Here is a 114,985-nt window from a genome sequence, read left to right on the forward strand (position 1 = left end):
GTCTGCCATGGCTGTGCCAGCATCCAGCATGGAGGGTCGACAGCAGCAGGAGGAACAGCTCTCAGGGAGAGCGCTCGTGCCCTGCACCCAGTCCCGGGGCACCCAGTCCCGGGGCACCCTGGGCACACCTGCTATGCCTGCTCTAGCTGGGGCCTGCTCACAGACCTGGTCAGCTGCTTCTGCCCCTCGGACCCTGCCAGTTCCTCCATGGGTTCCCACAGGGCAAGTCCCACCTGCTCCCTGCCCCCCAGCAGCCAGGAGCTCCCTGCTTCTGCTGTGACCCGCTCCCCTCCCACTGCTCCACAGCAGCCCAGGTCTCACTGCAGGGCAAGAGCTCTGGGCTCAGCTCGCCCACCACCCACGTGGCCCTGCCCCCTGCCCCCCCCCCCCGCTCCCTGCCAGACGGGGCCACAGACCCTGCTTCCCACCCCCCCAGAAACCACACCTGCCTTCTACAATCCATTTATTTATAGAAGTACAACATTAAAACCACACCTGGGGGCCAGCACAGACCTGTGGAGCACAGTTCCAGCCCCTCCTGCCCCCAGACCCCCACAGCAGTCCCTGGCACAGCTCTTGCCTTCCCTCCCTCACCGCAGGAGGGGTGTGCAGCTTCTTGGAGGTCTGGCTCATGGCCAAGTGGGTCCATGACTGTTCTCCCACAGCGAGATGCACGGTGCAGGCAGGAAGAGCAGCCCACCACCTCACTGGAGCTGGGCATTGTTGCACAGTAGCCACTCGATGGTTTCCAGCAGGTAAGCCATGTTGTAGTGCCGGGCAATGTTCTGGAAGACGTTGACGTGGTCCATGAAAGTCTGGGGAGAAAGGAGCAGAGAGGGAGGCTTCCTAGCACTCCTGGGCAGCAAGGGGCTCCAGGGGGATGGGCCAGGCAGGGCTGGTAGGGCAGAGGGCAGCACAGCAGGTCCCAGGGGATAAGCAGTTAGAAAAGAGGCAGAGGAGAAACGGGGCACTGCGGGACTCCTTGCTGTCTCCCTAAGAGCTGCTGGCATGGGGCTGGGCCAGGCAAGAGGGTGCAGGCATACCTGGGAGGAGATGGTGAGGGCAAAGTCTCCCGCACAGCTGCAGTGCACGGGCATGTGTGTCTCCTTCACACCATGACACTTCTTGCACACCTGGTGGCCAAGGAGTTTTTGGTGTGACAGGAGACGAGGCCAAGCCCCTCTGCCAGGGGCAAAGTGAATGTGTCCAGCCTCAACCAGCCAGGGGGAGGGGCAGAGTAGAGAAGCCCTACACTCACCAGGTCCTGCAGCACGAAGGCCATCAGCTTCTTCTGCAGGGCTTCCACCAGCGCTGTTTCGATGGCATCGAAGTCATACTGTGCCTGGCAGTTGGGGCAGACCCAGCCAGGCAGCACCAACCGATCCTAAGGGCAAAGAGGAACGAGCTGAGCACCAAGAGTCCCAAGCACTGAGATGTTGTGTATAGTTTCTGGAGAGGACACAGCATCAGCCTAAGCCACAGGTGCTCAACTCAGACCTGAGCTGCTAGAAAAGGAGGTAAACAGAAAACAGCCTTTAGGTGAAGCTGATCACCAGCAGCAAGCAGAGCTGCAACTCTGGTGTTGAGAAGATGGGGAATGTGACTGACCCGCCTCCAGCATTGCCATGCTGGGGCCTCTGGTGTCCCCAGGAAAAGAGGCTGCACCTGGGAGACGGCAGGGTCCTTGCACAGGTCCAAGTCCCTGCAGAAGTTGCAGTTCCTGCAGATAACTTCAGGGAGTACATAGGAGCGGCAAGGGTCCCGGAACTGGGCTTCTTCTGAGAACTCGCCCACCTCGATGAGGCGCAGCAGGTCCCGGCGCAGTTTGTTCACCTGGTTGGTTATGTTGGCATCCAGGGATAGGACCTACAAGAATAAGAGCCAGATGAGCCTACCAGCAGAGGAGAGTGTCCTCACTGGGACAGCTCATATCCTCGTGACCTCATATGGATGGGCAAGACAAACTGGTTGTAGATCACTCCTGGATGGAAGCCGTGGCAAATCTGAGCCATAGCCAAGGACCAGAATTTGAGCCCTGGCTGCAAACCCTTAGAAAGGGGGCCTGGCCCACCATGCTGACCTTGCAAACATATTTGATGAACTCCAGAGCTGGATTGTTGAGTGGCAAGTAGGAGCCAGGCAGCACCGGGAACAAGTCTGACGGCTTACTGGTGTTACGAGAACCAGCCATCTTCTTCTGGATCTTCTGGGTGATGGTAAAGAAGCTCTGGGTGAGCTCATTGGCCACGTAGTCCTGCGAGAAAGCGATCATGCCTAGAGAGACAGAGAAGACAGTGCTTCAGCCGTATGATGGCGTATCAGGACAGTAAGGTGAGTGGCTCTGCCAGCACCAGGACTACCCCCATGGTTCAGCACTCACCAGGCATGGCCCCCATCTCCCCCAGTGCCTCCTGGGACACCTGACTGGTGCTCCTCCTCTTGATGGGGGTGCTCCCAGGGGCATTGCGTCGCAGCTCCTCCTTCATGCTGTGGTACACAGCCACAGTGTAGGCTGGGGAGAAACAGGCAAGGCTCCAGCTCCAGCCCACACCAGCAGCCACCTTGCTGCAGGCTCTCCCTGGCACCAGGGAGGCACGAGCAACCCCATCCCCTTGTCCCCTCGCTGGGACAGCTCACCTGACACGATCATCAGGAAGTAGCTCTGGCAGGAGGCAGCCTGGGGCAGGAACTGTGCGATGTTCCAGCTGTTCTCCAGCTGCTCTTCCACGTTCGGCTCCCCTTCCTCCTCCTCTTCTTCCTCCACTGCCACCTCTTCCTCACTGTCTTCCTCCTCCGATGCTTGCCTCTTGCTGGTGTCCTTCTGGAGGAGCCAGTGACATCACAGTAGTTCCTCATGCCCAGCCAGCACCTCCCTACTCAGCTCAGCCCCCAGCACCCTGCTTCTGGGAGGACTGACCGCTTTCTGTCTCTTACCTCCCCATAGTGGATGCAAGGATTCACTTTTCCTTTGATACCTCCATAATTTGCTGGATCCATCCAGAGCAGGAACTCCCAGCAGCGGGAGAAGGAGATGGTCAGGGAGTGGAAGATCTCCTTGGAATGGATGCTGGAGGAAAGAGACTGCAGTCAGCCACAGCGTTGGCATTGTCCCTAGTAGTTCGGAGCCTTCTCTGTGGAACAGCCTGGGAAGGAGGTGGTGCTGGCAAGGAGAAAGGGGGTTCCCCTCTCCCATCCGCTGTTGGGCACCCCAGGGGAAGCCATGCCCAAGGAATCTTGGGTCCCTATTCTGGTGCCTGCACCATGGCTGGGATGCTGAGACCCAGCTAGGGGATGAGGTGCTGGGCACCTTAGGTTCTCTTGAAGGTCTCTTCTGGATTGAATCCTATGGGTATTCTTGGAATATTACCTATAGAGGACAGCTAAGGGACAGTTCCCTACTCCAGGCATGACAGCAAGAAAACTGGGAAGCTTTGTCCCTTCAGTAGCTTCACCAAAGGAAAAAAACCCCCATCAGTTCAGTGCTGAGGCACATCAGAAGGCAAAAAAATCAGCATCTTCCTTCCTGGCCCCAAGCCCCGCCTCAGCTCCATCATCTGAAAGCCTTCACCTCCAGGCCGAGCTAGGCAAGCACATCCCACCTGTTGATGATGTACTCCATGTAGCTGATAGCATCCTCGATGCGCCGTTTCTTGGTGCACAGAATGATCCGGTTGAAGTTGGCATAAACCACTGAGGAGCCCAGACGCTTGAACTCGGCCACCAGCCTGCAGGCAGGGCACAATAGCACGAGTCAGCAGGCAGGAAAGCAAAGACCAAGGAGCAGATGCAACCTCTGGAGGACATGCTGATCCAGCCCAGTCAGGAGTCATGCATATCAGTGATGGCATGCACAGGAGCTCACCACACAGTATGAACAGTATGGGAGGCCCAGCCTACTGCCCACCTCTCTGGAGGCTGTGGCAGAGAGTGATTGTGGGTGCCAGCAGCACCCTGGTCACTAATGCCACACCTGTCCCTTCTGCGTTGACCAGCCTGGCATGCTCCAGGTCTCACTTACTGCAGGAAAAGCTTCTTCATCATGTTGTGGAGTGTGCGGTGCAGCGCGGGGTCATACAGCAGGGAAGAAGGAGAGCGGAGCCAGCGGTAAAAGTGGATGACCTGGTTGTCTGCATAGATGTTGTGATATTGCGTGATCTCCTTCACCCAGCTCACCACCATGCTCTTCAGGATCCTGCCAGGGAGCAGCAACCAGCATCACCCCACCAGCCATGAGCAACCCCTTCCCCCTTCCAGACAGGAACATGTTTTCAGTATGCTGGAGGACCCAGAGCAGAGACATGTGAGCCCTTGGCCCATGAGCCACAGGGTAAATATGTGCCTCTATAACCTGGTGGAGCATGAAGAAAGGAGAAACAAGAAAGGACAAAGTCTTCACCAACATCCCTGTACATCTGCTGGCTGAGCCACCAAGCAGTTCTGAGCCCAGGATCTTCAAAAGCCTGTTGGAGAAGATGCCTGCCCTGCCCTCGAGATCTGAATTTATACTTGGGAGCACTCCACAAGCCCCATTGCTGGCATAAGTCTGGAGGGAATGAGAGACAGGACCCTGGAAAAGGACCTGCCAGGATGGAGACCAGGTGTTCCATCTCCTGATAGCTTCTAGAGCCATACCTGAAAGTGTTGGAGCACAGGGCAGTTTCATCATAGCTAGCTGGGATGTTGGCAGCTTGGTTCCCTGTCACCATGTCTTCTAGGGATGCCTGCTGAATCACGTCAAAGCTGATGCTCATGCTGGAGCCTCCTTCCATGTCATTTATGTGGTGGGACTGCAACACTGTGTTTACAGCCAGGCTCTGGATGTCCAGCTCCAGACACACTAACAGCAAACACAACCTCTCAGCAGGCAGGGCAAACAACAAACGAGGACATCCTCCCTGCCCCTCTGCCAGAAGTGCTTTTCACAGTTATAAGGGTAATCTATAGGTGTTGCTGTAGCAAGTAGGGAGATGCTTTCACAGGTTAGACTGTGTTGACCAGCACTTGTCTTTCAACAAGATCTGCTAACCCTCTGGGTTTTTTCTGGAAGCTGCAGCAGAGGAGCTCAGAAGAACTGACTACCACTCAAGCTGCTTCTCCCTTTGAGAGAGACCTGTCCTAGGGTCAACCAGGTATTACCAGCTGAGCTAGTCTGTCCTTGGGCTGACACACTGCAGGTGGTCTTTGTGTTGCTGTCCGTGGCCATGAACTGGGAAAAAGCGTGTATTCAGGTGCCTGCACACAATTGCAGGTGAGACCTCCCTGCCCCCAGGACATGCCCCTTGCCCACATCACTGCTGCAACTTTAAAGCTGCTGGGGACCACTGTCAACACAGAGACTCTTTAGAGACTGCATCCATCCCTCCACAGGGCTTGCAGAGCAGGATCCAGCTCTGCCCCTACTCAGTGCTACCACCCTACTTCCTCCTCACCTGTGGAGTAGCAGCCAGGGTTGTTTATCTCCACGGAGGCTCTTTCATCAAACTCCATGACTAGGCGGTTGTCATCAGCCTCCTTACCCCCCAGGTCCGGGCGGGCCGTGGGCGAGAGCCACAGCAAGTGGTTGTGACGACGAAGGTGGCGTGAGAAGAACAGGTCAGAGCCAAAGGTAGAGATGTCATCAGGGAGGTTCCCAACGGGGATGTGGTAGTACCTGGGGCACGGACAGGCAAATGGTCATTGGGCTTAGCGCTGCTGCAAAGACAGGGGCCCCCGTCTGTCCTCTCCAGGAATGAGGCAGCCTCCTGTGGTCCCACCAAGGGCACAGCAGCCCCAGGGAAACATGGCCACCCCAGGCACCTGCTCATCTCGAAAGCCTGGGAGAGGCAGGTGTCCAGGTTGAGGTAGTGGCGGATCATGCGGCGGGCAGCATGGCGCTGCCAGTCCAGGACCGAGTAGTTGATGTCATCTACCAGCCGGATGGGGACCAAAGGGAACTCCTTGATGATGGGGATTCCACTTGCCAGCCGTTTCAGGTCCCAGTTAGACTGCACAGCAACCAGTGTGGGGCCCCGGTGCTCGTCCTGCATGAAGGAGGACATGTCCTGGTGCACTTCTCCAGCGAGTGTCTCTGCTCAGCAGGAAACCTCATGGTGGGGACAGCACAACCCAGCACTTCTGAAGCACCCACCTCCATGCAACCAGCTCTCCAGCTGAGCACAGGGATGAGGGGAGATGCTGAGGTAACCTCACTGCTGGCACTACCCTAGGCAAGCCAGCCCAAGCAAGGCAAAGCCCTTGAGCAACACCCACTTCTAACCCTGACCTTCGGGCCAGCAGCTACATACAGGCGCTGTAGGAAATGGTGCACCAGTGCCTTCCACAGCATTCTCCCCTTCCCACATGCCTGCGTGGACAAGGTCCCATGGGGATCTTCCTCACGCCTTCATCTCACCTTGTAGCCCAGCAGCAGCCGCTGGATGGCTCTGTAGGTGGCCTTGGGGTCGGTCTCGGCACGCACTTCAAAGGTGTGCTTGTCTGGGGGCAGCAGGTCTTCACCCACCTTTTCCAGCAGTGCATTGCGCTCCGCTGAGAACAGGGTGGTGAGATTCGGCATCTGGTTGCTGCGCACCTGCACCCAAGGGGGACCAGGTTGGAGCTGGGGGAGAGGGACCCCAGCCTGCGCAGTCCTCTCCCCTCTGTATATCATGTGATGCCTTCCACTAGTCCTGCCAAACTGCAGCAGGGATGTGCGATGCGTGGAGAAATCTCCTGTTGCCTGACCCCCAGGGTAGAATCATAGGATGGTTTGGGTCGGAAGGGACCTTTAAAGGCCATCTAGTCCAACCCCCCTGCAACGAGCAGGAACATCTGCAACTAGATCAGGCTGCTCAGAGCTCCCCCCGTCCGGCCTGGCCTTGAGCCCTTCCAGGGATGGGACACCTACAACCTCCCTGGGCAACCTGTGCCAGTGTTCCACTATCTCACAGTAGAACATTTCTTCCTTTTATCTCACCTGAATCTACACCCTCTTTTAGTTTAAAACCATTAACCCATGTCCTATTGCTACAGCCCCTACTAAAAAGTCTGTCCCCATCTTTCTCATAAGCCCCCGTCAGGCACTGGCAGGCTGCTCTAAGGTCTCCCCGGAGCCTTCTCTTCTCCAGGCTGGACAACCCCAAATCTCTCAGCCTGTCCTCACAGGAGGTGTCCCTCCTCTAACAGGTCCACGTCCTTCCTCTGATGGGGACCCCAGAGCTGGGCGCAGCGCTGCAGGTGGGGTCTCACGAGAGCAGAGCAGAGGGGCAGCATCCCCTCCCTCGCCCTGCTGGCCATGCTGCTGGGGATGCAGCCCAGGACATGGTTGGCTTTCTGGGCTGCCAGCAAACCCTGCCGGGTTATGTCTGGCTTTTCATCCACCAGCATCCCGAGTCCCCCAGCCTCTGGAGTCCCACCTTACCTTGTCCATCACAAAGACAGCAGCCTTGCGCTGCGAGGGGATGAAGAGACCCAAGAGTGCCTTGCTGCCCTGGAAGCTGTGGTAGAGGTAGATGTGACGAATACTCCCTAGGGGGACACAGCATACAGTGTCAGTGGTGCCCGTGGGCACCAGGTCCCAGGTGTGCCAGGAGCATCTCTCCCAGGGTGCCTCACCTGGCTCCAGGTAAGTGAATTGGGCCAGCGAGCGCATCTCCAGGTGCTCAATGTCAAAAGTTTCAGTCTCTCGCCCTGCCAGGTGCCCAACCAGCTGCCTGCTGACTGTGCACACACAGCCCAAGTGGATCAGGGCACGGAGGAGGAGTGGCACCTGTAACAACGGGGAGAGACACGGTGGAACAACATTCCGCTACCAAAGTCCTTTTGGGTGTTTCAAGCCTAGAATGACACAGCTTAAAAGCCACAGGTAGGACATACCAGAGGTGCCTCCAGCATGAGTTTGGTATTATCACCCTTGTCAGTGCTGGAGACACAGAACAGGTTTCTTAATTCACCTGCATTCCTACCTAGCTTCGGATCCCACCATCAAGGGCAGCAGCAGGTACTTTGGAGGATGTGTGGCTATCTGGGCAATCTCACAGATCTGCAACTTGTGTTTTGGCTCTCCTTTGAGACAAAACCTTCACCTGAACCACCAAATAATTGGCACAGAGGGAGATCCACCACTGATTTGCCCTGTTTAATCAACCCTACAGCTGCAAACTCCACTGCTGCAAAAGGCACCTGAATGACTTGCTGTAAGAAGCCATAAACGCTCCTCACCTAATCACGCTTCCCTCATGTCAGTTTTGACTTTATAGACCCCTAGAGCACATCCCCCATTTTCAGATCTCTTTAGCAAGCCAAAGCATTCCCATGTCCTTAAGCCCCACCCCTGCAAGGAAGCTGTTCCCATCCTCGCATCCTCCTCACCATTCTCCTCTGTTAATCCCACTACATTTTTTGGAGACTGTGCTCAGAATTGCACTGCAGATGTTTAAAGATCAAGACAGGTCTTTCCCTGCCCAGGTCTGTGTCCATCTGGGTTCTCTGTATCTCCTTCTGGGCTACCTGCCTGACCACCATCGCAGAAGTTTTTTCTGATGCTTACACAGAGTTTCACACATTTCAGTTTGTGCCTACTGCCTGCCATTCCTTCCCTGTGCACCACCGAGAAGAGTCTGGCTCCGCTTCTTTATTTCTCCCATCAAGAAGGTCCCCTGAGCATCTTCCCCTCCATAGCAAACAGCACCAGCTTGCTCAGCCTCCCCCTGCAAGACATGCTGCAGCCCCTCAATCATCTTGCTCCCTTTTACATGTTTAAAATATCTTCATGCTCCTTGTTTTACTTCAGTTGATAATTTTAATTTCCTCTTAGCTAGCCGCTGCTTGATTTTACTTAGCCCCACTTGCTAAACACTATGGTAGTGGAGAGGACTTGGGTTTGCTACCAGAAGATCTCCTGCAGGTATGATGAATTTGTGTACATGTCACTTTGGCAGAGTAGTTTGAAATAAATTTTGGGCACTGCTTACTAAACTAAGAGTTGTGCCTTGCCTTGTGGGACATTTATCCAAATTTTCTAAAAGCAGTAAAGTGCTAAAAAGGGTTTCTTTCACCATGCCCCACTGTAACACTTCCCAGGTTATACCACTAACTTTGGTAGCTGGTCTTCCAACTTTATGTTATTTTTGCCCTTGCAGCCTCTTGCATCTCAGAAAGCATTTTGTAGCTAATAGCAGCACCATTCACACCAAGCTTGTCCCACTTAGGCAAAGACTTTTGATCCATAATAATTTTAAGTTTCAATTCAGTAGCAAATTTACTTGTCATGCTTCCTTTAATATATAGCTCCACTCTTAAAATGGTGTGCAACCTACTCCGCCACTTCCATGTATGTCAGATCCTGGCGCTACAATGTCATCTTGATTAAATTCCTGTCACCAGGATTTTCTGAGCTGCTGAACAAACCAGTGTCCTCATTAGGAGCAGGTACTCCAGTTTCCCACTCTCATTTTCAGGGTTTCAGCATTAATAGCCCTGGTAAATTTAATTTTGGCTTGATTGCTTTGTGCTGAACTTTGTTTAGGTTGTTCTTGCTCTTCCCAAACTTTCAAGTTTTATCCTGTTCTTCTTTCTAAAGCTTTTATAACTTCATTTTAGGGGACAGGGCACCCTGATCTAGGTATGACTCCACACATGTTGGGTTTTCCCCTATCTATACTCTAAATATCCCTTATCTTTTCTGGTTCAAACACCAGCAGCATGGTGCAGGTTTGGTTTGGAGGAAGATCACTCTTTCTGCTTAAATGCCTGCCTTCCCCCAAATAAACCGAACCCCCTTTCCCTGACATGCCTTAAGCCACATGCTGATACGCAGTATCTCTGCCCATGCAAACGTGAGTATATTCCCCAGTACTCTGCTGTGCAGGGTCTTTGATTCTTGGTATCTCACCAAGTTGTTGAATTTTTAAGTGCCAGGTGTCCTCCTGCACCACTGGCACTCAGGCTAATGAGCTGCCACTCAGCAACCCTTAAAGACAAGCACCTGGAAGAGTTACCTGTGTTTCATACACTCCCTCAATGTCCGGAGCAGAGAGGTCTGCATTGATTTCATTGATGTGCTCTTGGTACATGTCTTCTGGGACAGAGTATTCATACAGGTTGTAAACGATGTTTGAGCGTGGCAGGATCCTGTTCACCTGCCAAGGCAAGGGAGGCGCTTAGCAGGGCATGTCACACCATGTGGCACCACTGCCAGGAGCTGGGGTACTTCTAAAGGCTGCAAGGAGCAGAGGTCTGAGCCAGCCCAGCTCCTGGTGCTCCCTTCTAAGGAAATCAGTGGTTTACACTCATGCATGTAACAAATTCCCACAACCTGCCTTCTGGGCAGGCTGCGTTTAGCAGGGGGACTGGATGAGGTACATCTGTGGAGAGGGAGAGTGAGGCCTTCCAAGGCAGATGCTTGTAGTATCTGCTTGCAGCAGAGGTGAAACACCTTATCTCATCACAGGTGGCTGTCTCCCCTTCCAGAAGGGGCAGGTCCTCACCCGCCTATAGGCTGCTCCCTCCTGTGGCTTTGGGACACGCTGGTTGACGTAGAAGACACGGGGGATGCTCAGCCTGATGCAGTGCAGGTTGCTCCCAATTATTGCCCACAGCCTGAAGAGCCCAGGCTGGCTGGTCTCAGCAATCTGCAGGACACGGGGGTACAAAGTTAAGAGCTAGCAGGGAGCTCCAATGCCAGTGCTTACATCTAAGCTGTGGAACACTATGTGGATTTATATGGCCACTGGTGGCCACAAAGACAGCAGGCAGCTTGAAGAGTCATTGATCTCAGCGCTGGAGTCCCTGTGTCCTGCTACTATCCCAGGCTAAGGCTGGCCCAGCCAACTCAAGCTGACCCTTGATGTCAGCCAAGTCAGCCATGCCACCTCAGGCTCTTGCCTGCACAAGAGCTGCCTGCAGCTCTGAAGGCCCTTCTGGAAGATGAAGTGAGTGACAAGGGGCTGGGATCAGATGGCCATGCGTAATGAGGATTTGTGAAAATGCCTGGATGGCATCACCCTACCTCTGCGTTTGTACGTTGGCTGCTTCCAGACATCACTGGAATCCTAGGTCCATCACAGGCACACTGTGCCCAGTGCTAGACTCCCCAGTACAGGAGGGACATGGGCATGGTGAAGAGTTCAGTGAAGGGTCACAAAGATGAAGAAGGGACTGGAGCATTTTTCATAAGAGGAAAGCCTGGAGCAGAGGAAGCTCAGGTGGGACGAATCTCATCAATCTACATAATCTACATGAACACCTGCAGGGAGGGTGCAGAGAGGACGGAGCCTGGCTCTTGTCATTGGTGCCCAGTGGCAGGACCAGAGGCCATAGATACAGACTCGAACACAGGAGGTTCCCTCTGCCCTTGCACAGGTTGCCCAGGGAAGTTGTGGAGTCTCATACCTTGGACGTACTCAAAAGCCATCTGGACACTGTCTAGGGCAACTGGCTCTAGGTAGCCCTGCTTGAGCAGGGGGTTCAGCCAGATGGACCCCAGAGCTGCTTCCAACCTCAGCTGGTGTTTTTGTGGTTCTGTGACTACTGCATAGTGCTGTCCACAGGCTGAACCAGAGCTGCCCCACTGACAGATCTACACACATGTCCTAGATTCACCCCAAGAATGACCATGTGGGCTCCATACAGACATGCGTGAGCCTGAGGCTTTGCCGCCCCAGCTGGGCTAACACCAGAGTGGCATTGGGGTCAGCAGTCCTTGAACTTCACTGTTTGGCCACACAGTGTAAACTCAGGGCTTAAGCCCCAAGGGTGTCCTCTTCGGTAGGTCCCCTCCCCAGTACCTGCACGATCTGCCAGGGCAAATCCAGGATGCTGCGTGCCGTCCTACGCAGGTAGCTACTGAGCCCTTTGGAGAGAGCATCGCGGACCACTCCTCCACCTGCTGTCACCCCACTGTCCTCCAGCCGCTGCTTCTTCCGCCGCTCCCGCCGCTGCCGCGCCTGCAGCTCCCACTTCTTCTGGTGGTAACGCAGCCAGACCAGCTGCTCGTCCTGAGCAGGGTGACAGCATGCAGGAGTTGAGCCAGAAACCAACACAGGCTTCCCAGCCCCACAGTACTACGTCATACAACTGAGCCCTCCATCCCCCACTCCCACATCACATTCCTGCCCTAGCTGTGAAGCCACCCCCACCCGCCTTTTCTCCATCAGCGGTTATATTTCTCCATCTCCTGGTCATATTTCTTGTAGCCCTGAGCCATGTGCCTGCAGAAGGTTTCAGGAGACCCACATCTTGTTCCTGGCAGCAGCCAAGTTGCTTGGGTGGGCAAGCACAGCCCCATCTGCACATCTCCTCCCCAGTCTGCTTCACCTACCTTGGTTGTGCCCAGGGGCGGAGGTGGACCCAGGATCTCTCGCCAGGACTGGGACATCTCCAGGTACTGAGACATCTGTTGGCTTTCCTCTGCTTCAGGGACTCGCTTCCTCTTATTTGTGATGGGAACCAGTGGTTGACAGATCTTGGCAGCCCCAAAGTCCTCTATGTCACCCATCTGTGAGCTGGGCGTCCCCTCCGGGGGCTGGTTGGCAAGGACCTGAGGGAGCAAGGACAAAAGGAGGAGGACATGGGTTGCAGAAGAACCCCACCAGCACAGCCAGCACATTTCTGTTGCCCTCTTTACCTGTCTCTTGCCTTCGGAAGTGAAGAGTTCATTGATTTTTTTCTGTTTGTACACATCGTTCTTCTCCAGGAGTTTCTTGTGGAGCCAGTCTGGGTGCCGGACCCGTGGCACTGGATTCTTTACCTGGAGAGCATCTCCAAATCACACTGAGCCCCTTGACCAAAGCCCTCCTCCTGCCCCCTCACATCTCTGTACCTGCTGCAGGGCTGCGGGAATAGTAATGATTTTTTGGATGGTGCTGCCCAGTCTCTCAATGTAGTAGTCCCAGTCCAGGATCTGTGAAGAAGGCAGAGCAGCAGGTAGCAAAGAAAGCTGAGCAGGCCACTAGACACAGGATCCAGCATCTCCCTGGGACCCCCACCCCCAGCACCCCACTTCACAAGCATGAGTAGCCTCTGCCCTGGTTGGGCCCCTGAAGGGATGAGCCCTTGTCCTGGAGCAGGGGCCACCTGCAGGGATGCGCCACTCACTGCACGGATGTTGAAGTCCTGCAGCGAAGGGCTCTTCAGCCATTTTCGGAGGTAGTGTTTGCGCACACTGGGCTCAGCTTGGAAGATGGCAAGAGGGATGGCCCTGGGGAAGGCAGTGAAGCACTTATTACCCACCCAGAGCAAGGTCCTGGCAGCACATTATCCCTTCTCCCAGCCTGCAGAGACCCTCCAAAGCTTCTCTTCCTACCCCTGTGAGACCACCACGCAGTGGTCGTAACAGCAGTACTCATCACTAGCCTTGCTCAGTCTGAGATGGCAGACGGGTGATTGCTTGGCCACGCCACCCTGGCTCACTCGCCTCCTGCTATTCTGCCCTTCCCCTTTGCTTGCACCACACTTAAAAATCCTGGGCCCTTCAAGACGGAGTTACCTCTCAGTGACTGGAGACCCTTCTGGTCTCTTGGAAATGATGAACCGGCAGCTCAGCCCTGCATCCTTCACCATCTGGTCCCCCAGGAACTCGGCCAGGCGCTTGGCAGTACTGATGGAGGTGGACTTCTGCTCCCCGTAGTCCTCCAGCTTGCGTGACATAGACCGGTTCTCCGAGATCAGCTCAAACAGCTCCGAATCAGGCATGTTGGCAGCCTGAGGGGGAGGAAAAAACCACAAAGCTAGTGAGAACCTAATGATTGAACCTTGCTGCTGTCAGATATGGGGAGTGCTTGCACCCAGCCAATGTGGCTCTTTACGGGGAACCTGGGAATTGTTCCCTGTTGCAGCTGCTGACATGACGTGACCTACCGAAAAGGGAGAGCATGGATCCTAGGCTTGCATCGGTTTATGCCACAGGGGTGGCAGCACTGCTTTATGCAGCACACACAAGTTAGGCTCACCAAGAACTTGTACAAGGTCACTGCAAAATGGAAGGACCCAGCCACGCTCTCAGTCTCTCTCACCCCCCAGTTTCTTACATTTTCTTTGCTCTCCCCAGTTATTGTATAGCTGATGGCTCCATGCTTCTCATAAAACACTCCCCAGGCAAGTGGCTCCGTCATTCCCTGCCTCAGCAAATGCTCTCAGCCAGTGTCTGAGGGGTACGAGGGCCACCAAACCAGCTCCATTAAGGAGATGACTGCAGAAGGACACTGCTCACCCACAGTTACACCCGAACGAAGAGCCCTCGCACTGAAAGACGGCAGCCCTAGAGAACCGAAGCAGCAGGAATATGATGGAATTGACCATCAGAGGCACAGCGGACCACCACTCTGCACAAGTGAAGTCCACCCTCCCCACAGTGCCTGACTAGCTCTGCCACTTCTTCTCTGGCTCCACCTTGGGAGCACAGACATGCTGAACTGCGCTTACCTTGCTGTAGAGCACATCCAGCCAGTAATCGGCCACCTTGGCCACAGAAGCGTAGACCTCCTCCAGGGTGCTGCCTTTGAGAAAGGCTTCAAATACAGAAGACTGGAATATCTTCACCAGCTGGAGCTCGCCCCGGCGCTTCACCTCAAATCCCTTCAGCTCGGCCAGGGACCCATCCTCATTGAATACTGCATACCTAGGGGATAGAGCCTGGGCAAAACCTGGCCTGCACCAAGGGACACATACTCCAGGATGCCACTGGTGCCCCTCCTGCCAGGATGCTTCTCCCCATGCCACCATGCTGCCACCTGGCGCGTTCAGCAGAGCTGCACTGCTCAACACTAGGATCATCTTGGAACATCTAGAGGTGCTCTACCCACTCTTACAACTTGGTCTGCAAAAGCATGCCAGCTTGTGCCCCAGCTCATCCATACACATTGGGAGAATGATCCTAATGCATGCAATTAAAGGACGGGAGGCGAGACCCCAGGTGGGGAAATGGATGGAGGAAGACATTAGGAAGAGGTTTAGAGAAAAGAAGGAAACTTTGTCAGCTCACACACTGGCAAAGGAGTTCAGAGGAAACTGGATGTAGCCATGACATGACTACAGGAACACTACACCCTCTCTCCTTTTATCTTCCCCCCCCCCCCCCTTTTTTTTTTCCCTTTAATTTCCCAGCTCTCCCAAATATTTGTACATCTCAAGAAAAAATGCATGGGAGCATCAGCTAAGAGAAGAGAAGGGATACTCAAGCCTGTATCACTTAGCCAGCCCTTCTCCCACCCGACCACGTTCCTGTGAGCACAGCCTTTTCTTCCTTCACTGACCATGGTGCCTGCTAGCCACCTCCAGGCTGTTTTAGTTGGAGAGTGACCAATAAATAAATGTACTTGCTATCATCCCCACACTAAAAGAAACCAACGGGCCCCCGAGAGAACATTCCTAAGAACAGAGCTTGCTCAGCTCCTGGCATGACCTCAACTCCTGTGGCAGGGAATCGCTGCCTGCAGAAAGGCACCGACAGGAGATGGTGGGTGCTGAAGCTCATCCAAGGGGGCATTAAGCACAAGGCTGTAAGGACAGAGGGTGCAGGAGGGCAGAGAGCATTCTGGGAGCCAGACCCAGGTCTGTGGGCACCCCTCCAGCTAGTGGTTGCTACTGCTCTAGCTTTGTGTTCCCATTTAGGAGGAGATCAGTGAAGTTTGAGTACAACTACCCAGTAAATGACAATAACGGCAGGACCTGTTCCTTCTTCCAGACAGAGAGGGGAAACAGCTAGAGAAGCATTACTGGAGGTCTGTGAACTCCTGAGAGCTGGGAAGGCAGGAATTGGTGAATTTAAACGGATTCACTTCAATATAAACAGCATTGGAAGTCCTCAGAAGGAAAGTCAAAGTTCTCCAGCACACCTCAAAGCCAAACAAGGAGATCATGTCTGGTCACCAGTTGGAGAAACGTTGGTTTGCGTTATCTTCTAGAATTTATTGCCATAGCGTGGCACTGGAGGCAAGTGTATAACTGATTCAAAGACAATCTAGTGTAAGGAACTTCCCATTTAAAGCCAGCAAATCAAGCATGTTGCCAGCTCCAGATGCAAGGACCAACGTACCCCTGCATGCATGAAGGGAAACAGACCCTCAATCTGTTACCTGGGGGAAACTGGATATATTCAAGCTTGAAGTCTCAAACTTTTCTTCAGCTCTTGGCCCTCCTCCTTGGAAGCTGGGAGGATCATGGCCAGGTAGCGGTCCATCCACTTCAAAAAAGATGCTGTTCTCCGAGCGTGTGACATAGGTGAGAGAGGCTGGGTCCTGTAGTTCCTGGTACTGATCATTTGTGAAGCCTTCCTAGGGCACAGCCCCAGAGAACAGCTTCACTCAAACAGCTGGGCTGGTTAAACCAGAGATGCCCCCTGGGCACACCCTGCCCAAAGGGAACACTGTACCACCCCTGCTGAAAGCTACAGCACAGTTGGGACTCAAAAATCAAGACATCTACCTGCCTGTTGACAAAGAAAAAATGCTTTGGACCCTAAAATTATGTTATTTTGTCTTAAAGAACCTGGAGCAAGCAGAGGATGGGTTTGGACCTTGCTCTAGTATAGATTCCCAGCCTGCACAGGTGAGCATGCATCAGCCCTGGCCTCTTACACACCACCCTCTCTGCTGCAGGCACATCAGAGCCTCTCCCTCTGCTGTCAGGTGGTCTCTGGGGCAGAGAGCAGCTGTGCAGCAAGCAGAACCATCAGCCCCAACGTCCCACTCACTACACAGGGTGCAGAGATGGGAGAGGCCCTCCTCCATCATCAGTCCTCCACCTCCTTTTTCCCCAGACTTAGAGCTGGCCGGGATGGGTACAAAGCTCACCTTCACCAGGATGTTCAGCATGGCACCTGGGTAGGAGATTGTCACCTTTGGCTTCTTGGCATTGGTTGACTTGATGACAAAGTTCTCTGGGAAACTGTTGGGGAGGACACACCAAATCCCATCAGTATCCAGTTCCAGAGGTCTCCTAAAGAAGGAAGGTCACTGTCAGGAGAGCGTATGATGGGTGAGGATCAGCTCTGTGTCCCACATAAAGGCAAAAGCAGCCTGTTTCATCCACTTGGTCCCTTCTGCAAAGCAAACCCTCACAATACAACAGAATAACCACACCAGTGCCAGAAATCTGAATCTTCAACATTGACTGATAAAAGCTCAATGTGCTCCCAGATCTGTCCCAGATGCAAACAGACCTTTCTTCCCCAGCTCAGCACATACTCACCCAATCTGCTCGATCAGTTCCCTGGCCTGAGTGATGATATTCGCTCCTGTGAAGCATACGATGCCAGCCATTTCCATGGAGTACCAGCGAGCTCTGTGAGCAGAGGAATGAAGAGCATGAAGCACTCCCTCCCAAACCCAGCTACAGAAAGGGCAGGAGGACTTCCAGAGTAAGAAGGGCAAGAAACCCATCAACACTGGCCCTCAGTATATAGTTCTCCTTGGCCTAGTTATGATGCTTCAGAAAAGCTGGACACCCACTAACAGACAGGCTTCCCATCACTTATGCCCAACACTTAATGTCTGGCAGGAGTCTCTAGGATGAGAAGTCATTGGTAGAAGCGAGAAGAGTGTTGCAGGCAGCACTCACCTTCATCCTGGTGCTGCAGAAGCAGCAAGTGACAGTCTCCCTAGAACAATCCCAGTTTCCAAGGGTCCTCTCCAGAGGACCCCAGCATCACCCAGCAGGGAGACTCACCCTTTCCGCATGACGTAGCCATAGAAAGAGTTGAGGATGCACTTGTGGGCCAGCTGCAGGGAGTCATACAGGACTTCCATGTTCTTGCAGCGCTTCACTTCAGAGGCATCTCCTGTCTCCACCGCGGCAGACAGTTTCTTCTTCCACACCTGCAAGCCACAGGCAGTCAGGATGATCCCACACATCGCTACTGGTGGTATCCAACCGGCTCCCCCTCTGTCCCAGTATAGCATGACAACTCTAGAATGGTATCTTTGCCAAAGATCAGTAGCATGAGCTGAACATTCCCTTTTCTTTTGCAGCAGAGCAGGAGTTGGCCAGAGGCACTTTGCCACACAGTAGGAGGAACCTGCAGCACCAATAGTAATCTGGCTGTGATCAGAGTTCAATCAGCACCAGCAGCACTGCCTGTCTGCATCAGCTGTGCTGCGCCACATGCACAGGCCAGAACTGAACATGCTGCATGCAGCAGCCCACGATGTTCTGGCTAAATAGCAAAACCACCTGTGCAGAAAAAGCCTCTTGGCCAGCTCCATGATTCATGGCAGAAGAGGCAGCGGTGAGTAACCACAAAGCAAATGGCTTGTTAATTAACTCCACCAGAGGCAGAGTCCTAGGGCCTTGTCATTGCCTCCAACACACTCCAAGAATAATGTGCCCTGGTCTCCTCTAGCATGAACCTAAATCAGCAGAGAACTAGAACATCCTCCTGGAATCAACGGTTCCTTAACGCAAGGTCTAGACCTTTCTTCCTACATGAAGAGACAAGCAGAGAAGCCAGGTCTAGACTGAACCCAGCCAGATCAGATATATCACAACAGAGACTAGATGAGGATTTGCTAAACCCAGTGAAAACTGGAGATGCAGCTTTGTTTCTGACAGCACCACAGAGGCAGTAAATGCCATGGCAGCAGCCACAGCTGTCAGGAGCTCCACCACGTACTTCTCAAAGACGAAGGCTGAACAGAGCAATCCTTTAGGGCTTGGATCTTGGGTGAGAGATAAGAGGTCCCCAGCCTTAGCAAGACAAGTTAAACCAGAGACTGAGCTTGCTACCTTGTGCAGCCCCTTGAACTCGTAGCGGCGGTCCCTGAAAGCTCGTACTGTGTCCACATAGAAAGAGTTCTCTCGCTGGCAGATGGTGGTGACTCGTTCCTCCACCTTGGTGACATGGATCTTCTTGTACGCCTTGCGGCAGTAATCTAGTCAAGGGAAAAGGCAGAGGGAGCTTCTCAAGGATGGGCACAGTATGAACAGGGAGACATCTAAGCATCAGGCACAGGTAAGCAGGGAGATGGTCCTGCTCCAAAGGGAGCGGAAGGAAGGCACCAGCACAGAGGAAAACAGTACCTCCTTATGGAGAAACAGGGACAGGTGGGGGAAAAACTCATGATGCATGTATGGCCCATCCACAAACCCAGGCTCTGCCCCTAGCCAGCTAGATGGTTCTGCTGAAGAGTAGCACGCCAGGTGATGGGATAACGTTATGTTTCCCTTTCATTAACAGGCTTAAACTAGCAGCCTTCCAAAAAAAAAAAAAAAAAAAAAAAAAAAAGAGAAGTCATTCATGTTTCAGCTCTCAACAGGAGAGCTCCACAGCTCTCAACAGACAAAAGGAGAAAAACTGACACAGGCACCAGTGCCTGACCTCTCTTTGGGAAGCACACAGGAGCCCCCAGCATCCTTGAGAAGGGCTGTCTGAGAGCAGACCCAGTCTGAACCCACCCCACAGCTGTAAGAGAGGTAATCAATGGTAAGCACCACTCAGTCTAGGTTGCAAAACTGCTCCAGATCATAAGCTTGATTATTATTATTTTTTTTACCTGCCAGCCGCTTTTTCTCATATTTGGCCTGTTCTTCCCGGGAGAGCTCGTGGAAGGCGCGGGGTGCTCCCTCAGGGGACAGGGGAGGGAACTTCTCCGACTCCAGCTGCTGCTGGATGCGGTGATACTCACTGCGGCTGGCAGGCACTGCGGAGGAGGGCAGCCATCAGTTTCCCAAGGGAGAAGCAGGAATTAGTCTCCATCTTTGTAGGCTGGACTGCACGGTCCTTACTGTACTTACTGAACTCTCCTCTCCACTGCCAAGTCATCCGGCGCTGACAGTTGGCACCTGGTTTGTTGAAGTCACAGGCAGCACATGTGGCCTCATCCACCACAGCTGAGGGCTAGACATGAGCAAGAGACACAAAGGTGTTAGAGGGGACAGCTCTCCAAATGACAACTCATGCCAGCACAGGTGCTGGGTGGCACTAGAGCATAGACATAAACATCAGAGATGGTACTCGGTGAGCATTCCTTTCCAGAACCTTTCAGGAACACAACACCCACAAAAACAATAGCTCAGCCTCAGCACAGCTGGCATCACGGCAGCCTGAGTGAATTTCACACCCAGCCTTATAGGATCCCTCTGCCCTGAGCCAGAAGTTCAGGCCTTGCTGCTAAGGGGATCCAATCAGAGGGATCACTAAGGTCATCTGAAAGACAAATTAGGAGAGATGAGGTTGATGTTACCCACTTGCAGCCTGTTGGTCAGAATGATGTTGGGGTACATGGCCCCCACATCTAGATGGTAGATAAGGGGACACTCAATTCTGTTTGGAACATCCTTCAGGGAATTCAGTTTGACCTTGATTTCATCACAAACCTGTGGCGAGACAAAAAGTCAAATAATTGTTGAATTTGGTCCTTTACTCCTGGACAGGGACAGACTCTGGGGAAGGATTTAAAGGACCAGAGGAGCAGCATTAAGGAAGGACTCCTTGATCACCAACCAGTACTTTAGGTTTGGTTTTGGACCTCCAAGGTAGGCTTTACTTGTGAAAGGTGAGAGCAACTACTTCCTAAAGGTTACTCGGATCAAGGACCTTTTCAGTACAAATGGGTTAAAGGAGACAACAGCAAAGACCAGAAGTCCTCAGTCACTAACTGATGATGCCCCCCAAGAAACTCCAGGCTCAGCTTTGGAGAGGGGTGACCTGCGCTTTGTAGCCATTAAGAAGTCGTGAATGAGAGGAACATAAGTATTTGGGATATCTGAGGGGTCTGTCTTCTCACTAAATCCTGTCTCACAGCTTTGCTCCTGGTTGAGCATGCAAAGAGGAAAGCAGGAACCGCATCCCTCATCCAGGACAGAGACCCTGCATCCCCGGGGTGGACTTCAGCACCTGGGCAGGGGTGTCCTGGCTAGGGCTGCTGGAGGTGGCGGCTGCTTACAACATCCCTTAACACCATCTACTCTGCAGGTGCCCATAGATAAGCTTCTTGGTCTCTCTCAGTAGAGCACAAAATGAAGATGAACAGGCACTTTAAAGCTGCAACTCAGCCCTCCCTGCCAAGCCCAGCCATGCCACAGGCAACGTACCTCCTGGAAGTTGGTGACTTGATCCAACGGCAAACGCTCCTCCTCCTCGATGGCGTGCCGCAGCGTCTTCTCCACACGCCGCACCAGGAAGTCAAAGGCAGCAGGATTCTGCAGGGGCATGGGAATGGCACTGAGACCATGGGCAGCCATCCCCAGCTGCAGGCTGGCAGCTCCTGCCCTGCTGCTCATGTCTCTGCCTGACTTGAGGAGCTCTAAGCACAGCCCTTCAGCGTAGGGCATCATACTGAGACACAGGCAGGGCTGAGACCACCGACACCAGGTCAGATTTAAAAAAAAAAAAAAGCAACAAAAGGAAGAGATGAGGGCAGCTAATGAGCAGCCAGTTGCATTTGTGTTTGGTAGTGCTGCACCTCTCACGGCTGTATGCTGGCTGGTGCAAGGGTCCTAAGAATCAGACTTAGTCTAGATCCTTTTATATACCCAGTATGTGCTCCCCTGTGATCATTCACTAGATCATATCCACCATCCACCAAAGCGTCTCACACTAAGTGTGATGCATCTCACAGCAGAGAGTGAAACCACATCTGAAAACTTAAAAGAGTCCATGAACACAAGATAGCAGTGAAGCAGGGCAAGGGGGAGGTTGCAGAGACAGCAGCATGAACCAGAAAGAGATGAAAGACTCCCAGGAAGGGTTCAGAAGAAGCTTAGTTTGGGTGGAAGGACAGAGGGAGGACAAGACAGGGGACAGAGGCATATCTTCCAAGAACCACTGGCTCAAAACCAGACCCAAACCTCCACTTCGCTAGTCTCCCTTGCTGTCAACAAGGTCTGGCTTGCTTCCAGTACGTGACACATATGACACCTGCTCTCCCAGCGAAGCACAGACAGCCACTTGGAGGCCTCCTCCACATCCTCCCCAGCCCAGCTCCATGCAGCTTCAGGTGCTCAAGGTCTGCCCAAGCCCAGCAGGGACACGCGGGAGATGTTAACACCAGCAGAATGTTATTCCTCACTGCCACATTCCGTGAGGACAACAGTTGGCTGCCTTGGCCCCTTACCATTTTGAAGCGGCAGGGGATGTCACTGCGGAAGACACCAGATTCCAGTGCTTCCACATGACCTCCCACATATGTCTCCGAGTCAAGCACATGACCATCTTCTGTAAGTTTGTTGAATTCCTGCTCCTGCTTGTTAGGGAAGATTATGTTGGCATGGTAGGCCTGAACCATCAGCAGTGCCTCACACAGTGTCCCAGATCCTTTTCTTAACACCTGAAGGAGAGACATCAAAGCTGGTTTTAAACTCAAGAAGAGTAGATTTAGATATAAGGAAGAAATGTTTTACACAGAGTGTGGTGAGGCGCTGGCCCAGGCTGCCCAGGGCAGCTGTGGGTGCCCCATCCCTGGCTGGGCTCAAGGCCAGGCTGGACGGGGCTGGGAGCAGCCTGGGCTGGTGGGAGGTGTCCCTGTCTGTGGCAGGGAGCTGGACTAGGTGATCTCTGAAGGTCCCTTCCAACCCAAACTCGATTCAGCAAGCAGTGCTGTACCACCACTGGTGGGACCAGATGGGCCTTACAGCCACATCAGCAAGCCAGACTGTTTCAGCTGGTGACACACGTGCGACCATGCAGCAGATAGTACTGCAGCCCATGGCAAATGTGTTGGGAGCAAGTGAGAAACCAACACAGACTCCTTTGTGTCAGCTGGGAGGAGAGCAGGCAAAGACCTCCAGTCTTTGCATTGTCTCCAAATGGACAGTGCAAAGACCTCCAGACCCCTGCTGCCATCATCTCCTGATGCTACTCCACTGTCAAGTGCCTTTTGTAAGCTAAACCAGATGGCGAGAGAGGGACATTTCCTACATGCTTAGCACATCCTCCCAACAGCTGACAACAGCCATCAGGAGACCCAGCTTTGCATGACTACAAGTAATCCTGGCTGAGCATGTAGCACCAACCATAAATTCTTGCTCCAGCCTTTACTGTGGACCCTCAGGTCTCTTGTTCTTAGACACATCTCTCAAAACACACTGGGGCTATGGAGAGAAAGGAGTAGCTTCCAAATCCATCCTTCTCCCTGACACAGATGGGAAAGTGCCCAGGCAGCGGGAGTCGGGTCCATGGCTTAGCCATGCGGTGTGGGAGATGTGGCTCTTCACCCAACAAAGAAATCGTCATTTCAGGAGTGCACCCACCTCGTCAGGCTCCATGGGAATGATGGTGCACAAAGCAAAAATGAACGGATGCACATACTTCATATACATGTAATAGGTGGCAACTGCATCAGACACCGAATAGGTGGCCAGGGTCTGTTGGGGAAGGGTATGAGGCAAATTAATCCCAATCACACGTGATGGAGTAGCTCAATGACAATCTTTCATTGCTTCCTGCTAGACACGATTGTTATCGGCAGGAAGAAGGGAAAGGTGCATTTCTACATATCCTAGGTAGTAACGAATAATCTGTTTGCTTCAGAGGACATCCTGCTCTAGCTCTAATTACACCATGATACATCAGCTTTGTATGAGAAGAAATGGGGAGGATAAGCTCATGGCACATACACCGCTCATATGGGAATCAGGAGGCTGCTCCAGCAGAAATCCCCTGCCCACGACACCTTGAGTGCTAAACCTATTCCTTGTCCCTCCAGCAAATCATGGCTCTTTGTGACATTTCCAATTTAGGTGGTGCCTGCCACTTTGCCTTGATGTAAATAAATACAGAAAATACACAGCTCAATGCCAGTGCTAGAAACACTTCAAAGAAATCCCTTTCTCCCCACAAGCTTAACTGCTTCTAAGGCATTGGCAATCGGGGAGGCAGGCAGTTAATTTCGCAAAACCCACTGCATTAAGCAAAAACATTTTGTAACACTTTAACAATGCAATCATATTGCAGTTGCTCTAGGCTTGCTTTCCAATTGCTCAGAGGAGATACAGCACTTGGAGGGAATACCTGAGGCTCCTCCATAGCCATCCGGCACATCTCTTCAGGGTCCAGCTCCACTGGATCGTAACCCAGTTTTGCTTTAGCTGCTGCTTTCAGGTTGTGACTTCCCACTGGGAGGTAACTGTCTCTCTTCACCCACCTGGACAGAACCATGAAAATACCAGTTCATGCAAAGAAACCAGCCCTGCCCTTCAAAAAGGGGTTCAGGCTTGCAAACAGGACCTCAGTTGCAAAAGGGACCTCTCACCAAGGACAGCCGAGAGCTGAGCATCCAAGCACAGATGAGTAAGAGGCTGCTCAGCTTCAGATATCCTACATTTCTACCAATGCACTTAAATCCCAACCAGGACAAACCCCGCTATCCGTACCATCATCACTGCTCAGAATTACCACATTCCAGCTCCCTCACTGGCTCTAAGTTAAACATTTAGCCACTGGAGGAGACACTACCAGGACTGCAAGGACAGCCAGCCACTCTCCAAAGTCCAGACACTGCTCCAGTGGAGGAAACCCACATAAACCCCCCAACTTCTCTCTGCCCCATGCACCCAGAAAGTGTCTTTCCTCTTCTAGCTGTAGTGGGGGCTGGGTTAGGATATAGTCCTTTCCCTACTCCAATGGCTTGATCTTATCCCACCCTTTTTCCACTCCCCCAAACCTGACCTCAAACACCCAAGGACAGCCACCAGCAGGCTACAGGGAGAGAGTCAGCCCTGACAGCCCTTCACAGGGAAGGCTTAGCAGCTTCTGCAGTACGTACAGTGCCAAGGGAAAGTAGGACATGAAATGGACTATCACACCAGCCTAGGGAGGTGTGAAACATGAAGGCTTCCAACAAGGCAGGAGGACCGTATTCAAATACAAGTGCAGGTATTTTATACAAATTCAAGAAATAAAGACACAGTTATAGAGTAGAGGAGCAGCATTTGGTACCTTAGACAGTCCATGTGGATACACTGGGATGCTTTGTACTCTCCCTGGCTGTCCTTCTGAAACCCAATTTCCTGATACATATTAATTCCATGAGCTGCTGCTCTTGATTCTACAAAGGGCCTGGGGAAAGAGGCAGCATGAAAAGAAGGAACAGAACAGCCATTTCCCTTCACCTCCAACAACGGTTTCGCAACTGCTTTGCTAGAAACTATCTAAAGAATTTTTCTTGTGATTTATCCGTGCCATCTGGCCACTGACAAAACTTCCTGCAGGACAGAATTGCAGCATGACCCAAGAAGCAAAGCTGCTTGCTTACATCCTGCACCAGGAGGTAGAGGCACATGGTCGCTCTCCCCTCACCTCCCCAAGGCTTGCCTGCACCCCCCTCCCCAAAATCCTCCGGGTCTCTTTTGACCCTCTCCCTGCTCTCCCAAGGCTGGGGTCATCTGTTACACCAACATTGCCACCTCAACAAGGGTTTAAGGCAGCCCAGCCAAGCAGATGGGATGCTACAGAAGCTCATATTTCCAAGCCAATGACCACAGGATTTTGTGAGGTGCTCAAACTGACTAGACAGGTGGTATGGATCATACATCATCACCACTGTGTGAACTATGGAAGGATGTTGAGGCTGGTCCCTGACCCTGCCCCACAGCTCAGATGACACCTTGCCAGCTTAGTTTTCATTCTGATCTTACCAGTCAAAGAGTCTCCGTTGTATGTGACAATGATGGTGGGCTTGGTCTCCTGGACATGTTCAAACCACCTCTGGATTAAATGAGCCTAGGTTGAAACAGAAGAGTGGAAGAAATACATATATAAAGTAACTTCATCTCCTCCACAGACAGGTCATGGATACCATACAGTTTACTCCACCCTTCCCCTTTCCTCCACACCTAGCCCAAGCCTGACCTTTATCACCCTTATTACCAGAAAAAGAAAGCATGACCAGCCCTGCCAGACCCACTGTGTTTCCCAGCAAGGGAGCCTACCAAATGATTTGTTCTCTTTGGCCAACAAGAGCCCCAGGCAAGTAAAAGTCTGCTGGGCAGAACTTACTTACTTCATCTGGTTCATTAAAGACACAAAATGGACCCTCATACTCTGGCTTGGGAGTAAACTCAAAGTCTTCAATATCCTCCGAGACGATCTCCCTGTTTGTGATCAGGTAGCCCTAGGGAGGTGACAAGGAGGCAGTTAGGAGGACTTGGCTTGCAGGCAACCCGAAAATGCTGTCCAAACAATGGGACATTTTCCTCTTGAAAGCCAGAGCTCTGTCAAGGGGGAAGAACTGTTTGGGAGTCATCTGCTGAACCATTGCTGACCATTGGCTAAGGAGGCCATGGGGAGACAACACAGGACATGACTGTCCCTGTGGTCTCCAGGTTACAACTGCTCCCTCAGAGGAACACCAGCAACCTGAACTGGTATCACAAAACTAATTATCTTATGCATCATTCAGACTTTAATTTCATTTCCACAGCCACACACCAAGCACTGGCAGCAAGGCAAACCTGGAGCAAGCTGGGGTGGAGGTGAAACACTGGCCTGCTCCCCAGCTTTGCTGCTGGCTGCAGCGTGGAGGAAACCACTCTGCTCTCCCTTACCTGCCCATCAACCATGTAGGAGATCATCATGATCTGGTCTGTCTCTGCATCAGGAAACTTCAAAGGGAGTTTGGTAGTTTCAATGTCAAAGGCGAGAACAACAGGATCCTGAGCAGGACCAAATCCATTAGAAAATATTCTAAAGATGACTTGACTGTAAAGAGCAATTCCCATCAAGCCAGTGCTAGGCCTAGCAAGCAAACCTGTCTTCTAGACATGTCATTTGTCTTCTTTATCAACCCCTAAATCACTACTCAAGCCCAGAAACAAAGCTTTCCCCCTGCGCACCACAGTGACTCCAGCAGCACATCGGAAACCAGACACAGCAGCCGTGCACCTGGTCAGACCAATGCCTGCCTGACCAATGCTCACCGGTCGCTCCACAAGGTCATCTCGGCAGGTGATTTCAGGGGGGTAAGTGCTGCCCCGGTATCGCACGTTGTACCAGTGAGCCTGTCAAGAGATGAGGGCGGGCAGTGCCTGACTGTGGGGCCAGCTCCTCGCATCGCTTTGGCTGCTAGGGACAGTCCTGCATGAATTAAATGCAGCCCAGAAGAAAGGCTCAAACTGCAGTGGTGCATCAATCATTTAACTTTTCTGCATGTCATTAACTGAGGAGAAGGCCCAGCAGTACAGGACTAAGCTTTACACATGAACTTATTGTCACCAATGCCTTTACAAAGATCCTGGAAAGAAAACATTTCCAACCTGCCTGCACTTCAGGAGTAGAGCAGCAGGAAAGTGAAGCTCTTTCAGCTTCCCTATTCCTTACTCACCACGTGGATCTTCAGGTCAATGGAGACACGAACGTGGTAGGGTACATCATACTCCCGCATATCCACAATGTTGTCCATCTGGGTGGCAACCTTTCTGGAGATCCCCTCCTCATCTGTGCTCAGGCTGCCTCCGCTCAGAGCGCTGCAAGGAGCAGAGCGAGGCAGCTGCCTTACTGGAGCACACATCTTCACATGCTTGGCTGCGAGGGACAGCCATGTGGCACCGGTGACACCCAGCAGCAGGAGTCAGTGACAGGAGAGAACAGGAAACTGTTCCCCACCATGCAATCACACCCTGCTTGCAGAGGTGTCCCCGGAACAGACAGCAGACGCAGTCCTGTCACTCCCACCTCAATTCACCTTTTCTCATGTTTGTGAGCTGTGTCTGCTCAGATGCACAGCCAGACAAACCCCTGGGTGATTGTGTAGTGAATCGTTCTGCCAGCACTAGATTTATAAGTAAGGTAATGAGTCTAAGCACAACAAGGCAACCTGGGAAGCACTTTGAACAGGGATGGCATGCCTTCCAGGTGAGCAAGGAGTGCTTGTCGCTCAATTCTTCTTCCTCAAGTTTCAGCTGAAATCAGACTGCACGGCCAGGAAACCAGAGGGGCAAATTTTTCATGTGTATGTTCTGGTTGACTTCAAAAACAAAGTTGTTTTTTTTTTTCATATCTGCAACTGTGTTTCCAATCTTGTAAACAAGTGCCTGGCTTTTATTCAATAGAAAATGTTGTTGGGGTTTTTTCCACTTTAGTTACAGCTAGAAGGTTGCCCGGTGCCTCTCGGTATCCCTTCTCAGGGACAGGGCATCTGTTCGACGACCGGAAGGGCAGAGGTACCACCACAGCACATCACATCCCAGAGGCTCTTGGGCCTCTTGATGTGCAGCACTGAGCTAGAAGAACCATCTCAGAGATGGGTGGCAGAGAGGCATAGCTGGGGTCAGACCTCAAGCAGGACAACGCCTCTCTGAGGACAGCTAAGAAACAGTTAAGGGAATCCAATTATTAACACAAAGGACTGACCAGTCACCCTAAGCAGAGCTCCCACCTTGACAGCATGGCCACGTAGACATCGCTCGCCTGGTCTCGCTCTCTGTTTTTCCTCACAGCAGGAGAGATCTCTTTCCGCACTTTCACCAAGTCATCCACTGTGTAGAAGGACAGCTTGATGTAGTTCCTCTTCAGGCCCACCAAATGGTTTGGCTGCAAAGCAGCAAGACACCAGCTCAGGGAAGATGAGTACTGAGGGATGGTCAGCATAAGGGGGGTGGGGAAGGCAGATTAGACTGATGCAGGTGCAAGAACTGGCCAAAAAAAGGTGCCAGTGGGTGGGAGAGTCAAGCACCAAGAAGAGACCCTGGTGGGCATGTCAGGGAAGAATTCAAGAGCTGCACAGCAAGGGCCCAGCCAGCCCTGCTGCCCATGCAGGCAGGCCCACAAGCAGGATTCAACCCAGGGAAGAGAAGTCAAGAATGAGCATCCTCCTCTTCCCACAGTACCCTCTCCTCCTCCAATCATTAATTCCTGCAAATAAACTTCTTGAACACACAGTGAAACAGCTGATGTGCTCAAGGAAAGTAATTACTACCAATCAGCAACTAGCCTTAATTAACCCATTTCTGATAAGCACCACAAACAGCACTAAGAGGCTGAAGTCAAGCATGGTTTCCCTTCACTAGTCAGTCCCTTCCTACTTCAGGTCCAAAACAAAACCCCCACTACTCAAGAGCACAAAGGGCAGAGTAATACCGACCAGGTCCAAGTCTTCTTTGGGGATGGTTTCCAGCTTTGCAATCTTTCCTTGGAACTTCTTGGAGAGGAAGGAGGACACTTCTCGCTCACAGCCCTGATGAGAGACAGAGGCTGAGCAGCATGGCTCTGTCTCTCAAAAGACTATGGTCCCAAAGCAGTTTGCCCAGGTCCTGAGCTCCCCAGCGACCTGCTTGCCCTGTACCCTGGAGACCTCAGCCCTCCCAGGGTCCCCTCCTCACCTTCCGGGTGGCGATGTAGAAGTAGGGCTTGTAGGGCAGGGCCACCTAGGAAACAGCAGATGGGTGATGGTGGCGGGTCCACTCGTGGGACCCTCTGCCCCACCCAGCCTCCCCAGGGACCCACCTTGAAGCGGCTCCCATCCTCCTGGATGAAGTAGTAGTCCACAGCACTCACTGACCGCCGGTCCTCGTCCAGCACCTCTGTCTGCCCATAGACACCATGGACTCAGTGGAGTTCCTCCTGCGAGACCTCTCAGGCCTCCCCCGTCCCTCCGTGGGCCTCCCCCGTCCCTCCGTGGGCCTCCCCCGTCCCTCCGTGGGCCCCCCCCGTCCCTCCGTGGGCCCCCCCCGTCCCTCGTGGGACTCCCTTCCCCCCGTGGGACTCGACTCCCCTCCCCCGGGCCCCCCGTGGGACGGCCCCCTCCACCGTGGGACTCCATTCCGTCGGATGCCCGCCCCCCCGGTCCGCACCGGGTGCATGTTGATAAGCCATCCCGTCCGCTCGCCGGGCTCCGCTGGCCGCTCGAAACCGAACAGCGCGTCCAGCCGGTCCGTGCGCTGCGATCGCTCTAGGCGCTTGAGAGCGGACAGCGCGGGTCCATCGTCCCTGCCGGCCGCCGCGCCTTCAGCCCCCTCCGCCGGCTCCCGGCGCCCCCACCGCGCTGCCCCGGGGTGCCCGCTGCCGCCGCCCCGCGCCATCCCGCCCGCCCCGCACAGCGTTTCCCGCGCTGCGCTCCGTTCCCGCGAGAGCGCAGCCACCCCGCCCCGCGGCGGGAGCGCAAATCAGAGAGCGGCCCCACCGGCACCTCCCGCCAATGCCGCGTGCAGCGCCCCGCCCCCCGGTGCCGCCCGCTGCGGGGCTGCGGCGGAGGGTGGGCGCCCCTTGCTCCCGCGGCGGAGCTGCCGCCCCTTGGTCGGCGAAGGTCCCTCCCGCCCCCGAGAGGCGGAGGAGCCGCCCAGGGGACCGGGCGTACACGCCGAGACGCCGGGAGCCCTGCCCGGCGCGGGACTCCGGGGCCTGCCCAGGCCGGGGCGTGCGGCTGCCTCCTTCGACTCCGCGGAGCCGGCCCGCAGCGGGGCACGGGTCCTCGGGACACGCGCGTGGACACAGCGACACGGGACACAGACGTGGGACGCATCGACACCGGGGACACCGATGCAGGACACAGAGACATGGGACACGGAGATGGGACACACACAGGATGCACAGACGCGGCATGCACAGGGATGGGACACAGACGCAGGACACACAGACGGGACACACAGACACAGGTCACAGACGGGGGACTCGGACACGGGACATACGCAGGACACACAGACGGGACTCAGCTGGCTACAGGCAAGGTGCTGCCGTCATCAGCACCCATGCGCAGGACCCAAATCACACACCGGCCCCAGCCCCTCCTCCTCCGGGGTGGCAGGGGCGGGGGAGGTCACTGGTGCTGGCACACACACGCTCGCGGTTCACAAGCACGTGTGCTCTCGGGTCCCCTGAGCGCCAGCGTGGCCCCTCTGTCTCCCCGGCACCCCTGCCTGGACCCCAGCCCCACCCCGTGGGTCCTTCACTCAGCAGCTGGTCCAGCTCCAATTTTGCTGGTGAATACACAGGCACACCCCACCCCCACGGTTTTGGGAGATACTCTTGCCCCCCCGCCAGACACGCAGGCTGTGACACAGGGTCCAGCTCCTGCTACGCAGAGCCCCTCCTTCACCTCGCACTGGTGTGTCCCCCCAGTACCTAGATTTGGGGACACCATCCCCACCCCATGACTGGAGGTTAAAGACCCCGCTTACTCCAGTAGCTGCACTGGGACACCACTCACTCCAGGCAGTGACACCAGGTCCCCTGAATCAGACCCAGGTCTCACCAGCAGTTGGCTCTTGGCCCTTGCAGCACACCCTCGCACTGGGCAGAGTGAGGCAAGGCAGACAAATAGTTTAAAAAAACATTTAATAAGAAAATATAAAAAGATAGGACAGACTGTGGTGATCAGGCACAGGGCCCAGCCAACCAGCCCTGGTTTATACCTGAGTGGCCCCCTTTGTACCACTTTCTGCCTCCCCTTGTTTTGTTCCTCCTGCTTCCCCTTCCCATGCCCACAGGTCCTTTCCTGCACCCCTCCCAGCCCATGTCCAGGGTCTCCCTGGATCATACACTCAGCAGCTGGGAAGCCCAGGCAGATCATCCTGGAAGGGCCAGCCCCAGTGTGGTTTCTGGATAGCCAAGGAATTAGTGTGAGTGGTGATGTCTGGTCCCCTTCACTGCCTCCCTTGTCATCTGCTGGTCAGGTCTGTGTCCCTGCATGGTCTTGTTCCCAGCTTCCTCCTTTTCATACTATCCCTAGTTGCACTGAAGAGCGTCAACCCTTAACGGGGCAGAGACACACTCTTATAGCATTATTCAGCAGCGATGTGCTCCAGGTTCAAGAGGAGGAATAAATATAAAGCAATACTTAAGACAGCAGTGTCATGGAGCATACGGTGAGGACCGCTTCACTCAACGCTCCCTGGAAGCTCCTTTGTGTTGCTGTTTCCACTTAGGCAAGTCTGAATTGCACTTGAGCTTGACCAAAAAAACCCTCTTAGATACTGGACACCAGAGCAGACTGCTGCTGCCCTGACTGGCGTGTTCAACAGCAGGAGGATGCCATCAGTGAAGGCATCTACATGATCCAGAAAGGAAGTGACTTTATGGATGCAAAGAATAGGATATAAAAATAATCTGCTGATTTTCTTTTGGAAGTAAAGGGGCTGTCATTGAGTTGGAGTTTCCCTGAAGATGCATGAACCTTTATTTAGTATCTGTGCTCTTTTTTGTGTCTTCTTTGGGAGGAGCTCCTTCACACAGCTGCTGCTGCTGGAGTCAGGATGTTTGTTTGCTCCTTCAGTGAGTTTTAGTCATTTGGGTAAATGAGACTGCAGAACGAGGGGAAGGTTTAATGTTAATATGGGTTCACATCAACATCTCTGGCTTGCTGTGGCTGGCACATGAGAAGAAGCCTTTGCAGACAGCTCTGCCTGGTAAAGCAGCTCCTCTCTTCCAGCTGTGAGAGGTGCCCGTGGACACTGAGGACAGGGAGGCTGAGCTGGAGGGATCTGTTGCGATGGGAGCTCCTCTGCTAGCAGCTGCATGGAGCTTCTGGAGAGGCAGAGGCCCTGTCTCATGGAAGTAGACAGGTCCAAGGTGTTGGCACTGGACCAGGAATCAAAGTGTCTTGTTCCAGCAGCTTCTCACCAGTCTCTGGCATGACACTGGTTGTCCAGTGCTGGCAGCTGAGTCAGCCAAGGAAGGCAGGCTTGAGACCGGACAGTTCAGACAGCTTATCGCTGCTTTGCACTGTGGATTTTGCCTTGAAAAGTGAGGATCCATACGCTGTTAAACCTGACTGCCCTTCTGTTGCTCCCGTAAGCTGAGAAATGGGAGCAAAAGCGGCCTGCCTTCCCAGGCCTAGTTGGACTTCTCCAGGTCTGCAATGAGGTATGGGTCTTTCTTCTGGAGGATACAGTAGAGCTGTTCCTGGGCCTCCAGCCCTTTCTTCTCAATAAGCTCCAGCAAAACCTGGTTCCTCCTTTGATGCGTAACTTGACTTTGCACCTCCTCTTCTTCTTCACTGTTGATGACGTTTACATCCCGTAAGTGTAGCAGAATGGTAGACAGCTGGCTCATCCTGGAGCAAAGCTCAGTCTTGTACTTCTTCATGAAGGCTGTGCCTAGCCGATACCAAACTCATGTTGCTGTGCTGCACATGGCCAGGCAGCCACAGCTGAGTGCCACGCTGCAGGATGTGGCATCCTAAGACAGTGGACACCATGGCTGTACACCCTGCCCCACAGCCACGTGTCTCCATTCCTCCACCAAGAAGGATGGGCACCCACTGCACCGGTGGTGGGAGCACTGGAGGCACAGCAAGGAAGGGGGCGGGAGCTGAGGGAGGTGAGGTAGGTGGCAGCTCCCATCAGCTGCCAGCAACTGTCCCCAGCTGGATTCCTACAGTGTCTGGGCATGAAGTTACTGTGCTTCCCCTGGCCCTGCAAGGTGAGGAGCTCCTAACTCAGAGCACAAGGTTGCTCAAGGCTCTGAAATCTCACAGGACTGCCAAGCAGTTTGTAAAGAAACAGAGCCCAGAAAGGCAGCCAATGCCAGCGGGGCACTGAGCAAGCTGCAGGTCAGTGCAGTGGGCAGCGCTGCTTGGCTTCTCCTCCCAAACCTCCACCCAGTCCTCCTACACAAGGCTGAAGTGGGCACACAGACAGGCATCTCCTTGTAGAATCACAGCATGGCTTGGGTTGGAAGGGACCTTTAAAGATCTCCTAGTCCAACCCCCAGCCATGGGCAGGGACATCTTTCACCAGACCAGGTTGCTCCAAGCCCCATCCAGCCTGGCCTTGAATGTGTCCAGGGATGGGGCACCCACAGCTTCCCTGGGCAACCCGATCCAGCATCTTACCACTCTCAGTGTAAAAGATTTCTTCCTTATGCCCGACCTAAACCTGCCCTCTTTCAGTTTAAAACCATTGTCCCTTGCCCTGCCCTTGCTCTTGTCTGCCACCCTACTCTCCTGGTGCTCTTGGGCAGATTGTAGGCCAATGTGGTGACTGCATGCATGGCCAGCAAAAAGAAGTAACACTGAAATGTCCAAATTTGTGTCTATCTGAGCCTATCTGCCTCAACCTGTGACTTAGCTGCCTGGGTGTCCTCTTGGATCTGGCCTTTCATTAGTAAGATGTGATGCAAGAGGTAATGATGAAGTGTTGTGGCCATGGAGAAATTAGGCTGGGAGAATACCTGTAGAACTGCTGGGCAGCATGTTGTTGTTACTGTATTTGAAGCAGGTGGAAAGCAAAGCCCCTTGGCCAGAAACTCCTGGAGTTGCTGTAAAGGTGGCCCTGCTGTCCCCTCTGCCAATGCCTGGTCGCAGGCTCCTTCCCAGGGACATCAGTCCCTTGGAAAATGCTCCCGTTCGGCACAGGGGCCATCAGCCGCCAGGCTGGCTGTATGGGATACAGCAGCTGTACCACCTGCTAGAACACTGATGAAATAGTGTTTGTGGACCATGAACTGTACTAGCTGCAGTCATTCTCTGTACCAACAGCATGTCTGTCCCCAAAGAAAGCAAACCAGTTTGGAAGGCCACCAGCACCATGCCACTTTACCCACCCACGTGGCACAGAGCATGCTGCCAGTAAGGGGGGAGCAAAAGTTTGAGGCTGCAGCTTTCAAGGCTTTTTGTCTAGAAACTATCATAAGGATGGGAAAAGAGGCTGATATCTGCTTTAAACCAGAGGCTGGTGAGCTCCAAAGAAATAGATTCAAACTCTAGGAATGCAGCTCTGAAACACTGTACTGACCTGAGAAGGTCTTGGAGACAGAGGCAGGAAGATTAATATCACCTGGAAGAGAGAGAGAGATCACTGAATATGCCGCCACTGAACTGACCGTGCCTAATCTTCCACGACACCTTCCTGAGGTGCCTAATTCTTCATGAAGCCTTTAGGTGTTCCTCCTGCTGTTCCTGCCCACCTGTGGAGAACTCAATAGAAGGTCCTGGGCTCTGCATGGCTGTAGGTGTTACTTTTAGGGGATGCTGCATTAGACTAACTATGAAGAGGTCTCAAGGCGTACTGAGCAGTACCATACCCTGTGCCTGTGAGATGCTGCTGCCTGCAGCTCCTCTGCCAAGCTTTCCCACAGCGGACCCCACCGGTGGGTGCTGCTGCCTGAAGTTAACAGTATGTGTGGTGGCTGCTGAGCTGGCCCAGCAGCAGCTGGGCAGAGAGGCGTGGAAGTGAGGTGCCTGCAGCTCTTGGAGCTGGGTGCACCTCTGTCCTCCCCGAGGACACGTGAACACGAGTCTTGGCACCCACCACTCCTAACCCTGCTCCTGCCTCCATCATCTGCTGTCCTGACTGAAGTTCTACATGGGACCCGAGCCAGCACAGCCAGCCCTAAAGCAGAATAGCTCTAAGCAATGGTTTCTCGCTGCCACAAGAGAGCAGTCCCCACACCATCAGCAGGCTTGCTGGGTGCCATGTTTGTGATGTTGCTGTGAGCAGAGACACGTGATGAGGGCACTCTGGTCCACCTGGCCTTGCCCTGATCCTGTATGCTCTGGGCGTTGTTTCACACACTGCTGTTGCACTTAGCAAATCTAGAAGAGTAGTGCTGGCTGGAACATGTAGGTTTTTAAGATGCTGATTTTCACTAACATTTTGGTATTCTCCTTACCTTGTCTGCATCACAGAGTGTTTGCACTAGCACATCCATGGGTGTTCATTACATTAACAGGCTTTTAAAAATAAGTTAGATTTCTATGCAAACATTAACCAAGAGAGCAGAGAGACACCAATAGTGCTGTCACGCTCTCTTAAACCCCAGCATCTGAAACTCTACATGAAATCTGAAGCTCCAGCCTACTGACATTGGGGTATCCTTTCAGATCCCTGTTCTTCAGTGGCCAGTTGCTGTACACCCATGGTTTGCTTTCCCTGCAGGACAGGTGGATGATGACCACAAAATGGGTGAGGTCTGCTTGAGTGGTGCACCTCTGCTTTTGCTAAGGTGAATGAGCACCTGTAGGGACCTGCTGGTCCTACCTGATCTCAGTGATGCCCTCCAGACCACAGCGCCATTGCGTGTGTCTGTCATAAAGAGTCCAATTTCCTCTGCCATGTTCCTGATGTAGATCTCAACAAAGAGCTGCTGCTCCTTTGGACTCTTGTAGCAAAACGGCAAGTGTGCCTGTAATGGTAAAGAAACAAGTTGAGCCTCTCACTGTGGGGAGCTGCGGTGAATTCACACACATCATCCTGTGTTTCTTGGCCTTACCAGCAAGAAAAAAAGGAAGACGTACGTCAGGACTCTGCTGTTCTGCCAATATCTCAAATTTTGGTTGGAAGGGACCTCTGGAGTGTCTTATCTGATGTAACTCTCAAAGACAGACCAATGTCAAGTCTAGATCTGCTCAGCCAGCACTTTATCTAGCTGTGTACTCAAAAGCTCAAAGAGCAGAGATTCACCACCTTCTAACCTCCTCTGATGGCTGCATCTCCACCAAGTGATAAAGTTTTTCCTAACATTCAGCCTTAAATTCCCAGGTTGCAACTTCACAGCTGTTACTGCTTTTGCCTGACACTGCCAAGAGCCTGGGTCTGTCATCTTCACAACTGCTCTTCAAGGCAGAGTGACCAGTTACCACTTGGTCAGTCCAGGAAGTGGGAAACCCAAACTCTACCTTGTGGCTCATGGGTTTAAGACTCTCTCGCAATTAACCTGAAGGCCCTGCCTGTCTGGGGCTGTGCTCAGCTCAGCAGAGGTTTGTAGCTGCAAGGGGGAGTGATGAATAAGCTGGAGGGAGGGATGCCTTTCAGAGGAACCTGGAAAGGCTGGAGAACTTAGCTGGCAGGAAGGTCATGCAATTTGGCAAAGGTAAATGTAGAGTCCTGTGTCTGGGATGGAATAGCCTCACACCAGACAAGAGCCTGAGCTCTGGGTGGACACAGAAAGCAGCTTCACAGGGAAGAACTGATGGGAGTCCTGGTGCGCATGCAAGTTGAACAGGAGTCAGTGGTGTGCCCTGGCAGCAAAGGCAGTCTGCATCCCCAGGCTGTATTAACAAGACCACAGCCAGCACAGTGACGTCAGGGATTCTTTCCCTCTGTTCAGTGCTTGTAAGACCACATTTGGGCACCAGCTCCAGTTTGGAGCTTCCCAGTACAAGAAAGACATGGACATCCTGGAGCAAGACCAGCTCCAGGCTGGAATGCATGATATGCAAGCAGAAGCAGAGGGAACTGGGTTTGTTCAACACAGAGAAAAGAAAGTCACGGGGAGGACTGATCACTGTCTCTAACTGTGTGAAGGGGGACTAAAGAAAAGACAGAGCCAGCCTCCCGGAGGTGCACAGTGATGTGACAAGAGGCAGCAGGCACAGGCAAACAGAGCACAGCAAGGGAAATTCCAATTAGATAACAGGGGAAAAAAAACACAAGGAAGGTGTTACAACACTGGACCAGAGACTCAGAGAGGCTGTAGTATCTTCATCCTGGGAGATATTCAACCTTGACTGGACATGGCCTTGAACACCTTGATCTAACTTCAAAACTCACATGCTTTGAGCAAAAGGTTGGACCAGAGACCTCCTGAGGTCCCATCCGACCTAAGTTTCTGATTCCCTTTTCATGGTGGAGTGCAGACCTATGAAAGGAGATTTTCATAACCAGCCATGAACATGCCATTGGACTGTCAATCAGCTGCTCTCAGGATGTCCCAAGTTTCTGTCTAAAAGAAGTAACCACAAGGACTAAATGGCCAAATCTTCCCAGATTTTCCCAGCCATTGCAGTCTGATTGCCAGAGGGCATGGTGCTCAAAGTCAGAAATCCTCAAATGGAGTTTCAACAGAGAAAGAAATCATGTCACATCCTCATGGCATAGAGAGAAAGTGTCTTTCCAGTTCTGCTGCTAAGCTAAAGGAAACTCACTGCAGAGGAGAGGAAGATGAAGGACTTGGGACCACACCTGAGTCAACACCTCTGAAATTTCTTCTTGATATGCAGCTGTGGTAAGTCCAACAAGTCCTACATCATGCTTTCTGCCCTAAGGGAAAACAAATGCAGCCCCTTTTGGGCTTTGGTGTGTGCTCCCTGCTCTTTCTGGGGATGCGTATTGTGAAATACCTTTGCCACTTGTAAACAGTACAGCTGCCTGCACCTCTGGCTCTGGGGCCTCATGAGACAGATTCTGGTAGCAGAATATGGCTGAAGACAGAGACTTCTATTTTCTATTTCACTTTAAAAAAACAAAAGGGAACAATCCCACTTACTTCAGGCATTATCACCACAAATTTTGTACTGATCACCTGGTAAACGCAGCCAAAGAACAGAGGGTTGAGTGGAGGAGGCTTGGGAATAAACTTTGAATTCCAATTCCTCTCTTGTTTTTCAATGGCCTGTAAACATCAAGCATTGTTTTTCAGGAAGGAAAAAAGAAAACAAAACAACCAGAGCTGTGAATTTGGGGTAGCCCTTGGAAAGTCAAGAAGAGAGTAGCCCAGTCAGAGCAGACTACTGGGTGTGCATCACAGGCAGTGCTGTGCCGCAGGGGCTGGCAGCTCCCGCTAGCGCAGGCAGGAGCCTACCGTGTGCAGACAGGAACGTGGGCAGCGTAAAGCACTGCCACTCTGAAAGAGGGTAAGGGCTTGCACACAACAGAGAGCCACTGGTGTGCAGCCACCTATTGTCATGCCTGGCAGTCACCAGCAAGTCCTACGTCTGCTCTGTGTGGCAGAGCAGCCCGTGCCATGGCTTCGCTCATGCTAGGACATGCAGTCCTGGACAAAAACACAGAGATTCCTGGAGGCATCCATTAAAGAGGATAGTGGAGGAGGCAGGAGCAAGGATGCTGTCCTGTGGTGGGAGATGGGGGACACAGGACCATATGTGAATCAGATGCTGGTGGCAGAAAAACTGGGAGGCATCTCTGCTTATCAAATACAGTCCCCGCTACTGCAGCCACCCTAGATATCCTTTTTTAACCCAGAAAAGCTCCCTCCGTCTTACCTGCTTCACAGAGTTGTCATCTGGGATCAGGTAGAGGTGAAGAGTCGTATTTGCAGCATTGAGCTGCTGAAAGATCAGCACCAAGGAGTGCATAGGGAGTGAATTTAAGTTTGAACGTAACTTCCTCCAAAGCACCCCAAGCAGTGAGAAGCTGGGATTCTCCAGGACTGCAGAGAAAGCGATCAGTCTGGTTGGTTTCTTCAGGGTCATCCTCTCAGATTCAAAATGGGCAATGGAGCATAGGCTGGTATTTACACCTTCTGCAAGAGACAGCAAAGGCACTGAGGTTCTGGTTAGTCGTCCTGGTACCACCTCAGGCTGCCTCCTCTTTAAGGCTTTAGCAGCAGAAAGAAGACATACGTCATACACAATGACATGCTCTGCTTTAAGTCCCATGTGTGTCCTGGGCTTTTGGGGTCTGGCAGGGAGTTGCAGGCCTTTGGCAATCTTCCTGCAGGCTCAGAAAACTTCGTATCTGGAGGTGACAGCTTGGGACCGTGAAAATTGTCAGACCGCACCCATGCAGCATCCTGTATACAAGCATCACACCACCACACACCAGGGAGGCAGATGGTTGCTGTGTGGTGATTCACTCCAGTTTTTGGTCACCAGAACAGCCCAAACATTCTGAGGTGACATCCCTAGGGATGACTGGGTCAGAGAGCTCTGCTGACAGCCAGTCACCTGGATTATCTCTGGAGCACACTTAGCTGTTAACCTGACAGATTAATATAATTACAACATTTGGTTTAGCACAGCGGTGTCAGTGAAGAGTGTGTAGAGCCACTTCTTGACTGACATGGCTGCTTGCTAGGCCCTGGGTGGGAGACGGAGCCATGGAACAAGAAGCATGCTCTGTTTTGGAAGAGGACATGGATTTGCCAGAAGAGTCCCTCAGCCAGCACACCCAGTGCCTGTGTCAGGGCCCCCCAGCACAGGGGACTGGGACTCCTCTGCACACTCTGCAGCCCAGCCATGGGTGCTGGTGCTCCTCCTCCACTCATTAACAGTGGTTCATTAAAAGCACTAGAGTGCAGAGAGCTCAGATCCAAGCCCTGTGACTCCTCATATTGCCTGAGTGAAAATGGACAATTTCATTCCACTTGCTGTTCTGCCTGGGCCAGCTCTGACCTGTTGCATCCCACCCCAGAGTGGTCCAGCCTGTGAGTGGGCACAGCCGGCCAGCTCCTGTCCCAGTGGAGCCAAGCAGAGACAGACATTGCCATCCACAGCTGCCATAGATGCAGCAGAGGGCTGAGAAACTCTCCAGGAGAGCCTGGGGGCTGATCTACAGCTGGATTGGGGTAGTGTATGGGGGTCGTCACAGTAGCTGGGAGGAGAGGGCAGGCAAGGAGGAGCTGGTGGTGTGGAGCAGGAGCGGGGGAAGGGACCACTGGAAAAGCTTGATAGAAAGTGAGAGAAGAATGAAGGATACCTTCAAGGCAAAACAGAGGAACACAAGGGAGTACAGAGGACCTCAGAGGGAAGGGAGAATTTGGCCCTGTCTGGAGACACATCTATAAGGAGCTGGATATGTCGCCAGGGTGGGGAGACCCAGGTCCCTGCAGCTGTTGTACCTGCCAGGCAGATGAAGTGGGGGAGATACACCGTCTGCACGACCCTGGGCTGCACCTCAATGTGGAAGAGGGGTCCAGCGGGCATCCATGTTTCCTGGTCAGCCTTGCTCAGGTGCTCAGTCCAGGTGTCATATCTGTAGGTGATGGTCACTTCTGAATTCACTTCAAAGCTGAGGCCCGTGATGGAGCACTGGAAGATGCCTGCACCAGGGAGGTAAGCTCTGCAGGTGGGAGAGAAGACAGGCTTATGCCACCTGAGACAGGGCTTTTGAAAGGTGCTCCCACTACCCGACAGCTCTTACCGGTACCCAGTGTGGAACTCGGAAAAGTCTTTGATTATCTCCGGCATCACTTTTGGAAGATTCTGCAACAAAAGTGTGGACAGTTTGGGACTGAATAGGGTGTTCTGCACTGGGTGCTGCTTGCAGGAGACACGCTGGGATTTACCATGAAGCACAGTGTAGCTTGGCATGGGAGTTTGGAGCCTCGCAAGCAGCAGCAGGGGATCAGTAGCAGCTGCCCGCTGCCCAGAATGCCATCACTCTCATCAGTGAAGAGGCCAGAAAAATCATTGACTGGCAGCTCCTCTGCCCTGGGATCCAAAACAAGCATTGGCCATGTCTGAGGCTCATGACCCCTTTTACATGGATCCCCATAGCAGTGCCCAAAAGTACCCTGCACACAGGCACAGCAAAGAGGACTGATTAAGTAGATGCCACTGGGGTGGGGAAGGCATCAGTTAGTCCATACATCCCCCAAGCATCTGTAGGAAAGATAACAGGTGGACACACAGCAGCTTGAGAGTCCCAAACTACATGTTGCACCTACTCAGTTTTAGGATTTATTTTGCAAGTGGGAATTCCAGATAGGAAAGTTTCCATTTCCTGAGGGAAAAAATGTTGTTGGCTGCTGACTTTCTTGTGAGTGAAGCCTGGTCTATCCCCCCTCTGCCATGGTGTATCAGCAGAGAGGACAATGGCCACAGGCAGATGAAATTCAGCAGCGAGAATAAAATGTGGGATGCAAGGAAGTGGAATTTGTCTTCCCACAAACTTGAAAACTGGGGCAGCCTGTGCTGAGTTAGCATAGCAAATGGGACCGGACTTTTCCAGAGGATGCAGAATTCCTGTGAATAACAGATTTTGAAGGCACATCCAACCTCCCAGGTGACAGCCAGGGTCAGTCCCAGGTATCCTGCTGTGCCATTTCCTTTGGGTGTGACAGTGCCCTGCCAGGACCGGCAAAGCCCTTACCTCTACCATGCAGCAGCAGAACTTTGCCGGCCGTGGTGAGGCCAGGTTCACGCAGCGATAGCTCTTCTGCAGAGGGAAACATAGGGGAAAGCACTCGCAAGTTGTATTTCTCTCCTCCAGCTGTGCTTGACTGCTGGAGTCAGGAGGAGGGGTCTTCTAAGAGCAGGAGCAATATCCCCGGCATCAAGTGTAGCACTGGCCCTGCTCCCCACTCCTGCAGGGGGGAAATAGGCTGGTGCAGGAGCTGTGCCTGCCAGACCTGCCGGCATGGTGGGATCCCCATCCTGGGACTGAGGGCAGTGTCGACCAGCTCCTACCACCCAGAGAGGTGCTGTAGTGGCAGCGGGCAATGTCAAGCCTGCCGTCCGCAGGGGGGTTGCAGACTGTGAGCCCACATGCTACAGCTGTGCTTTCCTCCCCAGCCCTGTGGTGCAGCGCTCCTTGCTCAGGCACCCCAGCCTCAGGCATTGTGTCTTGCAAGACCTCACCTCTGTGCTCCTCGAGGCCTCGTCTGTCAGAGGTTTGTGCAAGCCTACCGACAGCGCCTGTGGGGCTAAGCCTGTGACCAGAACAACAAGAAGACGTCATTTTTGCCTCATATTTGGGAGAAGAAGCCATCCTCAAACAGCCTTCACCCACCCTTCCTGACCACCTTAGCCACACTGGTCCCCTCATGTACCACTGCATGCTCCCACATCTACCACAACTTCCATGTTCTCCTCCACGAACTGTAGCTGGGACACGCTCACCACTATCCACTGAGCTGGGGTCCTACGCTCATCACTGTGCAGCTCCACCAGCCCTGATGCACCAGGTTGTCAGTGAGGACCAGGGCATGACCTTACCTGAAGATGCAGATGCATAGTCAACATACCCACCACCACCTCGCACTGCAACAGCAAGACAAAGCAGAGGAGACCTCAGGAGACAGGTCATGTCCAGAGGAGTATCCCAGCCTCTGCCCACCCTCTCCCTCTTCTTCACGCCTTTGCTGTGAAACCTTTTGTTGCTGGTTTGTGCCCACTCGCACTAAGCTGCCAGTGCCAGGAATCCCACCCAGCTGCCCATCCCAGGAAAGCAGCACACTGTGGGGCTGAGAACACACTCCCAGCTTCCACCTCTCCATCCCTCCCCACTGCCATGCAGAAAGCAGATTTCTTGCTCAGCTTCCAGGTCCAAAGTCCTTCCTTTCCCTCCTGCCTTCCTCCCACCTTCCAGTGCAAGTACACTCTGGTAGCTCCCAGGTGCACACACAGCTGCAGCTGCCTTGCCCCTTCCCTCCTGCCTGCGGTCCTGGCCAGGGGTCCTTCCTCAGGAGACACCCCAGTCTGCACCCACTCCCCGCTCTTCACCCACCTCCCCCAGGCCACCCTGCACTTACATCTTCTTATACAGAACAAAGAGCTGTTGGGTGTGATGTTATACTGTCGCAGGGTCATGTCATCCACCATAGGTTGGCCATTGTAAATCAGCCTCACTCCGTCGGGGGTCAGGGAGGAGTCCCATGCACTCAGCTTGGCCTTAAGCTCGTGCACACTGTCGTCCAGAGACACTGGCACTGCAAAAGATTTGCTATTCTGAATCCTAATTATGACGGAGAACTTGCCGGGGCTGTCAGCTGTGGGCTGCTGCTCAGCCATGGTGTCTCTTCCAGCTATTGCAGAAGATCTGAGTTCCGGGTCTGTCATTTCCTAAGAAACCGAAAGCTCTGGATGACGTCAGGGCTGGCCTGCTGTCAAAACATTTTCGTGCCTCAGCTAAGCACTCCTCCTCCTGCCCACAGCTCCTGCCTGCACCTGGCTTTCTTCCTTGCCTGCACTGGTCTTTCTGCCCTGCCTGCCTGGGCTTTTTTCCCTGCCTGCACCAGGCTTTCTCCCCTGGGCTGCTCCATTCGCACAACCTCCTTCCCTTGTTACCTCCTCTTTCCCCTTCTTTCCCACCCGGCTCCTCTTCCAGAATTTCCTTCCCCGGGGAAGGCGGGGAAAGGCAGGCTAGGGCTGTGCAGGCAAGGGCAGAGCTTTTTCCCAAGGGAATGGTGCAGCAGTGGCTTGGATCCAGCCTAGAAAGCAGGTCTGGGGGTGCCAGAGAGTCGCCTGCTGGGTTACAGGGTCATGCCAGTGCCTGTCCTTCACCTTCTCCCCAGCACATCCCTGCCCTCCCTTTCCTGCCAGCTCCGTGTGTGTCTGGGCTGGGCAGGACACAGCTCTGCCAGCCCCAGGCTGTGTGTGGGACCAGCCTGTCCCCGTTCCTGCAGTGCTGGTGGTGGTGGGGTTTAATTTGGGGGTGGTGAGAGGAGCACGGCTGCAGGTTGTTGTCTCCCTGATCCCTGCAGAGCTGGCAGGGAGCTGATGGCAGGCAATGTGGTGTGCAGCTGCCTGGCACTGCTGGCATGGCCCTGTCAGCCCCCCTCAGTGAGTACCGCACCACCCCCACTGCCCCCACCAGCAGCCCCAGGATGGCTGAGCACTCTGCCACGTGCCCCAGGGTCCCCAGGGCAGCCCAGGAACCAAGCAGGAGGGGCAGGACCTGGCAGCAACCTTAAGGGTTCCCTCTGCCTTGGCAGAGAGGGAACGAGGACATTTCAGCAGCTGACGCTGTGGTCCAGGCAGTGCTCAATGTAGGAGCGGTGTAAGGGTGATGGAGCCAGTGCCCAGAGCGCAAGGCTGCCCTCCAGGAGATGGCAATGATGGGGTCACACACTGCCCAACAGCTCTGTGGTATTTATGGGGAAGGGAGGGCCCACAGCCATCCCTCAGGACTCAGGCTGCCCACACACCCTGCCATTATGGGTCCCTGTTCTAGCCCAGTCACCCCATTGCAGTCATAGCCGCGTCTCCTGCTGTTCCTGGGGCAGTACAGCCCCACAGTGCTGCTGGTGTCTCACCGTCCCACCCCTGGGTGCAGTGAAACAGCCCCAAATCTTGTACGCCTGTAGTGTCAGGCAAGCCTGGCCGCCCATGGCTCACCAACAGAGCTCACTGTTGGGATAATTCCCTGCAAAGCAATTTAATGACTCCTTCCAAGGCCCAATCCTTGCTGTTTGCTTGGCAGCTGCGTGGGAGTGCTTTTCCACACCAGAGGTCAAAAATCCTGCATGCTGCGTAGGGAAACAGAGGTGGCCGTGGGCTGCCACAGGTCTCTGCTGCCAGCAGCAGTGAATCTTGTGGGATGAGCTCTGCACCATGCCCCAGCCAGGCACAGCACCAGGTGCGGAGATGCTCCTGCTCCACTGCCTGCAGACGTACCCAGACCTGATGTCCTTTCTCCTGCCTTAAAATGGAGGCAGCTCCACGAGGATGCACAGCTGCTGTTGCAAAGCTGTGGAGGCATGTGGCTCCCTGGAGCTCCTGCATCTGCAGGCTCCATCCGTGGGTAGTTTTTTTAACAGCAGTGAAACCCACAGCAGAACAGCCTAGTTCAGCCTCTTGTCTCGTTTGGAGCATGGAGCAAGGAACTAAAGCCACACATCGGAAGGCAGTGAACAACCTGGGCAACCTCAGGGGGTCTTACAGTCAGAGTGTAAGACAGCAGTGACCCAAGACAATCTCTGAGGGAGAAAAGACCTTCCTCTGTAGCCAGGGTGGTCTCAAAAGTCATAGAAGAAAAATAAAGGACGTAATTGGGGCACACAATAAGATAAGGCTCACAGAGGTGCAGACACTCTGCTGGAGAGAGATGATGGAGAAGGAAAATAATTTACTGGGGAGAACAGAAAGGTGCCAGGCAGGCAAGAGGAGGAAGAGATCCCTGCCTCCAAGGGGAGAGCAGAGGAGTGTAAAACCAAAGAAGGAAAATGTGAAACAAGTGATCTGGGAAAGGATGAGGCAGGTTATTTCCAAGAGGGCAGGGATGACCGCGGCTGCCGGCGGCGATGCGGTCCCTGCTTGACCAGGTGGGAGCAGAAACGCCTCTTTGGTGCCCGGGGCCACCATGGCCACCCACGCCACGTGTGCCCTAGCCGTGGGACGGGCCGGCGGGGACACCCGCGCTCCGCTGCCGCTGCCGGGCCCCGCCCCTCCGCTCCCCCGCCCCGCCCCTCCGTCCCCCCGTCGCCCCGCCCCGCCCCGCCCCGGGGCGGCCGCGCTCCCGCCCACCGCCCGCCCCTGCCGTTACAGCCCAGGTAAGCGGGGGGGGCTGCAGGGACCCGTCCCGGGGGTTGTCCGCGGGGGGGACGGAGCGGTGGTTGGAGCGGTCCCGGTGTGGGGCCGCTGCCCGTAGCTCTGCCCAGGACCGCATCCGCGCCTCCGGGCAGAGCGAGCCGCCGCTGCCCCCCGGCGTGGGGGTACCGGGGGTGCCGGGGGCGAGGGGCGCCGGAGCGGACCCGGAGGCTCGTCTGCAGCGGGAGCTGCCGGTAAGGCCGGGGCTGGGGGCGAGGGGGCCGTGGGCCGCCGCAGCGGCGCGGAAGCGCTGCTTGTTTTCGCATCTCTTGGGATGCAGCGATTGCTTAAGGATTCCGAGGGGGAAGAAAAAAAACCCCAGGGGCTGCGATTGCTGTAGGGGAACAGCCGCGTTTCTTCTGAACCTCCGGTTTTGGGGTCCCTGTCCCCCTCCCCCAGCGTGTATTCCAAGTTTGTTTGTCCCAGTTTTGGGGGACTGTCATCCCACCGGGGCAAACGGCCCCGGTTTCACAGCCCAGCAGCCGCGGGGGCTGGCAAGATGCCGGCAGCCCGAGCGGTTACAGTGCAGGTGCAGATCTGCCTTCGCGTGAGTGCGTGGGTAAACGGGATCAGCAAAAGTGTGGGTAACTGCACGGTCTCCTTTGAGAGGGAACATCCAATTCTGAGTGCAGTGAACAGAAGCTGAAATTCGGTGGTGGTGTTCTTTAGCTCTTAGTCTTGGAAAGCATTGCTGTGATAAACTTCTTTTGCACTGCGTGCAGCTTCCGTAGGGAACACGGTTTTCTCTTGTGCCGTCATGAACTGGCAGTGAGAACCAGCAAGAGGAGGACTTGGCTGCCCATAATAGAGCGAATGAGAATTAAAACTCGTTTGTGTTGTGAAATGTTTTGATTTTTGCAGTCTGCACCTGGGGTGAATTTTCAGCATTTGCACTTTTTATTGCCATAACTTTGAGATCTGAATAAAATCTCATGTTTAATTATTTCCAATCGAGCTTGCAGAGGACGTGTTTGGAGGGGTGGCAATGACAGTGCTGCTGGGTGAGCCTTTAACCCGGAGCCTGTGAACTGCTGAAGCAGCAGCCAGTAAAGCAATAGTGGCTAATTGTAGGCTGACAGTGTTCCTGCTGCGCTTCTTCGGGAGCTGGCGGGGCACGTTAAATGGCAGCTTTGTAGCTCTCTGTGCTGCTGCTGACACAAACTCCTGGTGACAAGGTGACAAAGTGAAGTGTGCCAGGACGCATCCCTCTCTGTCCTCCGTGAGAGTGAGCTATGCAGCTCACTGGCGGGGCTGTGAGCGGCTCTCAGCTTCCTGCAGCTCAAGTGAGTTTTGTTTCTGTTTCTTGAGGCCATCCAAAAGCAAATCACCTGGCAAAGCCAAACCCACTGTTTGCACCAGGGGGGTGCAAAGCAGATCTTGGTCCTCGCCAGAAAGCAGCTGAAGAGGTAAAGGTTTGGTGAGGAGGGGTGTGCTGAGGAGTGGGCAAGGGCTGAGGACTCCCAAGGAAGCAAGGTGGTGGAAGGAGCAGTAGGGGAAGGAGGAGAGCGGTGGGGCACTGGTGGTGTCAGAGTCGCTGGGTGTCAGCAGCTGGGGGACCCCCAGAGTGGGGTCCAGGCAGCAGAGTTGGGTTGAGTGTGGAAACGGCAGGAACCTGAGAGCAGGAGGGGTGGGCAGAGGGTAGGAGGAACTGGCCGGAGAGCTGTCCAGGGGGAAAAGGGGGAGTGAAGACCTTGATAGGTAAAGGGGAGGCTGGGGTGCTGGGGAGGGGAGAGAAGGGGGTTCCTGTGCAGCAGTGTGACAGTGTGGGTGCAGCATTCTCGAGGTGGAGGGATGGGAGGCAGCTACAGTAAGGAGGGTGTTTTCCTCCCTGCAGGGCACCCCATGCTGGGCGGCCAGTCTGTGCAGGTGCTGGGGAGTTGTGGGAGCCCCGTGTTCATCCTTTGTAGTGCAGTTCCTTAAAAAAATGATAGCTTCAGGATGGACACCCATCTATTTTCACCCCAAAATTATTTTAAAAATATAAGTTTTCCCTGCCCTGAAAACATCATCCTCTGTCATGCTCTCTTTTGTGTGACTTGGGTGTCTTCCCACTGACTGTTTCCAGGCTTTTCTTGTGGTGGGTGAACCCTGTGCACCTCCCCCGGGTCAGGGCCACTGCATTTTGTCCTGATAACAAAGAGCACATAGCACGGTCCGTGGGGTGCGGGGAAGAGCCTTGGGGACCCTAGATGCTCTGGCTATGCCTGAGCTGTGCTCAGAGTCCCGTATCCAGAGGAGAGACCTGCTTTCCTTGGCAGCAGAGCCCAGTTTATCCTGGAGATGGGGCAGTTTGACTCTGCTGAGCCAGACCTCGCAGGGAACTGGAACTCCTGATGCTAAACTGGGGAGTTTCTCCTTGTTGTGGGCTGTGGCAGCTTGGCTGTGCCCAGGGTGGTGCAGCAGGTGGAGAATAAACGTGGGCAGAAAGGGACACTGCAGGCAGCTCAGGGTGTCAGCAGGACTTTGTGCCAGCAGCTGCCTTGGTTTTTACTGGAGTTGTCTCTGCAGGTCGGTGGAGATGGCAGGAAGGTGCCTGTAGGCTGGGTGACACTGTAGATGCGGCTGTGCTCAGGCAACAACCAGACCACAAATGCTGTCTCACCACTGCCTGCTCTGTGCTGTGGTGAACGCAGTCTGTGCACTGTGGAGTCTGCGCTGGCTCCTGCTCTGCCAACCTGTGCTGGGATGCACTGGGACTGTTTCCAACCAGTGGCCCATGAAGACTGGCCGCTTTTGTGGAGGGAAGCATGTCAGCTGTGGGAAGGTGCTGTTGGGCTGGAGCCTGGTCCCTGGCGTGGCTAGGGAAGCATGGCAGGGGTACTGAGGGTCATGCCAGGGGTACAGGGGGCCAGGAAGGTACTGGAGCAGAGGCAGGTGTGCTGGCCACTGGGCTGGAGGGACTCTTGGGATCCACCTTAGATATTTTTATTAATGGCCTCAGCCCACAAAGCAGCAGATGCTGCTGAAACTTGCTGAGGGGGCAGAGGTGAGATGCATCGCTGGTGGCTGGAGTTGCCCCACTGATACAGATGGAGAAGTGGAGCATGAGGCTGTGCACAGGAGGACAGAGAGTGAAACAGGAGCTGATCTTCAAGATATGATGGAAGAGAACAGTCTGGATGTGCTCATCAGACACAGGGGGACGTGCAGTCACCACTCTTAAATATTTCTAAGATTGCTGCACGAGCCATGGGAGGATGTGGTGGAGGCTGGTGGCCCACTGCATAGTTCTGACAATCACCGGTGGGAATCAAACTAGAACAAATCCCCAGAAAAGAGAAACAGGCAGCCCTTACCATAGGAGGACACCAGGAGTGTGATGTGGGGGGGCGGCTGGCGGGGTGGGGGGCGGTATGTGGTGAGCCAGGGTGTGTATGTACCTGGCTGGGATGGAGCCAGACAGGGTGATGCATGGTGCAATGATGGGGCTGGGAGTCGGGTCTGCTGCTGGCTGTCCATGCCCAGGGTGAGGAGGTGGGTGGGAAATAAGGGCTCTGGGTCCCAGGGAAGTTCAGGACCCCGTGGGCAGGGGAGGTGCCCTGCGCCCAAGGGGTGGCTCTATGGGGGCTGTGCTTTGTGGGACCTGCCAAAGAGGCTGTGGTGGGGTTTGTGCTTCACTTTGTTTGTAGGGTGTGTCCAAAATAGGTCTGTTGCTGGGACTGCTCCATGGCTCCTCCTGGGCCTCATGTTAAAGACAATATTTTGCATGTAAGGAGAACTGGCAGGGAGGCAGCTCTGCGGTAGATAGGGTACGTTTTTAGGATCAAGCGTTGTTATTTTCCACAGCGGGACCAGAGCCGGAGCCAGCTCTTCCCTGCAAGTATGGAGAGTGCCACCAGATGCTCTGAGCCTGCAGCCGCCCCCTCCCCTTGTGCTCCTGCTCGGGAAGCGCAGCCTGCAGAGCCAGGTCTCACTGGCTAGAAAAGGCCCACGGTCCTCCTTGCTCTGCAGAGCAGGCGAGGCTCTGTGCAGGCAAGCAAGCCTTCCAGGAGATGTGGAGCTGCTGTGTGTCCTCTGTTCCCTGGCATGCCTGGTGTACATGGCATTGCATGCTGGTAGGTGAGAAACCAAGGAGCACAGGGCAGATTGTGACCAGGCTTGCAGATAGGAGAGTTTTGTTTTCTTATTTTTGAAGATCGATTCTGTCCAGGATGAAGTGTTCAGATGGATAACCAGCCATGTGCGACAACCAGCCAGAATCTCTCACCTGAGCAGTAAGTGTGTTAGAAAAAGGCTGTTATTGATAGACATCAGGGACCTTCCTAAAACTCCAGGTGTCTGGTTGGGATGGTATCCCCGAGTACAGGTGCCTCCATTGATGTCATTCTCCTGGCCATAGGGCCTTCTCTCAGACCTGGGTGCATTGCGGCAGCTGGTGCCATCTAAGTGTGCAGAGAGCACAAGGGTTTTGGTGAGGCCTATTTTAGGAAAGAAATGACTCTGACATGGACTCTTCAGAGACATCCATGAAGGATGTCCTGAGAAGAAAGTGATGAGTTCTTCAAACAGTGATAACATCGTTGTGAGTCCCAAAATTATCTGCAGTAATTGATAATGCTTCTGAAGGACAAGGTTCTTGAGGCAGACATAGGCATATGTTTGCAGATGACAAAACTTGAGATACAATGAAAAGAAAATTTTATTGTATGCAGGGGCAGTTAAAAAACAACAGCTCCTGTTGCGAGTGGAGCTGTAGGACATTGCCTTAGAAGACCTACGCTACAAATGTCCAAAAACTAGAAAAACAAAGCTGCCACAGAGGAGAAGTGGGAAGATCATGGACACAGCTGGACTCCTGGTCCTGCAACAGCAGGGAATCTCTGGCAAGAAATGGCCCTGAGGAGCCCTGGCAAGGGGCCATGCTCAGTGCTACAGAGGAAGGGAAAAAAAAATCCCAGGGACCTGTGCCAGTCTGCCCAGGGCAAAAAATTCCTCCTTGACCTCAGAACTGGGTATCAGCTGTTTCCTGAGCATGTGAGCAAGACCTGCTGCCCAGACCCCAGGGTTGCTGTGGCTCCACAGGACACCAGCACTGCTCAGCCCCTTCCCTCCCTCCCCTGGAGGCATCTCAGGGGCTTCCAGGCATGGCAAAATACCCGAGAAGTGACAGGCCTGGGAGAAAAGATGTCATTCCCAGTCCCTGCAGGAGACCATTGGGTGCTCCAAACTGTTGAGAGAGTGAACATCTTTGAACATTTCCACTTCCCATTTCTAATGGGTGCTGCATCTAGCAATGGGAAAGGTGTGGATGGGGAGATCTGGGGTGGTCTCCAGCTGCCAAGAATGGATTTTCTTGTTCTTTGTAGACCATCATGTCTCAGCTTTTTCCACTGATACTCATTTAAAAAGGCCTGGTACCATTCCGGACCCTCAAATGTTAGTGGGTTTTATCATGTCATGAATGGCATTGGGTCCATTCTCCAAAGCTTAGGGCAGGATTAATGTTAGATCCAGGTTGGTATCACACCCTGTGCAGAGCTGGAATTGGATTAGATGACCACTGGTGACCTTTCCCAGCCTAAACTCTTCCATGATTCTGTGGCTACACAACAGCTCTTCAGTGCAGTGCTCTCAGGTGTGGGATTCAGCCTATTGCCTGCAAGGCTGAAATGCAGCCTGTGATGCCTGTTATTAACAGCTGCAGGACCTCCTGCTGCAGGCACATCAGCCTCCCAACCTCTTCCCAAGTGTCTTGGTGCCCTTTTGGTGAATGCTGGACATGCCGTGTGTATGGCAAGGAGGACATCTTTGAACGGCAGAGGAGTGACATGCAGCTGCCTGGGCAGAAGGTGCAGAGCAAGAGGTGCCATCCTGATAGGAGATGAAGGCCAGCGGGGTCATGACCACAACCATATTGGGGCTGCCATATTGCCCTCCCCATGTTAAAAGCTGCCGAGTGGGGTCAGGTCTCTTTGGTAGGTCTTTTATCCCACTTTTCTTGGGAAGCAGGCATCCCAGGGGCCCATCGTTCCTGCCTTCTCCATTGTGGGTTTATTCAGTCCTCTAAACTAAGTTCTTCCTTGACCTTGGGGAAGGTCTCTTCCTCATCCTGAGGAAATTGCTTCCTTAGGAGGTAACTCTTGCTGACATCTGCTTTGAGATCCTGGTGTGTCCTGGAAGAGATCTTCTGCATCCTCACTCATGTGAACTTTGGCTTTCCATGAACATGCAGCCCTTTTCCTCCAGACTGCTGATGTCAATGTAGAGACAGAAGTCATCTCCTTGGGAACAGAGTGAGTCCCAGACATCCCACTTGGTCACAGTGAATTCCAGTGGCTAATCAGAAATCTCCTCAGAGATCTTCCAGGCACTCTCCCAGGTTTCATCCTAGGGCTCCCTCCAGGTTTCCTGCAGAGCACTGCAAAGAAAGCAGAGTTGAGCTGTGATGGAGATCTGTGTGGAGCAGAGAAGCCTGTTGATCCCTGCCAGCACACAGGCCTTGGAGCCTGGTTTGCTGGACCCACAGCAGACATCATGCAGGCATTTCCAGCTGTGGGAAGGAACACGTCCAGGCAGTGGTACCTGGTGAACCTGTCCCCAGCAGAAATCAAGAGAGGAGGAAGTCTGGCTGAGCACGTGATCCTGAACTGCCTGGGAGACTGGAGGCTGGTTGCTGGTGGTGGCAGGATGCTCCCATTGTTGCCTGGCTGCCTTGGATGGATGGTCATATTCTTGAGCTCTTAGAACTTGGGAACCTGAGCTGTGCCCCTGGCAGCCCCAGGGTTGTCTTGAGTCTAGCCCAAGAGGAGGATAGGGCAGTGGAGGAGATGCAGCTGTGGGAGGACTGGGGGCTGTGCCCCTGCAAAGCCTTGAGGACCTGGGATTCTAAGACCCAGAGGTCAAGATGTTTCTTGTTCTGGTAGCCACAACCAGTATCCTTGGGAGCTGTCAGCTGTTCTAGCATCTTTGACTCCTCCATCCTCAGGCCCTGTGGGCCCATGGTCCAGCCCTAGTGCAGGCTCCTTTCCCTGGGAGCAAGCGGTGAGTCAGCACCACAGCCCTTGCCTTCTCTGGCCTCACACCCACCAGTCCCTTGTGCAAGGACATCACATCAGTTTTCTTCTTGCTGACATTGTGAGCCCTCACATCACTGAGGAGAGAAGATGGGATATGATATGGGGAGGCAAGATGTGGGGGCCAGGGCTTGAGAGCAGGGGATCAGTAGGGTGAGGAGGGGGTAAAGCTGCCCTTGGAGGTGGCAGGACCCCCCTCTCAAAAGATTGGCCAGGGTGCTGGGGAGGACACCAATGGGCCAGGGGTGGGGGCTTGTGCTGGGCAAGTGGGAAAAGGATGAGAAGCAGCCCTCTCTCCCCACTTCTCCCTCTGGTGGCATGCGGGGCTGACTTGGCCAGGGTCAGCCGGCAAGGGGCAACTCGGCTCGGAACAACATCCATAAAAATTTGAGGGCGCAGCTAAAAGCTCAGTGTGGAGATCTGGAGGAGCCAGGAGGGGCCACAGTGGCAGCTGGTGTCCGCATGTACCAGGGCCTCCTTCCATAGCAGGTGAATCATGGCTGAGGTGACCCTGTGAACAGTGTCGTGAGTGTCCATGCTCAGTGCTCCAGGTGGAGAGGTCTCCAGCTGACACACCCAGCCGGAGCTAGCTTGGATTGCAAACTGGTATGTCTGGGAGATGCCCATGTCACTGGGCACAGCTCAGTGCTCAGACACGTGCCAGATCTCCAGGCAGGCAATACAGAATTAGTCACAGCAGCAAAGCAGATGCTGACTGTGAGATGTTGCCGTTGAGTATGATGGACCTTGGTAGCCAGGTGATAAAATGGCACTGTTGCAATAAACACAAACTAATGCTCAGGGGAAAAATACTAGTTTTACCTATGACATATTGTATACTTACATACTTAACCATGTTACCATTTGGAAAAGATTTTGGAGTCACAGCAGAACATTCAATTGAAATAGGAGCCTGGGGCTTTAGCAGCGAGCAGAGAGTAAATACAGCGCTGTTAATAGCACCGTCAGTACTGCGCTGTCTTTAAAAAACTGTGCAAGCTCTGGATCCTGATCTGTGCATGGGTTGCCTGAACCTGGCAGGAAACATGGGCTAGAGTCACCATGTGTCTGCCTTGTTCTTGCCTGCTTGTGGCACTGTCAGAGTGCTGCTGGCCACTGCCAGAGAGGTGGACATCTGGGCTCAGCTGCATGGTCCTTCTGGTTTTATGTACCTTACCTGCAGTGAGAACTTGATGTTGCAATATTGCAGTTTTACTGCCTTGCAGTGGAAGCGCTTGAGGTTAGTAGCTCTGGATTGTTTTCTACATTTCTCATGTTGGATCGGTTTCCATGTTTCTTCTGTGTGGGAGCAGGGTGTATGCTCTTAGGCAGTGCTCTCTGTGGGTGATGCTGGAGCCCTGTTTGCATACAGCCTGTTGCAAGGCTGATTCCCCATTCACGCAGGAGTTTTTAGAGATGGGATAGTATGTTCCTCAGCACCACAACCGTTGCCTCATATTTTGATGAATAGCTCCTTGTTGCCCAATTTGAGCAGATGCTGAAAGTGTTCTTGTACAGCTGTGAAGCACAGATCGATTTGTTCAAGGAACAGATTATGAACTGGTTTACTGAGGCATGAGCATGACCTTGTATAGGTCAATCCATTACCCTTCAAGAGCTAGCAAGGTTTTACAGGTGATCCTGGGTTCAGTTACATCACATTGTGTATGAGCTTTTTTCCCTTTCCTAGCAAAGGGGGGATTTTGGCTATGACTCTGTCAGGATCCAGCTCCAGATCAGTATCTCTGGATGCCGCTAGTGGTGACACGATCCTGTTGTGTCTCATGAGTCAGTCTGGCAGGTCAGCTTGGTGCCTTTCTGCAACCAGCTGAGTCTTGGGTGACTTTCTGAAACATCTCTATGTGCTTTCTGGGACTGAGGCTGTGGGCAGCCAGACAGCTTCTCCTTGGGTAGCAGCAGCTGAAATTCTACCAAGAACCTTTTGGCTTTTGCCTGGTTAACTCCAGGAGCAGAGGAGGGACACCCAGAAACTGTCCACCATGCTCTGCTCTGCTCTGACCTGCTCTAGGGGGTTGTGGGTGGCTCAGTCTGTAGGAGCACACTGGGCAGGCATCACCTTCAATACTTGTTAGGCTGAAGGCTATGTTTTTGGTAAACAGTCGGGCCTTGTACTTGCTAAGTTCCTTTTACAGATTTAAATCTTTCTGGTGGGCACACTTGGGTTAGGTTAACAGGGTCTATTGGAATGTTTGGTCTTGTTGGAGTTCGGACGTTAGTTCGTCTGTTAATAATGTTTGGATGTAAGCTTGTGCCCGAGAGGGAGTGGGCTACCTAGTTAGTCATTTTAGCATTAATTCTTCTATTGTTGATAGATTAACCTGCTAGGTTGTAAGGGATTCATGTTGGTTTGGGATTTTTTTGTATGAAGCTTTGACGCACTCTTTGTTGGTGGCTGCTTGAAGGCCCAGGGGGACCATCAGTGGGGAAAGTAAGAGATGCGAAGTGGGCCTGAGGGAATGGCTTCAGATTGCCATCTTCAAGGTCCAAACAAAGCAAAGGCATCTCAGGGAGGGAGCTTTGGCATCCCTCCAGAGTCCCTTGTAAAACCAGCCAGACCAGCTGGAAACCAGTCCCAGGGCCATCGGACTGCACATGAGCATCTCTGGGGGGTCTGGAGAAGATCTAGGCATCCTCTGGTGAGGCGCATTTGGGAGCAGCCCTTCTGCCATCTACCACACTGCCTGCCCAGGTAGTTAGGGGTCCTTGCTGTGCCTCCCCTACGTGTGCAGCATCCCCAGGGCTTGCTCCAGCGCTGCTTGGGCACTGCCTGCCTGAAGCATAGCCCCATCCTGCTGGCACAGCGTTCACGTTCTGCTGCAGGAAACCCACTGCCAACGGCTGCTGCAGCTTAGCAGGGGCTTTGGTTGGCTCCTGGGCTATCGTGGACCTCAGAGCAGGCTGGTTGCCTTCCAGAAGAAAGCCCAGCCCCTGTGTAGGTGACATTTCAACTTACTCTTCACTCTCCTTTGTGTGGCTCATGCTGTCTCATTGGCACGTTCCTCTCACAGCGGCACCTGATTTTAGTATGGACTTACACAGGTGCAGGTTTACCTTTCCTTTTGGCTTGAGGCTGAGAATTTCCTGGATGTGCCCTCCAACTCATCCCCCCTCCCCCACCTGCTCCTTTTTGGCTCTCACCTCCCATCTCCCTTTTTGCCAGTCTTTGCATGTTTTTTTATTGTATGTTTTACACTAAATTATTGTCCTGTATCACTGACACATCAATGGCTTGAGATTCTGTTTTTCTGATACAAAGCTGTTTTTCTTCCTGCCAGTTTTGGCAAAGGGCCATACAGCAGTTACTGCATGTGACTCCTCTGCTCCGTTTTCCCCCTGCGCTCCTAAATCTCCGTCTGCATTTGTGCACCTTCTTACATGGCATTTTTTTTGCATTTGCTCTTGCCTAAATTTTGGCGTGCTGCTTTCCTTGGATGCTCTCGTGAGAAGAGTTCTTGGCTCTTCCCTGCTGCATTTAATTTTCCCCCTTTGCAAATAAGCTTGTTTGGCAGCTCCACACACATCTCATCACTCCTTGTAGTCTGCAGGCAAGCCTGTGTGGTTTGTTGTCCTCTTACTGTATTGTCTGTCCCAGGCTGGTACCCCTCAGTGCCCATTATCAAATGGCAGGTGTCTGGTTTACAAGATGTGGTGAGGCACCACTCTCCTGTTCCTCTGTAGCCTGGGGTACTTATTCCACATGCTTCAGGCTTTGAAGGTGATCCTGCGATTCACCTGGGACTTGGTGCAGGTCATGCCATATGCAGCAGAAGGGGAGGCTGAAGGTGTGTGGGAAGGACTGTGTATGTTTTGGAGGGATGTAGTTGAAAACAGGGATGTGTCCAGATGCTTTGCATTGGTGCTTAAGTAAATGGGAGGAACTGCAGTGTCTGGTGTCTGCTTGCTGGCAGTTGTTTTTCCTTCTCATCAGAAAGATCTTGAGGCACTTTCTAAGCTGCAGAAAAGCCTACTTTGCCTGTGTTAAAATATCCTTTGGAAACGGTTTTAACTTCCTGCCCAGATCAGAAGGCTTTGTGAAAAATATACGACAAAACCATAGTAAATTGATTCGAGTACAAGTATGAATGGGTAAAATTAATTAAACATTCTATTTTGTTGCCAGTTGTGTTGTATGAATCTTTGCAGTTTTCAGTCAAGGAATATAACCAAAAAGGTTTATCCTAATTCTTGGTCTGTGCCAAAGCGGAGAGCACTACTGGTCAAAGCTTATGAGATAAACGGTTTGAAGTGGACCGTTTGCCTGTCCCACTTAAACATAAAAGAATCTTGTCTTAATAGTATAAAAAAATTGCATTTTGGTACAAAACGGCCTGACAAAACCCTTTCTCAAATCAGTAATTGTTCCAAATCGAATGGGGTTTCTGCAGGAATGAGCATCACTGGAAAGGGGGAACTTGCAGGACTGCGCAATACAGTAGGTTTCTTTTTTTCCATCACCCAATAATAGAAGCAAAAAACCTGACTGAAATGTATTTACAGTTTAATCGTCACATTTGGGCCGTGACCTGTGTGCTCAGATTCCATTCCCAAAGGCAGGGCGCTGGGAAGTTACGAGGGTCCGAACACGAATGACAGGAGGGTTTCTGTCATTTTAAACTCTGAAAGGCCGATTGCGTTTATAAACTTCACAACTGCATTTACCAGCGCCTCCCGAGCACGGTTACCCCAGCGTCACGTTTTCCCCTCGGTGTTACCGGGGGGTGCGAGGGGCCCGGCGGGCCTTACCCCCCCCAACCCCCGCCGGCGCGCGCCGCTGCCCGCCGCCTCCCCCCGCCCCGCGGCGCCCCCCCGCCCCCCGCCCGCCTCTCACCGAGCTGTTTCTGCCCGGCGCAGGTCGCCAACGACGCCTGGAGCCCGCGGCGGGGGTGCCACGCCGGGATGTGCCCCCGCTGACCTGCCCGCCGCCCCCCGCCCGCCCCGGCGCCATGGGAGGATGCTTCTCCAAGCCCAAACCAGGTGATGCGCCCGGTGCCGAGCCCCCCCCCCCGCCGCCCCCGGGGGGAGAAGTAGGTCAGAGCGGGAATGTTAATGCTGGGCTCCCGCAGGGAGGATTACCGGCCCGTTAATCCCCCCAGAGTCCCCGGCGCTCTCGCTCCCAGGCAGGGAGTTGTGCGGGGCTGCGTAGGGGAGGGGGGGGGGAGGGAATGAGGGGGGGGGGGGAAGGAGAGGCGGGGGGCTGCGGTGCCGGGGGGGCGGGTGGGAGGTGATCCCAGCCTGCACCCCACAGCCCCAGCCGAACACACGCTACCGGTTCTTTCCCGTCCCGTCTTCTCATGCCCCCCCCCCTCCCAGCAGAACTGCCCCCTCCCAGCAGAACTGCCCCCTCCCAGCAGAACTGCCCCCTCCCAGCAGAACTGCTCCCTCCCAGCAGAACTGCTCCCATGGCGCCCCATGTCAGGTCTGCACAGCTCCAGCACCTTCCTTACTGCTGCGGCTTTGCCACTCGCTGGCCAGCACTTAACTTGGTCCCTGCCAGAAGGGAACGACCAGGGCAGGAGCAAGACCACCTACTGCTTGGTCTGACACAGCCCCACCACCCAGGTCCGGTCCTGGGGCCACTCCACTCTCTGGATTTTATTTCCTTCATGAAGCTCGTCCACGCGTGCTGCCTCCGGTGGGGAAAGCAGCTGCTGGCCCCTGACCATCAAGGATGCTCCCCCAGCCCTGTGCGCTCCCACCACAGCTGGGCTGGGCAGGCTCCCTGCGCTTTGCCTTTGGCAAGGGTGGGTGCGCAGAGGAGAGGAAGGGGCTGCACAGGCAAACCGGTTGATGGAGGGAGGTCTGGTGTGAAAGTGTCCATGTTAAGCCTTGTCCTGAGCTCCTGCCGGCTGCGTGGGTGCGAGCAGGCACCACTCGCCATAGCCGGCAGCACCCGCATCGCCCCAGCCCTAGTCCCCAGGGCCCAGTGCTGGTGCACGAGGGGCTGGTGCAGTCGGTGCTGCTGAACTGCCTTCCAGGAGCTGCCATCCTGCGGCATGTTTTGGGCATCAAGCAGGGAGCTGGGGTATGACCCTGGCCTTGTTCCCTGCTCGTGCCCACGGGCAAGGGGAATCAGATAGTCGTGCTGATCTATCGGATCAGTCAGCATCCACAGCTAGGTGGAAAAATGTCTTTTGGGGACCTTTTATTGGCAATTTATCTTCATTGCCTCAGGCAATGGGGATTTCAGGTTGAGGGACCTGAAAGGTCAGAGGGGACATACAAGTCCTGTCGGTGACCCACAGAGCATCCACTGAGTGAGGTCCTCTGTCTTTGCTTTGCAAGGCACAAAGAAGAAATAAAGGTGGTTTTCTGCCCTTGACCTGTACTGGATTATTTTACAGGTCATTGCAGTGCCAGGGTGATACGGCATTGAACGCTGTGAACTGCAAGTTTTCTTTTGTGAAAACCCACGCTGTTTATATCCTTCCTTGAAATGTTTAAGGAGTGAAAATGCATCCAGGATTAAATGTCTTTGTTGACTAAACTTGTAACAAACTCTGCTGGCAGTTCCACTTTATTTTGTATACCATCAGCAGAATTGTGTTTAATCTTGGACTGGTGGAGGAATAAAAACGCTCTGCAGGCGTATTTCCTGAACTGCAGATGTAGAGTTGCATTTGCATAGCAAGGCCAAATGACTGAAAATGCCATCCTGCAATGTAGCACTCTCTCTTCAGCTCTGGTTTTGATTAGCAGTCTTCAAAGGCTTTTGACAAGCCTTTCCTCAGCCCCTGGTTAGCACATCACTGACTGTGGTGTTTCATCTCAGTGGTTATAAACCCTGCAAATGCAGTGACATAAACAGATGCATTTGCAGGTACCAATTGTTCTGGCAAAGAGGTTTCACAGTCTTTTTATGGCATTTGTCATTCCCATTTCTTGTGGGAGCTGTGCACCATCAGAGCTAAATAGTGGACTTTCCTGTTTTGAAGAATACACCTATCCTCTCTATGAATGAGAAAAAAATCGTGCAGGGACAAAACAGAGCTATTTTCTCCATCAGTGCTGTTTCAAAATGAAGGGAGTCTTTACATGCAGCTTGAAGTCAATAGAATTTGTTTAGACACTTTTGAAAGATGTATACAAACAAGGTCCTTATCTGCTCCATCATCTTATATGCAAGAGAGACCCTCAGTCCTCCCGAGCACCCTCAGCATTTCTCCAGATAACCTTGACGTTGCACATGCATTGCTGTGTGCCAGGAAAGCCTTCTGATGAGCAGATCCCCTCTACAAGAGCTTTGGGGACTGGAGTCCTGCAACAGTAAATAACTGTGCTGGTTGTACCGGAGACCAGCCCTGAAGTCTGGCTGCTGCTGCAATGCCCAACCCCGTTCTGATATTTAAGAGTTTAATTAAGAACTTACGTTCAAGCAGTGAAGTGATTGTCTGTTATCTCTAGTGCTGCAGTCCTGTGATGCTGGATCCTCTTCTGAAGGCCCAGTTCTCAATCTCCGCATAATTTTTTTCTCCTGGTGCATGATGCATATGCGATGAGCTGCCAGCTGGCAGTCTGTGTGGGATCCCAGCACGCTCTCCAGGAGCAGCAGCCAGGTCAGGATGATGGGGAAAGGGAACCACCAGTGACTGCTTGGTGTGAGCTGCAGCAGCACCATCTCTGCACCAAGCGTGGGAGAGCAGCTTGCAAAACCTATAAAGTTGTGATTATCTTTCTTTGCACTCTCAGCTGTGCTCAGTGCTTGATGGTGGGGCAGGGCAGCAGCTCGGGCACAGGACGGCATGTCTGTGGGTGAGCTTTGCCCTTGCGCAGTGGGTGCATTTGGCTCTGAGCACCCTGTGTCCCCTTTGCAGGGATGCTGCTCACTGCTGAAGGGGGTGCCATGGGCTGTGTGTCCTTCCGAGCTTGGCTCTGAGGGTGCCCCCAGGCTTGGCTGGCAAGTCCTACCTCCTGGTTTGTGGGAGCGTGGCATTTGCTGAATGGGGCATCTGGAGAAGGAGGGTAGAGCTGGGCACGTTTGATGCAGCGATTTTGTCATTAGCTCTTGTCATCTTTAATGGAAATGGTTTGGTGTCTCTTTGAGACCACCTAAAGTAGTTGTCATGGAGGTCTGCAGTTATGAGGCAGCATGGGCGAGCCTGGGTGGTGCCTGGAGAGTGCAGCTCCGGCAGGGCAGAGCGAGACCCCAGGACATGTCCTGCAGCAGTCGATTTACTTAGTGCTGCCTGCAGGGAAATAATCCCTGATGGGGTAAACCAGGCCTTCTGGCTGTGCTCACCAGCAGGGTATGGTGAACCCATCATCCTCCATCATTGCCACCCTTGATGCTTTTCTGGTTTCCACTGCTCTTGGAACTGTCAGCACTGTACAGCCAGTACAAGGCTGTTCCCTGCCCTCAGTGTTCATTTGCCCTATGCCTGCAGCCCCTGTGCAGCAAACCCTGAGGCATCGCAGGACTTTGTGGTTGGAGAAGCTCTCCTCTCCGCCAGCCCAGCTCCTGTGGCCAGGTGTCTTCATCTTACCCAGATTTCCCCAGATTCAGGCTAGCTCTTGGCTCATGCCAATTCTCTCTTCTCCTGCACTGCCATATTAACTTAGTATTTTCCTTGTTTCTACCATTTTAAGTATTATACTTTAAATGGCCTGAAACCCATAGTTTAAATTTAGCCTCTGGAAGGGCACTGAGCCATACTGGGAACCTAATCCTGTGGTAAAGAAGCCTTGGGTCATTTAATTGCCCTAATCTTTTAAAATAATGAGCATGGCCCTGCACTGCAGCCCAGCCACCCTCCACCTGCCAGCACCCTGCCCAGGGGTTGATGTCAACATTTCCAGCCTCGTGTCTCAGGTACCTGTCTAAAAGCAGGCAGGGGCTTTGACTTGTCCCACAGTGCTGTGAATAGTGATGGAGAAGGAATAAATTTACAGGAGGTGTAATGGGGTGTTAATGACTGACTGCCAGGGGTTAATGACATGAGGCAAAGCACAAGAGCATCATTACCACGGTGTGAAAAATTAACCTGAGCCAAACTGATAAGTGGGGCTGGGACACAGTCCCTGGGTATGCATGTAGGAGTCCTGGCAGTGCTCCAACCTAAAGGCTAAAAACCTGGGAGAAAAAAAAAAAAGGGTCAAAATGTATAGTCTTGTCAAGAGTCTGTATTTTAGCAGTTCTATGATTTTGGGGAGCTGAGTTAGGATTTTTGAACACTAAGAGCTGGCAGTGCTGAGGTGTACGTGGATGTGTGCTATCAGCACCTGGTAATGTTCAACTCTTTCATCTGCTTTTTTTTTTTATATTCTTATAAAATACTTCCAGCCCTGACCTCCTGGTCCTTCATACATATGTATTTGTGTATATAAATAGAGAAAAAATACATGTATATTAAAAATGTACATGAACACACAAAACCACATACATACACATATATCATAAAATCATGGAATGGCTTGGGTTGGAAGGGGCCTTAAAGACCATGAAGTTTCAAACCCCCCTGCCCTGGGCAGGGACACCTCCCCCCCCCAGCCCAGGGTGCCCCCAGCCCCGTCCAGCCTGGCCTTGAGCCCAGCCAGGGATGGGGCACCCACAGCTGCCCTGGGCTGCCTGTCCCAGCACCTTGCCACCCTCACAGTGGAGAATTTCTTCCTGATATCTCATCTAAATCTACTCTCTTCAGTTCGAAGTCTTTCCCCCTTGTCCTATCCTTATGTTTCCTTGCAAAAAGTCTCTCCAGCTTTCTTGTAAGCCCCCGTCAGGCACTGGCAGGCTGCTCTAAGGTCTCCCCGCAGCCTTCTCTTCCCCAGGCTGAACCGCCCCAGCTCTCAGCCTGTCCCCACAGGAGGGGGGCTCCAGCCCCCTGATGTGTGTCCCACTTCTGGCCCTGCTCCAACAGGTCCGTGTCCTTCTTATTTTGGGGCCCCAGAGCTAATGTATGTAAGTGATGTTGGTCGCACAGGGCAAGCAGGCATATCTATCTCTTATCTCCATCTTTATATCATCATCTATATCTGTCTATAGATGCATACATATATGTGCTCAGAGCACAGCGGTTGTTCTGCTGTGGAAGCTACAACCATCACCCTTGTTCCCACCAGCCATGGCCAGGGCAGTGCTGCTGTGTGACAGTGGTGGCCTTGGCCAGTGCCCGAGGAGTTAGCCACCGCACAGATTAGTAGGCATGTGCCTAAAACTTTCCAGTTTGCTCTAAGGTCAGGAACCTTTTCTAGCAGTTAGAGAAAATGACTGTCAAAGGGATGGAGTGTGCTGGACCCAGCCACACTGTGCCAATCGGATTTCAGAATTAAACTTGGGTTTATAAATATTTCATTTAAATGTCATTTTCCCTGATGAGAATTGAAACAGTTTGCTGGATCAGCTCAGGTGCCTCTGAGCCCTGGATTCTTGGAGGGATCATCCTTTGGGAATGCAGGTCTCTGGCCAGAGGGACACCTCATGCAGGGCTGGAGGGGGTGGTGAGGAGGAGGAGGGGAAGGAGGAGGAGGAGAAGGGGGGATTAAAGGGCTGGGGAGAAGTGAATGGGAATTGCCCCCCACAGAGGCAAGGGGTGAAGTGTGGGGCCCGACACAGGAGAGGGGGAAGATTTTATACCTTTTTCTGTTCCTCTGGACGTTTGTCCAGCAGTGTTGGTGAGTGCTGAGTGGGGACGGCTGGGCATGCTGGCACACACTGGTGCCAGAGACCTGCTGCTTTTTGCATATGTTTTTCTGACCGAGAAAGAACTAAAGAGCTCAGAGTTAAATTTCTATCTTCATCTCCTCAGGTTCATACACCCGTGGATCAGCCAGCACTCCAGGTGCCCACCTGACCCAAATGCAGTTTGGAAAACAGAGCTCTGGGGCATTGGGCCAAGTGGGAGATGTGGGTTGTTCCCTGCAGGGTGAATTCACCGGCATCAGTGTCACCATCAGGGCTTGGAGCTGCCAGCTTTGCCAGTGCCAGCCTGGGCTCGTCCTGCACCACGTCAGCAGCGGCAGCAGCACATTGCCCAGCGCCGGGGTCTGCATGCAAGGATGTGCAGCAGCGTTTGCTCCAGATAAATGTCGATTGACTGCATAATTGTATGAAACAATCCTCCTGTTTCTTTGTATTTCGCAGGGACTGGCATAAATTAACATTTCCTAACTCTGTCCTTGGAAAATCCATGTCTGCTTTTCCAAATGCCATAGGAAAACTGCTTACAGAAAGCAGCCTCTTTGCTGGGTACCTGCAGGGAGCTGGGCTGCTTCTGTAGAGCTCCAGTAACAAATTTGCTCATGGCAACTTTATTATTTTTTAATGCAGGGTGCTGGGCCTATTAGTTTGCAGTAATTCCTGCAGCTGGCAGCTGCAATAATGCAACAGAAGGTCACATTTTATGTTGATTCAGCATGGATACATAGCAAATTGCTTTACTGGATCTGTCTGTCCGAGCCCATGGTAAATTCTGCTCCTGGTGAGTCTGAGGATTTGGCACTTTGGCAAAAAGCCACCCCGTCCCCTGCTCTGCTGAGCTGGCACAAAAAGCAGGAACTCGCAGGACCCCTGAAACAACTGCCTGCCTCCAGTGCCTGCATGACCATGGCCACTTGCTTTTCTCCCTTCCTAAATGAACAGCTGTCCCCCTGACCTCTTCTTCTGTCCTCCTCTCAATGGACTGTCAATAAAAGGTGTGTGGCAACAGGTGAAGCTGGGAAGACCCAGCACCCTTCTCTTGCTGCATGGCTCATCCCGCTCTTCCGGGGCACATTGTTCCCCTCTCTTTGCCTTTCCTTAGCCTATTTAGGTTGTGAGCTTTTATTTTTATCTTCTGCACAGCTTTTCCTGTTCATGACATTTATAAGGTGGGGAGATCTCGGCAATCTCCCATTTGCTTGAAATACTTATTCAGTCTCTGGCACTTACACCCTGGCTTGCTACAGAACTCTCCTGGAGCTTATTATAAATATTAATGGCTTTACTTTCATGAAATCCCTAGGAGCTAAAGTGGTGTTTTCCACTTTATGATGTGAAAGATCATCGCTGGCTTCCTCTGGTGCTCTTGTGTCCAGCCTGCTCCCCCTGGGCATGGTGCGGTGGGTGGGGGTGTGGGTGCACGGCGAGGCTGGGTGAGTGCTGCCCTTCGGGGGGCTCAGAGGAACATCTTCAGGTGGCCAAGGAGAGCCCCTGTGTTCCCCCTCCGTCTCTGCATGGGGAGGACAGGACTGGCGACACATCCCAGTTGAGGCAGGAGGAGCAGGGGGACACATGGTGGGGCAGCGCCCTGGATGTGCTGGGCTGGGGGCTACCTTGCTCCATCACTGCCCCATGACAGCACCCATGGTGGCAGTGGGGCGGGGGGACCCACTGGCTCCGATGTCCCCTCTGATGGTCGGGGGATGCACTGTGCTGGCACAAGCAGCTCCTGTGTGTCCCTGGGTCCCGTGGTCCCCAGGCCAGGGATGCTTTCATTGTTAAACCTGTTCAGTGGTGTACACCTAGGTAAAATGGACAATCCTTGCTTTTCTCAACATGGAAGATTCACTTTAGGCTGAAAACCTCATGCCGAAAGAATTTTGGATATTTCTAGTTCCATATTAATTGGTCTTCATGTAATCCGTCTTTCATCTAATGTAGCAGCTTTATACACCGTGCAGTGTTGGCCTTCTCTTTCAGTTAATGTTATCTACAAACCATTACTGGGTTTTTTGAAGTCTGCCTGAGTCCTGGAGGCCTTGGCATGCCTCACATCTAGATGTTCTGAAGCTGTTTTCCACTAAACAGGACAGCAACTGTGACTGAGGGGTTCTTTTTCACTGATGACTAAGGTCTGCTTGCAAGAGTATGTACATCATGCAGAGATGCCCAATGGAGAAAGAACAGTGCAATAATGGGCTCAGATAATTAAGCCAAGTTTCATATTAAGTGTTTTTTATCTTCCCCAGCAAGCCAACAAAAAATGTCTCTTCTGATGTCTGTCAGCCCCTTTCAAAGTCCAGGGAACGAGGGAGAGGCAGAATGGCAGCAACAGCTCCAGCTTCATTTTAATGAAGATTTCTCTGTTCCTGCAGTTGAAGTGAAAATTGAAGTTGTGATACCCGAGAAGGAGAGAAGCAAGGAGGAGATGTCGCCCAACGGGAAAGCCAGCCCCCTGATCTACAAAGTCAATGGAACTGCCCGGCATTATCATCTTGAAGAGCATCCCATTGCTAGCAATCCCTACCACAACCCAAAGGATGTGGTGGAAGCGTCTGTGTGCCATGTGAAGGACCTGGAAAATGGACAGTAAGTGCCTAAAATTTTTGCAGGTGAAACTTGAGAGACCTTATAACCTAAACCAAACCCCATATCTTATTCTTCAGAGTTTCTGGAGAGGAGAATTTAACTTAATAAAATATTAATTTGTTTTTAATCTTTAAAAATTGCTTCATGGACAAGTGACAACTGTTTTTTTACCAGAAGGTCTGCTGTTCCCTGCACAGTCTGCCCTGGGACTCATCTTAGAAAAATGTGACGTTGTGTGGCAGAATTTCTCAACAGGCTCTACTCAGCTTGCATTAGACAACCCCGACAATTTTTTATGAATTTATAGCCTTAGTAGTTTTAGTAGTGCATGGGTGGAGCTGATGGGGCAGATAGTGTGGTAAGCCTCTTCTGCAGTGCCTTGCTCTTCTAGCTGAGTTCTTCTCTTTCAATTTGCTCTTTCACCAGGGATGCAGTTTTCCAAATTTTTTGCTAACTGCAACACACTTCAGCTGTATACAGTTTCGCTACTCTGATTTAAAAGTTTTTTCATTGTGATGGGAATTTTTGTGTTAGACCGTTCTACAAAAGGATGCACCAGATTGCTGAATTAAATCTTCACATGATGAGATGTGGCTGATGCTGCAAGCTCTGCTGCAGCTCAGAGTAGTGCTGGGGGGACTTCAGGACCTGGAGGCAGATGGCCTCCTCCAGTGAGAGATGGGGGTGAGGAGTCAGTAGAGATGCACTGGATTGGAAGGCAAGCACAGTGGCTGCAGGGGGGCTTCTAGGAGATGATGGGCAACCCACTACCTCCTGCGCAGTGAGCAGCAGCAGCAAGGCTGGGGAAGAGGGAACCTGAGACAGAGCACAGGCAGTGGCCTTGAAGCTGGAGTGAAGTAGAAAGGGGAGACGATGCTGGGAAATACTGGTTGCACAAGAAGGGTCCTCCTCCAGTGTCATGGCTGAACACTAAGTGTTCCTGGAGGCAGCTTCTGCTGACTTCGTGTTTGAGATGTTACTAGAAGAGTGTGCTCTGCTTCAGTGCCCCAGCGCAAGAAGGATGTTGGAAAATTAGGGCTGCGGTAGATACATTGACTGGAAAGCATGCAATATAGTAGATGGAAAGATCCAAAGAGCTCTGCTGGTCATGAGGAAGGTGAGGAGGGATCTCGCTGCAGTCTGTGAGAACATACCTGGCTGCAGGTGGCTGTGGCAGGGAGTTCCTCAGCTAAAGCCAGGGCTAGAAACTGGCATTGGTCTGGAAACTGACCTCATGCTTCAACCATGTGTGCATTCAGCTACTGAAACATGCTACCGAGTATGGCAATGGACTTGCCATCACTAGACATTTTAAGTTGAGAATAACTTTTTTTCTGGCAGGCTAAGTCTAGCTGAAAAGAGAGGTGCTGTGAGAAGGGCCTGTGGCTCATGTAAGCAATGTGCCAGACCAAAGGAGTCCCTTCTCACTCTGATACCCAGAGGGATTTTCTAGGATGCTTCTCTCAAGGAGTGTGCTGGGCACAGATGTGCGTGGACACAGCAGCAGTGCAGGCCACTGGCACAAGAGTTTGGGCACTTCCACGTTGTGTTAGTGGAGTCTGCAAGCACAAGGTACTCTTTCTGCCCACCCTTTCTATCCTTCTGGTACCAAGATGGTCTCAGCAGAACCAGTAATAGATAATGGAAGATAAGCTCTGGTGCTGCTGTACCCAGCCAGCCTCCCAGCAGGCTAACTGGGGGAGGTCAATGAGCTGCAGACAGAAAACAGCCCCAGCGCTCCCTCAGCTCCTGAGCAAAGGTCTTTTGCAGGCCAGAGCTGAATTCTAGCTGGTGCTTCTGAAGTGGGGAGTGGAGTGGGGCAACAGGACAAATTCCCAACTGAGTAAATAGCTCAGTGGGGAGCAGTGCAGCATAAATCATCCTCTTGCTTGCTGTGGAGCGAGTGTGGGATTGGGAGCCTTGCAGGTGGCTGTGTGCTGCCTTGAAGACATCAGGTCTTGTTTTTGACTCTCTCAGATCACACAGTTCCTTGGGTAAGTTGTAAACTCTTCCACTTATCTTATCTTCCCATAGAGTTATGGTTGTCATTTAACCTGAAGTGCTGCACAGCTGAGGAATGCAGTAGGACTTGTACTGCTCTATTCCCTTTGTGCTGATGGAAGAACCTCCAAGTGCCAAGTGTCCTACACCGGGAGGGAGCGGAGCTGCATCACTTGGGTGTGGGGCTGCCAATTTACTGGGACAAAACAGCTCCCAGGGGCAGGCATTGCAAGCTCTGCTGCTGTTTTCACCTGAGGTAGCAAGGAAATTGAGCATTTGACCTTACTCTAGTGAGACAGTTGATGCAGGTGGAGCAGGCGCCCGCACGAAATCTTGCCCAGGGTGGGTCTGGAGGTGTTACAGGGATGCTGGTGGACTAAGCCCTGGTCTCAGCTGTGTTGCTGTGATGCAGCGAGTGGGACAGGTGTCTCTATAGGGATAGAGTTGATCTGTCCTAAAGAGCAATGAGCATGCAAGGTGAGTGCCATTCTTCTCAGACCCTGGGACCTATTGTGCATGAACAGCATTCAGGGATCACACATGCTCAGTAGCTTTCTTGAGCGTGTGGGGTTTGCTGTGTGCACAGTGGTGTATTTGGTACACAAGATGCAACATGCCAGGTTTGCTGTAGAGATGGTCCACTTCATGCAATGGGAACAACCAGGATTTCCAGATAAACATCAAATTGTGCAGGGACATGCTTTCTGGCTGGTAGAGGGGAACTTTCCATGCAACAGCAGCTCTGTGCTCTGCACCCAGCTCCCTGCAAAACCAGGGCTCATTTGTCTCTCTACTTTCCTCCATGGTTAGCTGGAAGGCTCTATTGTAAGGAAGCAGCTGCTGCTAACTGCATTGGGTCATGGATTGCACAGGGTGTATCTGGGCTGTTGGCTGGAAAGAGAGCACCTGATTGGGGAGAAAAGGAGGTGTGGACAGGACATGTTGGGATGAAGATCTGGTGGAGGCATAGTGAAAGAGCAGAGAGTAAACATCTGCTCAGTGCAGAGCAACATCAGGCTCACTCAACAATGCCTGAGCAGCCTGCAGTGCCCCTATGGTTGGAAATCTGCAGAAATCCCCTTGGCAAAGATCTGGGCAGGTGGAGGAGTGGGGGTCTCAGCACTGAAGCCTCTTGCATTCTAATCTCCACACTCTGCAGAGAGGGGCAATGCGGGCACCCTCTTGGAAATGATGAATGGTTGAAAGACTTATTTCAGTGGATAGTGCAACTGCCCAGTGTAATGCAACTGCCTAAACGCCAGTTCTGTATATGGTCTGCAGGGCTTCGAAACTCTTGCAAATAAAAGCACGTTTTTGCATTGCAAAACCTGTGCCAGGCCAGCCTGCAGCAAGCAGAGCAAGGGGGCACAGCTGGCTGTGTGCCACTGAGCACTGGGGAGGCTGCACGCCATTCCCGGGGAGACCTGGGCAGCCAGCTGCTGTGGGAAAATGCACCCATGGGAATGGGTGGGATGTGGGAAAATTTGGGATGCTGCACCCACACTGCAGCCAGTGCAGGGGTGTGTATCTCTCAGCACAACCCTGCTGAGCCGGAAGGCTGCAGATCTGCTCTCAGCCAAGCCAAGGGAGTTAGGAAGGATTTTCTAAAATGCTGCTTTCCAGTACTAATGGCATCATTAATCACTCATTTAGCAGATGGGGATGCAGACAAGGTGCATGATCGGCAAGGAGATGCTTTTGGCCAGGACAGGGCTGGCTGGTGCCTCAGGACCTCAAGACTGGCTTGGCCAGTCAAGGACCAGGTGACTGCAGCTGGGGAGTTGTGACCTGGAGAGCCTAAAAATTTCAAAGCTTTGTGTGCAAAGGATTCCTGCTGTGCTAATCATGCTTTTGTCCAGGGTACCACACAAGCAGCTTCGGTCTTTCAAAGAGCACCTGAATCTCTCCAGGGGAACGGCTCAAGGGTTAAGTTGGCTTCTAGGCAAATGCAGGGCTGAGTGCCAGCAGTGGCAGGGAGGCAAAGCCCCTCTGTGATGCAGGGCTGGGGCCAGCAGCCTGGAGCAGGCGGGCAGGTCCCTGTGTGAGCTTTACTCTGCAAAAACAGCTGAGGGAAACAGCAAGGTCACGGGTAGGTGCTCCTTCTACATGCTGAAAGGATTTATTCTGACCCCCTGGACCTGGGTGGAAATAACCAGCTGCCTCCTGAGCAGCTGAGGAGTTGGTTTGGGCCACCTCTTGTCACAGGGATGGATGAAGAAGCTGCCATCAGTGGCCCAGCTTGGATGTGCCTCAAGCTGGGACCATTAGAGCCACCTCCAAAGCTGGCTTGGTGGCAGGAGTGTCCCAAACCTGTAAGTCACCTGGAGCCAGTGGTGAGCAAGTTGAAGGAGGGGGAGCCTGGTGGGACCAGAGCGGGGGTGCAGGACAAGTGTGCAGTGTTTGCTGCCAGGAAGGTGCTCTGCCATGTGTTTTCCTTGCTCCTCCTCCCCAGGATGCGGGAAGTGGACCTGGGCTGTGGGAAGGCTCTGCTCATCAAGGAGAGTGGTGAGTTCCACGCCGTGGGACACAAGTGTCCCCACTATGGGGCTCCGTTGGTCAAAGGTCAGTCTGCATCACATCCTAGGAGACTAACCGAGGGTATCAGTGTTGGCAAAAGACAGCTCGGTGTTCATCCAGCTGTGCTGTGGGGCATGGGGCAGTGCCAGGTTGCACACTCAGCATCATCTTGGCATGTTCCTTGGGGGAAGGCATGGGCAGAAAGCTGGGGGTGCTCCTGGGAGTGCTTTGCTGCGTGTCTGGTTTGCTGGTGACCCCAGCTTGCCACTGCTGGTCACAGGGCCGGGACTTCTTTGGGTGAGTTTGAAGAACAAAACAGCATAGGCACCATTGAATTCGGCTCTGCTTCATTCCTCAGCTGGAGCTGAACTTGTGTTGGGTGGCATGAAGCAGCTGCAGCTTGCTGTCCCCATGCAAAGCCTGGTTTTATGGGGCTTTTCATATTGTTCTGTTTATCAGTTCCCAGCCACAAAGGAATTAAAAAAAAAGTCTTAAAGCGGGGGCAGGGAGGGGAAAGGAAATCACCTTATGATTTTTCAGGCCACTCAGTCTTCAAAAAACCCACAAACCCACAAAACCACAGCTCCTTTCAAATCAAAATCCTGTTTGTGGGGGAAGGAGAAGCTCTTTGGGCTGATGGGATCCTTTCAGTAGCAAAAAGAAGTGTTGCTGGTGTTACTGATTGAAGTGGGATGAGGTACAGTGGTTTCCTATCTTGGCACTTTGCTGGAGGTGGGATCCTGGAGAAGACAGCAGAGCATCCTGCTGAGTATGCTCTGGCCGCTGCTGGCCCGCAGTGCTGGGTGCAGCCAGCCATGCTCTCTGCCCCTTGCCTGGGGCTAGCAGCCTGCTGAGCAGGGCAGAAGAGCCCCATGCTGCTTCAGTGGCCACAGAGGCAAGAACCTGCCTGCCTTTAAGAGACCTGTGGGTGCACCCCTGAGACTGGCCGCCCGCAGGGATCTCACTGGGGAATACAGGCTTTGCTGCAGAGGTAAGTGCAGGGGCTGCCCCTGTGTCCCCACGTGTGGTGGGTGATGAGATGCAGCACTGCTGTGCCTCAGCAAGTGAAGGCAGAAGCTCAGGACCGGCCTGGCATGACTGAATTGCAGCTGTTCACTCTGCCCTGGTGGTGTGAGCCAGCTCCTTCAGGCAGGGAAAGCCAAAGTCCAAGGTAGCAGCCTCTGAGCAAACACTTGCAAGGAGTGAACTCATGGCTTTGGGCATGCCCCACGCTTTCCCGACTCCTTGCTGTGACAGGATCAGGTCTGAAACACACTTGCTCTAAATTAGTCATGCTCTGCTTGAGGCATTGCTTGCTCGGGGTGCTACTGGGGCTTGTGGAAGTGACTACGAGACCCTGGGGACTGCAGCCCCAGGCCCTGCTGGGGAGCAAGATTATATCCCAGGCAGAGCAGGCAGCTTTGGAGCTGTGCTCAGAGGCACTGGAAGGGCACTGTCAGCGAGGACATTTTAGATGGGATCCGTCATGCAGGATGGGAGCAAACCCCAGTTGGTAACTGTTTACCCTCTGTCCCAAATGGCTGGACCATCCCATGTGCAAGTTAAGAGAACTCCACATCAAGTAGCCAAGATGCTGTTGACCATCCAGGCCCACAACAGCTGCCATGTGTCCTGTAGGAGAAGTGACACCTCTGGGTGAAGAAGGAGTGCCACGGGGGCATGCTCACAGAGTTCGAACTTTGAGGTGGCTCTGTGTGGAGCGGCACAGCTCCTGCTGGCTGCTGCAAGAGGCTCTGGGCAGCAACCTGCAGCCTTCAGGAGGTCAGCCTCGCTCAGATTGTGAAGAAGCCAAGAAGCCCACCGTCACCATCACCTGCCTGGTCAGGTCATGGCAGCTTGATCTCAGTGGGCTGCAGGCAAGGGTGGAGGGCAACTGTAGGGCAAAACCAACTCTGCTCTGCCATGTTCACTGTAGGGGTTTTGTCCAAAGGAAGAGTCCGCTGTCCCTGGCATGGAGCTTGCTTCAACATCGGCACAGGTGACATAGAGGACTTTCCTGGCTTGGACAGCTTACCCAGGTTCCAGGTGAGAACTTTGTTCTTGAAGCAGCAGAGGAAATCACAGAATCACAGCATGGCTTGTGTTGTAAGGGACCTTTAAAGATCTCCTAGTCCAACCCCCAGCCATGGGCAGGGACATCTTTCACCAGCCCAGGCTGCTCCCAGCCCCGTCCAGCCTGGCCTTGGACACTGCCAGGGATGGGGCACCCACAGCTTCTCTGGGCAACCTGATCCAGTGTCTTACCACCCTCATTATAAAACATTTCTTCCTTATGTCCAATCTAAATCTCCCCTCTTTTAGTTTAAAACGGTTGCCCTTTGTCCTATTGCTACAGGCCCTACTAAAATGTCTCTCCAGCTTTCTTGTAAGCCCCCGTCGGGCACTGGCAGGCTGCTCTAAGGTCTCCCCGCAGCCTTCTCTTCCCCAGGCTGAACTGCCCCAGCTCTCAGCCTGTCCCCACAGGAGGGGGGCTCCAGCCCCCTGATATGTGTCCCACCTCTGCACTCACTCCTGCCCTTCTGATGTTGGGGACCCCAGAGCTGGGCGCAGCGCTGCAGGTGGGGTCTCACGGGAGCAGAGCAGAGGGGCAGCATCCCCTCCCTCGCCCTGCTGGCCACGCTGCTGGGGATGCAGCCCAGGACACGGGTGGTTTTCTGGGCTGCCAGCAAACCCTGCCGGGTCATGTCTGGCTTTTCATCCACCAGTACCCCCAAGTCCTTCTCAGCAGGGCTGCTCTCGAGTCCCTTCATCCCCCAGCCTGTATTGATACTGGTGAGTGCCCTGGCCCAGGTGCAGGACCTTGTGCTTGGCCTACTTGAACTTTTTGAGGTTCGCAGGGGCCCACTTCTCCAGCCTGCCCGGGTCCCCCTGGACGGCATCCCTTCTCTAGAGTATCAGCTGCACCGCTCAGCTTGATGCCATCTGCAAAATGGCTGTTTGCACTGGAATAAGCATGTCTTTGAAGGTGTGGAGCACACATTTTCCTAGCAGATGCTGGGGTGGCCAGTGGAGAGCAGCACCTTACCCAGCTGTCCTTCCTCCCCTGCAGCTCCCCTTGCCACCCACTCACAGGCATCGAATGCCTCCTGGGAGCCTGACAGTGGAGGTGCGCGCTCGGAGGTCTCTTGAGCAGGAGTGGGGTGGGACTGAGAAACCAGCCATAAGCCTGAGAGAGAAATCAGGTTTTACATTGACCATCAGTGTTCAGCTGGGGTGAGCTCTGCCGCCTGGGCCACTCTTGCAGGAGACCTGGTGAGACCTGTTCATTAGTTGCAGAGGGTGTAATCAACCTCTGCACGCCAGAGACTCTCACTGTCCTACAAAACGCTGCTCTCCTGTCACCCTTAGGTGAAGATTGAGAAGGAGAAGGTGTACATCCGAGCAAGCAAGCAGGTGAGGGACCACTGGCATCCCAAAATCAAGGCCCATGCTTTTGTGTTTTGCTCTGTGTGCATGGGGTTGGGGGTGGGGAAATGCTTTTCTTTTGGTTCTCTGATAGGGGCAGCAGTGCCTGAACAGTGATGTGTGAGCATCCAACACGGGTAAACCAAAGGTCGGCCTGGCCTAGTCCTGTCTCAAGCAACAGCCCAAAGTCTGTAGAGAGGCACAAGTGGAGCAGGGCAGAGGTGTTGTGTTCCCCTCCTGCCCTGCTCATGCACCCCAGCCTCCCTGCAGCTGCCACACACCTGAGCTGGGGTGTCCATGGATTCAGGTCTTACTAGCTGTTTGTCCTGAACTTGTCCTATGTTTCCTTAAGCTCACAGCAACTTTTCATTCAGCTGGCCCATGGAAACAGGTCTCTTCCACCAGCCTTCTGACCTTGTCTGTTGGGTCTGAATGTGGCACAGCGATGACAGAGGTTGTTGTGCTTCGTCTTGAGCCCAGACATCAGCTCTTTGCTGGAGAGGAACCTGGTGCATGGGCAGGGAGGGCTCTCATCCCCCCAGGCAGCATGCAGAATGAGGCCCATTCAGGCCACTGCCATCTTTCTTTCCATGAAGAGCTGCCTTCTGATGCACATTTGCCTGTATGTGTGTGTGAATTCAGTGGCTCAGAGCCAGCTAGACCCTTACAGCACTTGGTTTAGATCCAGAGAGGTCACCTGAATGGCAGAACTTCTACTCCAGCTGATTAGGGTGGAATATGATAAAAAGGGTTGAGCCTGTTCCCTCTACCAGAAACAGATTTTGGCCTCAGATGCCTGGTGACAGGGGGTCTGTGCAGCAGACCTACAACAGCATATGTCCTCGGGTGTGCTCTGGTTGGTTGGACAAGTCCATCAGCTTCTTTGGGTATCAGAGATATACAGGCTTTGCTCAGGTGCAGGATGAAGTTCCTGATGGGACTTATGCATTTCCATCTCACCTGTTGGTTGCAGAGTTGCGCAATGACACACCTGAGCTGCTTTTTTCATTTTTTTCCCAGCTCTGTGTACCTGGATGAGTTTGCAGAAGACAATGGATTTATTTTTCTTTTGCACCTTGTAAGGGGGTGGTGGACTGGATGGTGGAGAGGTATTTGGTTGAGCGTGGGTTTGGGGTCCTTGTTGGGCACAAGGGTGCAGTTGTTCCCTTTCTATCCAAGCTGGTTTATGACAGTAGTGTAGTTGTGCCCATTCCTGCCTGGCTACCCAGGTTAAAGCTGAGAAAAAATAATGACTTTTCTTCTTGTTGTTGTTGGCATAGGCTCTTCAGACACAGAGGAGGACAAAGATGATGGCAAAGTGCATCTCCTTGAGTAACTATAACCTGAGCAGTACCAACGTGCTGATCATCGGTGCAGGTATTGGGTGGCATGTGCTGGCATTGCCATGTGTCCTGTCCCAGGCGAGTGTGCAGAAAGCAGGGTGTCTGTGTGCTGTGCACCTTCTGTCACCCCTCCTGTGTCCCTCCCTGTGCAAAGGGTCAGACCAGAGGATCTTCCTGAGCCTTGTCCTACACACTGATGGTCCAAAGGTGACCTGTACCTCTGGTCTTTGGGGATTTGTAGTTCCCTGTCACAGTCCTTTGCAGTGGGTACCCTGAACCTTCTTCCCTCTACACCCTCCCCAGATAGATCAGTAACCCCTGATTTCCACAACTGATAAGTGTAAAGTCCTCTCAGTCTTGTGATGTGAATATACCTTTTCTTCTTGGAGCCTGCACATCTCTATCTCATCCCCTTGCAGCTGCCTGCAGCTCCAAAGTTCTTACCTCAAGGTGCTTCTTTGAGCATAAACTCTTCCATTTTTTCCAGAAAATATTAAATCCCTGCATGAAATAGCAAAACTGCCAACCTATCTTTTCTTATCTCTTGTCCCAGATCCATTTGTGTAATGCATTTTTTGTAGAAAGCCTGATGGAGTGAATCCCATCTACCAAGTCTGCCTGTTTCTGGAATGGGTTGGATGCCAGGCTGGACCATGTGGTGGTGAAATGGAGGGTGGGAGGAAGACACAAGCCGTCTGGTGTTGGACATGGGACTTGGAGGGAATGGCTGCTCTTGGCACATGTGTTCATACTTGATTAAAGCCCTCAGGTCACCAGATCTAAGTTGTGGAGATGGGGAGCACACTGCTATCTCTTGCTCCTGCCATATAAGTTGCAGCTCACAGCCTAAGCAGGGGGGAAAACCAGCCTGGCTGGCTTTTCCCTTGCTGCTGGGTAACATTTTTTCCCTTCCTTGTGCCCCTGCTGTTTGTTGACTGAAAGCCAGAGTGTGACACTCTTGCTCCCTGAGGTCAGCTGATCCGTCCTAGTGTTCAGCAGGGCTGGACAGTCATCAAAATCCTCAGCAAGGTCACGCCATAGGCAATGTTAGCCATTGCTGAAGGAACTTTCTCAGGCTGGACCAGCTAAATTTAGCAGTCTATTGAAGACCAAGATCTGGTCTGGTGGATGGGAAAGGAGATTTCAAAGCTGGGGTTGTGAGGAAGAGGTGTTGGGAAGAGACTACATATCCAGCCCTGCATCAAGGACCAAGATCCACAGAGCTGAAGCGCAAGTGTCCACAGCCCCTTCCTCATGTGAGGTCTATCCTGGCATCTGTGCAGCATCAGTCCTGGCTCAGAATGCCCCAGGCAGCATGCACAGGATGTCAACCCACCTGTCTCTTCTTCCACTGTCCCCCTCCTCCACCAACAGGAACATTTTGCTGACAGACCAAACCATGCTACTGTCCAGGTCCATCTTCTTTATTGATATCACAGAAACTGTGGCCCTGAAAACATTCATCATTGAGCAGGGCTTCCTTCGTTGAGAAGAGGCTCAGGACTTCTCACTTGAGCTCTCAAATTGCACCAGTCTGGCCAGGGAAGAAGAGACATGCCCATCAGGCTGCCTGGTTGCAGGGACGCAGCATGCCCCAAGACAGATTCTTGTTTGATTTATCCTTTTTTTTGTGGTTAAAACCAAGCAAACAAAAAAAAAACCTCAAAGAAATTGCATGCAAAATACTCTACAGTGAAGCACGCAACCAACACTTCAGCCATGAAGGACTCCCTGCCCTCCATGTTTGGCTGTAAATTCACCAGGAGGTGGTCGAGTGTGCAGGGGGGAAACTGTGAGACCCTTCCCTGACTAGAGGAGTGCAAGGGTCTGAGTGGCTGCCCGTGCCCCTGAGCTTGTGAGAGGTGTGTAGGCATTGGCAGCACTCCTCAGGTGTGCCCTTTGTGGGTTGTGTGAGTTAAGGACAGGCAAGTCCCGCAGGGTCTTGGTGTCATGCCCCACAGACAGAGGGTCCCTCCTGCTGCCTGGTGCGCCCACCCCAGCTGGCTTCCCATGCAAGCTGCTTGGCTTGGGAAGGGCTGTAAAAGTAAGGCCAGGGCTAGCAGAGATTGTGATTTTGGAGTCAGCCCTGCCTGGTGGGTTTTAGGAGCCAAGTGTGCAGACCTTGAAATGCCCCATACACATGGCTGCGGCTGGTCTTCCTTCTCCTTTAGGGGCAGCTGGACTGGTGTGTGCAGAGACCTTGCGCCAGGAGGGTTTCTCGGACAGGATTGTGATGTGCACGATGGACAGACACTTGCCCTATGACAGACCAAAGCTCAGTAAGGTTTGTATCACTTTGGGTATGTCACATTCCTCCCCTGTTTTAAAATTTGCTCTAGGACCTTTCCCCATTGTTACTCATTGCAGAGGCACGTTTGTTCCTTAATTGTCCTGTCTCTGTTTTCCCTTGAATTTTCTTTTCTGTTGATGACTGAAATATGAAACACAACAGAGGAGTCGTTCAAACTCTGAACTAAGAGCACTCCAGCACAGAAACAAGGGCGTTCCTCCCTGTGAGGGTGGCGAGGCGCTGGCCCAGGCTGCCCAGGGCAGCTGTGGGTGCCCCATCCCTGGCTGGGCTCAAGGCCAGGCTGGACGGGGCTGGGAGCAGCCTGGGCTGGGGGGGGTGTCCCTGCCCGGGGCAGGGGGCTGGAACTCGATGGTCTTTATGGTCCTTTCCAACCCAAATCATTCTATGATTCTGTGATTCTTCATACATCTAGCAATAGCTGTCTTGGCCAGCTCATACCTTCCTGTTATGTTTCTGGATCAAAATCTTTAGGGCAATGAAATGGGGCATGTGAACAAACTGTATTGTCTACCAGCTTTTTTATTAGTGCATGGTTCTTACTGCCCAGTGATGCTCCATGCCATAATTACTATGATTATCGGTCATAATCACAACTCGGTAACTTGATCTCAGTGCAAAGATCACCTTTTCTGGTACACAGCCCATTTTGCATTCCAATTTGTAGACACAGGATGATCTTCTAATAACGTTTTTTATTGCTGACCCCTGACCCTTACTTGACACCAAACAGCAACTCAGGTTGGACAGCAGCATTTAATCTTGAAGCTTGGGGATAACATAAGAACAGGTGATATATGTATTCCCCTTTATGTCAGGGATGCTTATATATGGGGGCTGGTACTTTACAATCGCAGCACCTAACTCTGCTTCCAGTCCCAAGGCAAAGCGATTTTCAAAGGAAGGCAAGTATACATGCAGCTTTTTGAGAGTGTTCAAGTCATTTCTGTGCTTGGACAAGACCTGCTTGAAGTTGGGGTGAGGAGCAGCTGGCTGAAACCTACATCCAAGAGTCACAGAGGTTGTGCTGGGGAGCTTGGAGAAGCTTGCAGTCCCTGTCCCAGCCAGGCAGCTCTCCGAAACACTTACCTCTGCCGTGTGAGTCTTAGACTGCCTTTTCCACTCTGTTAAATAATAACAAGCCAGAGATGTTATGTGTGGTTTGTTAAACCTCCACTAATCACCTCTGGCTGTAGTTGCTTTTAAAAGGTGCACAAAGCCCATGGAAGAGAAGGCAGAATTTTTGGGAACAGGCTAGAAAAAAAGGCGAATTTTCTTATTTATATTGTGAGTGGGACTAACCCTGGAAACAGTCATTAGAGGAGGAGCACACAAAGCTGTAAGCAGCAGACTTCTTGCCTCCTGAAACTGCAGCTTTGCGCTTCCTCTGCCTTGCTGAACACCTGTTCACGTGTTCTCCATCTGTCCCGAGGTCCTGCTGGACTGTTCCTCTTTGTCCTCTTTGGACCATGACCCGCTCCCTGGTGTGCTGCAATGTCTCCATTATCATAGCTGGAGCACTGAGCAGCAGCCAAACCCGTGGTGGTTGTGTACTGCTCTGCGCTGCCCTCCCTGTGCGCTGATGTGGGGGCCGCCGCTTCCAAGCCGTGGAGTCGGACATTCCTCTCTGTAAATGTTGGGTGTTTAAAGAATTTGCAGTAAAACCTGTATGGCTCTGCATGTGCCTTCAGTCCTAAGGCATGAGTCTCTTCTGAGCACAGCATTATCTGAAGTCACGCTAAGGGAGTGTCCTGCAAGGCTCATCCCAGACCCTGACTGAGCCTCCTCCGCCGAGAAGGACCTTGCACATCCATCCCCAGGGGCAGTTGGTGAAGCCCTTGATTCCTGCAACCCCTGTCCCCCTTGTGTCAAGCCCGAGTGCTATGCCTGTGTGGCACGGGTGGGTGTTGCTGTTTGCTCAGTGCAGTGTGATATGTTGTAGGGCTTGACCGTGGCATGCATGTGGCCATGCCTGTCCCTGCTGTACTGCAGGCACGGAGCATGCAGCAGTCTGCACACAGGTCACTTGATGCTCAGCTTGTCCTCAGCCTATGTCTGAGCTTGTGTGCACAGGTTTAGGAGGACAGATGAACTTGGGGTCAAATGTGAGGTCAACCTTGCATGTAAAGATGATGTAGGTCTCACCCAAATGACCAGGGAAGGCTGGGAAGAGCAAGAACCTTTATCTTGCAGCTAAAGATGAGCAGATATGGGCCGCATGCCCCTGCATCAGCCTTTGAGGGAACTTGTGCTGCGTTAACTTGGGTGCTTTTGAAAGTGTTGCCCTTGCTGTGTTAACGCTGATTGTTCTTGTTGCTCTTTTAGCTTCCATTTCCCCTGGCAACTGATTGCTTTCCAAATGACATGGCTTTTCTTTTGCTCCTATGAAATTGTGTGTGTTATGAGGAGCTGCAGGTACAGCTGCTTTGCAGACACTCCGAAGCACTCACTGTGGTCCTGCCTTAGCCGGTGAGCACCAGCCCCATGCTGAGCAGGCAGAGAAGGAACCAGAGCCCAGTCCAGTGTCTTGTGATGACTTTGACTTGAACAGGCTTTGATTCCAGCTCCTGTAGGGCAACTCTCTTAACCCATGCTGTAAGGACTGACTTCAGACTACCGCTGGCTTGTGTTGGTGACAGGCATTTCTTCATTCTCCTGTTCAAACAACAGCGGTTGGCAAAAAAAATGGCTTTTTTTGCAGTCAATGGATTCCCACCCAGAGCAGATCACCCTGCGCCCCAAGGAGTTCTTCCGAACCTATGACATCGAAGTCTTAACTGAAATGCAGGTAAGGAGAGACCTGTGTATACTTGCAGGCTGTCTCCTGCAAGTGCTAGTACGCAGAGGCAGTGTTTAGCCGTTGTGGCAGCTCTTTCTGTTCTTGGCTTACTGGATGCCATTGCAGAAACCATGCGGCTCCCCCAGCCCCTCTGGTTTGTGCTGCAGCATGCAGGTTGCTGGTGTTTGTTCAAAACCACAGTTAATGCAATTCCTCCTGTGGCAGGAAGGAATCCCTGTGCAAATTGTCATTTCTTACCTGCCATTTGTGAGCATCCTCATGTGGATCTGGAGTGACCAGTTGGCCTCTGATTAGGATGATGAGCTGGCAAGCAGTGCAGACAATAATGGTTTAAACATTTCTCCTCATTATTTTATTTATACTGGGAGATCTTCAAGGGTTTGTGAAAAGGCAACTAGGAACACCCAAGCTCTGGGTTGGCTAAGCTGTGGACAGAAACGCAAGGAGCTAAAACCTAACAGACAAGTTGGTTGGGCTGGGAGCTCGGTGAACGTCTGGGATTTCATCCCTTAACGTTATCTAGGAATGATTTCAGGTTGCGGCTGTGGATATCAAGAACAAGACAGCTGTGTTCAAGGATGGATTTAAGATGGAATACAACAAGTTGCTGATAGCGACTGGGAACACGTAAGCTATGAACAAACATTTTAAAGATCAAGAGGAACTATTTTGCCTGAGAATGTGAAGAGCTTGTGCCTGGGGATAAAGAGTCAAATATGGCAGTTGAATTCAGACACTGGATTTGTTTGCAATGGTGTTTGCCGAAAAGGCAAAGAACACCTATTAGATACATCTGTATATACCTTTATCAGTCTATATCTATATCTGTCTATATCTGTGCCATATATATCTATAAAACTGTGCTAAGTGTGTCTGCTCAGCCAAAGCTGGAAAGCCTCAGCATCATTCAAGAGTCATCCAGAAAGCAGGTATCCATCAGACATAGGAGCTGGCAGGACGGCTGCAGGATTTGCTACCTGGGGTGTTTCATGGTCAGCATCAAGGTCAAAAGGGTGTTAACAAAAAGCAGTCGGGATGCATGGACTGTTTGATGTTAAAGATATTGATAGAAAACTGAGATTTGAAAAGGTGGAGTTAATTTGCCAGCAGCACCCTATTGCTGCGCTGTTCCCTGGGGGCTGGCTTGAGACTGTGTGGGAGAGACTCGGGAAATTCCCAAGGTGTTCATCATCTTAGGATATGGAAATTAATGCCCAGGGCCTTGAACATACTTGTTTTAACAAAAGTCTCCAAAATAGTCTGAATTGTTGCCACACTGCTCTTCTTTTCACCCCTCAATAATACTCAACCCTGACAATCTGATAATTCATCCATCCAAATTTCCATCTTTCATTTCCTGCCAACCTTTTAAGATCTTTCTCAACAATGAAAGCTTAATATTTCTCTGTTGCAGCCTTAAGGTGTTGCTGTTGACCCAACCTAACAGATCCCTTTGTGAGGCTTGCTTCCAGGAGGGAAGTTTTCAAGACTGAAACCTGGTCCAGCCCTAGGGAAAGGCAGTAGCAATGTGCCTGTCCTGCTCCACACAGCTGCTGCTGGGGCACAGAGCATCACCTGAGATTGGCATCATCCCTAGCACCCTGGAAGCAGTGGGTCGGTTTGTTTTCAATAGCAGATTTGTCAACACTGGCACTTTAAAATGAGGCATCCTTGTTCCCTTTCCTTGGGCTCTAACACCAAGGCACAAAATGAAGTAGGAGGAATGCAGCCCTGGCAAAATTTATCATCTGGGGAAGGGATGTTGTAGAACAATCCCTTTGCAACCCTGTGTGCCACTTATAACAGCAACAGCCCCACCAGTGATAACTGCTGGTGCTGGGGTGTGCAGTGCCACAGCCAAAATACCATCTGCACCAGCCACCTGAATTAGGTTCAAAAGAGGATTAAGCCTTTGGCAATAATTTCAAAATCCTTATGCACAATCTCCAGGAACACTGAGTAAATGTTTTTGAGGTACCTAAATTATTTAGGCTAATCTGTCCTATTTCCAGATGTGAGCTGGGTATGCAGGGGCCAGATATTTAATAATACATAGGCTCCAGTAAGTGCCTGGGGAGGAGATGATTAAACTGGTACAGCATGCCCTTAGGAACAGGTAGTAGAACCTGCATCTCCGAAGGTTTATGAAAGTCCAAATGGCTCCAAAGCATCTGCTGGAGGATGGAGTGAGTTTTCTGTGTCCCATTAAGCTTCTGAAAATTTTACAACATGCCAGCAGTTAAGCACAAGCTTGCAAAGCAGTACCTGTCCTGCACTGTGCTGTGTTGCTCCAGAAGGGAGCTCAGGCCCATGGGTACTTTGGTGCATGGATGGGGTTGGGGTTGGCCACCGAGCAGACCCTGCTGTGCTGCTGTTTGTGGCTGTGCTCTGGCTATTGTGCACCAACATTTGGGTTTTTCCACGTTATGTCTCCAGCGAAGAGAAAAGTGAAAAAAGGAAAGGCTGAGGTGCTGCTGGAGCCCAGGAAAGGGGGTCTGTGGTCCCAGTTGCCACCACAGGGTTAAGAAAAGTACCTGTTCACCCTCAACATGTTTTTTCAGGCCCAAAGCTCTCAGCTGCAAAGGCAAGGAGGTAGAAAATGTTTTCAACATCCGAACACCTGAAGATGCCAACCGTGTCGTGAAGCTGGCCACGAGCAAGAATGTGGTTATCGTGGGAGCATCCTTCCTGGGTGAGTGCTCATTCTGCGGGTGTCCACATCTCAGCTGTCCACATCTTCCTGCAGATTATCCCAGTCCCTTGCCCAGTTTTTCACTGCCTGCTTAGAGGTAACCCCCCTACCAAAGTGTACCTTGGGGTAGTCCAGCCTCCAGCTCCAGGGTGGGTGATAAGGACATCTTCTTGCTAAAGAAATTGATTTTACTGAAGAGGCTGAGCTGTTAAGCTTGCATGGACACAGATATTGCTGTCCCAGTCTGAAAAACGTACAGCAAGTTGAGTACTGGTGCTTGGGTGGTTTTAAATCCATTGTGCCTAGATTTGGCTTCAATTGGGAGGGTCTTGTTCGTAGGTGAAAGCCTGTGGGTTTATTTCCCTTTTTAGCAGGGTGGTGAATTTTTAAAATACACAGGAAAAATCTTAGAGTTTCTTTGATGGTCATTCTTTTTGCTTTATATTCTTCTAACAAAATTATTGTGGGCCTGCAAGCCTTAAGCTCAAATGGTTATTAGTCAGGGAATTTATTATAAAATGTTGGTATCTGTTTTTCTTCTTTTTTTAAAAAAAATAAATCCTGGTTTAATCGTTCAATCAATCCCATCTACAGAAAAGCATGTGGTGTTGGGGGGCAGCTGCAAAATGCAGGTCATTGAAAAGATCCATTTCCAAAACAAACCCCATAGATAGAAAGTGTCTTGGTGAAGGTTCCCATGCACTTGCTAGCACCAAAATTCTCCCATTCAGATCAAAGAAGATAGCTGGTCACAAGGGCTGGTTTCAGCCCACAGCTCATTACCTCTGCTGAGACAGTCCCAGATGTAAGAGGAAGGTTTCCCTCATCTGAGGTCCACTGCTCCAAGTGCTACGGCTTCCTGGGCACTTTGGGACTTTGTCAGGGCTGATTCCTCCTTTCAGTCTTTGAAACCTGCATCTAAGAACAAATTGCCATAAATCATAAATCTCCCTGAAATGGTGTGGCCCCTTGCGGCCACCAGGTCTGGTGGCACCCCAGATCTCCCAGTAGAGATGCTTCTGTTCCCCAGGGATGGAGGTGGCTGCCTACCTCGCGGAGAGGGCCCACTCAGTGTCCCTGGTGGAGCTGGAGGAAGTCCCCTTCAAGAAGTTCTTTGGGGAGAGGGTTGGCCGCGCTGTCATGAAGGTGACCTCTCTTTTCCATCTGGGAAGTGGTTTAGGTGACAGAGTGGGGGGGTCTGCTTGTTTCGCTTAATGCGCTAATTCATTTGTTACTGGGCATTTATTGACTAAGCTGTGATGGTAGCATTCACTAGAAAGAAAGAATGGGCTGCGTCTTCCCACTCGTGGTCCGTGTACTGGGACTCACCTTCTGCTGGAGTCAAGCCCAGAGGGTAGGCAGGGCAGTGCAGGGGGCACAGGGACACCAGGAGCAGGGATGGTTCAGGGTCCTGATGTCCCCTGCTCTGTCCCATGTCCCCCCTCCAGATGTTCGAGAGCAACAGGGTGAAGTTCTACATGCAGACAGAGGTGTCGGAGCTGCGGGAGCAGGAGGGCAAGGTAGGGTGTGGGCAGAGGCTCCCCAGGGGCACCACCGCAGCATCCCCCCAGGCTGCCATTCCCTTCACCGCCGGGGTTTTGCCCTCCACTCTTTCCTAGCTCCTGAAATTTAAATTCCTGGACTTGGCAAACCCAGGAGCTCCCAGGAGCAAGGCACTCCAGGCAGTGTGCGGTGGTTTCATGGCTCCCACCCTCCTCCTCCTGCCTGCATAAGGAGTTACAGGCAACCGGCATGGCAGCAATGACTCGAGCTCCAGCGCGGCTTGCTGCCGAGGCGGGGTGTCGGGGGGGTTTGTCCCTGAAATAACACTGATGCCCCCCTGTGTCTCACGCAGCTGAAGGAGGTGGTGCTGAAGAGCGGGAAGGTCCTGCGGGCCGACGTGTGTGTCGTGGGTGTCGGTAAGGGGCTGCCGCGGCGGTGCAGAGCGTGGGGACGTGGCACCGATGCGTCCCCGGGGCCAGGTAGCTTGAGGTGCTAGTGCTGATGTGCCACCCCTGCTTGGTTGTCACACATGAGTCTGCGTAGCAAAGCTGAAAAAGGCCTTTCTAGAGCCCTCACCCCAAAATGCAACCGAAAATATATTTGGAAAATAGTAATGGTTTTGATTTTTTCAGAAAAAAAACCCATTCAAATCAATTTCTTCCTCTCAAGTTGTTTTTTTTTTAAATCCTCCCCAGTGTGATTTTTTTCCTGTTTTTTTGTTTGGTTGGGTTTTTTTTTTTATTTTTGGTTGTTTGTTTTTTTTTTTAAATTGCTGCCACTGCCATAGAAGAGGGTGGTTTTCTCCTTTACATTTGGGGAAAAAAAGATCCCTTTCTCACTTTCGAACTTTTAAAAATGTTGTGGACCAGAAGAGTCACAAAATTAGCTTAATCTGCTTTTGTTGTTCTGTTGACTACTCTGATTCGTGAAGGCTAGAGGAAAAAAAAAGATCAAAAAAGGAAAATAAAAGCTGAAGAAAAGGTAGAGGTTGTGAAGGAGGCAGAAGAGCCCTTTCTGGAACTCTGAGGGCTCCCTTTTAACTATTTCCACCCCCCCCTGCCCCCCTCCCAAATTTAAGAAGTGGATTGAAAATTATCTTCAAGCATAAAAGGTGATGGGCAGATTACAGCGGTGCACTGATGGCTCGGAGAGCGGTAGGGACCCAAGGGGTGTAGAGGGTGATGTAGTGGGAGTAGTGGGGACTCTTTAGGGTGCTCCTTGCTCCGGGAGCAACCCACTGCCTTTCCCTGGGACAGACAGGTGGCCTGGGCAGGGGGAGATCTGCTGGCCTCAGGGTCAGTCCCCTGGGGCTGTGGGGACACCCAGCTACCACAGCTGCAGCCCTTGCTTTCTCCTGCAGGTGCAGTCCCAGCAACAGGCTTTCTCAAGCAGAGTGGCATCAACATTGACTCCAAAGGCTTCATTGTGGTCAACAAGGTGGGCCTGGGGGGCAGCTCCTGCCAGGGGGGAGAGCAGGAGGAGCTGAGTCTGCTGTCCTCCGAGATGAGCTTCTCTGGGGCTCCAAACTGCTGTTGCACAGGCTTTTCATCTGCCAGGATGCTGAGATGCTGGGAGCATCACACCAGAGTGCCTGGGACCCCCCTGCAAGTGAGGGGTTTGTAAATCCCAGCCCTGGATGCCGTGGCTTGGGTCTAGCTCTGAGCTGTCCTGGAACGGCATGGATATTTTTGGGGAAAGAAATGCAGAAAGATCCATCTTTTCAAGGATCCCAAAGGATCTCTTCCTTCCTCGCCACCGGCTGTGACTCCAATGGGAGCAGTGTTGGTGCTGATGGGTGGTGTGTGTTGGGGAGGCTGGGCTCCTCGCCACCCACCCCTGTGCTTGTTGCTCATACGTGCAATAAGCCAAGCTCTATTTGCAAACACTGACAGACCCCAGTCTTCTAAGGAGGGGCTCCAGGACACCAGCCCATGTCTCTTTTTACCAGGTAACCCACCGGCAGAGGGATGATACAGGTCCCTGCCTGCATGGTCTGCTTTGAAAGTGAAGAATCCTAAATCAAATCCCACCTGGGAGTCCTGCAGCCAAGCAGAGGTTGTCCATGGGTTTCTGGGGACCGTGACAGTTCTAGAGCAGTTCCCTGTTTCTGTTCGTGTAGGGTGCAAACCCCACTGACACACACTTCTGCTTCCCCCTGCAGATGATGCAAACCAATGTCCCCGGAGTCTTTGCGGCTGGTGATGCTGTCACGTTCCCGCTGGCCTTGAGGAATAACAAGAAAGTGAATGTCCCGCACTGGCAGATGGCCCATATGCACGGTAGGTGCTTTTCAGTCCCTTCATTTTGCAACAGCAAATTGGTGAAAAGAGCCTTTTCTAGATCGCCAAGAAATTTCTGAGCCTTCTGGTGAGAGAATGAGATAACTGTCAACTACAGGGTAGTTGCATTAAACATTTTGAAGCACGTATATTTTATCCTGTTCAATACGATTTCGTTTGTCAGCCTTCTTGATGTGCATGGCCTAACAACACCTCGTTACAAACACAGAGGTGCCCAAGGACAGGCTTTCCTATACAACACTGTGTACTCCCTGGCATCTGCAGTTGCTGCAGGAGCCTTATCTCCTTGCCCTGGGACACTTAGGAGCTCACATCCTAGTGTTAGCTTGGGCACAGGTCCTAACTTGGGGAGGACCCCAAGCCCAGCCTCAGATGATGCAGTGTGTTTCCTTGCTGGTGCTTGTTGCTCTGTTTGTTTTTTTAGCCTAAGCACAAGTCCTGGTTTCCCTCTGCTCTGGGACTAGAGATGTCGCTGCACTGTGACCTGAGGGCAGGCCACAACGCTTGCCCCAGCGTGGAGCTTCCTTGCTTATTCTGCTGCTTCTCTTTTCCAGGCCGTATAGCTGCGCTCAACATGCTGGCCCACGGCATGGAGATCAGCACAGTCCCGTATTTGTGGACCGCTATGTTCGGGAAGAGCATCCGATATGCAGGTAAGGGGTTCCCCACGTCTGCTGTAGAGTTTGTGCCAGTGGAGGTGTCCTGTGGTAGAGAGGCCACAGTCAGCCCCCTTTGCTGCGGACCCTCCACACCAGCCTCTGCCTTGGTTTGCTTCCCTTCCTGGCTCCTGAGGGTATTGGTATCTCCTCCAAATCCTGCCTGCTCATGGGCGTGGGGTGCATGGCCAGGGGAATGGCTTTGGTCACGAGGAATGGCCCAGCATGAACAGAGACAGTCTCCCTGAACTTGCACTTCTCTGAACAAGAGATGTGCTCTTTGGTACCCTCATCTTCTGGTGCTGGTCTCTTGGTGACTGCAGGATGCTCTTCGTGTAGCTCTGGACTGAAACACTCTGGTTTAGGGGCTAGAGCTGGATCCAGGGGAATTGTTGCTGAATCCACTTCTTCTTCTCTGCGTTCCAGGCCATGGGGAAGGATTCGACGATGTTGTCATTCAGGGAGATTTAGATGAATTGAAGTTTGTTGCATTTTATACCAAGTAAGTGTTTCTCTTCTCCATGTTCCTACACAAGCATTTGTCCAAGCTTGTTCCGCTAGGCTGGAAAATATTTTTGCCAGAGCTTCTGTCAGTCAGTCCCTCTCTGGACACTGAGGTTGTAGGACATTAATGAAAGGCCCTAGAGAAACCATGTGCTAAGCATAAAGCAAGTTAAACTGGTGTTTGGACCTAATGTCTCTGCCAGATGTAAGCACTTTGTCTATTCACGTATTATCTGAGAGCAGATAATGGCTTCTATTAATTTGTTGCTGGCAATTCCCATCAAAGCTTTCCTCCCCCACCTCATTGCTGTGTTAATGATTTGTGACCAGGGCTGGACTGGGAGCATCACTGTCTCTGCTTCTGGTTTGACAAATTAAGCTCAAAAAAGCGGTGAAGGTTAGCAAGAGTTCAGGAGCTTTCATCATACCTGTCCTGAACCAAGCTCTCCCCCGAGCTGGGAGACTATCTGGGAATATTTTCCTGAGGTGTGTTGACAGCCCAGGGTGTGTTGCCTCTGCTGTTCTTGAGCCATGCTGGCTGTTTAGACCAGCAAGACCATGCCCTGTGAATTTCTCCCAGAAATATTTGTGGCTGTTTATTCTTTTGTTGCCTTAGTTCCATCCCATCTTGAAATCAATGGCCACAGAGCCTCCTCACACCTGGAGATGGAGGGGATCTCTTGAAGTGCTTTCTAATATTAAGGATGGGGAGAATGAAACCAGGGAAGCGAAGGTCTGCCTGGCTCAGCAATCGAACTACTTGGCAGCAGCGTTCAGGCAGGGACTGGGAGATGATCTGCAGAGATCTTCTTACCAGGGCTCACTGTGCCTCTGTCCCCTGCCCAATGTCCCTCACAGCCTCCCCTCCACATCCCCCTCCCCGAGGGTGGCCACTTGCCCCCATTGCTCCCAGATGAAGCCTGGCATTAGATGTATCCATCGGGCTTGCAGAGGCACAGGGCTCGCTTTATCATCCCATGGTGCAAGCCAGCCAGGTCCCCAGTGCTCACCCTCCTCCTGGTGCCTGTGTACCCCAGATAAAAACCTGCTGCAGGCGCTAAGGCTCCAGCATCTGCCAGGACCCAGGGGCCCTTTGCATGTGGATGCACCTCTGAGCTCACTGGCACTTTGGCCAAAATTGCCTACAAGGGTGGGTTTGTGCCAAGGCACCACCTGTGCTGGGCAGAGCTGCTGCAGGGGGACATTCCCCTTCCACAGCTGCAGCCACAGGGCTCTCCCTCCCGCCCCCCACCCACCCCCACCCCCACCCCCCCCGCCCCAGGGTTCTGAAATGCATTCAAATCACTTAACTGCCAAAGCGGCATTTTAAAATACACAGTTTGCTCAGTGAGTGTCAGACAGTGGAAGATAAAAACCTGGTTGTGGTGGGTTTGCTGCAGTGGTTTGCAGAGTTGTGTGCACTTCTGCTGCTGCATCCCCTGCGAAGCCGCTCTGCAGCCATTGCATTGCCCCGTCTCAGGTCCCCTGGCCTTGCTAGCAGTCCCTGGCGTCCAGCACATGCAGCAAGATGGGGCTGAGCATCCACGAGCTGCACTGACATGCATTTCTTTCCAGCATCTAATCTTCTTTGAAACCTCTATTCTTCCTTTCCATACATGAGCATTTAGCTATTTGTCCCAATCCTAATTAGAAAGGAAATGTCAGATTGCTTTAATTGAGTGTCTGTAGAGTCTGTTCAAAAGGAAAGCCGTGAGCAAGGTGCATAATCCCTGTTCTGTGCAGTGGCCTGATGCTCAGCATGCCACAGTGTCTGCCTAGGCAGACTGCCCAGCGCAGGGAAGCCAGGCTCCGTGGGCAGCAGCACACCAGTGGGTGGGCGTCCGGGGTCTGCTGTTAAGCACTGTGTTGTTCTGCCATCCAGGAGAGGCTCCTGGAGATGGTGTCTGGGTACCAGGATGGCATCCCGCGCTGAGAGCCAGAGGTACTGGAGGAGCACTGGCTGGCAAGGGGCTGGCCAGTGCATCTCCCAATGTTTTGCTTGACTGTAATCAAGTCCCCATCTTGGCTTTGGTGGGACACCACCGGGAGCAGTTCTTTTTCTTGTTTGGTGGTAGTTCTTCTAGTTGGTGCTAATGCTTTTGGACTGAGGACACTGTCCCAAATCGACCATCCCCTCCTGCTTCCTTCTGCTGTGCCCACCCAATGGTTTGGACTCTTCTGGTGCGCACTGTCTTGGTTGTTGCATGAATTGCTAGTGGTTCACACTCCTGGAGCCTGTCCTCAGCACTGACTTTCACAATAACACTCTTCTTTCCTCAGAGTTTGAAGAAAGCTGTTTACTTATCCCCATTCAGAGCTGTGTGAGCTGTGGAGGGGTCAGTGTGAGGCCCTGTGCCAGGAGGTGTATGGAATGGTGCTCTGCAGATATCCTCATGGGACACTGCATTCACTGCAGCACCTCAGCCAAAATAGACCAAGGTCATCCCACCCCTAGGACCTTGGAGATCTTGGGAGATCCAGGAAGTTGCTGTGGTTGTCTTCTTCATGGTGCCCTACTTCCATTGCGTTGCACCCTCCAGAGGAAAGGAAGACCCTGCAGACACAGTGCTTGTCCACAGTGCTCCATCTTCCCTCAGCCTTTACACCAAGACTTTTGGTGGCTCCAAATCCCAGGTGCAGGAAGAGCACTCCTGTTTCCTCTGAAGACCTTGTGAAAAAATAAGAGGGGTTCCTCCTGGCTTCCCCATCTGTCAGAAGAAATGTTTAAAAGGCACTGCTGATATGGGATAAGGCTCCAGCTCACCAGTGCCCCATGAGTTATTTTGCAGAAGGACCACCTACCCTATGTCTTGCTGATGGAAGTGTTTGGGCTGCATCCACCTTCCCAGCTGGTTGTGTCGGGCACTGGCTGGGCTTGAGGCTGAGTTGGTGGGCAGCTGGTGGGATTGCATCTCCCTTTCCTTTCCCTTACACCCCTTGGTTTTTCATTCCCTTGGAACAGCACATCTCCCCCTGGTTTTGATGGATAGGTCTCTCCAACCACTTTGTGTTTCCCAGCTGGGAGCTGACTGTACCCAGGAAACCAAACACAGAGGAAACCACAGAAGTTTCAAGACTGTGATGTGTGGTGTGAAGCTGGTGCAGAGCCACGCAGGACTTGTGAAGCCTCAGACCCTGTTGTGTGCTGAGCATCAAGCAATGGTGAAGTAGCCAAGGCTGAAGCCCTGTGCGATGGAAACAAATGCCTGTAGGGTCTCCCCAGACTGTGGTTCATGTTGGGATGGGGTTATCATTGGCTGTTTGTGTTTCTGAGCTTGGGACAACAGGAGAAGAGGAAATCTGCACTGCAGTGCCTTCAGGTACTGCTGTAAGCATCTTGGGAGGAGGCTGGCTGTCTTTTGTAAAGAAAACTCATGAGTCCTTGCACATATAATTGGAGTTACACCCCTAGGGAATGGGATCCTGTCCTGGGGAGGGTGGAGGACCTTCTTTACATGAGGCAGGATGTCAAGTGTGACAGCAGAGAAGATGCAGGCTCAGAAAGTGAAGAGCTTTTCTAAATCACAGCAGCAGCTCTGAAAGGTGACAGCCCAGCAGGCAGTTCAGCTGAACACATACATGCTTTGTAATCTTCTCGGGTGGTTAATTACCCTCGCTGCCTGCCACAGACACCTGCTTTCCAGTGGGAATGTATTGCCCGTCAACATCTGTATGTTACTCCTTATGCTCACCTCACCTGCTGGATGGAAGAGCTGCAGGCTATCAGAAATCCCCTCTGCTGTAGGTACACATCTCTGCAGTGAGCTAAGGATGCTTGAGATGGGATTTCCAATGGCAACCAAGTCTTGCTCTGCAGCTCCTGGCAGTGCAGCAGTTCCCCCCTTCCTGTGACTGCTCCCATGAAGCAGCAGCTGGTGCTGGAGCTGCTGTCGGCCCGTCTCTGGGTCTGGGTGGTATGGACTAACCAAGCTGTGGACAAGCTCTAGTGGTTCCAGAGAAGATTCTGGGCTCCTGGTCTGCTCTGCACGCCTGTGCTCACCCATGGGATGAGGAAGCCAGACCGCCGCTGTTTCTGACTTGCTCTCCCTTATTTGTAGTGAGCTTATTTAGGAATCGGAGCCTTTTGAAATAGTTAGTCTTCTGAGATGGAGTTACCCTGTGGCTTTTTGAGGCAGCTACGAGAGATTACTTCAGCTGTTCCACAGAGCTCAGCATGGCTCCACAGAGATGAAATGTCTTCTGAAACATGGCCTCTGCTCTCTTCCTCCCAGGAATGAGGCATATGTTCCCCCTGCCTCCCCACCTCTCCCCTCCGCCCAGCTGCTCTTTGCTGTGTTGGTCGCAGAGCTCTTTGGCAGTGGATTGAAGAGCAAATCTTGATTTGCTGAGTGCCTCTACTCTGCAACTTACTCAACAACATCACCAGTGTTTAATATCTTATGCACCTTCTCTGATCTTTGCATTGTCTATTCTGTTATCTATTTGTGAGTCATCTCCTGGGTTCAGTCTTCGAGGATTTACACTCACGTTGGTCTCTGCAAACATCAAAGCAGAAGACCCCTTCTTGTTTGCCTTGTGACTTTTAGCCAAAGCTCCTCCAGCATTTTTGCATCCTCTTCCCTTCTGCTTCATTTGTTTCCCATTCAGCCTTTGAGGTTGCATTGTGCCACCAGCATCCTGGTGGGTGATGGTCAGCCAGACTGGGATGCACTGCTGGACATCCCATAGATACAGGGGTTTCGTCACTGGGGCTGATGGGACTCTGGCATTGGACACCCCAGATGTCCCAGTGCTTTGGGGAGGAGCATGCCTGTGAAGCAGCTTGGGGGTGGGCACTCTCTGCCCCCTTGGAGGTGGGGATCAGGAATGAGATGTGGAGCAGCACAACTGAGTGTCCCACAGGGAAATCTTGACCACCCGCTTCTTCACTTCCTCGGTACAGGGCAGCAGCGCAGGGATCGCCTGCCTGGAAGGCAGCACCCATTGGGCATGCCTGCTGTTGTCTAGGTTTTTAACCACCATCAGATCCACCATTGTTGATGTTTTCCCACAGATCCCACAGATGCTGTCTCTGTGCCCTGGGCACCCCAGTGATGCTCACCATGCCAGCATGTGAGCGTTGGTTAGAGCAACAGTGGGACCAGCCTGCAGTGCCAGCTCTGAGCCCTCTCCTGTCCCTTGTCCCACACCACTAGCGCAGTCCCCATGGTGCTCGTGCCTTGGAACGGGTCCTGACCCTGGAGTGGGTGTTTATCTTTGCTTCCTGCTTCTCTCCAGCATGTTGCTTTTTGGGTGATGGAGCTGTGGCCACCTGGGCTTGTCCTAACCACTCTGCTCTGCCTGGCCCTAGGAGCGATGAGGTGGTGGCTGTGGCCAGCATGAACTACGACCCTATTGTATCCAAGGTGGCTGAGGTTCTGGCTGCTGGCAGGAGCATCCGAAAGCGTGATGTGGAGTAAGTAGACGTATTGCAGGAACTGTCAAGCGCAGCAGTGGGGTACAGGGCAGGGCTGAACACCCCAAGGGAGGACCCTGATGGACATTGGGCAACTCTTTCTTGCTGCTCCCCACTCCATACCCTTCTCGTATCTCCCTTCCTGCCTCACTCACTCCATCCTCACAGTGCTGCCTCCCAACCACCTCCAGGTCTGGCCGCACACAGGAGGTTTATCTTAAACACCAGGATCCAAATCCTTGCACAGACTTGATGGGACAGTGGTGCTCACTGCCACCAGGTGCTGGCACATCACCAAGGCAGCACTGCCTGATGCTGGGGTGCCCCTGGGCACCCCGTCAGTTGAGAGGACCCACAGAGAGAGGCTGAGTGTGCAGCCTGTGCACAACTCTCTGCAAGAGCAAAGCCCGGAGAGCTTGCAGTGCCAGGACACCGGCCCTCAGTGTCTCAGCCTCTTCTTGGTTCACTGGAGTGTAGCTCATAGGCAAAGTGCATTTCTCTCCCTTTGCTTTGTGTTTAAGACTTTCAACAGGAGAGCATGTATCCCTGCATGCAGAGAGGGAGGACAGAACATGCTGTGCTGGAAGGCAAACGCCAGAGAAGTGATAACAGCTGGGAAGGAGCCTTTAGAGTGGGAGTCACAGCTGAGGGGGAAATGTGGGTTCCTGTCCCTGGGGTGTTTCCACATCTGGAATAAAAGCAGACTTTTTCAAAAGCTCAGGGAGAAAAGCACTCCTAGCACCCAGGCAGCCCAAGCCAGCTCAGACACCCTGGGCATCCCTGGGATGGGGAGCATGCTGAGTGTCCACCCAGCCACCAGTGACTGGGGCAGGGCTGTGTCCATCATCTCCAGCACATCAGGAAATGGTTGCTGGCTGCCTGGTTTTCCGCTGGGAGGGATGTGGCATCTGCTGGGCAGCCCAGCTGTGAGGGGAGCTGCTGGCCCCCATGGTGGGGTTTGGTGAGCCTGGAGAAAGCCAGACTGCCTAAACTTGAATGTCTTTTCTCTCTCTGTCTCCTGCTGCTTTCGTACCTTTTAGGCTGTTTGTCCGTCATGGCAAGTACGTTCAATTTGGGGTCCCGGGTGCACTGGGGGTGAAGGTCTGGCAGGAGGGACAGCCAGCTCCCTGCTTGGACCATGTCCCTAATTCCAGTGTGAGGACACTGGTTATGGCTGCGTGCTTGTTTTGCAGCCCCTCCCTGCAGGGGTGCGATGCCACAGTGCTGGGTGGTGGGGCTGGGCGTGACAGGGGCCACACCGGGGGTGGGCGGGATGGCTGCTGTGTCCCCTTTGCAGGGTGCTGGTGCACAGATCTGCTGGGAGCAGGCAGCTGCCTTTGGGCTGGGACATCACTCAGATGGGAAGGCGCCTGCTGTTTGGTGGCTTTCCCTGAATTTTCAGCTGAATGCCAGAAGGGCTTGTTTTAAGTTAAAAAAATAGTTTGAACTCAGTTTTACATGGAATTGCGGATCCATATGTGAGTTTTTGGACAATTTTAGTGACATGTGAGTGAGGGCAGAGGAAGGCACACTGCTGTCCTGCCTGGGCTGGCTGTGCCTCTGCGCAGAGCAGCACAGGTGCTGGGATGGGGACCAATGACCAGACTAGCGCCAAGGGCAGTGCCCAGGCACACCGAGAACGTTTGCTTGCGCGTGCTGGGAAACATCTTACAGCACTGCTGTTTTAAAATCTTTTTTAGAACTGGAGATATGTCCTGGCTAACTGGGAAAGGCTCCTAACGCCGCTGGTGGCTGCACCCTCCTGATGCTGCACTTGCCGTGGGGAGACAGGATGGCAGCTCCACGGACAAGCAGGACCACAGCTGAGCCATTTCCCTTTGAGACTTGGATGAACCCAGTGCCTGTCACTGCACACTTACCTTCCCGGCAGACTGCCAACAGCTCCTCTGCCCCAGTGCCTGCTGGGCTGGGGCTCTGCTGTTGCAATTCCTGTAGGATGCTGGAAAAGCAGCCCCCATAGAGAGCGGGGTTTGGCACTGGCAGCGGCCGCAGGTGCCACGTGGCTGCAGATGCTGCTGATGGGCTGGGGGGGCCCCAGGCAGGTCTGCCCCAAGCACGTCCCTTGCCCCTGTAAACAGCATGAGTGCCTTTTGTTGCTCCCTATGCTTTCAAGCATGTTGCCTCTTCCCAAATCCTTTTTGCTTCTGGCAGACCTCTGATGCACATCCCTGTGGAGCCTGACATCTGCTCCCTCTCCGCATGGCTGCAGCACTTGCCACATCTCTCCCTGTGCCCACCCACCCCAGGGAGCACCTGGGGGGGGGCAGGGAGACAGGGTCATGCCGGATGGTCTCTGTACAGCCTGTATTTGTGTTTTGCATTCTCCTTTCTCCAGGCTGGTTGCCCCATCCAGCCCCCCTCAGTAGAGGTGGGTCTCTGCCCAAGCCGAGGGCTCTGGAGCTCATCGGTCCCCATCCCAGCACCCAGAGCGTCTCCCCATCCCGGAGCAGAGAAGGGGCTGGAGTGCTGCTCCCCATCCCCTGGGGCTTGGTTTGGGTTTGGGTACTGGCAGCTCTCAATCCTGGGGTGCAGAGCAGAGGCTCCCTGGAGAGATGCAACAGCCAGACTGCAGCCCTGGGCTTGGTCCGTCCAGTCAGCCTTGTGATGTCTTTTTCCTTAATGATTATTGTGGCATTAGTGCTGCTGCTGACGCATTTCTCAAGGAAAAGTAGCCAGAGGAGTATTTCTGGCTGTCCTCCAGCCTTCAACACTCATTCCTCCTGTCACCTAGTGACAAGGCTACGTTTCTCATCTCCAGGTGTCATGTTTTTTGCCCCTTGCTGGAAGAAGAGCTTTATACACCTCAGAAGTGGACAGGGCCAGTCCACAGCCCTGTGCCTATCAGCCCAGCAGAGCTGGAAGGCAAGAAGCCCCCTTGGAGAGCCTCCAGCGCTCTGTCCTAGGGGAGGTTTCTTCCCCAGCAGTCAATGTATTACCATGAGTCCAAAGCAAGAGGATTTATATTTTTTATTTGATTTACTCCCTCTATGAATTAAAGCAGTAATATTCTTGGATCTGGGCCATCTCTGATTCCTTCCAAGGCGTTGGGTCATCTCTGCAGGTCAGCCGGATGATGCAAGCACCTCTTCTGTGCAGGCTTCCTACTTGTGTCCAGCTCACCTGTATTCCGCATTTTCTGATCTTTGCTGGGTAGAAATGACACCAGTTGTCTGTTACATCTTTGGTTGGTCTCTTATGGTTTCACTGCAAGGTTTTTCCCAGGCAGCATGACCAGGGGGGATGGTAGGCAGGGATGTGCATGCTTCAGCACGCAGCAATGAAGAGGGGCCTCTCCTTGAGCCATTACATCTATCTGCCAGATCCACAAAGGGATGTGAACTTGCAAGTCTCATCTTAGGTCCCAAAAGGCAAACATTTATGTCCCTGTCCCCAGTGCAGTGTGGGTGAGGGCTTTCTCCGTGGGCAGGGGTGGCTGGGGCTGCTCAGCTCCTGGTGGCCCAGGCAGGGCTCTTGCTGTGCACACTGGCCAGGGAGATGTGGCTTTGCATCCCATGTCTTGCTGGTGGGATGGTTGGATTTTGCTTTGGCAGATTCTGCGGGCACCAGGCTGGGGATGCTGGGGCATCACATAGTGGCATTCCCTGGAGCTCTGTGGTTTTCACCCTGGGATCTCCAGCACATCTTCTATGCTGTGTGAGACTGGCAGCACTTGTGCCACACCTGCTCCCCTAGCACAGCTTGGCTGAGCTTTTCCGAGGCCTTTGTCTCTCTGCTGACCTGAAGTCTTGGCACTTTCTGGAGTCCTGGGCACACCAGCAGGGTGCTTCATTTTTCAGGAAGATGCCCTTTGAGTCCTTTGCCTCGGCTGGGACCTCACCCAGTGTCAGCCATGAGCTGTGCACAGCAAGCATCACCCCCATGTTCTTGGGGCTGAAGGCCGTGCAGGGGCTGAGGAAGGATCTTCTGCCCTAGCTTACAGCTGAAGTGTGGGGAACAAGTTGCATTCCCCCTTTTTACAGAGAAGCTGTTTCAGCCAGGGCTGGGAATGTCACCTCATGACATGAGAAACCCCAGGCACCACTGTGGCTTTCCTTAGGACATGTGCCGGGTCACGGGCAGGATTGCCAACAGAGCTGGGCATCCTGATGCTGACCTGCAGGCATTGCTCCTCCACATGGATGTGGGCACTTCTTGCAACCTCCCATGCCAGGACAGAAAGTTTCCAGCTCTTAAGAAACCACCTGTTCTCATTGGGAGTGGGCACCATCAGCTAAGCCCAGCTGGCATACATGCACCTTGTTAGTGATCACTGGCTGCATTGCCCCATCACATTTAGATTCACCAGATTGCCCAGGTATCTTCTAGGTTGCTTACCTGGGTTACCCACGCAGACTTGATGACCCCAGACCCTGAGCTCTCCACTGCCTCCTGCTCCTTGGATGCTGGGCTTTGCGTATTGCCCTGCCCCCATCTCACCTTGTGTGCTGGCAGGACCCAGGGAGCTGTGTGTTGAGCACAGCACACCTCCCCTTCCCACACACCTCAGAACCCATCTGGACAGCTTGTGGCATCACACCAGGTGACAGGTTTATTTTCAGTTTCTTCATGCCGTAAGCCTTTGTTTAAAAAAATCAGTGCTCCTTCACAAGTTGCTTGGATGAACATTGCCTCTTCATGTACTGGCATTTACTCCTCGCTTTGCTCTTTTTTATAGCCCCCAAGGATGTGGTGGCAACACAAATAGCTTCAACATCTTCCTTTCCTGCAGTGGCACGCTTGTCCCCCTGTCCCTTGGGCTGGCTGCCCTTGTCTCGGCTAGAGCTGGTCTGAGCTGAATGGTGGTGGCCAGCCATCTCCAGGCAAGCCTTCCCAGTGTCACTTCTGAGGCTGGGAGGTGTTCAGTGTTACAGGTGTTTACCGATAAACACCCTCCCTGATCAGCAGTGGAGACTCTTCTCACCAGTGGCATCTTCAGGTGACTTGTCCAGTCATGGCCAAAGAGACCAGAAGGACTTGATGAGCCTTTCTGCTCGTCCATCGTCCTCCCTTAGCTCGCTTAACTAAACCATCTTCTTTCTCTTGTTCATATAATTTTAAGCATCTTTGTCCTATATCACAAGCAGAGCAGCACCTTTTCAAAGACCTGTTCTTACCCTTTTCCAAAGGCAAGACAAAAGGATCACCAGGAGGTAAATTTATACCACACTCTTTTTGCCATTCAGGCTGGTTCTTTGAAGTGAAAAACATATCGGTGTATAAAACTTTGTCCCATTACTTTTCCCCCCTTAAAATCAACATCAGCTGTAACACTGCATTATAATTCAAAGTGCCATTCATTGGCCATTTTTCCTCATCATCCAGTTTATACAAACGGCCACCACTGATTACAGTATTTAACTACGTTGCTTTTAGTTACGTTTCCCACAGAACCAGTCCCTGTTTGTTTCCAGTGTCCCAAAAACACATCCCAACAAGAGATTTCTCTGAAATGCCCCTCCACTTAGACTGACTAGTGCCTGTTTTCTTTTAGTGCGCCTAAGATTTTGTAACAATCTACATGTATATAAACATGTTCAGAAGTTCAGAGTGCACTATACCAGATAGAAATCTATATCTATATCTATACTTGAGTATGTCAGGCGGAAATTTTACCAGATTGTTTCCAGGAGAGCCCTCCGTAACCCAGGCTGGTGGGGCTTTTGCCTGGACTTACGGGCAGGTTTCCTAGAGCCAAAAGGATGCCTTACATCTGACCAGGGGAGCTTTACTTTGGAGCCTTTGGTCTGGGGATCAGAGGTCTTCCCCAAGAATCCCTCAGTGCTGGCTGGAATTCCTGCAATCCCACAGATCCACTGACACTCAATAGCAGTGTCCCATCTGGGTTGCCAGAAAACAACACCGTAAAGTTGGTCACGGAGAAAAACCCTCTAAGACTTGCTTGGAAGTTTCAGAAGGCCGGCATTCTTTATGGCAGTGCTGGGGGCACGGGGGAATGTTTCCTCTGAGCGTGCTCACCCAGTTACTCGAGGGTACGCACTATGGACAGCAGAGCACTTGCACACTCAGTGCATTACACATGCATTTTCAGTCAGGCACAGGATGGGTTACAAGTTTCTTGCTTTAATGCAAACGAGCACACACCCTCAGACAGCACTGCTGAGGTTTTTTACTAGCTCCCCACGCTCCCCAAGCAGGGTCTTGCCCTCTCTCGGGGGTCTATCTGAGTCAGAGGTTGTGATTTCCCCCCACAACAATTACCTTTGTCCGACTTCCAACCAACGTTCTGCGGATCGCAGCACTCTATCGGCTTGTCTCCTCCTGTGGCCACAACGTCCTCACCCAGAGGCTCTTTCTGCATCACTGAAGAGAACGGAGATCTTTTCCCCATCCATTCTTTGTTCCCCATCCTTCCCAAGGCTGACTCCCTGGATGAGAGGTCCCTTAATTTGTCACTTCTAACAGCTTTAGAGAGTCAGCTTGGCCTAACCTTTGTGCGCAGGTGTGTTTAACGTAGAGCTAAACACCAAATCAGAGCGTGGTAACTGGGGAGCTCAGACATCTTGTCCCTTCTATGGCAAAAGTCTTTCAACAGATAAAGGTGAAGGCCTTTTGCTGAGCCAGCCACCTTCCCTTACTCTGTCATAAATGTGTATGTAATGGTATCTATACCTCATCCCCAGCCCCAGCCTTGTATGTCCCTGCATGTCCATGTGCCCCCCCCCGCCCTGTGTGCATCCCCCCAGACCCATATGTCCCCCCCATTCCCATGTGCTCCCCCAGCCCTGTGTGTCCCTGCACCCCTGTGTGCCTCCTAGCCCTGTGTGCATCCCCTCAGCCCCATATGCCCCCCCAGCCCTGTGTTTCCCCTGTCAGCCCCATGTGTCCCTGCACCTCCATGTGCCCCCCCAGGTCCTATGTGTCCCCCCAGCACTGTGTGCATCTCTCCTCACCCCATGTGCCCTTTCAGCCCCATGCGCCCTCCCAGCCCCATGTGTCCCCCACCAGCCGTGTGTCCCTGCACGCCCTGTGTGCGCACCAGCCCATGTGTATCCCTCCCAGCCCCTGTATGCTCTCCCCTCCGTGTCCCGTCCCGTCCCCCCCCCCATCCCTGCATACACCCCCAGCTCTTGGCTGCACTCTCCTGGTCGGTTCTGCATCACCCCAAAGGAAAGCAGGAGCTGCCAGGAGGGCACGGTGAGGGGCACCACAGTAAAACCAGCACATGGCTGAGGCATGGGGCAGGAGCTGCTGTTCCGCCTCCACTGAGCTGGACCCGGCTGCTGGAACACATTCGACGGGCTAACAACTGTGGAGAAATGGCGAGAGCATCGGAAGCAGCGCAATGTTATTGGGAAACTGTGACAGGTGGACAGTGGGTGGTTTATACCAGCGCCGGGGCTGCTTCACCCTGAGCCTGTTTGTTTCTAAAATGATGTATGTGTAGGTCTTCTTCAAGATGACCTTCAAGATGACGGGATGGGGTGGCAGGAGGGACCGACCTGTCTTGCCGCAGCAGTATGTACCCGAGGGGCCACACAGTTTCTCTCCCAGACTTTTGATCTTCGCAATGGAACAAGGTATTTGTGTGTCAGGACAGTGGCAGCCCCCCTCCTCCCCCAGCCCAGCCCTGTGCTCTCAGCCGCACCACAGTACTGCATCAACACGGCACAGTGAGCTCTGGCTCCTCTCCCTCGTCCGATCTTTTAACAATTGATAGCAGCTTTATTTTCCACATCACTCACGGCACGGCTAAAGGCATGCACTACTCGTGCCAAGCAGGTTTGCACAGCAAGGATGCGAGTGTCTCTAAGCAAGGCGTGTTCACAGCTTGTACAGTCGGACAGCAATCCCTCTGCAGCGGCACTCCTCCATCTTCACCAGGAGTCAGGGTTCACCTCCAAACCGGAGGAGTTTGGCCCCTTCCAGCCCACGGGACTCAGCGGCGGGTCCCATTCTCCCTGCTGGGGATCAGGTTTTCCTGCCTGCAGAGAGAACGGGCTCCGCGCCGCTTCCGACGAGATGCTCTGACACAACAGGAGCCGGTAGCCGGGGAGCTGCCGCCAACATGTGCAGCCACCAGGGGAGATGCGGGGGGCAGTTGGCTGTGAGGAAGGTGATGGCAGCTTCTCTTCTGCCTGCCCCAGTGCTTTGTCAGGGCACGGGCAGGAAGCTGAAGCAGTCTGTGCCCCTGGACATCCCACTGGGCTACAGGACAGGTGACGCGCACACCACTTCTGCTTGCAGGTCTCGTGTTATTTTCTCTGGCCAAATGCAGACAGCAAGGCGCTGGAGAGTGTAAGCAGGTAGAGAAAAAAAGACAATGGGTTTCCTTCCTGCACTGGTGCCATGTGCAGGGCTGCCTGCCCAGCGTGCCAAAAGCCATCCCCACTGGAATCTCGCTCACTGTGGGGCCAGAGCTCTGTGAGTCTGCAGCAGAGCACTGCAGGCAGGATGTGTCCCTAAAGTGGGCTGCAAGGAGGGGTGACAACTGGAGATGGTCCCCCGCCTACAGGACTGTGCTGACTTAGCCCTGCTGCCTCCTGGCACAGCCAAAGTCACAGCTTCAGAAATATAACTTAAAATGATCAGGTCATCGAGCCTCAAAGAGCCTCTGAGCCCTTTTCCAAGTGGCTCTTCAGGTGTGATTTAATTGCAATGTGAACAAAGATGCTGAGGATGCATAAACCATCTGCCCAGCTCACTGGCCTTGGTCTCAGGCTGACCCAAGCAGGGGTCCCTGCCCACCCATGGCTCTGCTCCTAACCTGCTTGAAGGACCCTGGCGTCCAGACGAGCTTGTACACCATGTAGAAGGGGATGCAGATGAAGGACGATGCTCCTATGAGGTACCCCACCAAGATACTCCACTCAGGGTACTGATAGTCAAAGAGTGTCAGAGGTGGCTGGTCCAGGAGGGAGCTGATAACTATGAACTGTATCGAATGAAGTGGAGCCTGTTAGGGAAGGATGCTCATGGGGCCAGACCGTGGCAGGACATGCCCTGCTGCTGCTCACAAGCAGGCACAGGGCAATAGTAGGGCCATACAGCCCACAAAACCCACGTGCACATGACATGGGTGCCAGGAAAGCTCTTCCATTATGGCCAAGCATAGCCAGCAGACCAGACCCATTGGCTCCCCATGGAGAGCATATCAGCTGTGACATCTCCACAGCCCCGGCACTGATGCCAGCTCATCCCATAGGTTAACAACATCCACGTCCCACTGCCACTGCTGCTTTCCCAACCATGAAAGGTCAGTGTGGACATTGCAGTGACATTTCCCAGACTGCTGCCTCTCACTAGGTGTGGGCTAGAAGGTCTTCGTCTAACAAACCCACTGAGACAGTGGCTTGCAAAGGCTGCACGTCCCCATGCTGAAATGAAATCATCTGCTGTCTGCTTTGATGATAATACTTCTCTCTTAATAACCAGGGCAAAGCGCTTGGAGCTGTAATTAATCCTCACAAGGCCTCTTCTCCTGGAGATCCGTCGAGATTAGACCCCTCTGCCTCTTGCAAACGGCAGCCTTTGAAGTGCCGGGGGAGCTGGCATTTCAAAGGGGATGGATCCAGCCTGGTGCACAGTGCCACAGTGCTGTCAAGAGATGTACCTATGCCTGGCCATGCCAGTGCAAGCGTGGGACACTGCCGACCAGGAGGATAAAACAAGGCTGCACTTGCATCCATGTGAGCACCCAGCTGCTGGCTCCCAGCTTTGCCCCGGAGCTGCAGAAGAGGCTAGAAAATCTACTTCCAGATCCCTTTCGTGGTGAAACCCTCTGTCCCAGGGGCTGTGGGCAGCTTGTCATTGCCTGTGGCCGGAGGAGCAGTACGGGGAGCCGGCAGGGCAGGCTGGCACAAGGTCCTACAACCTCGGCCAGGACCCCGGTCTACCCTCCCAGCAGCTTGTTCACCTCATGTGAGCAAGAGGGGAGTAACCAGCACCGTGGCTGCCCAGGGAGCTGGGCAGCAGCAGCAGCCAGTGAGGGAAGAGCAGCTCCTCTGCAGGGCACTCGGGGGGAGGCTGGCATCTGTCTTTAATCTGGGCTGTAATACTCACCGCTAACAAGGCAGGGCTGATGGCGACCCAGCACACCTTCCAGAACATCCCTGGCATGAAGCCCAGCATGGCTTTCACATCGTGGGAGAACCTCTGTATCCCTGTCAGCGGAGAGAGCTGTCATGGCCCCAGAGACCCGCGGAGGATGTGGGTACAGGGAGATTTATGGCTACATGGCCACAACACCCTCTGTGGCCCATCCCAGCCTTGCCAGGAGTCACACGCTTCTGCCCCTGAATGCCCTGGCATATACTCATGAGCATAAGGTTAAACACCCACGCAGGTACCTGCAGGATGATTTTTATGAAACAGGCAGTTTCTTACCATAAAACCAGGAGACAGCTATTGTTTCCAGTAGCACCACTGCCAGGATTGAGCAGCCAGCACCAAACTCCTCCAGCAGCTTCACCACGTAGGCTCCCCCCTGGAACAGCACAAGAGAGGAGAGGGAAGCTGCAGACCTTGCAGGAATGCGAGGCAGGTTTTTGGCACTGGCAGTTGTTGGAGATATAAGCAGATGTGTGGTGGGGATGGGAGCGGAGTAGTGCCCGGTACTCACGTAGGTGAGGGTGCTCAGGGAGCCCAGGAAACAGACTGTGATGAGGCCGAGGACAAAGAGCTCCCGTCGCCCAGCCAGGACCTGGGGGTACTCATCCATCACAGCTGTGATGACGGCCTCCAAGCCCCCAAACTGCAAAGGAAATACAGCGTGGGGTGGAAAAATGAGACATGGGGATGGTTCTGCTCCCCCCATAGCCCCCTCTGCCTGTGAGCAGAGTGGGGACATCCCATCCCCTCCCTCCCTCCCTGCGCTAGCCATGCTCAGAGGGCTTGGCAGGCAGCCCTCCTTCCCGAGGCCATAGCTCCCCTTGTCACCCCACTATTAGCCATCAGACACAGACATCCCCAGTAACTGCTGGGGACACAGCCCCAGGCTCCACTGAGGTGCCTACCGTGCTGTCCAGCCCCAGCGTTATCATCATCAGGAAGAATATGATGGCGAAGAAGGTGGATCCCACCATGTTGGCGATTGCTTCAGGGTAGGTGATAAAGAGGAGGCTTGGTCCTAGGAGAGTACACTGGTTTGGTTTGCCATTCCCTGCTCTGGCACAGCTCTGGGCACTGGGGAATGCTCTTGGGGAAGATGCCCCAAAGCCAGAGTGGCTGTGCCTGGTCCCAGCTGTGATACAGGGGCTGGACACCTCGCTGCTCTCCGCCCCTGGGAATGGCTCCTGGACACAAGCCCCCATGCCCCAGCAGACCTCAGGGCTGGCCATCACCCCGGCCTCCCTCGGTCATGATGGGCTAGGGGGGGCTAGGGCAGCTGGGCACCACAGGCTGGGACTGGGCAGTTGCACTGGAGGGGGGCGAACCTTTATCTCTCGCGACATCCTCCACTTCCACATCCCTCATCTCAGCCATGTAGCCCAGCACAGTGAAGATGACAAAGCCTGAGAGGAAGCTGGTGAGGCAGTTCACTGCACTGGTGACGAGTGCGTCCCTGGAATGCCGAAAGCAGAGACATGTCCTGCAGCAGAATTCCCCCTCCAGCTCAGCTCTCACCCTGGTTCAGCTGCCCTGGTTGCCCGCACCCTTGCCAGTTCCCTCTCCTGGCCCTGCACACCAAAACCGCCAGTAAAATGGGGAAAGATGCTCAGCACATGGCTATGCGGCACAGGAGCTATCGGGATGTGGCTCCACTGCAGCCATGCTTGGTGTAGCCCCCATGCCCGCAGGCTGCAGCCCCCATGCCCAGCACAGCCCCTGTGCCCACAGGGACCCATGGCTGTGGGAGCTCACCGGTAGCAGTTGTTGTGGAAATGGTTGTAACTGGCCAGAGCAAGAAGTACACCAAATCCAGGGCCCAAGGAGAAGAAAATCTGTGCAGCAGCATCAACCCAAACCTGGCATGAGAAGCAACAGGCAGGCTGGAGAATGGGCAGGGCAGGGGTTCCCTGGGGCAAGGATGGGGCTGGGAGGTGCCCCACAGTGTGCCCACCCCATGGCACAGAGATGGGGTCTGTGCTGGCACATGCTGCCAGACCTCCTCTCTTGCCTGCCCCATCCCCCCTTGAGAGGTCCCTGGAGCATGGGACCTGCTGCAGGATGGAGGGAGCTTGTTTCCACCCTCACATCCTGCAGCCAGAATTAAGCAACAGCATCTGTGTTTGCCCATGCCCAGTGTGGGGACAAAGTCAAGGGGAGCCCCAAGACCCCCATTCCCACCCCTGCCTGGGCAGGTTCAGTGCTGGCAGCATGGTCTTTATTACCTTTAATGAGAATTCTCAAGTGCTGCCTGGTAATTACCCACAGAAAGCCTATTGTCAGGCCAGGGTGAGAACATGGCACAAACAAAACCCAGCAGCAATGAGATGGGTGATTCAATTATAGATTTACATTTCCAAGAGCCTGTCTGGGATGTCTTGTTTCTGCAGGAACTAGGGCCCCATCGCCCTGCAGCACTTTGACAGGGCCAGACCTGGGCAGGGGGGTGTGTGTGTCCTGGGGAGGGGGTCTGGGTGCTGCCACCCCCACACTGGGAGGCAGCCAGTGCCAGGGTGGTGTGTCCCACCGCACACTCACCGCGGTGCTCAGGAGCTTGCTCCAGTCCGGGCGCAGGTAGAAGACAACTCCCCTCCAGGCGCCGGGCAGGGTGGCCCCCCGGACCAGAAGCATGAGCAGGACAATGTAGGGCAGCGTGGCTGTCACCCACACCACCTGGAGAGAGGCAGCTGTCAGCCCGCAGCACCGGCAAAGCTGCTGCACCAAGAGCTCAAACCCACTGGTCGGGCATGGCCAGCTCACTTGTGGCTGCCTGGGGTGGCTCAGGGGGGGTGGAGGCAATATCCTGTGTTTAAGCAGCCAGGTGAGCTGCAAGACCCCACCAAGGCTCGGTCCCTCCTGCCATAGAGGGGAAGCGGCATGCCAGGCTGCGAGCCTCTCCATGCTGGGGGCTCCGGCATGTCTGTGCCCGGGCAGGGCTGGCGCCAGAGCCCTCTTTCTTACCTTCCCAGAGGTTTTCACCCCTTTCCAGAGGCTGAAGTACACAATCGTGAAGATGAGGAAGAGGCAGAGGAGCAGCTGCCAGTGGATCCCCCCCACGTCGTACAGACCCCCAGACTTCTGGATCTCCAGGACTTTCCTCCTGCAGGCAGGGATCCCCACGGCCGGGGAGGGGTCTCAGGCCAGCGTGGTGCTGCTGGCTCTGCCCTTGCAGGCAGCCAGGGAGCTGGGTCAGCTCTGAGCAGGCAGTCCCATGCTTACCTCTCCCCAGCACACCAAGAACAGGGACAGCTCCCCAAGAGCGTCCCCCTGTGAAAGCCTGCACCCAGGCACCCCGGTCCTGCTCCCCATGCAGCAGACCCAAGTGCCTCCATGGCGATGTGCACCAGCTTAAACACATCATCCACGTATGTGCACTTACATATAAAACTCCTCAGCAGGGGACCTGGAGAAGTTGGTCCAGGTCACGTTGCTCCTCCCAAAGTAGTTGGTGCAGTTGGGTGTGTTCCAGGGGTTGTCGCAGCTTGCCCAGGGCAGCGTGCCCGAGAAGGACGAACAGAAGTAGTAGAGAGCCCAGGCGATGATGGTGTTGTAGTAGAAGGAGACGTACAGGCCAATGATGCAAATGGCGAAGCCGATGCCTGGCGAAAGAGGGGGACAGACTCAGCAGACCATGCTGGTCCAGCCCTCTTGCTGCCCCCCGGGACGTGGCTGTGGGGACCTGCACTGCCTGCACGGCCCCGCTCACCAACACCACGGGTCCCCAGGTGTGCAGCAGTGGCCCTTACCTTTAAAGATGGGGCAGATGCGCTTCCAGATGGGGATGGCACCCATCCTGTGGAACTGCCCCAGGGCCAGCTCCATGTAGAAGAGGGGCACCCCTCCAAAAACAGCCATCAGTGTGTATGGGATGAGAAAGGCTCCTGTGGGACAAGGAGCAGAGCGGCTGTGAGCACTGCAGTCCCATGCAGCACAGGCAGGCTGCAGGTGGAGGTCCACTACAGCTGTCCCTCCCAGTGCTGCGGGGATGTGTCCCAGAGCAACATGTTTGGGTTTGGTTGTGTGTTTGCAAGATGCTTCGCAAATTATCTCCTCAGAGGGGCTCACAGACATGAGGACCCCACTTGGTGCCCCAGCTTCCTGGGCTGCTGCATCAGTCCCTGCTGGCATCCCAGCCTTCGTGGGAAGGGATCGTTTGGCTGGGATGGTACAAAGATCAATACAAACCATCAGGGTGCAGGAGATGGGGCACGAAGCACCTCTCAGATCTAGAAGGGTTTTGGAGAAAATCCTGCTGAATATGCACAGCGGCCCCAAGACACAAATAATTAACACTGTAATCTGCATTATTCATAACAATGTCATCTTTACCAGGACTATGCTTGTACCCCATGGAGGTTTTGGAACTGGAGTTGCTCTCTGCACTCATCAGAACAGCCTTGCTGGGATTAGTTCGTTTAACCCCCATGGCTCCTCTCTCTGAGAGCCCTACATGTGCTGGGGCAGGCGTGCGGGATGGCATCCCCAGCATCCTCCCACAGCCCCCCATTTGCCTGACAAGGCTGCTGGCCCAGAGGTGCTACGTTCCTGTTAACAGGACTGCCTTGAGGATTTCTCTTCTAGGAGCAGCTCCAGCTGATGAGTGAGCCCACCATCAGCCTGGATCAGCGCTCCTGCTTGTGTGGCTCATGGCTGTGCTTTCCAAGAGCTGCGATGGGAACTCCTCACCTCCTGTGTGCATGGGGCTGGAGAGGAAACCATCTGCCTGAACCACATCAGTGAAGAGTGGCTAAAGTTTGCTCCTGGTCCCACAGGAGTAAATCGCAAATAACTGTGCTTCAGTGTGGGCACCTGGGATCCACAGTTTAGCCTTGAGTACGGTACTAATTATCTCTTCCTCATTTTCCCAAGCAGTAGAGGACGTTACCCAAATGCCAACTTTGGCAATTAAATCCACTGTGCTTTTGCGAACAGCACGAAATTTTCATTCCTCATTTTTAATTTCCATGCAAGAGGTTTTTCTGCTCTGCTCTATTTAAAGCAATGTATTTAAGCGTCTTTTACTCAAGGTTTTCTCCTTCATACAGCTTTTGTATCTTAACTTTCTGTTGATCACTCACAGGATTGAACACCCTGAGCCCTGTGTGGCACTGAGCTGCACGTCCCGGGGAGCCAGGATTGCTCCGCAGGGTCCGGCACTGCTGGCTGCATGGCTGGGATCTGCGGCAGGCAGATGGGATGCTTGTGAGGGTTATTTTAAATAATCAGAAAGGGTTTTCACAAAGTCACAAGATCATGAAGTGTATGAACCTCCCACCCCAAATTTACGGATTCTTAATCCTTTCATGCAGTTTGGACCACGCTAGTTTTGTCTTTGTGATCCCAGAGCTGCTAATGCACTTCTAACTACACCAGGGAAGGAGTGAATGATGCCGGGGAAGGAGCAGGTGGAGGAGGATTTCAAATGAAGAAAGACACAAAACAGAAAAGAGACAAATGTCAGGAGAAGTTGGGTTGGTCTCTAAACTGCCCTGTCTGGAGAGGAGCAGCTAGAGACAAAGAAAGAAAAGAAAAAACAATTTTTTCAGCATTGGAAAGATGGAAACCAGGTTTCTTTTCTCCGAAAGAAGACTTAAATAACCCTAGTGTGTCCTTACCCCCTCCGTTTTGGTAGCAGATGTAAGGGAACCGCCAGACGTTGCCCAGATCAACAGCAAATCCGATGACCGAGAGGAGGAAATCCATTTTCTTGCTCCACTTGTCCCTGGGGTGGGTTCGGAGCCCCAGGGGTGTGGGGCCAGCCAGGGGACCTGGGGCCATGCCCTGCTGGGGAGGGCTGGTGGCAGGTGCTGGGCAGGGCTGCTCTGCCATCCTGCTGCCCTGGAAAATCCTGCAGAATTCAAGCTGAGTAACTTGGGGCCGTGAAGGATTTTTCTGTTGCTGATGACAGATCCAAGGAGGGGAGGGTCAGGCTGATGCTTCCCCACCTCCCACTGGAAACCCACAGCACTGAGAACAGCCGGCGGAGAAACCCATCCTCTGATCAAAGGCAGGAGGGGGGAGAGCAGTTTTCTCAGCACAGGGCTGAGGCGTGGGGACCAGCCTCACTGCACAGCTTTCTGTCCCCTCTGCTCCCTGGGTCTGCACCCGGGCAGCTGCATGTTGAGGCTGGGGTGGAGTGGGTGAAATGGAACCGTATTTGCACACAGAGGTGGTACTCCATCCTCCCGACAAAGAGTTCTTTCTTTTTCCTTGGTGTATTTTGCAATTACTGCTCTGCGAACGGTGACCCACCAAAGGGGGTGGCTGCTCATTCTTGCAAAGGATGCTCTGCGGAGTGAGCGGTGCCTGGAAATCTCCACTGGCCAGGAGGCAAACGCCAGGCATGAACTTGACTGGTGCTCGCCGTGAGCCCACTGGCCTCTCGTGGGCTGGGGCCATCTCAGTGTTCTGCCAGAAGCCAGCACAACTCAACAGAGCCACCCAGTTTAAGTAATCTTGCATCACCCTATCTGTCCTCATGGACTTGCTGGGTCTTTCATAGCACAGGGGTGAGAGCGGTTGCAAATAAGCCTCTTGAAAGTGAAATAATTTTTGCAGCTCAGATATGATCAGGGAGGGAATGGCAGTGTACCATTGATCTCTCCAGCTGGACAATTTAACAGCAAGTTTCATTGCAAATGAAATGTGCCTGTGGCAGGCTCACATCCAGGCCAGGTCCCTGCATCTTGCCCTGGGCCATGACACAGGGACCAGTTCAGAGCGAGCCCTTGTCTGGGGCCACCGAGTGCTGCCAGGGCTCCAGGGTGCTCCAGCACCGGCTTTTGCAGGCACCCTCATCTGTAATTAAAGGAAACTACAGAAGAGATCAAACCAGGAACTGCGGTTCTTAGGGCCATGGTTAGCAGGTTGCTGTGACGACGTGACGCAGCTGCTGGGTGTCTGCCACTGGACACTGTTAATCCTTCAGGCACACGCACGGAGACCTGTTAGAAATGTCCAGTTAAAAACACTTATTTTGTTTTTTTTTTGGTGTATTTGGCCCTGGCTGTCCAGGCTGTCAGATTGGAGCCACTCGGGGTTGATGCCGGTCCCTGGTGCTGATGTCCTGGTGCTCTGGCTGGCTGTGGCAATGCATGCAGGACAGGCTGTGCCTGGTGGGTTTAGCCCAGGCATGGTAGCACAGCCACCGCGGGGCAGGGACACAGCTGAGGACACCAACCCACCGGCTCCTCACCTGCACTGCACGAGCATGAGAGCCCTGGCAACAGGATATTTGTGTCTTAACCAGCTACGCCTCCTTGCCCTCCTGCATTTGCCTGCCCCCCTCCCCCCCAGCACTGTGTGCCCCAGGTGTTCCCTGGCCAGGTGTGGGGATCACAGCAACGGACAGCTGAACTGGAGTGCCCAGCCCCAAGCTGCCCCCTCCCAGTGATGGGTAGTGGATCTGCTCCTGCCACCCACCTGCTGCCGGTCCCTGCACAGGCTGCGCTCAGCGTGGCTTCTCATTCTCTGCTTGTGGAACATGAAATTATTGTTCCTTTTAACACCTCTCCTCTGAAAATGCAACAATTTTCTGCATGGGTTTATGAGGACCAACTGGTATCAGCTCTCTGCACTGGCTTTTCTCCGAGTGAAGGGGTTTAGTTGGAGTGTGTCAGGGTGGTCCCAAGCAGGGTGGTCCCTGCGCTGGGTGGGGAGTGAGTGGAGACTGGGGGTGTCCCACCACAGCCAGGCAGAGCCCCTGCTCCGTGAGTCCCCATGCACGTGGCCCTGCCAGGCTTTGCCGGTGTGGCTCTCCCGCAAGCCAAGGCCTGGCACACAGGTGAGGGACAATTAATCTCCTGCAGATTTGTACAGGATTTGTGTCACTCCTGGGACTTTACAAAGCCCTGAATTTCAGTTGCAGTCCTTGCAATATGGGTATGGGCGCAGCTGTCGGGAATTAAAGACAAGGCTGTACTCAGCTGCTGGGGCTGTGGGGGGCTGGCAGTGGGGCTGCAGCTGGCCCTTGAAGGGCTGAAGGTTTGAAATCCCGGCTGCTGGTGCAACCTGTCTGAGAAGTGTGCTGGGGGGAGCAAGGTTTAATCCCCCTGACCAAAGACCATCTTAAGGGCATAAAAGACAGAACAGAGACAGTTGGCGCCATAGCAACCATGAAAAAATGATAGCTCTTTCTCTGTAGCTGACCCTTTTTCAGGTAGTTTACTTGCAACAGCTCGGTGTGTCAAGTATGGAGACCCTGCTGCTATGCCAGTCCTGCTCCCTGCTTGGGAAGCCTCAGCAGATGGGCTCGGAGTTACCCCCAGCCTGAACAGAATGAGCTGGCCATGCTGGCAGGGGGTGAGAGGTGGTCTGCAGTGGTCTGTGGGGAGCAGGTCCCGCCACAGCATCCCTCAGTGCAGGGTGTCAGGCTGAGATCATTTCCCAGATGTAAAGCAGCAGCTGTTCAAACACCAGCATCTTTTTAAAACCAAGCTACTTGCTCTCCTGAAGACTCTTTTTTTTCTCCACATTGATCTTTTAGATTATATGAGGTGGCTTTGTACTCTGCACCTTGGGCAGAGCTGGGCATGCAGGACTGGCACTAGCCAGGCACAGCTATAACTATTTCCACAGCTCCAAGCCAGAGCTGCATGGTGGTTTTGCAGTGCCGGGACGTGCAGCCTGCACGTTGCTGTCTGAAAGCTCCCTACTCCCTGCCAGTATCAGTTTCCCAGCACACAGATGCTGCTCTGCTCCAGCTGAGCCGATGTGCCACCCCGTCGGTTTGATGCCACTGCTGCCATTCCAGCAGCCTCCATCCCTGACAGATCCCACCCCCGGGGTCCTCGCTGGTGAATGAGCTGTGAATGCACCCAGCGCTTCCATCCCGCTCCTCCAGCTCCCACCTTCTCCTTGGGCACCTGATCACCCACCCATGCCTACTGCCTCTCTACACAAACCCGCTCATGCGGCTGCCTCTTCTCCAGCATTGTGTCAAGGCTGCCGCTGTCAAGTCAATGAGAAGAGAGCTTTGAAATCTCAATTTTTTTTAGAAGCTGCAAGCTGGATAAACTGTTGCAGGTTCTCAGGGCTGCTGGAGATGGGAGGAGGGCAGAGGGAGAGGTGTCTTTGGGAGATGGTCTTCATTGTGAGGAGTTGTGCTCCCCAGACTCAGATCCGGTGTTTTGGGGCCCTGCAAGCGCCAGCCTTCCAGTGTGATCCCAGCTCTGCAACCTGCTGGAGAGACAAGTTTTCCCCAGAGCTTTGTTTATTCTGGCCCCTGTGTAAGGAACTGTGTGTGGCTCCAGCCTGGCCCATCAGCTGTACTGTGTGAGGCTCAGCGTGCTCACCAGTGACATGCCAGACAGGGGTGTTTTCTGGATAAACCACTATTATTTCGCCAATTGTAGCCAAGTATTTTTGTCCATCATCTGACATTCAATTAGAAACATTTCAGAGAGGATGCTCTGGGGGCTATGTAGTATTTGAAATAATACACAGCTGAAGTCAGGGGTGCTGGATTCGAGCATTCATTTTGGCCCGTGATGAGGAAGGGGTAGCTGGCAGGCAGCTATGACAGGATTCTCTGCCTTTTCTTTACTGCAGCTCATGTTCTGAAAGCCAGCTGGTCCCCTGAGCATCACCTATGATGCTGTCTAAATCCCTGCAACATCACAGTCAGATGTACTCTCTGTGCTCCCTTCATCAGTTTACTTTTTACTGCTGTTTTCTTTACTCAAAGCACAAATCACTTTAGATTTAAAATGCAGAGTTTAAATCTAGATCAAACCAGATTTAAATTTGAATTTTCACGAAGTCAGAAGTTGTTTCTAAGCAATACGATTATTTGATTAGCAGATTGCTTTTATCCTACCTGCTCATCCATGCAATGAAATGCAGAGGAGTGAAATGTGGTCTTAAAGCAACTATCCTGTTTAAGCCACAGAGGCAGCAATAGGAAGTTTAATTTAATTAGCATGATACTCAGAGATGTAACTTAATCACATTAAGTATAGATCAACGTGCTCTCATTTAAGCTCTCCAGACTTCAGAAAACAGGGGCCAATCATCTGCCACCCATCTTTAATCCAGGGAGAAGCAAAATTTTCCAAGGAAAAGAAGACAGCAAGGCTTACAGAGAGCTTGTCACTGTGCTTGTTTCAGCTAATTTCTCCCCAAAGGAAGGTAATAAATTAGTAATAGCTCCCACTCCCTGTATAGCGCCATTGTTCCTGGGGAGAAAGCAGCCAGGCAAACTACTCATCCCCCGTTGCCTTACTTGGTACATGGTCCCACAGAAGTGCTGGCACCACCAGCCACCTGAATGTCTCTGGGTTCATTCGGTGCGTGGATGCTGCCTACCCCATGTCAGTTGGCCTGGAGTATTGCAGAGATTGACAGGACTGAAGATTGTACAAAACCAGCACGGTTCATTAACAGGAATCAAAATGATCTTCTTCCTCTGGGCTTCTGTCTGCCAGTGCTGTGCGTTTGAGTCAAACTCACCAGCTGGTTGTCGCTCCCTCGAGCTCGGCAGAGCCCAAAAGTGGGTCCCCCCAGCATCACCCCTCGGCAGCATCCTGCCAGCACAGGCGAGGGGGAAACCGGGCAGTGCCTGGCAGAGCACAAATGCTACGGCAGAGTTGCTAAGGTATTCTGGGTGCTGCAAAAGTTGCTTGGGCTCATTTTGGCCCTTAAAATAACTGGGGTTTGTTTGTTTGTTGTCTAAGTCCTAAAAGTTGTTCCTGGCTTGGCTTGGACAGGCTTGTTTTCCTGACAAAGGTGCCGAACTGAACACTTCCTGATGTCCCCTGCCTATCAGGAGGCAGGTTGATGTCTCCAGCATCATTTTCACAATAGCAGAAGTGAGAAACGGGCAGAACCTTGCCTGCCTGCCTGTGGCCAGGTTCAAAATTTTGTCAGGCAGCCCAGGCTTTCCTGGCTGGCAGATGCTGTTGGCTTGAGTCAGGTGGTCTCGTCCTGGTCTGAAGAAGCTTTACAGAGACCAGTGCTGTGCAAGGTGCTGCGCGTGACACATTCATGCTGCGCCCTGGCTCCTCGGGAACCTGGCACCTTCTCAGTTTCAGCATCTGCATGTATGCAGAGCCACAGCTCTACGCTGTCCCAGTGACAGCTCAGGGTCAGAGGAGTGAGTAGGCTGTCTCTGCCCTTGGTAATCGAATTCACTGTTGATATTTGATGGTGCTTCTACATGGTGTTTTATGAGGCTTCGATGCCTTTATTATGAATGTTTATTAGCCTGTCTTAATTGCCCATTCAAGAGCGTAGGACCTGCGGTCATCAATAAATGACAGGCGGGGTTGCAGAGCAGCAGAGCTGGGTACAAGCCCCCTGGGCTGACTGGGAGTGCAGGCGGAGCCCCTTGGGCAGGGCCGTGCTGCAGCCTGGCTCCTGGCCAGCTGTGCAGGTCTCAGGTCAGACCCCAAAAGCCCTGGGCTCCTGCCTC

The 114,985-nt window shown here is 53.0% G+C and overlaps 4 protein-coding genes across 14 annotated transcripts; 1 reads left to right on the forward strand and 3 right to left on the reverse strand.

Annotated features, from left to right (window-relative positions):
• Positions 1-450: 450 nt before the first annotated feature.
• Positions 451-29,925, reverse strand: POLE (DNA polymerase epsilon, catalytic subunit). The gene is given in 50 exon segments (XM_037401466.1): positions 451-815; positions 1,044-1,133; positions 1,259-1,384; positions 1,666-1,866; positions 2,081-2,274; positions 2,381-2,512; positions 2,638-2,821; positions 2,935-3,067; positions 3,600-3,725; positions 4,019-4,192; positions 4,633-4,837; positions 5,430-5,650; positions 5,797-6,020; positions 6,392-6,568; positions 7,397-7,503; positions 7,591-7,744; positions 9,975-10,115; positions 10,464-10,607; positions 11,763-11,972; positions 12,296-12,514; positions 12,602-12,724; positions 12,797-12,877; positions 13,072-13,174; positions 13,463-13,677; positions 14,398-14,618; positions 16,090-16,144; positions 16,146-16,247; positions 16,767-16,911; positions 17,164-17,256; positions 17,641-17,789; positions 18,697-18,842; positions 19,464-19,610; positions 19,705-19,807; positions 20,158-20,286; positions 21,004-21,111; positions 22,026-22,238; positions 23,161-23,274; positions 23,921-24,053; positions 24,848-24,967; positions 25,546-25,555; positions 25,558-25,630; positions 25,911-26,021; positions 26,455-26,562; positions 26,827-26,907; positions 27,231-27,372; positions 28,284-28,438; positions 28,989-29,081; positions 29,227-29,271; positions 29,351-29,431; positions 29,698-29,925. Coding segments are annotated over 50 exon segments (6,900 nt in total). The 3' UTR covers positions 451-704.
• A 1,235-nt stretch (positions 29,926-31,160) lies between these two features.
• Positions 31,161-43,523, reverse strand: LOC119142369 (caspase recruitment domain-containing protein 8-like). Of its 2 annotated transcripts, none has more exons than XM_037375241.1 (11): positions 42,995-43,523; positions 42,459-42,503; positions 42,102-42,172; positions 41,614-41,679; positions 40,663-40,724; positions 40,361-40,581; positions 38,784-39,064; positions 38,048-38,173; positions 35,821-35,965; positions 34,576-34,617; positions 31,161-32,937 (listed from the first exon to the last, which is right to left on the reverse strand). In XM_037375241.1, exons 1-11 carry the CDS (start codon positions 43,299-43,301, stop codon positions 32,675-32,677), a joined length of 1,629 nt encoding a protein of 542 aa, XP_037231138.1. In that variant the 5' UTR covers positions 43,302-43,523; the 3' UTR covers positions 31,161-32,674. The 2 variants fall into 2 exon arrangements, with proteins under 2 accessions (XP_037231138.1, XP_037231139.1); XM_037375242.1 differs by having other exon boundaries at positions 38,784-39,043; positions 42,995-43,452.
• A 2,223-nt stretch (positions 43,524-45,746) lies between these two features.
• On the forward strand, positions 45,747-99,507 carry AIFM3 (apoptosis inducing factor mitochondria associated 3). 10 transcript variants are annotated; one of them, XM_037375247.1, is made up of 22 exons: positions 45,747-45,964; positions 57,656-57,778; positions 65,810-66,023; positions 70,477-70,586; positions 72,478-72,587; positions 73,911-73,955; positions 75,248-75,344; positions 77,482-77,594; positions 80,320-80,406; positions 80,954-81,045; positions 82,980-83,110; positions 84,141-84,256; positions 84,559-84,630; positions 84,966-85,029; positions 85,974-86,050; positions 86,775-86,892; positions 87,468-87,566; positions 87,996-88,071; positions 89,956-90,015; positions 93,385-93,489; positions 94,530-94,550; positions 95,190-99,507. In XM_037375247.1, the coding sequence occupies exons 2-22, from the start codon at positions 57,748-57,750 to the stop codon at positions 95,227-95,229; spliced, it is 1,878 nt and encodes a 625-aa protein (XP_037231144.1). In that variant the 5' UTR covers positions 45,747-45,964; positions 57,656-57,747; the 3' UTR covers positions 95,230-99,507. The 10 variants fall into 10 exon arrangements, 9 of the variants coding, with proteins under 9 accessions (XP_037231144.1, XP_037231145.1, XP_037231146.1 ...); XM_037375248.1 differs by lacking the exon at positions 94,530-94,550; XM_037375249.1 differs by lacking the exon at positions 89,956-90,015.
• Positions 99,508-100,250: 743 nt separating this feature from the next.
• LOC119142371 (sodium-dependent serotonin transporter-like) lies at positions 100,251-109,410 on the reverse strand. Its single transcript, XM_037375252.1, has 13 exons — positions 109,191-109,410; positions 107,322-107,456; positions 106,955-107,174; positions 106,537-106,675; positions 106,114-106,248; positions 105,331-105,434; positions 104,904-105,031; positions 104,484-104,596; positions 104,090-104,221; positions 103,855-103,954; positions 103,531-103,631; positions 102,236-102,403; positions 100,251-101,757 (listed from the first exon to the last, which is right to left on the reverse strand). Exons 1-13 carry the CDS (start codon positions 109,402-109,404, stop codon positions 101,677-101,679), a joined length of 1,770 nt encoding a protein of 589 aa, XP_037231149.1. The 5' UTR covers positions 109,405-109,410; the 3' UTR covers positions 100,251-101,676.
• Positions 109,411-114,985: the final 5,575 nt, after the last annotated feature.

This window comes from Falco rusticolus, chromosome 1, assembly GCF_015220075.1.
Source record: "Falco rusticolus isolate bFalRus1 chromosome 1, bFalRus1.pri, whole genome shotgun sequence".
NCBI classification, from domain to species: domain Eukaryota; kingdom Metazoa; phylum Chordata; class Aves; order Falconiformes; family Falconidae; genus Falco; species Falco rusticolus.

Bases quoted from the DNA above. Each gene is read 5' to 3' on its own strand.
- LOC119142369 (XM_037375241.1), bottom strand. From the start codon at position 43,301: ATGACAGACCCGGAACTCAGATCTTCTGCAATAGCTGGAAGAGACACC. The intron at 40,725-41,613 runs GTAAGGGCTTTG...CTTTTGTTGCAG, and splicing joins TCTGCTGCTGCATGGTAGAG to AATCTTCCAAAAGTGATGCC. The intron at 39,065-40,360 runs GTACAACAGCTG...CCAGAACCTCAG, and splicing joins CCACTTCATCTGCCTGGCAG to TGCCTTTGCTGTCTCTTGCA.
- AIFM3 (XM_037375243.1), top strand. From the start codon at position 65,698: ATGTCTCTTCTGATGTCTGTCAGCCCCTTTCAAAGTCCAGGGAACGAG. The intron at 66,024-70,476 runs GTAAGTGCCTAA...CCTCCTCCCCAG, and splicing joins AAGGACCTGGAAAATGGACA to GATGCGGGAAGTGGACCTGG. The intron at 81,046-82,979 runs GTAAGCTATGAA...ATGTTTTTTCAG, and splicing joins CTGATAGCGACTGGGAACAC to GCCCAAAGCTCTCAGCTGCA.
- LOC119142371 (XM_037375252.1), bottom strand. From the start codon at position 109,404: ATGGCAGAGCAGCCCTGCCCAGCACCTGCCACCAGCCCTCCCCAGCAG. The intron at 105,435-106,113 runs GTGAGTGTGCGG...TTCTCATGCCAG, and splicing joins GCAAGCTCCTGAGCACCGCG to GTTTGGGTTGATGCTGCTGC. The intron at 105,032-105,330 runs GTGAGCTCCCAC...TCGGCATTCCAG, and splicing joins TTCCACAACAACTGCTACCG to GGACGCACTCGTCACCAGTG.